A 140092-nucleotide genomic window follows, 5' to 3' on the forward strand; every position below is an offset into this window, starting at 1 on the left:
TTTCTTAATGTCCAACCTAAAAGGCCCTTGCTGCAATTTAAGCCCATTGCTTCTTGTCCTATCCTCAGAGGTTAAGAAAAAAACATTTTTCTCCCTCCTCCTTGTAACAACCTTTTATGTACTTGAAAATTGTCCCCTCTGTCTTCTCTTCTCCAGACTAAACAAACCCAGTTCTTTCAATCTTCCCTCATAGATCATGTTTTCTAGACCTTTCATCATTTTTGTTACTCTTCTCTGAACTTTCTCCAATTTGTTCACATCCTTCCTGAACTGTGGCGCCCAGAACTGGACACAGTACTCCAGTTGAGGCCTAATCACTGCGGAGTAGAGCGGAAGAATTACTTATGTCTTGCTTACAACACTCCTGCTAATACATCTCAGAATGATGTTTGCTTTTTTTGCAACAGTGTTACACTGACTCATATTTAGCTTGTGATCCACTGTGACCCCCAGATCCTTTTCCGCAGTTCTCCTTCCTGAGCAGTCATTTCCCATTTTGTATGTGTGCAACTGATTGTTCCTTCCTAAGTGGAGGACTTTGCTTTTGTCCTTATTAAACTTCATCCTATTTTCCTCAGACTATTTCTCCAGTTTGTCCAGATCATTTTGAATTCTTATCCTGTCCTCCAAAGCACTTGCAACCCCTCCCAGCTTGGTATCGTCTGCAACCTTTATAAGTGTCCTCTCTATGCCATTATCTAAATCATGGATGAAGATATTGATCAGAACCGGACCCAGAACAGATCCCTGCAGGGTCCCACTCGTCATACCTTTTCAGCATGACTGTGAACCACTGATAACTGCACTCTGGGAACAATTTTGCAACCAGTTATACACCCACCTTATAGTAGCTCCATCTAGGTTGTATTTCCCTAGTTTGTTTATGAGAAGGTCATGCAAGACAGTATCAAAAGCCTTACTAAAGTCAAGATATACCACATCTACCACTTCCCCCCCATCCACAAGGCTTGCTACCCTGTCAAAGAAAGCTATCGGGTTCGTTTGACACGATTTGTACTTGACAAATTCATGCTGACTGTTATTTATCACCTCCTTATCTTCTAGGTGTTTGCAAATTGATTGCTTAATTATTTGCTTCATTATCTTTCTGGGTACAGAAGTTAAGATGACTGGTCTGTAAGACCCCAGATTGTCCTTAGTTCCTTTTTTTTATCGATGGGCACTGTATTCCAGAAACTTCCATGACTTTTCAAAGATAATTGCTAATGGCTCAGATATCTCCTCAATCAGTTCCTGGAGTATTCTAGGATGCATTTAATCAGGCCCTGGTGACTTGAAGACCTGTTGCCCATTTCTTCTTTACAATGTCACCTGAAAATGCAAACAGGAGTTTGCATGGCATGGTTGTAGCTGGGTTCACAAGATATTTAGGTGCCACATGCATTAAAGATTCATATGTCCCTTCATGCTTCAACCACTCTGACGGATTCTGCTTGGTAACGATCCAAAGGAGAGCAGACTGACGCATGTTCATTTTCATCATCTGAATTGGATGCCACCGCAGAAGGTTGATTTTCTTTTTTGATCGAGTTCTGTAGTTTCCGCATCTGAGTGTTGCTCTTTTAAGGCTTCTGAAAGCATGTTCCACCCCTCGTCCCTCTCAGATTTTGGACGGCACTTCAGATTCTTAAACCTTGGGTTGAGTGCTGTATCTGTCTCGAAAAATCTCTCACTGGTATTTTTTTTGTGTTTTTGTCAAATCTTCTGTGAAAGTGTTCTTAAAACGAACATGTGCTGGATTGTCATCCGAGACTGCTATAGCATGAAATATATGGCAGAATGCAGGTAAAACAGAAAAGGAGACATGTCCTCTGGAATGGTGGCCGAAGCATGAAGGGACATACGAATGTTTAGCATATCTTGCACATAAATACCTTGCAAGGACAGCTACAAAAGTACCATACAGACGCCTGTTCTCACTTTGGCCTGGTCTACACTGGGGGAGGGGGGGTATCAATCTAAGATACTTCGACTTCAGCTCGCTATTCATGTAGCTGAAGTTGCGTATCTTAGATAGATTTACCTCAGGTCCTCATGGTGCGGGATCGATGTCCGCGGCTCCCCTATCGACTCTGCTACCGCCGCTCACTCCTGTGGAGTTCCGGAGTCGATGGGGAGCGCGTTCAGGGATCGATTGCTACCTACCGATACGGCGGGTAGTCTGGACGTACCCTTTCAGGTGACGCTGCAAATAAGAAGCAGGCAGCAGAAAAGGACCTGGGGATTACAGTGGATGAGAAGCTGGATATGAGTCAGCAGTGTGCTCTTGTTACCAAGAAAACTAACAGCATATTGGGCTGCATTAGTAGGAGCATTGCCAGCAGATCAGGGGGAAATGATTATTCCCCTCTATTCGGCACTGGTGAGGCCACATCTGGCTGGAATGATTTAGTTGGGGTTGGTCCTGCTTTGAGAGGGGATTGGACTAGATGACCTCCTGAGGTCTCTTCCAACCCTAATCTTCTATGATTATCTCCCGTAAATGTAAACAAACTTGTTTGTCTTAGCGATTGGCTGAACAAAAAGTAGTACTGAGTGGACTTGTAAGCTCTAAAGTTTTACATTTGTTTTATTTTTGAGTGCCGTTACGTAACAAAAAAAATCTACGTTTGTAAGTTAAACTTTCACGATAAAGAGATTGCACTACAGTACTTGCATGAGGTGAATTGAAAAATACCATTTCTTTTGTTTATCATTTTTACCGTGCAATTATTTGTAATAAAAAATAATAATGTAATCATTGTACACTTTGTATTCTGTGTTGTAATAAAAAATATATTTTCATATATAGAAAAACATTACCAATTGACATTTATTAAATATTTTGTTTCTATTATTTAACAGCGCAATTAATCATGAAAGTTTTTTAATCATGATTAATTTTTCTTTAGTTAATCACGTGAGTTAACTGAGATTAATCGACGGTCCTATTTCAGGCCTTAAAATCTATGAAGGAGGAGTGGGGACTGTTGCATTTGGCACATGGTACGTTCTGACGGCTTTAAAGGAGAAGTGCATAATTAAAATAACCCACCCTGAGTGACCATTTCTGTTCCTTCCTGGTAGGTGGAGACACAGCAGTCTCTGTGCTGATTGTCCAGAAAATGGCAGAAGAGAGTGCTGAAGAGGCAAGCGATACCAGTAAATACTAAATACTTTAGTCTTAACTAAAAGGGAACCTGCAGTGTGCTTGGCACAGGGACAAAAATACAGTGGGTGGGTTGCTCTCTCCTCTTTATGAGGGATAAAGACAGGAAACAAGGAGTTTTTGTTGCTCTTTGGTTCATGCTTGTTTTTTATGTTAGCAATTTGGGTGTTTTCTACCCTGAAGGACTCTCTGGCCAACAGGAGAACTGGTGGAGTGAAAGGCTGAAAATCTGGAATACTGTATGCGCCCCCTCTCGGAAAGGATATTGTAGAACTAGAGGGGTTCCGAGAGAGGTGACGAGAAGGATCAAGGGCCTGGGAAAACTCTCCTGTGAAGAGAGCTTGACAAGACGGAGATTGTTACCTTGGAGAGGAGATGGGTACAAGGGACAGGATAATGGATGGGATAGAGAAGGTAGATCCGTGTCTAGCCCAAGCACAAAGGGGACAGTCAATGGAACGGAAAGGTGGGAACTTCAAAACTGATCAGCGGAAACAATTTTTCACACGCTGGGTAACTAGATGGTGAAACTTGCTGCTAGGTGACATCAACCGATGATGTTAAGGCCAAGAACTTAGCAGAATTCCAAGAGGGATTAGAGATTGCTATGGAGAACACAAAGTGCCAGAGTTGTTATGCTAACAAAAATATTGGCAGAGAAAGTATCCTCTTACCAGCCACTAGAGGGGGACATGGCACACAATTTGTCAAATGCGTTGCCGTGCTCTCTAATCCGCTTGGAGCCCCTCAACCAGGCCAGGGGCGGGCTCTGTGGGGTGGGGATAGGAAGATCTGGAAACTGCCAGTCACTTTGGGATGCATGGGGGGAAGGGAAGCAGTGACGGACACATTCAAAAGGACTGTGCTTTGTACACAGCACTGGGCCCTGCATTGAGGGGACTGTATGATCTGACCTTAAACAACAGTTTCTTTTGCTTTCTGGTAGGTGGAGGGGTGAATGTCTCATTTCTGCCGGATCACGGACCAGTAGCAGAAAGGAGAAGAGAAGTCGGTACCTAATTTATATTATTTATTAGGTATAATACAGTAACACCTAGAGACAGCAGCTGAGCCCCATTGTGTGCTGCACAGACGCAGAGAGAGACCGTCCCTGCCCCAGCTGAGATCAGGGCCTCGTTGTGCCGGGTGCTGCACAGACACAGAATGAGAGACAGTCCCTTAAGGTGCTTTTCCTTTAGTTCAAGTGATAATGGCTTGTGCCTTTAAATCCAGAAATCAGGAGTTCAATTTCTACTGTTTACTCCCTTTCTAAAGGCAAGTAAATTAGCCCCAGTAACTCTGGGCAACCATGAAAATCTCTCTCCCAATCAACCAGCTCATGGCGGCAAGGTCCCTGATCTAGCAATCTGGAGAAGGTCCTTCAAAGCCGGTGAAGGGAGCTCAGTGACCAATTTTTTTCACCCAGAATTGTCAGTTTTGGCTTTTTCATTTTTGGTGGAAATAAAGGTTTCTTGCTTTTCGTTGCTCTTTTGGTGACATTTTTATTGAAAATACATTTTTAAGTTGTTTGGGAAAGTTGTAAACGTAAGAGCTGCCACACCGGGTCAGAGCAGGGTCAGTGTAGCCCAGTCTCCCTTCTGCTACAGTGGCCACTAGCAGAGCTTCGGGGAGGGGACAGGGCAGGGGAATTACTGAGCGATCCACCCCTGCCTTGGCTCCTGGCAGTCAGAGGAGCAGGGGTCGTGTCCCTGCCCACCTTGGCTAATGGCCATCGATGGACCTGTCCTCCAGGAACTTAGCGCATTCTGGTTTGGAGCCTAGTTATTTTTGGCCATCACCACATCCCGTGGCAGGTGGACTATGCGCTGTGTGAAAAAGTATTTCCTCTTGTTTGTGTTAACCCTGCTTCCTGCTAATTTCATCCAGTGACCCCTGGTGTTTGTGTTGTGGGACGGGTAAATAACACTTCTCTGTTCACTTGTTCCACACCGTTCATTGTTTTACAGACCTCTGTCCTACCCACCCTTAGTCGTCTCTTCTCTAAGCAGAACGGCCCTAATCTTTGTCGTCTCTCCTCGTGTGGAAGCTGTTCCATGCCCTGGATCATCATCATCACCAACGAGATTTATCCACTCGTGGAAGCACTTAGCAAAACATGACCATTTTCACACTCTGGCAGCATTTGCTATTGAAACGCCTTCGTCTCCTTTCATTCTTTTTTATTTTGCAGATTTCAGCCTAAAATGCATTAAAGATAAATGGATCCCAATTACCGTTACTGTCGTCATCACAGCTTTGATCATCACCGTAATTGCACTGGCGGGTGAGTGAAGGGTCATTACTAACCCGGCTGATTCTCATTCCTTGTCACTGATTCTTCATTGGCTGCTTGTCCTAGCCCCAAGGTCACGGTGCCCACTTGTGTGTCCCACGGCCACTTCTCACCCCGTCTTTGCCCTGGTCTGACTCCTCCGTTGAAGCACATTCCCCTTTTCAGAGGGGAAATCTCTCTCCAGACCCTTTCCTCCAAAGAGGAAGGGCCTAACCCCATTCCCTGCCCCCTCGGAAGCAGCCCCACTAGATCCCAGGCCTGGGTAGCGGTGTAGGGATGCAGTGGCTGGGTCTCCCTGCCTCCCACTCCCTGTGTTATCCAACGCCCAGTCTCACCTTAAATTGTCATAGGTTTGGGTGCCACCGTGTGGCCACAGCTCACAGCGGGTCTCTAAAATTGTTTCCAATCCATTTATCATTGTTCCTCCTCCCTCATCCACAGTACTGTGTGTCACTGCAACTGGAGTCTCAGGCAGAGGATTCACTTCCCTGATCCCGGCTGGTGTATGGGCTCTGCACCCAGAGTGTAGGGGATGGGTTGGGGTTGTGGCCAAAGCATGCTGCATTACAGCTCTTCTGTGCTTCCCAGGCGGACTGAGAAGCAGAGGGTAAGTTAGAGTAACCCTGAGGCTGCTTTAATTCACACTGGGGAAGGTCAGGGCCCCGGAATACAGGAAGCGCAAAGCCAGCATCTCTTCAACATGTGCCAGACATCCACACGCTCTGTTTTGCTACAGAGCATGTGCCAGCATTTCTGCCCATAGTTAATGTGTCTGTGCATTGGGAAATCACATGGCTGGTAAAAGTTTCCATTGAGCCAAATTGAAATTGTTTCTAGCTTTTCAGTTCATAAAAATGTTTGACTTTTCTCCTCAATTCAGGATGCTGTGGCCAAAGGCTCTAATGCGACCCTGGGATTTATAACCAGGGGGATCTCGAGTAGGAGCCGAGAGGTTATCTTACCTCTGGATTTGGCCCTTGTGCAACCACTGCTGGAATCTTGTGTCCAGTTCTGGTGCCCACAATTCAAAAAGGATGTTGATAAATTAAAGAGGGGTCAGAGTTGAGCCACAAGAAGGATTAAAACCTGCTTTATAGTGATGGACTCAAAGAGCTCCGTCTCTTTACAAGAGAAGGTTAAAGGGTGACTTGATCCCAGGGTTACTGGTTTGGTCACAGAGACTCCCCTTGGGACTGTCACCTGATGTGCTGGAATTACCTCGGAGCCCGTTTCCCCTGCCAGCTTGGGCCTCCAGAACCCTGCCTTGTTGAGCCAGACATGCTAACCTGCTGCAACTCAGACCCAGGTCTGGTCCACGCTCCCACAGATTCAGACTTTAACCAAAAACGGCTTAGCAAGTGCTCCTGTCTCCAGCACTCAGCTCCCAATGGGATCTGAACCCCAAATAAATCTGTTTTACTCTGTATAAAGCTTATACAGGGTAAACTTATCAATTGTCCACCCTCTGTAATACCGATAGAGAGAGATGCACAGCTGTTTGCTCCCCCAGGTATTAATAATTTATTCTGGGTTAATTAATAAACAAAAGTGATTTTATTAAGTATAAAGTAGGATTTAAGTTGTTTCAAGTAATAATATACAAAACAAAGTAAAGTTACCAAGCAAAATAAAACAAAATACGCAAGTCTAAGCCTAATATATTAAGAAACTGAATACAGGTAAATCTCACCCTCAGATGTTCCAATAAGCTTCTTTCACTGACTAGACTCCTTCCTAGTCTGGGCCCGATCCTTTCCCTGGTACAATCCTTGTTAGTTGCAGCAGACATCTTAGATGAAAAGCAGGGGATTCCACATGACTGGGTTCCCTTTGTTCTGTTCCACCCCCTTTTATAGCTTTGGCACAAGGTGGGAATCCTTTGTCTCGCTGGGTACCCACCCCTCCTTCTAAATGGAAAGCACCAGGTTTAAGATGGATTCCAGTACCAGGTGACATGGTCACATGTCCTGTGAGCCCCCCCTCCATTCCTCCAGGACTGGCCAGTACGTATGCAGTGGAGGCTTGCAAGTAAACAGAGTCATCCAAAACTAATTGTCCTGGTTAATGGGAGCCATCAAGATTCCAAGCCACCATTAATGGCCCACACTTTGCATAATCACAATAGGACTTCAGAGTAATACTTCATATTTCTAGTTTTAGATACACTAATGATACATGCATACAACTAGGATAACCACACGCAGTAGTATTCGGTTTTGGGTCCGATTTTATTCAATCTATTTATCGCTGACCTCGGAACCAAAAGTAGGAGTGGGCTGATAAAGTTTGCGGATGACACAAAGTTGGGAGGTATTGCCAATTCGGAAAAGGATCGGGATATCCTCCAGGGAGATTTGGATGACCTTGTAAACTGGAGTATTAGTAACAGGATGAAATACAATAGTGAAAAGTGTAAGGTTATGCATTTAGGGATGACTAACAAGAATTTTAGTTATAAGCTGGGATGCACCAGTTGGAAGTAACAGAGGAGGAGAAGGACCTAGGAGTCCTGGTTGATCGTAGGATGACTATGAGTAGGCAATGTGATGTGGCCGCTAAAAAAGCTAATGCGGTCTTGGGATGCATTAGGCAAGGTATTTCTAGTAGAGATAAGGAGGTGCTAGTCCCGTTATATAAGGCGTTGGTAAGACCTCATTTGGAGTATTGTGTGCAGTTTTGATCTCCCATGTTTAAGAAGGATGAATTCAAACTGGAATGGGTACAAAGAAGGGCCACTAGAATGATCCGAGGAATGGAAAGCCTGTCGTATGAAAGGAGACTTGAGGAGCTCGGTTTGTTTTCCTTAACCAAAAGAAGGATAAGAGGAGATATGATTGCTCTCTTTAAATATATCAGAGGGATAAATACCAGGGAAGGAGAGGAATTATTTCAGCTCAGTGCTAATGTGGACACGAGGACAAACGGATATAAATTGTCAGTCAGGAAATTTAGGCTTGAAATTAGACGAAGGTTTCTAACCATCAGAGGAGTGCAATTCTGGAACAGCCTACCGAGGGAAACAGTGGGGGCGAAGGACCTCCATGACTTTAAGATTAAGCTAGATAAGTTTATGGAGGGGATGGTATGATAGGATAAAGGGTTTAGTCAATAGGTCAATAACATGCCACAATGGTAATTAGTACAAAGGGTCAATGATAGGATATTGTTAGCCTTTTTCCAGAGGGTCTGGCTGGAGAGTCTTGCCCGCATGCTCGGGGTTCAGCTGACCGCCATATTTGGGGTCGGGAAGGAATTTTCCTCCAGGGTAGATTGGCAGTGGCCCTGGAGGTTTTTCGCCTTCCTCCGAAGCATGGGGCAGGGGTCGCTTGCTGGTGGATTATCTGCTACTAGAAGTCTTTAAATCATGATTTGGAGCATTCAACAGCAGAGTCAAGGGAGAGAATTATTTCAGGAGTGGGTGGATCGGCTTATGTGGCCTGCATCTTGCAGACTAGATGATCATAATGGTCCCTTCTGATCTTGAATTCTATGATAAGCTTTGTAATGATATCTTACAAGAGACCTTTTACATAAAGCATATTCCAGTTACATTATATTTACACTGATATGGAGTGCAACCTCACACCCAGTCTATAACTACTGTGACAGACCCAGGCCAGTTGGGAACAGCCGAGTAGCAGAAGGCAGATATACTGGCCACTGAATAAGCAGTTTTCTGTTCCCTGAGTGACCAAAGCAGGGGCTGCTCCAGGCTAATGAGAACACCTGACTCCAATTAACCTGCTACGAGTCAGGTGAGGCATTTAAGCACATGATTCTAATTAAGGCCCCTCTGATGCTATAAAAGGGCTCACTCCAGTCAGGCCAGAGGAGAGGAAGTGCGTGCAAGCAACTAACTGGGAGCAAGAGATGTGCAAGAAGCTGAGAGTGAGCAGGCATACTGCTGGAGGACTGAGAAGTACAAGCGTTATCAGATACCAGGAGGAAGGTCCAGTGGTGAGGCTAAAGAAGGTGTTTGGAGGAGGCCATGGGGAAGTAGCCCAGGGAGGTGTAGCTGTCATGCAGCTGTTCCAGGAGGTACTATAGACAGCTGCAATCCACAGGGCCCTGGGCTGTGTTACCGAAATATCCGGTCTGCCTAGCTGAGAGCCAATAACAGCCTGACAGGGATAAGGAAAAATACTTTATTCTGCAGAAGAAAGGAGAGCTCTGTAGTAGATATAGAAAACTCTACTGAACACAAGTTTCACAAGCTTTTTATACACTTTCAGACAAAGACCATGCCGTGTTAACACTTCATTGATGGTCACTAAACCCCATAACACCGTTATCTGGTAAGGAAAAACTGGCTTAAAGCAGGATCTTTTTCTGCCTCTGGCAGCAAAAAAAGATTAGTTACAAAGTTCAAGGTACTGTGTACGTGAGGCCTTTTGGAGGCTTCTGCCTCCACCTACTGGCCGTTTGCAAAACTATTAATGGGGGCGGGGGGCGCTACCGAATAGCTTTCACAATTCCCCCTTCGGGCCTGACAGTCTGAGCTATCAATCTGTCAATCCTTTCCGTGTCCGGGCCGGGTGAGGTTTCCCGGCCCCCCCCCCAGCTCAGATTGTCAGGCCCGTTACATAACTTACGATCAAGCTGAAGAGAGAGGTATTGGGTTGTCTTACAGACAGCAGAGCTTTTGGTTACAGTATTACACAGACATTTTGCACATTGAATCATTATCCAACTAACACATAGGAAGAATAGACAGAAAACAATCCCTTTAACAATTGTACGGAAAAGGTCAGTGAACCAAGACCCAAGGTCTGGGAGGAGGTCCTCAAAACTAAAGGTGTGATCAAGAGATACAGCATGAAATACAACAGCAGCATTCTTAATATTTTATAAATCCTTTTCAATTAAGCCAGAGTGATTAACATAAAAGCAACATATTTCTCCAATGCAAGCACAAGCCCCCCCTATTTCAGCATTCATAGCATCTAAAACACGGCTATTTTGCAAAGCCACTTCTGGATCAGCCACTGCAAGGATTCAACGGCTGGGTGGGGGTTGGCATGTACAAAGGGCAAACTAAAAGCAAGCAACCATTGTCTCACCACCCAGAAATCCATAGTCAGTAAAAGTCGCAGGGCTTATTCTGTCCGAACAGGAGCTTTAGTCCCTCGAGAGGCTCAGCCTTCCAGGTATTGTCTGCTTCAGGCTCTTCCGGGTCGCGGTGGGAAGAGCTGGCAGGGCTCCCTCGAGGTCTGGAGTCGTCTGCTTCTGGCCCCGGCCTAGGGGCTAGCTTGACTTGGGTGTAATTAATCCAAGTGTTACGCTCTCGCACTCGAACATATCCCTGTGGTAGCCGAGTCCAGGTCAGTTATGCTGCTCTCCCGGTCTCTGCTGGAATGGCAGTCAGAATTGTGTGAGGATTAGGTATCACATTGTGTCTAGCCTGAACAACTTTATTCACTGCACGCAAGACCTGCACAAATCTGTATACTGGTTTTCCTTCTGGATCCAGGTCAGGTTTTCTAACAGGCAGAATGGGGGTGTTGAAAGGGGATGAAGTATGAATAAGCACTCCCAACCATAGGAATGTGTTGATAAGATTCTGGAGGCCAAGCAGAGCTTTTTGGAGGATGGGATATTGTCTGATTCGAGGAATGTCAATGTCTGGCTTCAGGGTTATTTGCACAGGCTCTGTCCGGAGAGTGCCAAGGTTTGTTTTGGAAGTGCCCCATAGAGAGGCGTGTACCTCTCGTCTGAGTCATTCAGGCAGGTTCATCGGGCTCACAGGCAGGATCGGGTCCTCGGTAGCCTGGGTTAATGTGGCACATAGCTGGGGGAGTTGATTTTGAGGCAACCGAAGAATGATTTTATCAGCTGAAAAGAAAATCTGAGCACGTAATTTACACAGCAAGTCTCTGCCTAGAAGATTAACTGGGCTGTCAGGAGCTAACGAAAATGCATGAGAGGCTGAGACACCAGAGATTTCTACAGCAGCCTCCTGCAATACAGAACACTCAAATGGCTTTCCGCCTATACCCATTACCGGAATGATTTTATCTGTGAGGTTTCCTTCCTTTGGCTTGGCAACAACAGTGGAAAGGGCAGCCCCCGAGTCCAAAAGACAAGAATAAGCGGTTCCTCCCAGAGTTAAACGGACCTGGGGGTCTGTGGAGGAACAAACATAAGTGGTAAAGTCATTTGAGTAGGTAACAAGTGGACCCCTGGGTCGCCGTCATTCCGCATTATTGACAGCGTCTGTTCTTTCTACTTCCATCTGATATCGAGGTCAGGGCTGTTGTCCGGTACGTCGGTTTGGGCACTCTCTCCTCCAGTGACCAAGTTGCTTACAGTAATGGCATACATCATTTGCACGGCTTGGGGGCCCTCCCCCCGATCTGCCTTCGGTTGCCACTTGGGGGGTCCCCACCTCCCTCCTTGTGTTTCGCTCCCTGCGTTCACAAGGGCTGCTAGCATTCTCACCTGTTTGGTCTCTTGAATTTTATCTCTTGTGTGATACACATGGGTGGCTACGCTTACCAGTTCCTCCAGGGATTTTTCCTCAGTGCCTTCGAGCTGCTGCAACCACTTCTTAATGTCCGGAGCTGACTGAGAGATGAAAAATAAGCCTGACCATGGACTGTATGTCCGCAGCCTTGGGGTCTATATTAGTAAAAGTACAAAATGCTTTACAAAGTCTCTCATAAAAGTCAGAAGGGTGTTCTTCTTTCCCTTGCACAGTATTATGGACTTTTGACCAATCTAGAGTTCTTTCTCCTGCTTGTTTTATACCTGTCAAAACATGGGTTAGGAATTTCTTTAAGTTTGCCTGGTGGGTTGAATTATTCGGATTCCATTGGGGAGGGTTAGTGAGAGCTATCAAATCACGCCCGTGACCGGCAGCCTCCGCTGCCTCCCGAGCCCCCCTGAGGACCCGCTCTTTCTCCTCCGTGCGCAGTAGGCTATCTAAAAGTTGGCCCACGTCTTGCCAATCAGGATTATGAGACTGAAAAATAGCACGGAATTGCCTGTGAATGACGTCCGGGTCGTCTCTGAGGCGAGGTGTAGTGTTTTGCCAGTTCATAAGATCTGCTGTAGTAAAAGGGACATGTACATAACGGTCTACAACCTCCCCATCTGTAGTGGGTACCGGGATGGTCCGAAGGGGTGCCTGGATTTTAACTGCATCCTCCCCATAGACTACTCCCTGTCTCGTACGAGATGGACTAATGGCGGTAGACAGAACAGAAGTGTACCCACTACCCGTCGTTCCACTAGTGGGTTCATTAACTTGAATTGTGGTTGCCTCAGTCTTCAGTGGGGGAATCACTGTTTTGGGCCCCGTAGACAAGGAAACCTGATCCGTCACAGCCTGTGATATTGCTGCCGAGGGTGGCCGCTAGGACAATACATGGGGGGGGGGGTATCTTCCCAACAATCGGCTTCACTTGGGGCAGAAGCTTTCAGGAATAGGGGGTTCTGGATTTTTATCTTCTTTAAACGACGATGAGCCTCATCGTCCCACAAAAACCAATAGTCCATTTGACCAGGCGCTTGATTCTCTAATATCAGGTGCAAAGGAGTTAAATAAGTCAGAATATCAAAGGAGCCAAATTCGGGCCATGCAGTCCCCAGGGTTGGCCAATCCTGGGTGCAAAGTTGTACAAAGCGCTTCCTTGATATACCTTTCTGAACACCGGGTAAAGGCCATTTACTTAACATATAATCTAAAGGGCTATCCTTAGGGGTTTTTTCCAGAGACCCACCCATCTGTCTGCTGACATTCAACCTGAAAAGAGAATTACTCAGAGATCAGTGGGAATTACAGTCTAATCCAGGTTTTTCTACTTCTATTACACTGTCCGTTACAGGGGGCGGGACAGAAGGATCTCAATACAACCTCAGAGCTTCATCGCACACATGGCTTCCACTCTGAGGAATTACGAACAAGAAGTTTACTTCCGCCCACACATCTAACGCCCAAATGAACAGAGCAGAAAAACAGTAACCGGTTAAACAGAACAGAACAAAACCAGATAGTGTTTCCTTATCCTATTAGGGCTCACCTTATCGGAACACGAACCCCAGGGGCCGCGGTGAAGCAGAGAAAGAGGGGCTAAGCACCCCGTTGGCACCGTTCCCAGTTCGCCGCAGCCGTCTGGAGTCCAATGTCCGAGCTAGGAGAGTCCCATCTGGGTCGCCAAAAACTGTTACCGAAATATCGGGTCTGCCTAGCTGAGAGCCAATAACAGCCTGACAGGGATAAGGAAAAATGCTTTATTCTGCAGAAGAAAGGAGAGCTCTGTAGTAGATACAGAAAACTCTACTGCACACAAGTTTCACAAGCTTTTTATACACTTTCAGACAAAGACCATGCCGTGTTAACACTTCATTGGTGGTCACTAAACCCCATAACACCGTTATCTGGTAAGGAAAAACTGGCTTAAAGCAGGATCTTTTTCTGCCTCTGGCAGCAAAAAAAAGATTAGTTACAAAGTTCAAGGTACTGTGTACGTGAGGCCTTTTGGAGGCTTATGCCTCCACCTACTGGCCGTTTGCAAAACTATTAAGGCGGGGGGGGGGGCTACCGAATAGCTTTCACAGCTGGAACCCGAAGTAGAGGGTGGGCCTGGGTCCCCCCCAATCCTCCCAACTCCTGATCAAACACAGGAGGAATTAACTTGGACTGGGGCTTCTACCAGAGGGGAAGGTTTCTGGGCTATTTCCTGACCCACAGGGTGAATCTGTGAGGCGAGCAAATCCGCCAATAAGCGCAGGACCCACCAACGTAGAGGACATTGAAGCTGGACAAACTCAGACTGGGGATAAGGCAGCAGCTGTTAACAGTGAGCGTTAGTCACCCTCGGAACGATTTACCAAGGGGTGCGGTGGAGTCTCCATCACTGACAGTTTTTAAATCACGATGGGATGATGATGTAAAAGCTCCGCTCGAGGGATTATTTGGGGGCAGTTCTAAGACCTGTGTGATGCAGGAGGTCAGACAAAATGATCACAGTGGTCCCTTCTGGTCTTGGGATCTAAGCAAAATGACAACCCAGGCCCAAGACGTGTGCGTCTTAGTGCCCTCTCTGGCCGGGATTCGCATGCAGAGACAGACACCCGGGATAGGACCATCTCTCACCACTGTGCCACTTGCTTATTTTCAGCCAGGAAGCCTCCCCGCTGCCCACGCAGCCCACCCCACGTCACTGCTGCGTGCCCGGATGGCTGGGTGGGATACCAAGGGAAATGCTACTACTTCTCAGAGACTGAAGATCACTGGAACAACAGCCAGAGCCACTGCTCTTCCCTCAACGCCTCCCTGGCTTCCATTGATTCCGTGCCGGAGCTGGTAAGGAAGAGACACGAACCTTCATAACCACAGCTAGGGACATGCCAGAGCCTGGCACCCCACGGAGGCCTAAGGCAGCTCCTAGATTCAAGGAACTGAATCCCCTGCAGAGCTGGTTGAAAAATGGAAATTCAGGGACAGGATTTGACATTTTTTAATAGAAAAAAGTTGATTTCCGCCCCCCCCCCCAACATTTTTCATTTAATTTTTAACTTCAAATGTCATTTCCGTTTGGGATTCTTTTAAACTCCAAAACCTCATTTTTCAAAATTTTGGGTTCCCTCCCTTTTTCCACATTGTTTTATCCTGGAAAAAGGTAGGAAAAGTAAAAAAGTGTGGGAAAGAGGTGTGGAAACGCGTCTTTTAAAGGAAAAAAACAACAACTATTTCCCAAACTTTTGCCAGCCTCTGAAAAATAAAGGAGTATTTTCATCTCAACAGTATATGCCTCATTTTTATCTATCTATATCTATGTAATTTAACCAGTAATAAAGACAAGTGCAAATTTCACGTAGGAAGGAAAAATCAAATGCATGAAGGCAAAATAAGGAATATCTGGCTAGGCAGTAGTGCTGCTGAAAAGGGTCTGGGGGTTACAGTGGACCACAAATTAAATATTAGTTGACAATGTGATGCAGCTGAGAAAAAGGCTAATCTCATCCTGGGGTGTATGAACAGGAGTGATGTACATAAGACTTGGAAGGTGATTGTCCCGCTCTACTTGGCACTGGTGAGGTCTCAGCTGGATGCTGTGCCCAGTTCTGGGTGTCTCACTTAAGGAAAGACGTAGACAATTTGGAGAGAGTCCAGAGAGAGCAACAAAAGTGATCAAAGTTTGAGAGGACCTGACTTATGAGTAAAGGTTTAAAAAACTGGGTGTGTTTAGTCTTGAGAAAAGAAGACTGAGCGGGGACCTGATAACAGTCTTTCAGTATGTTAAGGGCTTTTATAAAGAGGACACTGATCAGTTGTTCTCCGTGTCCACTGAAGGCTGGACAAGCAGTAATGGGCTTAATTTGCAGCAAGGGAGATGTAGGTTCAATGTTAGGAAAAACTTTGTAACTCTCACAATAGTTAAGCTCTGGAACAGGCTTGCAAGGGGGGATGGGGAATCTGTGTAATTGGAGGTTTTAAAGAGGAGGTTGGACAAACACCTGTCAGGGATGGTTTAGGTTTATTTTGTCCTGCCTGTGCACAGGGGGCTGGATGATCATCTCTTGAGGTCCCTTCCAGCCCTGTGTTCTGTGATTCCCCAAAGTTGGGAAACTGTAAGAAAATGGGAGGCAACCCCCCAGTTATGAAATGGGGCAGAGGGGGAAGTATTTGGGTTTTTTTTTTAAATAAATTTTCCTGTGGGGGGAAAAGAATCATTTTGGACGAACCCCTTTGCCCTGTGCAGTTTGACTGGCAGCTCTTTGGGTGAGGGACCAGCTTTCTGTGTGTGCAGCACTTACCGCGTGGGGGCCCTGATCCCTGTGAAGGCGGCTGTAATACAGCTAAGGATATAATGTGTGTGTTCTTATCCACAGGATTTCTTGCTGCGCTATAAAGGGGTCCCTTACCGCTGGATTGGCCTCCAGAGGGAACAAGGCAAGGGCCAGCCCTGGAAGTGGACCAATGGTACCATATTCAACAACCTGTGCGTCCCTTTTCCTCATGCCCTTTCTCAATATTAGGCACAGAGAAATGCAACAAAACCCTGGGCTGGGAGGAGAACTAGGATTGGAAGTGAGACCTCAAGATCTTAAAAGCCTGATTCTCTACTGCCTGAGCTACAGGGCTAATTCTGGGGAGGTTGTACCTGTAGGAGACCTGTAGACCTCTTCCATAGCGTAGGCACCAGAGGAGGACAGAGAGCCCGACTCGGTTAATGGTGGATGACATCAGTGGGACTGGTTGGAAAAATTCTTACTCAAAGTTTTCCCTTATGGAAAATATGGAAAATTTCCTGCAGGGAAAGGTGACTTTGGATGAGATTTTTCCATTGCAAAAATTGACTCAAATGTTTATTTTCAGTGAACTCAGACTGAAATATTTTCATTTTGGTTTGCCTGTGGGGCTGCTGCAGCACATCATGGGAATTGTAGTTCTTGGTTCTTCTGGTTCCATTTGGCCTCAGTCTTTGACCAGACAACATCTCCCAGGATGCACTGCAGTGTCTCACTCGTGTGTGTTCTTCTGTGGTATTTTGGTGGTAGGAAGACACTGAAGTGCATCATGGGAGATGTAAAAAGAACAGGAGTACTTGTTGCACCTTAGAGACTAACAAATTTATTTCAGCATAAGCTTTCGTGGGCTACAGCTCACTTCTTCGGATGCATAGAATGGAACACAGAAGATATTTATACATACAGAAAACATGAAAAGGTGGAAGTACCCATACCAATTGTAAGAGGCCAATCAATTGAGATGAGCAATCATCAGCAGGAGGGAAAAAAACCTTTGAAGTTATAATTGAGATGACCCATAGAAGGTGTGAGGAGAACTTAACATGGGGAAATAGATTCAATTAGTGTAATGACCCAACCATTCCCACTCTCTGTTTAAACCTAAGTTAATTGTAGATGTAGTCCAACTGGGAATCAGGACCTATAGGAGAGAACAGGGGTGGAAGAACCAAGAACTACAATTCCCATGATGCCTGGCATCAGCCCCACAGTCTATCTAATGGAAATGTTTTATTTTGGGTCGACCTAAATCATTTTTTGGAGAGAGGGGAATAGAATTTCCGTTCTGTGGGAAATTTAAATATTTTGACTTTTTGTCGCAAAACATGAGAATTTACCTCAGGATGGAAATTCCATTTGTCACCCACCTCTGTACACACAGTTTCTCCCCACCCCCATGATGCACCGAAGCTGGGAATGGCCAATAGGGGATGGATTACTTGATAATTGCCCCGTTCTGTTCATTCCCTCTGAAGCATCTGGCACCAGCCACTGTTGGCAGACAGGATACTGGGCTAGATGGACCATTGGTCTGACCCAGCATGGCTGTTCTTATGAGGTTTGCTTACCCTGAGGTATTGCCTGATTTCCAGTCTAGCTGCACTAAGGTGTCCAGTTCTGGTCACCTGTATTCAAGAAAGATGCTCTCAGATTGGAACAGGTGCAGGGAAGTACAGCTAGGATGCTCACATGAATGGAGAGTCTCCCTTCAGTCTCCTCTGATAAGGAGCTTGGCTGGTTGAGCCTAGCAAGAGGACAGGGTATCTCATTGCTCTCTGTAAATACCTCGGGGGTAGACACCTGGGCGGGAGAGGAGCTACCGAAGCTACAGGACAATGTTGACACAAGATCACACAGGAATAAATTTGGGGCTGGAAATTAGCAGGTTTCTGCCCATCAGAGGAGGGAGGTTCTGAAGCAGTTGCTCCATAGGAGCTGTAGGGCGAACCACCTAACTAGATAGAACACAGAGCCTGAGAAGTCTGTGAACAGGACGATATGCCGGGGTTGCCTGCCATAGCAGGGGGCTGGACGCAGTGACCCAGGAGCTCCCTTCCAGGCCTATGTCCCCTCACACACTGGAAAGACCTGCAAGAAACTTCACAATCTCTGTTTCCTGTTCTCTGTGAGCCTGATTTTCAGGTGCTCAGCGTCCACTGTGACATCTACAGCTAGAAGTGACTAGCTCAGGGTTGATTAGTAGCAAAGCCTGGTTGAGAACCCAGTTCCTCCGTGTCGTACACCACTGGACCACATCGCTTCTCCGTACGTGAGCAGGAACGGGAGCCGGCTGCATCTGATAACCCCCCACCGTTTCTCATTGCAGGTTTCAGGTCAGAGGGGAAGGGCAGTGCGCCTACCTGGATGAAAATGGAGTCAGCAGCTCCAGGTGCTACTCAGAAAGACATTTCATCTGCAAGCGGCCGGATGAGTGCTCTAGAAGGAAGCCAAGCGCTGCAGGAGGGGACACAATGTCTAAGATCACTTAAAGGGTCAATGCAGCCTCTTCAGTGGATGCAGAACTTAGCAGTGATGAGCTGCCAAAATCTTAACAACCGGTTCCCTATAAAAAGTTCTGATTTAAGGGGGGCGAGTGGGGGGGCAGGGAGAGATCGTCGTGGGGCCGGAGGCCCCTGCAGGGCCTGGGCTAATTGCCCCACTTGCCCACTCCCCTCTCCTCTGGCCAGCCCTGGAGCTTGCAGTAGCCCTCCCCCCCCCCCCCCCAGCTTGCTGGGCCATTCAAAAAGTGGCAGCAGGACGACTCCGGAGCTCAGCTGAGCTGCCCAGCTGGTGCCGGCGTCTGGCCATGCTGCAGCTGGGGGAAAGCGGGGGAAGGGTCAGGGGAGCCTCAGCCTCCCCAACTGAGAATCCTGGGAGCAACAGGATGGTCCAGCCCGCGGACCGGAGTTCTTTGCCCACCCCCTGGCCCTTTAACAACCGGTTCTCCACGGAGGTCTAATTTTAGCAACCGGTTCTCGAGAACCTGTGGGAACCTGCTCCAGCTCACCACTGGAACTTACACATTCATCATCTCTTGTGCAGCATCCTACCTCTGCACCCATTGCTCCCTCCAAATCCCGGCTGAAAAACCATCTTTACAACGGTCACTTCACTAACTCTACTGCACAATAACTCCATACATCTCCCAAAGCCATATCTTTAAGCATCAAAGATTACAAATTGTAAGTAATAGGAAGGAAATGTGTTAGATTATCTTTTGTTGTAGCTCGTGAATTCCCTTGCAGACTTAAATACTCTGTCCTGAGGCAAAGGAAAAAGAAAAAACTCCAGCTGCTCTCACTTTTTTTTTTTTAAAAAGTGTCCTTTTAAAAAAAAACAAAACCTCCCTGGTTTTCAATCAACCAAAAGGAAAAAAAAGTCCATTTAATATCCGGAGGTCTGTGCTTCTGGTTCAAAATGATCCTACCACTCTGCCGCCATGTCAGGGTTCCCTCCGCACTCTGAACTCTGGGGTACAGATGTGGGGACCCGCATGAAAGACCCCCTAAGCTTATTTCTACCAGCTTAGGTTAAAAACTTTCCTAAGGCACAAATCCTTCCTTGTCCTCGGATGAGTACGGCTGCCACCACTGAGTGAGTTAGACAAAGATTGAAGGAAAAGGACCACTTCAAGTTCCTGTTTCCCCAAAATATCCCCCCCAAGCCTTTTCCTCCGCCCCGCCCCCGTTCCTGGGGAGGCTTGAGAATAATATACCAACCAAATAGGTTACCAAAGTGGGCACAGACCAGCACTTCAGTTTTTAGAACACTAAAAACCAATCTGGTTCTTAAAAGCAGAACTTTATTATAAAGAAAAAATTGAAAGAAGCACCCTTATAAAATCAGGATGGAAGGTAATTTTACAGGGTGATAAGATTTATAACACAGAGGACTCCCCTCTAGGCAAAACTTTAAAGTTACAAAAAACAGGGATAAACCTCCCTCTTAGCATTGGGAAAATTCACAAGCTACAACAAAAGATAATCTAACACATTTCCTTCCTATTACAATTTGTAATCTTAGATGCTTAGTTCAGATATGGCTTTGGGAGATGTATTTTCCTGCCCCTGGTTCCTCGCTGACTCGGAGAGAACACCACAAAGAGACAAAACAAAAACCATCCCCCCGAGATTTGAAAGCATCTTCTCTCGTTATTGGTCCTTTTGGTCAGGTGCCAACCAGGTTATTTGAGCTTCTTAACACTTTAAAGGTAAAGGAGGGATTTTATGCTACCCTTAGCTGTATGTTTATAACGACCTCTGAGGATCGTTGCCTTGACGTGTTCCGATGAACCCCAGGGTTATGTCCTCTGGAGCCTAGTGCTCCTGGGAGGGTCACCCTAGATCAGGCCTGTACAACTCATAAAGCGGCGAGGGCCACATTACTCCAAAGAAAACAGCTGAGGGCTGAAACCCCCCGGCCCTGCGGAAACACCCCCCTCAGCACCTCCCGGCCCAGTGGAAACACCCCGCCCCAGCACCGCCCAGCCCTGCAGAAACAAACCCTCCTTCCCCAGCGCTGCCCCCACCAAAACAGCTGTGGGCCAAAAAGGAAGGTTGGGGGTGGGGAGGTGATACTTGATTTTTAAATCAACCAGGGGCTCCCAGCTGAAGAGGTGGCTGGGAGCCCTCAGAGGCAAATTAAAGGGACAAGGGCTCCAGCGGCCGAGGGAACTCGAGCTTTGCGGGGCTGATGCAGCGTTTTAAGGTCCCAGAGCTCCTGCTGCTGAGGGGAGCCCAAGCCCTTTAAATCCCAGCCCCAGCCCATCTGCTGGAGCTGCGTCCGGGATTCAAAGGGGTCTGGGCTGCCGGCAGCCATGGGGAGCCCTGAGTCCTTTAAATCTCAGCCGTGGCCGGGAATCAAAGGGCTCTGGATCCCCTCTGCTGCGGGCAGCCCCCCCGTCTTTCCATCAACCAAAACAAACCCTGATATTCCGCCAGAAAAAGTATTGGTTTTTGCCCTGATTTTCATCTGTTTTTTCTTGTGGTAACACTGATACAGTCCCTGGGGAAAATGAAACCTCCCTAGGCAATTTATTCCAGCGCTTAGCAGCTTCCCAGCAGGGCTAGTGGAGACCAGCAAGATCACACAGAGCTAATCACCAGCTCTGTCCATGCAGCTCTCCCCCTCCTCCTCCTCTGCTGCCCCCATTCTGCCATTACCGCTCCGATTGGCATCCTGAACAGCCAATGGGAGAAGGAGTGGGCGGGCTCAGGAGGGGCTGAAATGCTGCAGTGTTTTCAGTCACTGCACGGAGCAGGTGCGATGCATTTAACTCGCTACAGCTGCTTGGGATCAGGGTAAGCGGTGCCTTGTGTCCGGGGGGAGTTTGGGGGTGGGGGGGTTAGTGGATTTCTTAAAGGGATGTGGTTGCTGGAGTCAGAAGAGGGAAAACCCCCTTCAAGCCCCCAGGGGCGCGGGGGAAACACCCGGGAAGGGACTGGGGGTTGGACCCTGGGGGAGCGGATCGAGGGAGGAGAAGAGGCGCGTTCGGGGCGGTGAATTGGCCCAGCCCAGCAGGGGGCAGTGCTCGGCTCAGGGGCATTTCTCTGGGTCAGGCTGACTCTGGGGAGCTGCAGCTGATCGGCTGCAGGAGGGCGGGGTTGGGCTGGGGAGCAAAGAGCCGGGTGCTGGCAGCACCTTCCAGCGTCACCCCCCAGCTCAGCTCTGGCCTGTCCCCGGGGAGCTTGGCAGGTTGGCACCTTGGGTGACTGATCACCCAGAGGTAAAGAAACGAGTGTGTGTGTGTGGGGAGAGGGGGGAGCACAGAGCTTTGTAGGGGGATGGGACATTGTGGGGAGCGGGATGCACAAGGACACAGGGTGATTTCCATTAGCCTGGGGCCTGCTTGTCTCCATCCAGCTGCCTGGATATTCCTGCGCTGCGCCGCACCCTCAATCCCAGGGGAAAGGGAGGGGGGTTCCCGAGTGAAGGCAGGGCCTGGGCATCTGTGGGCAGATGGGAGCCAGGCGGCCGCACAGAACAGATGGGTGATTGTGGGTTTGCTGGATCACCTCCCTTCCTATGGGGCCTCATGCAGGGAGAGCCGCAGCCATAACCAGCCCACCCAGCTAGCAGCCTCCCCCTGCTCTGCTCGGATGGGCTGGGGGAGGGTGGGGGGCTCTCAGCATGGCGGGAAGGAGGCTCCTTTGTTTTGGGAACAGCAGCGCTGGGGTGGGTGGATCTGGGAATGGGGGGAGGGAGGCCCATGGATTTGAGGGGTGGGGCAGGAGGGGAGATCCAGGCTTGCTGGGGGAAGGACGGAGGCGGCTCATTCCATGGGGAAGGCAGACAGCAGAAGGGGTCTGGTTTGCAGCGGGCAGGGTGGATCCGGGCTAAGGGAGCGGGGTGGGGTGGGGCCGGGTCGGGGAGCAGGGTGGGAAGAGGAGTCCGATGGCTGTTTGCAAAGTGAGGGCCCGAGTCAGGGTGCAAAGGGGCTGGAGGGGTCATGGGGCCCCCCCTGCTTTGGGAATCCCCCAGAAATCCATCTCACCAGTGCAGGGGCCTTTCCAGGGACGGATGGGAACAAGCTGCCCATCCTGTACTGTGTGTTGCAGGCTGTTCCTCTGCACCCAACGCACAGAGGACATGGGTTGTTTGAGCCCAGCTCAGCTCACACTGGAGCAGTTCATGCTGCTAGCGCTGGAGATCTGGGCTCAGTCCCTGCGGCGTCAGCCAGGCCAGCAGCTGTCACCCTGCAGCAGGGCACCAGGCCGGAGGCCTGAGAATGGAGAGGCTGGGCTTGAGGAGGCCAGGGAGGGGGAGAGATGTGCAGTGAACCCCGACTGTTTGTTCACTTTCTGGTCTGTGTCTAGGACTTGTGGCCAGTGGGAAAAAAAGCTGGAAAACATGAATCCGAAAGGCCGAGAAACCAGGAGGTGAATAAACAGAACCCTCCTTGTGAGTCCCAGCAGCCAGCGCAGGCTTTTCTTTTTCACCGTTTTCAAGGTCTGCTCCTGTCTCTTTGTCGGTGCCCAGGGTTCAGAGCCTGGGACGGAGCGAGACTCACCCCTGTGGCGCCTCCTGTCGGTCGTCCTGGGAATTAGCTGTTTTGACCTGGAGCGCCCTCAGCAGGCTGGTGTCTCGCTGCCACTGGCCCCTGTGTCCCTCCCGGACCCGGTGCCCCTTGTCCTTGGGCGCTGCTCCCTGGCAGTACATCCGCTCTCTGGGTCTCCTCACCCAGGGGAACTCCCACCCCCTAGCCACACCTCACCCGAGTGGCTACTGCCAGTCACTGTCTAGCCCCCTTTCACTGGGGCTGACTGCAGTGTACAAGCCACTCATCACAGGCAAGGGTGATTTGGACCTGCTGTCTTGGCCTACCCCTGGGCTGCACCTCTGCAACCCCAGTACCTTTCCCTTAAAAACAGGTGTCCTGTCCTCATCTGGCTATCGGTGCTTGGTATCCCAGCCCAGGAATACAAACTATAGATCTGAACTGAGCGGCGCGTCTGTGAAGGAACACAGATGTCACTCCAGCGTTCACTTCCAAACCTGCTGTTCCAGCCCTGCCTCTCTGGGGTAGCAGCCAAGTTGAAGGTGGGTGGAATTTCCTATTCCAGGTATGGGGCGTTTAGGAGGTGTCTGCTGTTTGTCACTGCAGAGTCTGAGCCTCCCAAACTAGGAATGAAATATTCCCTCACCAAGCAAGTGTTATCACGGGCCTGTTTGGTAAGTGAAGCCCAGAGAGATGAACTGACCAGCCCAAGGTCATGCCAGGCAGGAGCTTGTGATATTGCTGGAAACTGAACCAAGACCTCCTGGTCAGCAGATCAATGCTGTCACCCTCCTTTGTTGGGACTGAGAGGTAAGATCTAGGGTTTGGCCCTAAAGGGTATGTCTACATTGCAATGTAAGCCCAGGGTTAGTAGAACTTGAGTGAGCAGATGCTGGGTTTGTTACCCTAGGACTTGAGCGTCTACACTTACTTGTAACCCCTTGAGCTTGAACCCTGAGCTGGGTGCTGGATCCGGGCTGGCAGAACCACAGTAGATGGGTAACAGCCGAAGCTTGGGCTAGTGGGGATTTGTTTCCTAGGGGTTTTTAATGACTTGTGTTTATAACTAGGCCTGGTGGACGCTGATGATGATTTTTATAATTTTGACAGATAATGATTATTTAAGTTTTATTTAAAAGATTTTTATCAATTTTAATGTTCACAGCTGTGCAAAATTATGGGTTTAAGCCTTTAAAAAATGTGTTTAAATGCTTGCAGCTGTGGGAAATTAATTGGAGGGGGGAGTCAGACAATGACAATAGATGTTGAGATTTAAACAGTTAAAGCTTTATAACCTTTAAAACACAAATTTCAGCATCTCATGTCAAAACAAACAAGGGAAATACACGTCAAACAAATCCTGCTCAGTTCTCGAGCAGCATTTTCCTTTCTTTGCCTGTATGTGAAGCTCGATAATTGTGGCTGGAAATATTTTGTTATCAGTTTGTGCACATGCGCCCCAACCAAATAGCTTTTGTATAACCCTGGAATTTTTCAATAAATAGCATTCTGTATAATAAGCATTCAGCCAGAAACTCAGCCAGCCAGACTCCTACAGAAACTGCTTCCCAATTCTTCATTGTTCACTGTAATTGGTGGCTTCAGGAGGGGTCTGGGATTTTAACACCTGCCAGAGAAGAAATTGATTTCAGCTGCTTTTCTGTTGAGGACTGTGGTATTTCACCACTTCAACATATTGTGTTCCATATTGTGCTTTCTTTATCCAGCTCTTTGGTTGTGAGACACGTATCTACACTCCAGCAGCTGCACAACAACTACTCCCAACTGCTGTTTCCTGACGGTTGGCCCACAATGCCCTGAAGCAGGAAGCCTCCCACTGCCTGTTCAGTTCGGCAGATGCAGGTGTCATGGGGGTTGTTCTTAGACCCCGTTCGTTATGGGGGTGGGGGGGAGAATAACGCCTGCCTCAGACTCTCACAACTCACCCATGTTGGCGCCGCCCCGGCAGTGCGGGATTCATCTGCTGATCTCTGGCCTGTACACTCGTGTCCCTCCTGCCCATCCACCAGACACACACGCAGCCCTATAGACTCCTAGCCCTGAAAGCCTGAGGGGCCCATCATGATCATCCAGTCTGATCTCCTGCATGTCACAGGCCACAGAACCTCACCCACCCACTGCTGTAACAGACCCCGAACCTCTGGCTGAGTCACTAATGTCCTCACATCATGGTAGTTCTTCACGCAGCGCACAGTCAACTTGTGGAACTCCTTACCCGAGGAGGTTGTGAAGGCTAGGACTATAACAATGTTTAATAGAGAACTGGATAAATTCATGGAGGTTAAGTCCATAAATGGCTATTTGCCAGGATGGGTAAAGAATGGTGTCCCTAGCCTCTGTTTATCAGAGGCTAGAGATGGACGGTAGGAGAGAGATCACTTGACCATTGCCTGTTAGGTGCCCCAGAGGGAGTGAACCTGGCATTGGCCACTGTCGGTGACCAGGTACTGGGCTGGATGGATCTTTGGTCTGATTCGGTACGGCCTTTCTTATGTCCTACTTTTTGTTCAGCCAATCGCTAAGACAAACAAGTTTGTTTACATTTACAGGAGATAATCATAGAAGGTTAGGGTTAGAAGAGACCTCAGGAGATCATCTATTACAATCCCCTGCTCAAAGCAGGACCAACCCCAACTAAATCATCCCAGCCAGGGCATTGTCAAGCCGGGCCTTAAACCTCTAAGGATGGAAATTCCTCCACCTCCCTCAGTAATCCATTCCAGTGATTCACCACCCTCGTAGTGAAATAGTTTTTCCTAATATTCAACTTAGACCTCCCCCACTGCAACTTGAGATCTTCATTCCTTGTTCTGTCATCTGCCATCACTGAGAACAGTCTAGCTCCATCCTCCCTCACTTTTCTCTTCTGCAAACTAAATAAGCCCAGTTCCCACAGCCTCCCCTCGTAAATCATGTGCCCCAGCCCCCTGATCATTTTCGTTGCCCTCCACTGGATTCTCCAATTTGTCCACATCCTTCCTGTAGTTTTAAACCAACCCTTAGCCTGAGTTCGCTGGCACAGGCCAGCCAGGGGTGTCTAATTATAATGTAGACATACCTATACAGAATGCTAGAAACTGGACAGAAACCTCCAAAACACTCTGCCCTTGAGTTGGGGTGCTCTGCTCTTTCAGGCCTTCTAAGCCTGCTGCACCCCCACCCTAGTGGTATCCCTAGGACCAGACCCTGATGAGTAGGTTCTGATCAATATCTTCATCCATGATGTAGATAATGTGGATGGGGGGAAGTGGTAGATGTGGTATATCTTGACTTCAGTAAGGCTCCTGATACTGTCACGCACGATCTTCTCATAAACAAACTAGGGAAATACAACCTAGATGGAGCTACTATAAGGTGGGTTCATAACTGGTTGGAAAATGGTTCCCATAGAAGAGTTACCAGTTGTTCACAGACATGCTGGAAGGGGTCCCACAGGGATCAGTTCAATATCTTCATCAGTGATGTAGATAATTGCCTAGAGAGTACACTTATACATTTTGCAGACAATACCAAGCTGGGAGGGGTTGTAAGTGCTTTGGAGGATAGGATTAAAATTCAAAATGATCTGGACAAGCTGGAGAAACGGTCTGAGGTAAACAGGATGAAATTCAATAAGGACAAATGCAAAGTGCTCCACTTACAGAGGAACAATTAGTTGCACACATACAAAAGGGGAAATGATTGCCTAGGAAGGAGCACTGTGGAAAGAGATCTGGGGGCCATAGTGGATCACAAGCTAAATATGAGTCAACAGCGTAACGCTGTTGCAAAAAAAGCAAACATCATTCTGGATGTATTAGCAGGAGTGTTGTAAGCAACACGAGATGTAATTCTTCCACTCTACTCCACAGTGATTAGCCCTCACCTGGAGTATTGTGCCCAATTTGTGGGTGCAACATTTCAGGAAAGATGTGGACAAATTGGAGAAAGTCCAGAGAAGAGCAACAAAAATGATTAAAGGTCTAGAAAACATGATCTATGAGGGAAGATTAAATTGCCCAGGGAGATTGTGGAATCTCCAGTAATGGAGATTTTTAAGAGCAGGTTGGACAAACACCTTTCAGGGATGGTCTGATAATACTTAGTCCTGCCAGGAGTGCAGGGGACTGGACTAGATGACCTCTGGTGGTCCCTTCCAGTTCTATGATTATCTCCTGCAAATTGCAATCAAACTTGTTTTGTCTGAGCAATTGACTGAACAAGAAGTAGGACTGAGTGGACTCATAGGCTCTAAAGCTTTATATTTTATTTTTAAATGCAATTAGTTTTTGAACATAATTCTACATTTTTAAGTTCAATTTCCATGATAAAGAGCTTGCACTACAGTACTTGTAGTAGGTGAACTGAAATACTATTTCTTTAGTTTTTTTTAAAGTGCAAATATTGTAATAAAAATATAAAGTGAGCACTGTATAAAAATATAAAGGGCTACTAGGACGATCTGAGGCATGGAGGACCAACCTTATGAGAGGAGATTTAAGGAACTTGGCTTGTTTACCCTAACCAAACAGCTGAGGGGAGATAGGATTGCTCTCTATCAATAGATCAGAGAGATCAGTACCAGGGAGGGAGAGGGGTTATTTAAGTCAAGGGCCAATGTTGGCACAAGAAAAAAAAATGCATATAAACTGGCCATCAATAAATTTAGGTTTGAAATTAGATGAAGGTTTCTAACCACCAGAGGAGTTTAGATCTGAAACAGTCTTCCGAGGGGAGCAGTGTGAACAACACAATAACTTGTTTTGTTTTAACACTCAAAAACCAGTAGGAGAACGCTTTAACCTGTCTGGTCATTCAGTGACAGACCTGCAGGTGGCAATTTTGCAACAGAAAAGCTTCAAAAGCAGACTCCAAGGAGAAACTGCTGAGCTGGAATTGATATGCAAATGAGATACAATCACCTTAGGCTTAAATAGGGACTGGGAATGGCTGAGCCATTACACACATTGAATCTATCTCCCCTTGTAAGTATTCTCACACTTCTTATCAAACTGTCTGTACTGGGCTATCTTGATTATCACTTCAAAAGTTCCCCCCCCCCTTTACTTAATTGGTCTCTCAGGGTTGGTAAGACAACTCCCACCTTTTCATGCTCTCTGTATGTGTATATCTATCTACCTCCTCAATATATGTTCCAGTCCATGCATCTGAAGAAGTGGGCTGTAGCCCATGAAAGCTTATGCTCAAATAAATGTGTTAGTCTCTAAGGTGCCAGAAGTACTCCTGTTCTTTTTGCAGATATAGACTAACATGGCTGCTACACTGAAACTTGTAGTAAGACTGAGCTTGATAAGTTGAGGGGGGGGGGGGGGGTTACGATGAAGTTGCCTACAGTGGCATGTGGCCCAGCCATGAGTGCAATTAGCAAATATCTCCAATGACCCGTGATGGGACACGAGCTGGGGAGGGCTCTGAGTGACTACAGAGAATTCTTTCCCAGGCGTCTGTCTGGTGGGTCTCGCCCACATGCTCAGGGTCTCACTGGTCACCAGATTTGGGGTCAGGAAGGAATTTTCCCCCATCTCAGCTTGGCAGAGACCCTGGGGAGGTTTCATCTTCCTCTGCAGCATGGGGCACAGATCACTTGCAGGATTGAACTAGTGTAAATGGTGCATTCTCTGTCACTTGAAGTTTTTTCATAACATAAGAACGGCTGTACCGGGTCAGACCAAAGGTCCATCTAGCCCAGTATCTGTCTTCCGACAGTGGCCAATGCCAGGTGCCCCAGAGGGAGTGAACCTAACAGGCAATGATCAAGTGATCTCTCTCCTGCCATCCATCTCCATCCTCTGACGAACAGAGGCTAGGGACACCATTCCTTACCCATCCGGGCATTGTCTATTGCATTTGACACATGGTACATTCTGACGGCTTTAAAGGAGAAGTGCGTAATTAAAATAACCCACCCTGAGTGACCGTCTCTGTTCCTTCCTGGTAGGTGGCAACACAGCAGTCTTGGTGCTGATTGTCCAGAAAATGGCAGAAGAGAGCGCTGAAGTGATAAGTGATACCGGTAAATAATAAATACTTAATTAAAAGGGAGCCTGCAGTGATTGGCAGAGGGACAAAAATACAGTGGGTGGGTTGACCCCTCTTTTTTTATGAAGGATAAAGACAGGAAACAAGGAGTTCTTGTTGCTCTTTGGTTCATGCTTGTTGTTTACGTTAGCAATTTGGGTGTTTTCTACCCTGAAGGACTCTATGGCCAACAGGAGAACTGGTGGAGTGAAAGGCTGAAAATCTGGAATACTGTGTGCGCCCCATCTCGGAAAGGATATTGTAGAACTAGAGGGGTTCCGAGAGAGGTGACGAGAAGGCTCAAGAGCCTGGGAAAACTCTCCTGTGAAGAGAGCTTGAAAAGACGGAGATTGTTACCTTGGAGAGGAAACGGGTACAAGGGACAGGATAATGGATGGGATAGAGAAGGTAGATCCGTGTCTAGCACAAGCACAAAGGGGACAGTCAATGGGATGGAAAGGTGGGAACTTCAAAACTGATCAGCGGAAACAATTTTTCACACACTGGGTAATTAGATGGTGGAACTCGCTGCTAAGTGACATCAGCTGATGATGTTAAAGCCAAGAACTTAGCAGAATTCCAAGAGGGATTAGAGATTGCTATGGAGAACAGCAGGGGCGGCTCTGGACATTTCACCGCCCCAAGCACAGCGGCATGCGGCTCCGGTGGACTGCGGGAGGTCCACCGAAGCCGCGGGACCAGCAGACCCTCCTGGCGACCGGCAGAGCGCCCCCTGCGGCATGCCGCCCCAAGCACGCGCTTGGCTTGCTGGGGCCTGGAGCCGCCCCTGGAGAACAGGAAGAGACAGAGTTGTTATAATGCTAACAAAAATGTTGGCAGAGATATTATCCTCTTACTAGCCACTAGAGGGGGACATGGCACATAATTTGTCAAATGCGTTGCCATGCTCTCTAATCCGCTTGGAGCCCCTCAGCCAGGCCAGGGACAGGCTGTGTGGGGTGGGGATAGCAAGATCTGGGAACTGCCAGTCACTTTGGGATGCACGGGGGGAGGGGAAGCAGTGATGGACGAATTCAAAACACCTGGGCTTCGGACACAGCACTGGGCCCTGTGTGGAGGGGACTGTATGATCTGACCTTAAACAACAGTTTCTTTTGCTTTCTGGTAGGTGAAGGGGAGACTCCCTCAACACGGCCGGGTCACAGACCAGTGGAAGAAAGGAGAACAGATGTGGATCATATGGGTAAATATTATTTATTAGGTACAATATAGTAACATCGAGAGACAGCAGCTGAGCCCCATTGCGTGCTGCACAGACCCACAGAGAGACAGTCCCTGCCCCAGCTGAGATCAGGGCCCCGTTGTGCCGGGGGCTACACAGACACACAGGGAGAGACAGTCCCTTAAGGTGCTGTTCCTTTAGCTTGAGTGGTAATGGCTTGTGCCTTTAAATCCAGAAATCAGGAGTTCAATTTCTGCTGATGATGATTTTATGCCCTTTCTAAAGGCAAGTCCTGAGATATCCTGGTAGTCCTCAAAGTAGTCCCAGTAACTCTGGGCAACCATGAAAATCTCTCTCCCAGTCAACCAGCTCATGGCGGCAAGGTCCCTGATCTGGCAATCTGGAAAGTAAGAAGGTCCTTCAAAGCCGGTGAAGGGAGCTCAGTGACATTTTTGTACCGGTTTGGTTTTTTAATTGGAAAAACAAATAATTTTTCACCCAGAATTGTCAGAGTTGTTTTGGCTTTTTCATTTTCGTTGAACAAAGGTGTTTCTTGCTTTTTGTTTTTCATTGATCTTTTGGTGACATTTTTATTGAAAATACATTTTTAAGTTGTTTGGGAAAGTTGTAAACGTAAGAGCTGCCACACCGGGTCAGAGCAGGGTCAGTCTAGCCCAGTTTCCCATCTGCTACAGTGGCCACTAGCAGAGCTTCGGGAGAGGGGACAGGGCAGGGGAATTACTGAGCGATCCACCCCTGCCTTGGCTCCTGGCAGTCAGAGGAGCAGGGGGTCGTGTCCCTGACCACCTTGGCTAATGGCCATCGATGGACCTGTCCTCCAGGAATGTATCATAGAATCATAGAATCTCAGGGTTGGAAGGGACCTCAGGAGGTCATCTAGTCCAACCCCCTGCTCAAAGCAGGACCAACCCCAACTAAATCATCCCAGCCAGGGCTTTGTCAAGCCTGACCTTAAAAACCTCTAAGGAAGGAGATTCCACCACCTCCCTAGGGAACCCATTCCAGTGCTTCACCACCCTACTAGTGAAAAAGTTTTTCCTAATGTCCAACCTAAACCTCCCCCTCTGCAATTTGAGACCATTACTCCTTGTTCTGTCATCTTCTACCACTGAGAACAGTCTAGATCCATCCTCTTTGGAACCCCCTTTCAGGTAGTTGAAAGTAGCTATCAAATCCCCCCTCATTCTTCTCTTCTGCAGGCTAAACAATCTGAGTTCCCTCAGCCTCTCCTCGTAAGTCATGTGCTCCAGCCCCCTAATCATTTTTGTGGCCCTCCGCTGGACTCTCTCCAATTTATCCACATCCTTCTTGTAGTGTGGGGCCCAAAACTGGACACAGTACTCCAAATGAGGCCTCACTAGTGCTGAATAGAGGGGAATGATCACATCCCTCGATCTCCTGGAAATGCCCCTACTTATACAACCCAAAATGCCATTAGCCTTCTTGGCAACAAGGGCACACTGTTGACTCATATTCAGCTTTTCGTCCACCTAGGTCCCTTTCTGCAGAACTACTGCCCAGCCATTCGGTCCCTAGTCTATAGCAGTGCATGGGATTCTTCCGTCCTAAATGCAGGACTCTGCACTTGTCCTTGTTGAACCTCATCATATTTCTTTTGGCCCAATCCTCTAATTTGTCTAGGTCCCTCTGTATCCTATCCCTACCCTCCAGCGTATCAACCACTCCTCCCAGTTTAGTGTCATCTGCAAACTTGCTAAGGGTGCAGTCCACACCATCCTCCAGATCATTAATGAAGATATTGAATAAAACCGGCCCCAGCACCGACTCTTGGGGCACTCCATTTGATACCGGCTGCCAACTAGACATGGAACCATTGATCACTACCTGTTGAGCCCGACCATCTAGCCAGTTTTCTATGCACCTTACCGTCCATTCATCCAGCCCAGACTTCTTTAACTTGCTGGCAAGAATACTGTGGGAGACTGTATCAAAAGCTTTGCTAAAGTCCAGAAATAGCACATCCACTGCTTTCCCCTCATCCACAGAGCCGGTTATCTTGTCATAGAAGGCAATTAGGTTAGTCAGGCATGACTTGCCCTTGGTGAATCCATGCTGACTGTTCCTATCACTTTCCCCTCCTTTAAGTGGTTCAAAATTGATTCCTTGAGGACCTGTTCCATGATTTTTCCAGGGACTGAGGTGAGACTGACTGGCCTGTAGTTCCCTGGATCTTCCTTCTTCCCTTTTTTAAAGATGGGCACTACATTAGCTTTTTTCCAGTCATCCGGGACCTCCCCCGATTGCCATGATTTTTCAAAGATAATGGCCAATGGCTCTGCAATCTCATCGGCCAACTCCTTTAGCACCCTCGGAAGCAGCGCATCCGGCCCCATGGACTTGTGCTCGTTCTGGTTTGGAAACTAGTTATTTTTGGCCATCACCACATCCCATGGCAGGTGGACTATGCGCTGTGTGAAAAAGTATTTCCTCTCGCTTGTATTAACCCTGCTTCCTGCTCATTTCATCCGGTGACCCCTGGTGTTTGTGTTGTGGGACGGGTAAATAACACTTCTCTGTTCACTTGTTCCACACTGTGATCCATGTCGGTTGGCCCACTGTGCCGCTAGGTGGTGGTGGGGAGCTACTGCCTCACTGGCCATCCAGGGTCACACCTCTGTCACTGGGGAATTAGCGGAGGGAGGGGCGCCGGCAGAGGGGCGGGCCGCACCCCCCCCTCGGGCAGAGGGGGTAGGGGGGCGCCGGCAGAGGAGGGGCGGGCCGGTGAGGGTCTGTAGCGTGCTATCCAGATTTTGCTTCCCGAGGCGTGTTGGCCGGGGTAGGGGAACGTAGACCCACCCAACTCCACTGCGTTCCAGCCCAGGGCGCTGACAGTGGCAGGCGAGGGTCCTGCCACCAGGTCAGCGGGGTCCTTCTGCAACACACTGACCAAATACACTCACCCCACTGTGCATTTCTGTCCCTGGACCCCTTCCTACCCGGTCCCTTGAGCGGGTCCTTCCAGCTCATCCAGGTACTCAGCTGCTAGCAGCTCCAGCTCCACCTCCAGTTCCTGTAGCTCCTCCGGGTACTCGGCAGCGGGCAGCCCCTGTCCTCCCTCCAGGTCAGGTTTCTCCTGGTCCAGGGCCTCCCCCGGCCCAGCAGCAGGGTCTGAACGGAGCAGCCCACGGTCTGCGTCTGCCTCCCTCCCTGGTGCTGCTCTGACTGGGCTAAGGGCCCTGCCCTTTATACGTCCTGTTCTGCCCCTCCCCTTCCCGGGGGGTGGAGTAAGCTTGGCCTGGCCCCGCCCCCTCCGGCTAAGAGAGTGGCTCTTTACCCTGAGGCTCGGAGGGAAGCCACCCTGACTCCCTACACCACCGTTCATGGTTTTACAGACCTCTGTCCTATCCCCAGGGCCGGCTCCAGACCCCAGCACGGCAAGCACGCGCGTGGGGCGTCATTTGCCGGCAGGGGCGGCAGACGGGTCCGGCGGACCTCCTGCAGTCATGCCTGCGGGAGGTCCACCAGAACCCCGGGAGCAGCAGACCTGCCACAGGCATGACTGCGGAGGGGGCGCTCGGCCCGCGGCTCTAGTGGACCTCCCGCAGGCATGACTGCGGACGGTACGCTGGACGCGCGGCTCGGCTGGACCTCCCGCAGCCATGCCTGCGGAAGCTCCACTGGAGCCGTGGGACCAGCGAACCCTCCGAAGCTGCGGGAGGTCCAGCTGAGCCGCGCGACCAGCGGACCCTCCGCAGTCATGCCCGCGGGAGGTCCGCTGCTCCTGGGGTTCCGGTGCACCTCCCGCGCATGACTGCTTGGGGCGGCCAAATTCGTAGAGCCGCCCCTGCCTATCCCCCCTAAGTCGTCTCTTCTCTAAGCAGTACGGCCCTAATCTTTGTCGTCTCTCCTCGTATGGAAGCTGTTCACTGCCTTTGATCATCATCAACTAGATTTATCCACTCGTGGAAGCACTTAGCAAAACATGACCATTTTCTCGCTCTGGCAGCATTTGCTATTGAAATGCCTTTGTCTCCTTTCATCCTTTTTTATTTTGCAGATTTCAGCCTAAAATGCATTAAAGATAAATGGATCCCAGTTACCGTTACTGTTGTCATCACAGCTTTGATCATCACCGTAATTGCACTGGCGGGTGAGTGAAGGGTCATTACTAACCCAGCTGATTCTCATTCCCTTGTCACTGATTCTTCATTGACTATTTGTCTTAGCCCCAAGGTCACGGTGCCCACTAGCGTTTCCCACGGCCTCTTCTCACCCCGTCTTTGCTCTGGTCTGACTCCTCCATTGAAGCACATTCCCCTTTTCAGAGAGGAAATCTCTCTCCAGACCCTTTCCCCCAAAGAGGAAGGGACCAACCCTGTTCCCTGCCCCCTCGGAAGCAGCCCCACTAGATCCCAGGCCTGGGTAGCGGTGTAGGGATGCAGTGGGTGAGTCTCCCTGCCTCCCACTCCCTGTGTCATCCAACGCCCAGTCTCACCTTAAATTGTCGTAGATTTGGGTGCCACCGTGTGGCCATGGCTCACAGCGCAGCTCTAAAATTGTTTCCAATCCATTTATCATTGTTCTTCCTCCTCCATCGGCCGTACTGTGTGTAAATGGAACTGGGAGTCTCAGGCAGAGGATTCAGTTCCCTGATCCCAGCCAGTCTCCCGCATCCCTTTTGTTAGGCTCCTTTGCCCTCAGTTTTAGTGGCTGCTTCGCTCTCCTGAGTGGAAGGCCTTGGCGAGTGTGTGTGACAGGCCGGCCTATGGCCCAGCCACAGAGAACGTGAGTTGTTCTAGCCCCACCTAGGGGCTCTCGGCTCCGATATTACGGGTCTTGCTCTTTGCTCTGGAGGGCCCCAGTTCTAGCCCCAGTGTGGCAACCGTCACATGTGTGCACTGAGGACGATACGTCAAGGGGGAGTCCATGAAATGCCCCCACCCCTCCCATTTTTCACCCCTTGCCCCACGGAGGCGCATTTGAATGGGCTGCCCGTCCCTGGCAGAATGGGCCACCACTGACGACGGTGCCGGAAGTTAAGATGACGGACAGGCCCATTTGGATGCGCGGGTACCGTGGGTCATGACGCCATCTTAGCGCCACCCCTTCCTCCCCAGCCACCCCATGCAAATGGCGGCCGTACAGCCAGGAGGGGGAGCTCTATCTGGGGAGCAGGGGCTCTGACAAAGGTTTGGGGGCCATGGGGCATAATCCGCTGAACACGAGCTCCCAGTGGGATGCTGTGGCCAAAAGCTCTAATGCAACGCTGGGATGTATAACCAGGGGGATCTCGAGTAGGAGCCGAGAGGTTATTTTACCTCTGGATTTGGCCCTGCTGTGACCGCTGCTGGAATCCCGTGTCCAGTTCTGGTGCCCACAATTCAGGAAGGATGTTGATAAATTGGAGAGGGGTCAGAGTGGAGCCACAAGAAGGATTAAAACCTGCTTGATGTGATAGACTCAAAGAGCTCCAGCTATTTACAGGAGAAGGTTAAAGGGTGACTTGATCCCAGTCTACAAATACCTACGTGGGGAACAAATATTTAACAATGGGCTCTCCAGTCTGACATGATCCAGTGGCTGGAAGTTGAAGCTGGACAAACTCAGACTGGGGATAAGGCAGCAGTTCTAAGACCTGTGTGATGCAGGAGGTCAGACAAGAGATTGGTCCCTTCTGGTCTTGGGATCTGTGCAAAATGACAACCCAGGCCCGAGCCGTGTGGGTCTTAGTGCCTTCTCTGGCCGGGATTCCCATGCAGAGACTGACACCTGGGATAGGTCCATCTCTCACCACTGTGCTACTTCCTTATTTTCAGCCAAGAAGCCTCCCCCCTGCCCACGCTGCCCACCCCATGTCACTGCTGCGTGCCCGGACCGCTGGGTGGGATACCAAGGGAAATGCTTCTACTTCTCAGAGACTGAAGGGAACTGGAACAACAGCCAGAGCCACTGCTCTTCCCTCAATGCCTCCCTGGCTTCCATTGATTCCCTGCCGGAGCTGGTAAGGAAGAGACACGAACCTTCATAACCACAGCTAGGGACATGCCAGAGCCTGGCGCCCCCCGGAGGCCTAAGGCAGCTCCTAGATTCAAGGAACTGAATCCCCTGAGGCGCTGGTTGTAAAATGAAAATGCAGGGGCAGGATTTGACATTTATTAGAAAAAAGTTTGATTTTATTCCCCGAAAAAACTTTTCATTTCATTTTTAACTTCAAATGTCATTTCCGTTTGTTTTTTTTTAAATCAAATTTTTCAAAATTTGGGGTTCCCTCCCCCCCCACCCAACAATCTTTTTTTTCCCCACATCATTTTATACTGGAAAAATGGAGGAAAAATAAAAAGCATGGGAAAAAAGGTGTAAATCCACCTTAAAAACAAAACAAAACAAAAACTATTTCCCAAACTTTTCCCAGCAGGAAAACAGTGCGAAGGTTACTCTGAAAAAGAAAGGAACATTTTTATCTCAACAGTATATGCCTTGTTTTTATCTATCTATATAATTTAACCAGCAATAAAGACAAGTGCAAAGTACTTCACCTAGGAAGGAAAAACCAAATGCATGAAGGCAAAATTGGGAATAACTGGCTAGGTAATAGTGCTGCTGAAAAGGGTCTGGGGGTTACAGTGAACCACAGTTTAAATATGAGTCGACAATGTGATGCAGCTGAGAAAAAGGCTAATCTCATCCTAGGGTGTATGAACAGGAGTGTTGTACATAAGACATGGGAGGTCATTGTCTAGGTTTACTTTGTCCTGCCTGAGCACAGGGGATGATCTCTTGAGGTCCTTTCCAGCCCTATGTTCTATGATTCCCCAAAGTTGGGAAACTGTAAGAAAATGGGAGGCAACCCCCCAGTTATGAAATGGGGCGGAGGGGGAAGTATTTGGGGGTTTTTTAAACAAATTTTCCTGTGGGAAAAAATCATTTTGGATGAACCCCTTTGCCCTGTGTAGTTTGACTGGCAGCTTTTTGGGCGAGGGACCAGTTTTCTGTGTGTGCAGCACCCAGCGCGTGGGGGCCCTGATCCCCGTGAAGGCAGCTGTAACACAGCTAAGGATATAATGTGTGTTTTCTTATCCACAGAATTTCACACTGCGCTATAGTGGGATCCCTTACCACTGGATTGGCCTCTGGAGGGAACAAGGCGAGGGCCAGCCCTGGAAGTGGACCAACGGTACCATATTCAACAACCTGTGCGTCCCTTTTCCTCATTTGCTTTCTCAGTAGTAGGGCACAGAGAAATGCAACAAAAATCCTGGGCTGGGTGGAGAACCAGGATTGGAAGTGAGAGCTCAAGATCTTAAAAGCCTGATTCTGTACTGCCTGAGCTACAGGGCTAGTTCTAGGGAGGTTGCACCTTTAGGAGACCAGTAGACCTCTTCCATAGCGTAGGCACCAGAGGAGGACAGAGAGCCCCACTCGGTTAACAGTGGATGACACCAGTGGGACTGGTTGGAAAAATTCCAACTAAAAGTTTTCCCTTATGGAAAATCTGATTGTGTCGAAAGAAAAATTTCCTGGAGGGAAAGGTCACTGGATGAGATTTTTCCATTGTGGAAATTGACTCAAATGTTTATTTTCAGTCAACCCAGAATAAAACATTTTCATTTTGGTTTGCCTGTGGGGCCGCTGCAGCTCATCATGGGAATTGTAGTTCTGGGTCCTTCTGATCTCATTTGTCCCTGGTCTTTGACAGGACAACATCTCCCATGATGCACTGCAGTGTCTCACTCTTGTGTGTTCTCTGGTATTTTGGTGGTAGGAAGACACTGCAGTGCATCATGGGAGATGTAGTCCAGCTGTGAATCAGGACCTATAGGAGAGAACAGGGGTCAGCAACCTTTCAGATGTGGTGTGCCGAGTCTTCATTTATTCACTCAAATTTAAAGTTTCGCGTGCCAGTAATATATTTTAACGTTTTTAGAAGATCTTTCTATAAGTCTATAATATATAACTAAACTACTGTATGTAAAGTAAATAAGGTTTTGAAAATGTTTAAGAAACTTCATTTAAAATTAAATTAAAATGAACCGGTGGCCAGGACCCGGGCAGTGTGAGTGCCGCTGAAAATCAGCCAAGGCGGCACGCGTGCCATAGGTTGCCTACCCTGGGAGAGAACATGGGTGGAAGAACCAAGAACTACAATTCCCATGATGCTTGGCATCAGCCTCAGTCTAATGAAAATGTTTCATTTTGGGTCAACCTAAAGCATTTTTTTGTGGGAGAGGGGAAGAGAATTTCTGTTCTGTGGGAAATTTAAATATTTTGATTTTTTTTTTTGTCCCAAAACATGAATTTCCCTCAGGATGGAAATTCCATTTGCCACCCACCTCTGTGTAAATGGTTCCCCCCGGAGGCATTCACGAGCACATCCCATCGTTTGTGCAGAGTGACACCCCACTGAGGGGAATCACTATGGCTACGGGATGAACTAGAAGATGCGGCAGCTCCGTGGGGGAGCAGCTCGGTAGCTGCGTTAGGGCCTTGCTGAGCACAGCTGGGCTCTGGCTGCCTGGGGCAGAAGGGGAGGCAGAGGAAATGGTGAGGGAGGGCTTGGGAGACCCAGGGAAAGAACATAATGGGTGAGGGGGCAGGTGGGACAGCAAAAGGATTGTGGGAAGAGGGGAAGTTGTTGGAAGAGGCGAGTCTGGAGGGAAGGCGGGAGGACAGGTCCATCAATGGCTATTAACCATGATGATCAGGGAAGCCACCCCATGCTCTGAGTGTCCCTAGCTCTGTTTGCCAGAAGCTGGGAGTGGCCAACAGGATCACTTGATAATTGCCCCGTTCTGTTTATTCCCTCTGAAGCACCTGGCACTGGCCACTGTCAGCAGACAGGATACTGGGCTAGATGGACCATTGGTCTGACCCAGCATGGCCGTTCTTATGAGGTTTGCTTACCCTGAGGTATTGCCTGATTTCCGGTCTAGCTGAACGAATGCATCCAGTTCTGGTCACCCGTATTCAAGAAAGACGCACTCAGACTGGAACAGGTGCAGGGAAGTACAGCTAGGATGCTTGTGGGAATGGAGAGTCTCTCTTATCCGAGGAGACTGAAAGAGCTTGGCTGGTTGAGCCTAGCAAGAGGAGAGGGTATCTCATTGCTCTGTAAATACCTTGGGGGTAGACACCTGGGCGGGGGAGGAGCTACTGAAGCTACAGGACAATGTGGCACAAGATCACACAGGGATAAACTGGCCAGGAATTAATCTGGGGCTTGAAATTAGCAGATTTCTGCCCATCAGAGGAGGGAGGCTCTGAAGCAGCCGCCCCATAGGAGCCGTGGGGCGAACCACCTAAGTAGATAGAATACGGAGCCTGAGAAGTCTGTGAACAGGACGATATGCCGGGGTTGCCTGCCATAGCAGGGGGCTGGACGCAGTGACCCAGGAGCTCCCTTCCAGGCCTAAGTCCCCTCACACGCTGGAAAGACCTGCAAGAAACTTCACAACCTCTGTTTCCTGTTCTCTGTGAGCCTGATTTTTCAGGCGCTCAGCGTCCACTGTGACATTTACAGCTAGAAGTGACTAGGTCAGGGTTGATTAGTAGCAAAGCCTGGTTGAGAACCCAGTTCCCCTGCGTCATACAGCACTGGACCACATCGCTTCTCCGTACGTGAGCAGGAACGGGAGCCAGCTGCTTCTGATAACCCCACTCCGCTTCTCATTGCAGGTTTCAGGTCAGAGGGGAAGGGCAGTGCGCCTACCTGGATGAATATGGGGTCAGCAGCTCCAGGTGCTACTCAGAGAGACATTTCATCTGCAACCGGCTGGCCGAGTGCTCTAGAAGGAAGCCAAGTGCCGCAAGAGGGGACACAATGTCTAAGATCACGTAAAGGGTCAATGCAGCCTCTTCAGTGGATGCAGAACTTACACATTCATCATCTCTTGTGCAGCATCCTACCTCTGCAACCATTTCTCCCTCCAGATCTCTGCTGAAAAACCATCTTTCAATGCTCAGAACACTAACTCTACTGCAGAATAACTTCATTACCATGGTACTACTGAACAGGTGCTTTAGAGGTTTAAATCTAATATTGCGTTAATACCTAAAGTGAATAAGCTATTTAGATTATGAAGAAACCCTGCTTTTATTTAAAAGAGTATGTTTGTAGCTTGCTTGGTTATGAATATACCCTGGCAAATCAAAGAGTCAGCAGAGAACTTGAAACAATAACTCAGAAAAGTGCCCCATTTAATTGATTGACGTGTTAACTCTGGAACTTAGTGATGACACTAACTTCCTTATTTTTCCTCTACGCCGGTTTTTCCTGGTAAGGGTTGTGGCAGCAGCATGGAGATTAGGGATGACTAGACCTCCCTTTCCTCCACAACAGACTCCAGCTCCTCCTGAGGGATTCCCAAGCAGTCCCACGATGGGCTGGCCCTCCGCAATGGAAACTGGCCTGACACTAAAATGACCACATTAATTCGTAAATTAATTGTCGCTCATTTTAGTGGATGAGAGCTTGGAGCTGCAGAGGGGAGAAAGGAAGAGAGTGACAAAGACAGGGGTAAAGAGCAGAGAGGGGAGGATGGAGAAAGAAGAGACGGAAAGGACAGGTTGCTCTAAAGGGAGGATCCCCCTGAGTGATGTTGAATGTGGGACAGAAGAGCTAAGAACTCAGGCCTGGAACCTCAAAGGTTTCCTTGTAGCCTAAAGACCTTTGAGGGTCTAGGTCTCCATTACTAGTTTAAAGCCAGATTCTGCTACTGGAATGTGATTTTATTTGGAGGGTTTTCATAAATCTCTAGCCCCAGGAGTCATGTGATCACATGAGAATATTTCTAGCCTTCCTGATTGTAGAAAAAAGTTTGAAAATCAGATCCTCCTTCCCCTAACAAAGGTTAAAAAAACCCCCCTCAATTTGTGTATTTAAAAAAGTCATGATTTTGGGGGGATTTTTGAATATTTGGGTTTGACAAAACTGGATTAACAAAATCTAAAGGTCATAAATTTTGGTCGCAACTTGAACTGAGTGAAATGTTTTGACAAAATCTTTTTTATTTTTGGCCAAAAATGCAGATCTGGTGACACCAAAACAATATGAGAATGTTTATCAATTTTTCCAAATCAATTTAGCAGACAAACCACCTAAAAACAAACTCCAAAAAAAGCCGAACACTGAATTTCGCTGGTTTGGGCTTTTTGTTTCATAACTTCCTTTAATTTTGTTTTTAAACCTTAAAAATCAAAATGAAACTTTTTTTAAACATTTTTTTTTTACTTGTCGATGCAATGAGAATTTTGAAAGAAAATAGTTCTAAGACTAATTTTTGTTTGATTTGTTGGAACTTCCAACAAAGTGGAAAAAATCCATGATTTGCCCAGCGCTAGTTGTGACCTCACCTGCCCTTTCTGTGCTTCTCAGTGGGGGGCAGGGGGATCAAGGTTAGATGGGAAGTGGACACTAGTGTGCAAAGAGCTGAGACCCTGGTCTCTCTACACTTAAAACTTGGGTTGACCTAGATATCTTGCTCGGGTGTGAAAACTTCACAGCCCTGAGAGACGTAGTGAAGCTCCTTCAGCCCCCTTGTAGACACCGCTTGGTCCAGGAAAGAATTCTACAGTTTCGCCAGGAGCTGGATTTACAGTAGCGACAGGAAGAAAACCACCTGTCTCGCTAGCAAGTCTCTACACTGCAGCAGGGAATCTGCAGCCCTAAGTTAACCCAGCGTATCTGCTGTGATGTGAACCTGGGATCGCTGCCTCTGCAGAGACAGGAGCTACTCTTTGCGCTAAAGAACCAGACTTGTGAACAGCGCTATCCTTGTGAACAGCAGCCACTACAGGGGACAAAGACCCTGAGTGTAGGATACAGACCCGTGGGATACACTTGGGAAAAGGCCGAAGAGACACTGAACCAAAGTCGGGGTAAGAAGTAGCCAGTGGATCTTGGAGAGATCATTTGAAGCTGAGACTGGATGACACGGGATGGATCACTTGATAATTGCCCTGTTCTGGTCATTCCCTCTGGAACAATTGCCACCAGCGACTGTGGGAAGACAGGACACTGGGCCAGATGGATCATTGGTCTGACCCCGTATGGCTGTTCTGATTAACTTTTATTTTTTTGTGTTTTTTGAGTAGATCTGATCAGAATTTGACAAGAAACATTTTTAACAGTGTTTTCTCCAGGACTTGTTTGCCATCCTTTATTTATTTTATTCATTTACAATTTTGACAAACTGTGAATGGGAGATATTTAGTGAGCATCTCTCATCATCTGCATTTAATTCATTGCTTTGAGCTAAGATTGTTTGGGTCGGGAGAGTTCCTGGAAGGGTTTAGTAACTTCCCCTGGGCTGTGTAAATACCAGAGTAACCCATAATGACTCCCAGTTAGGAACCAAAATGAGTAGCCAGGTTTTCAATAGAGTCATGTAGATTAAGACCAGAAGGGACCATTAAATGATCTAGTCTGGCCTCCTGCTTAACACGGGCCAGAGAATTTCCCCCACTTACCCCTGTATTGAGCCCAAGAACTTGTGTTTGGCTAACGTCTATCTTCCAGAAAGGCACCAGTCCGGCGTCCGGCTCACCAATGCCATATCCAGTGAGCTGAGCTGCTCTGAAAATCTGCTCTAAGAGTCGCAAGGGAACTGCCACGGTGGATGAGGGAAACTTGAGGCTCCTTAACTTGGAGCAGAAACTAAAGCAAAAAGCAAACAAAAAACACAAACGGAAAACTGAACACGAGTCGTAGATTCCAAGGCCAGAAGGGACGGCGGTGGTCATGTCGTCTGACCTCCTGTATGACACAGGCCAGAGACCTGCTACCAAATAATTCCTGCTTAAGCCGGGCCTCCCATTTGGGTTATTCTGGTGTTTAAAATAGACAAGTAAATCAACCTTTGTTGTGGTGGGAGGAAAAATCAACCAACCAACTCTACTTCCTCACTTCTAGAAACTCTTTTTCCCACATCAAGAGGGAGGAATGGGGAAAATATTTTTTAAAGAGAGACAGAAAGTAGTTGGGGGGGAGGTTTCTTTCCAGAATTTTTCATTTCAAAATCTTTTGTCCAAACAAAGAGAAAGAAATGAAATTCAACCCAAATGAAGATATTGGGGAGGGAGAAAAGGGGCTAAACATTTTCTTTTTATAAAAAAGACATTTTCTGTTTTAAAAAATGTTTTGATGGCAAGTTTTTGATCTGGTCTATTGATGTGTAGATAAATTACATGTTTTGCTTCCCTTCCCCTTAACATAGATTCCCTGCTGTGAATCGCTCACAGTCTCAGGACAAAAAGTGCCTTGTACAGGGCAGCCTGTAAATTGCTGGACAGGAAATGGTTTTCCCATCCCACAAAAAACCTTGATATTAAAAAAAATAATAATTCCATCCCAAATTGGGATGAAACCATTTCCCAATTTCCCAAACGAGCTGAGAGCAACCCACTCCCCCAACAGTGAGTGCACTCACCTGAGAGGTAGGAGATACAAGTAACTCACTGCTCTGAATGGGACAGATCAGGGAGTTGACCAGGGTTTTTTTCACATCCCAGGTGAGGGCCCTGACCCCTGGGCTATTCTCACATAGTCTGTCTGGCTATGTTTCACCAAACCAGCTCTGTTTCCACAAAAAGTTTTTTGCATTCCCAGAATTGGCATTTTCAAACAAAAAGCTGCTTTATCAAAAGATTCCTGACCAGCACTAGTGGGACTCTCCCAGAAACAGATAACGAAGCTGGCATTCGTTATAACAGCACTCACACACAGCACTAACACACACTCACACAAAGCAATAACACACACTCACAGAAAGCACACTCTGCGGGGTGCAAAAAAGGAGCCTGACAGAAGTTCTCATCCAAAGCTTATTGAAGTTACTGGAAAAAACTCACAATTCCAGAACTCGAAGGTGGAAGACGAGAACCTAAATACCTTTGAGGTTCTGCACCCCATTAACTTGACTGAGCAGCTCCCTTTGACACTGTCATACCAGTGTCCCCTGTACAGGATTGCCCCCTAGACACTGAATTACAAATTATTATTTTAATGTATGATGCTTAGAGTTCACATTGTGCTAGACTCTGTAAAATACCTTACTCTTACCATGTGCTCTACTTGTCGTTTGTCTTACGCGTGTCTGTTTTGTGTTTGTACAGCCCCTAGCACAACTGAGTCATGCTTCATGACTGGGGCTAAGTACCACTGCAATACAAATGCAATGGCACCGTTGCTTTTTACAGAGCTTGGTATGTGCGCTGGTGAGTTCTTTGATGGCTGCCGAGTCCGATGGGCGAGTGACAGTCCAGTCCACAGGTACGACACACCCACACATTAGCAACGCTCTGAATCCAAGCAGCAGATTCTTTCCTCCTTCGATGCCAGTCATCACAAAGCTTGATCCAATCCTCCTCATAATGCCTCGCTCCATCTACAAGCTGACTCTGCCAACCGGTGTGGCATTCTGCGTTCCTTTCCCAATCATCCACAGAGATTCCAAAGGACACTAAGCTTTGCAAGCATCCCGGGATCTGTGCAGCGGCCTGCCTCTCTTTCTAGACTCTTCACGAGCGTCAAAGTACTGCAAACTCTTGAGGATCCTGTAATCCGGCATTCACGTGACATGACCAAGCTGCCTGAGCCCTTTCTTACTAATTAATGTTCCCGTAAATGACATGCCAGCACGATTTAGCACTTCCACGTTTGTCACCCTGTGTTGCCATCTTCGTTGAAGAATTTTACCCAAGCATCTGACATGGAAGCTGGTTAATCTGCTGGTATGTTTGGTGTAAGTCGTCCATGTTTCTGAGTCATACAGAAGAGTGGATAACACACACGTTTTATAAATACGGCTTTTCACTTTAATTGACAATTTGTTATTGTTCCAGGCTCTGTCTTGCAAAAGACAAAAGTTCCCGGCTGCTTCGCTGATTCTGCTTGTGAGCTCAGCATCAGTATCTACATGGCTGTTAATGGCAGAGCCAAGGTAGCAAAATTGGTCGACACCATCCAGACGAATAACCCCTAAGGTGATATCTGGAACTGGCTCCTTGCTAGCCCAGAGATTTTGCATGAATCAGAGCACTTAGTAATAAGGTGTTGCAGGGCATCAACATGGTAAGCCACAAGGGTTGCATCCAGTGATGAGCTACCAAAATATTAACAACCGGTTCCCTCCTCCTCACCCCATGAGGGGGTCATGCCCCCCCGGGAACTCCTGCCCCATCCAACCCCCCCATGTTCCTTGACAGCCCCCCCCCCCGGGACCCGTGCCCTATCCACCTCCCTTCCCTGTCCCCTGACTGCCCCTTGCCACCCCATCCAACCCCTTCTCTCATTCCTGATGGCACCCCGGGACCCCTGTCCCACCCAACCACCCCTTCTCTCTGTCCTCTGACTGTCCCTGGAATCCCTACCCCTGACTGCCCCCCACCGCCCCATCCAACCCCTGCTCCTTCCTGACTGCCCCCGGGGACCCTTACCCCGTTCAATCCCCCTGTTCCCTGCCCTCTGACTGCTCCGACACTAATCCACGCCCCAACTCCCCTGCCCTCTTCCAACACCCGCTCCCTGCTCCCTTACCGTGCTGCCTGGAGGTGGGGGCCCAGCTGGCCTTAGGGCTGGGACCAGAGCCACCCGGCCGAGGTCGGGGCCGGACCCGGGGGCCGGGCAGGAGCCGCGCCGCCGGGCCCCAGGGTCCGGCCGTGACCTCGCCGGGCGGCGCGGCGCCTGGAGCCCCCCTCCCGCTGGCGCCCCCGGCCCCAGCTCAAGCTCACCTGGTGGAAGCCGCTGCTTCCTTCTCAGCCCTCCCAGGCTTCCCGTGTGAACAGCTGATTCGCGGGAAGCTGGGAAGGAGGAGGAGAAGCCGGAGGAGCTTCAGAAGAGGAGGCAGAGGCAGAGTGAGGTGAGCTGGGGCCGGGGGAAGGGCAGGGAGCTGCTAGAGCTTTTGTTAAATTTAAAAGCCCTTTTGGAACTAGTTGTCCCTCCAGGAACAACCGGTTCTAAACGGGCTTCTAAATTTAAGAACCGGTTCTCGCGAACCGGCTGCAGCTCACCACTGGTTGCATCCTCTGCAAACAGCAGGTCCCTTCTGATGATCTCCTTCACCTTCATCGTAGCTCTGCACCGTGCGGTGTTAAACCCCCCTCCATCCTGCCTGGTGCTAGTACAGACACCCCCCTCGGACATCACGAAACGCATGTTCAAGCGGGAGTGGGAAGTAAATACTAAACGGTGTAGGAGCCACTACACAGCCCTACTTCACTCCATTGGTGATGCTGTCAGAGAAAAACTCAGTTCTCACTTTTTTGTTTGGGTGCAGCAGAGTCAGATACTTTATTCTGTTTAGCAGCTACAACAGGGAGAGAGTGCACTAGGACATAGGGTCTCCCCTTCCTAGACAGGTCTCTCAATAGGTAAACAATTACAGCAGCATTTATACTTTTGTTACAGACAATAATAAGCCACAGCTGCATGTTGTTAATACATAGGCCATCCTGATATCTTGTTTTTCTCACTTAAGAGATGCCAGTCTACATATTGTATTATCTACACAAAGTCGAAAAACAACTTCTCACACAGTTCTTTTCCACTCGCCTCACACAATCCTCGCTTCTACAAATCTCACATTATTAGGGTTACAGCTAGCCTAACTCTTGCTAACAGAGACTGTCATGCATTAAGATCCCCTACAAATCCCTGTCAGGTCTTTCTGTACTTCCACAATGTTAAGCGATGTTAAATGACTGGGGATGTGTCACTTGTAATACCAATAAATAATCATATACTAACATATACCAAAGACTTTACAATCTAAGTGTAAGACAATAGTCAGGGAGAGAACCAGAGAACAATGAGGAGAGATTTTTGCAGGACTTTCATTATAACTGTCTAAGCCAGTGGTTTCCTGTGCTCTGCGGACACTGGCGATCCGCAGACCATGTCTAAGATTTACAAAGGGGTCCACAGGGCCAGTGCAACCATTTAGGTGACCTAGGCAGTTGCCTAATGTGCTAGGATTTGGAGGGTGGCATTTTCTTCGGCAGCAACCGTGGCAGCCAGATCTTTGTCCGCCCCGGTCACCGCCAGCATTTAGGCGGAGGGAGCTGGGGCAGGGGAGCATGGGGAGGGCGGCCTGCAGCAAGTAATGGGGGTGGGGGCGGCACGCAGGGGAACTCCCCGCCTCAGCTCACGCCTGCCCTGCCTCCTCCCTGAGCACGCCGTGGTTGCTTCACTTCTCCCGCCTCCCAGGCTTGCTGCACCTAAGCTGATTGGTACCACAAGCCTGGGAGGCGGGAGAAGTGAAGCTGCCACGGTGTGCTTGGGGAGGAGGCGGGGCAGGGGTGAGCTGGGGCGGGGGGGGTGCCTCAGGGCGGGGGGTGGGGAGCCTAAGGGTGGAGGGGGGGAGCTGCCATGGGGGGGGCTTAGGGCAGAAAGGGGAGCTGCTGGGGGGGGGTGCCTCAGGGTGGGGGCGGGGGCTCGGGGACGGGGGAGGGTGCAAGGTGGAAGTTTCGTCTAGGGTGCGAAACATCCTTGCACTGGCCCTGGGGATCCGCACCTCCATTGGAAATGCTGTAGGGCTCTGCAAATGAAGAAAGGTTGCAAACCAATGGTTTAAGCCAGGGGCTCTCAAACTGGGGGTCGGGACCCCTCAAGGGGTTGCAAGGTTATTACATGGGGGGTTGTGAGCTGTCAGCCTCCATCCAAAACCCCACCACCAGCCTTTATAATGGTGCTAAATATATAAACAGGTGTTTTTAATTCATAAGGGGGGTAACACTCAGAGACTTGCTGTGGGGAAGGGGTCACTGGTACAAAAGTTTGAGACCCACTGGTCTAAGCCATGGAGCTTAGGGCATTTGCATCTTTCACAGTGACCAGGGGAACCTCTCGTTCTGCTTCTCTTCTCTGGGTGACCCCTGGACTGTCCCGCGATAGACGCCCAGTGTGACCCAGGGACCCCTTAGTGCCACCTATTTTGACAAAAGTTTGGATGGAAACTTACCTGCCTGCCTGGCTCCTCAGCAGCCCCCGTGGTGGCCTTCTCAGAAGCCTGAGTTGTCAGACTCCCAGGTCCTCAGTATCCTAACAGGGGGGAGCTGGGTCTCCCAGCGCTTCCTGCCTGTTTGGAAGTTTGCCCCTAGTGGGATGCCAGGGAACTGGAGAGGTGGGACTGGATGTTTTTGCCAAATTCTTACAAAATAATTTTTTTTTAACAATCCCTTCTGTGGAAAGTATTGCAGAGCTGACCATTAATTCCTATTTGGAACACACCCACTCACTCTGTCTCTGCTGGAAATGTGGAATTTTCCATGGGAGGGAAATCATAGTTCTAAGTCTACAACAGTAACTGTTTGTTCAAATGAAAAGTTTTATTTGGGGATTACAGAGCTGTGACCGTGTGTTTGGAGATCCCTTTCAGTCCTGCAGCAAACCGCACTGGTGAACGGAATTCAAAGCATCAATCTACGGAATAACTCCCCCGCCCCCGTCTTTCCATCCACCAAAACAAACCCCGATATTCACCCAGAAAAATTATTAATTGGTTTTTGCCCTGATTGTCACCTGTTTTTTTTCTTGTGGTAACGCTGATAAATTCCCCGGGGAAAATGAAACCTCCCTAGGCAATTTATTCCAGTGCTTAGCAGCTTCCCAGCAGGGCTAGCGGAGACCAGCAAGATCCTACAGAGCTAATCACCAGCTCTTTCCATCCAGCTCCCCCTCCTCCTCTGCTGCCCCCCTTCTGCCTCAACAGCCAATGGGAGAAGGAGTGGGCGGGCTCAGGCGATAAACGCAGGAGATGCTGCAGTGCCTCAGTCACTGCACGGAGCAGGTGCGATGCATTTAACTCGCTGCAGCTGCTCGGGATCAGGGTAAGCGGCGCCTTGTGTCCGGGGGAAGTTGGGGGTGGAGGGGTTAGGGGATGTGGTTGCTGGAGGCAGAAGAGGGAAAACCCCCTTCAAGCCCCCAGGGGTGCGGGGGAAACACCCGGGAAGGGACTGGGGGTTGGACCCTGGGGGAGCGGATCGAGGGAGGGGAAGAGGCGCGTTCAGGGCGGTGAATTGGCCCAGCCCAGCAGGGGGCAGCGCTCGGCTCGGGGGCGTTTCTCTGGGTCAGGCTGACTCTGGGGAGCTGCAGCTGATCGGCTGCAGGAGGGCGGGGTTGGGCTGGGGAGCAAAGAGCCGGGTGCTGGCAGCACCTTCCAGCGTCACCGCCCAGCTCAGCTCTGGCCTGTCCCCGGGGAGCTCGGCAGGTTGGCACCTTGGGTGACTGATCGCCCAGAGGTAAAGAAATGAGTGTGGGGGGGGAATGGGACATTGTGGGGGGCTGGTGTGTGGGGAGCGGGATGCACAAGGACGCAGGGTGATTTCCATTAGCCTGGGGCCTGCTTGTCTCCATCCAGCTGCCTGGATGTACCTGCGCTGGGCCGCACCCTCAATCCCAGGGGAAAGGGACGGGAGGGGGTTTCTAGAATGAAGGCAGGGCTGGGGCATCTGTGGGCGGATGGGAGCCGGGTGGCAATTGTGGGTTTGCTGAATCACCTCCCTTCCTATGGGGCCTCATGCAGGGAGAGCCGCAGCCATAAGCAGCCCCACCCAGCTAGCAGCCTCCCCCTGCTCTGCTCGGATGGGCTGGGGAAGGGTGGGGGGCTCTCAGCATGGCGGGAAGGAGGCTCCCTTGTTTTGGGAACAGCAGTGCTGGGGTGGGTGGATCTGGGAATGGGGGGAGGGAGGCCCCTGGATTTGAGGGGTGAGGCAGGAGGGGAGATCCAGGCTTGCTGGGGGAAGGACGGAGGCGGCTCATTCCATGGGGAAGGCAGACAGCAGAAGGGGTCTGGTTTGCAGCAGGCAGGGTGGATCTGGGCTAAGGGAGCGGGGTGGGATGGGGCCGGGTGGGGGAGCAGAGGGCAGCAGGGCTGGGAAGAGGAGTCCAATGGCTGTTTGCAAAGTGAGGGCCTGAGTCGGGGTGCAAAGGGGCTGGAGAGGAGGGGTCAAGGCACCCCTGCTTTGGGAATACCCCAGAAATCCCCCTCACCGGTGCAGGGGCCTTTCCAGGGCCGGACGGGAACAAGCTGCCCATCCTGCACTGTGTGTTGCAGACTGTTCCTCTGCACCCAACGCACAGAGGCTCTGGGTTGTTTGAGCCCAGCTCAGCTCACACTGGAGCAGTTCATGCTGGTAGCGCTGGAGATCCCTGACTCAGCTGCTGGCCTGGCAGATGCCGCAGGGACTGTCACCCTGCAGCAGGGCACCAGGCCAGAGGCCTGAGAATGAAGAGGCTGGGCTTGAGGAGGCCAGGGAGGGGGAGAGACATTCAGTGAACCCCGACTGTTTTTATCACCTTCTGGTCTGTTTCTAGGCCTTCTGGCCAGTGGGGAAAAAAGCTGGAAAACATGAATCCGAAAGGCCGAGAAACCAGGAGGTGAATAAACAGACCCCTCCTTGTGAGTCCCAGGAGCCAGCGCAGGTTTTCCTTTTCACCGTTTTCAAGGTCTGCTCCGGTCTCTGTCTCATTGCCCAGTGTTCAGAGCCTGGGACAGAGCAAGACTTGAGCCTGTGGCAGCTCCTGTCGGTCGTCCTGGGAATTAGCTGTTCTGACCCGGAGCGCCCTCTGCAGGCTGGTGCCTCACTGCCATTGTCCCCTGTGTCCCTCCTGGACCCCATGCCCCTTGTCCTTGGGCGCTGCCCCCTAGCTGTACACCCGCTCTCTGGGTCTCCCCACCCAGGGGAACCCCCACCCACTATCCCCACCTCACCTGAGTGGCTACTGCCAGTCACTGTCTAGCCCCCTTTCGCTGGGGCTGACTGCAGTGTACAAGCCCCTCATCACAGGCAAGGGTGGTTTGGACCTGCTGTCTTGGCCTACCCCTGGGCTGCACCTCTGCAACCCCAGTACCTTTCTGGCCTTTCCCTTAAAAACAGGTGTCCTGTGTTCATCTGGTTATGGGTGCTTGGTATCCCAGCCCAGGAATACAAACTATAGATCTGAACTGAGCGGCGCATCTGTGAAGGAACACAGATGTCACTCCAGCGTTCGCTTCCAAGCCTGCTGTTCCAGCCCTGCCTCTCTGGGGTAGCAGCCAAGTTGAAGGTGGGTGGAATTTCCTATTCCAGATGTGGGGCGTTTAGGAGGTGTCTGCTGTTTGTCACTGCAGAGTCTGAGCCTCCCGAATAGGAATGAAATATTACCTCGCCAAGCAAGCGTTATCACGGGCCTGTTTGGTAAGTGAAGGACAGAGAGATGAACTGACCAGCCCAAGGTCAGGCCAGGAGCTTGTGACATTGCTGGAAACTGAACCAAGACCTGGTCAGCAGGTCAGTGCTGTCACCATCCTCTGTTGGGACTGAGAGGTAAGACCCATTAGGGCCACACCCTAGATATGTCTACATTGCAGTGTAAGGCCAGGGTTAGTAGAACTTGAGTGAGCAGATCCCGGGTTTGTTAACCTGGGACTTGAGCGTCTACACTTACTTGTAACCCCTTGAGCCTGAGTTTGAACCCTGGGCTTACAGTGCAGTGTGGACATACTAGAACCTGATCCCAACCCCCCTGTTTCTGTTAAGGTCACTGAGTGCTGGATCTGGGCTGGCAGAACCACAGTAGGTGGGTAACAGCTTAAGCTTGGGCTAGTGGGGATTTGTTTCCTAGGGATTTTAAATGACTTGTGTTTATAACTAGGCCTGGTGGACGTGGATTTTTATAATTTTGACATAATGATCTGTAAGCTTTATTTAAAAGATTTTTATCAATTTGAAATATTCACAGCTGTGCAAAATTATGGGTTTAAGCCTTTAAAAAAAATGTTTAAGTAAATGCTCAAAGTTGTGGGAAATTAATTGGGAGGAGGAGTCAGACAATGACAATAGATGTTGAGATTTAAACAGTTAAAGCTTTATAACCTTTAAAACACAAATTTCAACATCTCGTGTCAAAACATACAAGGGAAATACATATCAAACAAACCCTACTCAGTTCTCGAGCTGCATTTTCCTTACTTTGCCTGTCTGAAGCTCGATAATTGTGCCTGGAAATATTTTGTCGTCAGTTTGTGCACATGGGCCCCACCAAATAGCTTTTGCATAACCCTGGAATTTTCCACAAATAGCATTCTGTATAATAAGCATTCAGCCAGAAACTCAGCCAGCCAGACTCCTACAGAAACTGCTTCCCAATTGTTCACTGTAATTGGTGGCTTCAGGAGGGGCCTGGGATTTACACCTGCCAAAGAAGAAATTGATTTCAGCTGCTTTTCCGTTGAGGCCTGTGGTATTTCACCACTTCAACATATTGTGTTGTCGCCCCTCCCGCTTTCCTTATCCAGCTCTTTGGTTGTGAGACACGTTGTATCTACACCCCAGCAGCTGCACAACAACAACTCCCAACTGCTGTTTGCTGACGGTTGGCCCACAGTGCCCTGAAGCAGGAAGCCTCCCACTGCCTGTTCAGTTCGGCAGATGCAGGTGTCATGGGGGTTGTTCTTAGACCCCGTTCGTTATTGGGGGGGAGAATAACGCCTGCCTCAGACTCTCACAACTCACCCATGTTGGCGCCGCCCCGGCAGTGCGGGATTCATCTGCTGATCTCTGGCCTGTACACTCGTGTCCCTCCTGCCCACCCACCAGACACACACGCAGCCCTATAGACTCCTAGCACTGAAAGCCAGAGGGGCCCATCACGATCATCCAGTCTGATCTCCTGCATGTCACAGGCCACAGAACCTCACCCACCCACTGCTGTAACAGACCCCGAACCTCTGGCTGAGTCACTGACATCCTCACATCATGGTAGTTCTTCACGCAGTGCACAGTCAACTTGTGGAACTCCTTACTTGAGGAGGTTGTGAAGGCTAGGACTATAACAATGTTTAATAGAGAACTGGATAAATTCATGGTGGTTAAGTCCATAAATGGCTATTAGCCAGGATGGGTAAGGAATGGTGGCCCTAGCCTCTGTTTATCAGAGGGTGGAGATGGATGGAAGGAGAGAGATCACTTGATCATTGCCTGTTAGGTGCCCCAGAGGGAGTGAACCTGTCATTGGCCACTGTCAGTGGCCAGATACTGGGCTGGATGGATCTTTGGTCTGACTCAGTATGGCCGTTCTTATGTCCTCCTTTTTGTTCAGCCGATCACTAAGACAAACAAGTCTGTTTACATTTACAGGAGATAATCATAGAAGGTTAGGGTTAGAAGAGACCTCAGGAGATCATCTAGTCCAATCCCCTGCTCAAAGCAGGACCAACCCCAACTAAATCATCCCAGCCAGGGCATTGTCAAGCCTGGCCTTAAAAACCTCTAAGCATGGAGATTCCTCCACCTCCCTCGGTAACCCATTCCAGTGATTCACCACCCTCGTAGTGAAATAGTTTTTCCTTATAGTCAACTTAGACCTCCAACTGCAACTTGAGATCTTCACTCCTTGTTCTGTCATCTGCCACCATTGAGAACAGTCTAGCTCCATCCTCCCTCACTTTTCTCTTCTGCAGTCTAAACAAGCCCAGTTCCCACAGCCTCCCCTCGTAAATCATGTGCCCCAGCCCCCTGATCATTTTCGTTACCCTCCACTGGATTCTCCAATTTGTCCACATCCTTCCTGTAGTTTTAAACCAACCCTTAGCCTGAGTCCGCTGGCACAGGCCAGCCAGGGGTGTCTAATTATAATGTAGACATAACTATACAGAACTCTAGAAACTGGACAGAAACCTCCAAAACACTCTGCCCTTGAGTTGGGGTGCTCTGCTCTTTCAGGCCTTCTAAGCCTGCTGCACCCCACCCTAGTGGTGTCCCTAGGACCAGACCCTGATGAGTAGGTTCTGATCAATATCTTCATCCATGATTTAGATAATGTGGATGGGGGGGAAGTGGTAGATGTGATATATCTTGACTTCAGTAAGGCTTCTGATACTGTCACGCACGATCTTCTCATAAACAAACTAGGGAAATACAACCTAGATGGAGCTACTATAAGGTGGGTTCATAACTGGTTGGAAAATGGTTCCCATAGAAGAGTTATCAGTTGTTCACAGACATGGTGGAAGGGGTCCCGCAGGGATCAGTTCAATATCTTCATCAGTGATGTAGATAATTGCCTAGAGAGTACACTTATAAATTTTGCAGACGATACCAAGCTGGGAGGGGTTGTAAGTGCTTTGGAGGATAGGATTAAAATTCAAAATGATCTGGACAAACTGGAGAAATGGTCTGAGATAAACAGGATGAAATTCAATAAGGACAAATGCAAAGTGCTCCACTTACGGAGGAACAATTAGTTGCACACACACAAAAGGGGAAATGACTGCCTAGGAAGGAGCACTGTGGAAAGAGATCTGGGGGCCATAGTGGATCACAAGCTAAATATGAGTCAACAGTGTAACGCTGTTGCAAAAAAAGCAAACATCATTCTGGGATGTATTAGCAGGAGTGTTGTAAGCAACATGAGATGTAATTCTTCCACTCTACTCCACAGTGATTAGCCCTCACCTGGAGTATTGTGCCCATTTCTGGGTGCAACATTTCAGGAAAGATGTGGACAAATTGGAGAAAGTCCAGAGAAGAGCAACAAAAATGATGAAAGGTCTAGAAAACATGATCTATGAGGGAAGATTGAAAAAATTGGGTTTGTTTAGTTTGGAGAAGAGAAGACAGAGGGGACATAACAATTTTCAAGTACATAAAAGGTTGTTACAAGGAGGAGGGAGAATTTTTTTCTTAACCTCTGAGGATAGGACAAGAAGCAATGGGCTTAAATTGCAGCAAGGGCCTTTTAGCTTGGACGTTAAGAAAAGCTTCCTAACTGTCAGGGTGGTTAAGCACTGGAATAAATTGCCCAGGGAGATTGTGAAATCTCCAGTAATGGAGATTTTAAAGAGCAGGTTGGACAAACACCTTTCAGGGATGGTCTGATAATACTTAGTCCTGCCAGGAGTGCAGGGGACTGGACTAGATGACCTCTGGTGGTCCCTTCCAGTTCTATGATTATCTCCTGCAAATTGCAATCAAACTTGTTTGTCTGAGCAATTGGCTGAACAAGAAGTAGGACTGAGTGAACTCATAGGCTCTAAAGTTTTATATTGTTTTATTTTTAAATGCAATTATTTTTTGAACAATTCTACATTTGTAAGTTCAATTTCCATGATAAAGAGATTGCACTACAGTACTTGTAGTAGGTGAACTTAAATACTATTTCTTTAGTTTTTTTACAGTGCAAATATTGTAATAAAAATATAAAGTGAGCACTGTATAAAAATATAAAGGGCTACTAGGACGATCTGAGGCATGGAGGACCAACCTTATGAGAGGGGATTTAAGGAGCTTGGCTTGTTTACCCTAACCAAACAGCTGAGGGGAGATAGGATTGCTCTCTATCAATAGATCAGAGAGATCAGTACCAGGGAGGGAGAGGAGTTATTTAAGTCAAGGGCCAATGTCGGCACAAGAAAAAAAAATGGATATAAACTGGCCATCAATAAATTTAGGTTTGAAATTAGATGAAGGTTTCTAACCACCAGAGGAGTTTAGATCTGAAACAGTCTTCCGAGGGGAGCAGTGTGAACAACAAAATAACTTGTTTTAACACTCAAAAACCAGTAGGAGAACGCTTTAACCTTTCTGGTCATTCAATGACAGACCTGCGGGTGGCAATTTTGCAACAGAAAAGCTTCAAAAACAGACTCCGGGCATGGCTACACTTGCAAATTTGCAGCGCTGTACGTTATTCCCCACAGGGAGGTGGAGTACGGACAGCGCTGGGAGAGTTCTCTCCCAGCGCTGGCGCTTTGACTACACTTAGCGCTTTGAAGTGCAAGTGTAGCCATAGCCTCCAAGGAGAAACTGCCGAGCTGGAATTGATATGCAAACGAGATACAATCACCTTAGGCTTAAATAGGGACTGGGAATGGCTGAGCCATTACACACATTGAATCTATCTCCCCTTGTAAGTATTCTCACACTTCTTATCAAACTGTCTGTACTGGGCTATCTTGATTATCACTTCAAAAGCTTTCCCCCCCCCTTACTTAATTGGTCTCTCAGGGTGTGGCTACACTGATGAGTTGCAGCGCTGGTCATCCAGCTGTGCAGGGCCAGCGCTGCAGTGTGGCCACACTTGCAGAATTTGCAGCGCTGTACTGAGAGGTTCATTGTGGGCAGCTATCCCACAGAGCACCTCGTCCTGTTTTGGAGCCGTTTTGGCACTGAGTATTGTGGGAAGGGGAAGGAAGTGTGTGGGTCATTCCGCTTCCTGTTCCAACGCCCCGTGGTGCATCGCTTCACTTCCCAGCAGTACAGTTTCCCCGTCCACATTTCTAGCCATTGTGAGTGCAGCACGCTTTCTGTGTGAAATGGAGCCTGAGCTGCTGAGGACTTTGCTGATGACTGTCGCCAGCACATCACGTTTGGCAGTTGAGCTATTCCTTCAGCTCCAAAGTGACAGTGAGGAGTCTGACGATGATCTGGATTTGCCTAATGCGGGTGACATGAAATTGCTTGTGGCGGTAACGGAAATGCTCAGCACCGTGGAACGCCGCTTTTGGGCTCGTGAAACAAGCAGTGAGTGGTGGGATCACATTGTCATAGAAGTCTGGGATGATGAGCAGTGGCTGCAGAACTTTAGTATGAGAAAAGCCACTTTCATGGGACTGTGTGCTGAGCTCGCCCCCACCCTGCGGCGCAAGGACACGAGATTGAGAGCTGCCCTGACGGTGGAGAAGCATGTGGCTATTGCAATCTGGAAGCTGGCAACTCCAGACAGCTACCGATCGGTCGGGAACCAGTTTGGAGTGGGAAAGTCGACCGTGGGAATCGTTTTGATGCAAGTTTGCAGGGCCATTAATCGCATCCTGCTAAGGAGAACCATGGCTGTGGGGAACGTGCAGGACATTGTGGATGGCTTTGCAGAAATGGGTTTCCCTAACTGTGGAGGGGCAATAGATGGGACGCATATTCCTATTCTGGCACCACCCCCCTAGCCTACGAGTACATTAATCGCAAGGGGTATTTCTCTATGGTTCTCCAGGCGCTTGTGGATCACCGTGGGCGTTTCATTGACATTTACACAGGCTGGCCTGGAAAAGTGCATGATGCACGCATCTTTTGGAATTTGGCCTGTTCAGGAAGATGCAGGAAGGGACATTTTTTTTCCCAGACCGAAAGATCACAGTAGGGGACGTTGAAATGCCCATTGTGATCCTTGGGGACCCCGCTTACCCATTAATGCCTTGGCTCATGAAACCCTATACAGGGAAGCTGGACAGGAGCCAGGACCGTTTCAACTACAGGCTGAGCCGGTGCCGAATGACAGTGGAGTGTGCTTTCGGCCGTTTAAAGGGGCGCTGGAGAGCCCTTTATGGGAAGCTAGACTTGGGGGAAAGCAGCATCCCTGCGGTTATATCCGCGTGCTGTACCCTCCATAATATTTGTGAAGGGAAGGGTGAAACATTCAGCCAGGCATGGACCAACGAGGTTCAAGTCCTGGAGGCTGAATTTGCACAGCCAGACAGCAGGGCTACTAGAGACGCCCACCACAGGGCAACAAGGATTAGGGATGCCTTGAGGGAGGAATTTGAGGCTGAAAGCCAACAGTAATGTTTTTTGCCTTGACCAGGAGTGACGTGCACTGGTTACAGTGCTCTTAAGTGCCTGTGTTTTCCTTGCTGTTTGTTACCTGTGTTTTCCTTGGGGTTTGTTATCTTTCACTTTATGCAATAATAACTGTTTCATAATCAAAGAAATCATTTATTTAAAAAAAAGCAAATAAACGGGCAGGGGGGTTGGTTGTTGAACTGTACATTCATAGTTTTGCATATGTACTGCCAGGAGTGCTGTTGTGCACCTCAGGATTGTACTGTTGCATGGTGATGGGGGTTGAGTGCAGAGGGTAAGGGTCGTAGTTCTCTGGGCTCATAGGTGACCGTACAGGTGTCGGGGGCAGCTGGTGATGGTGTAGGTAAGAACCTGGATGCTGGGGAACGGGACTTGGAGCTGACATTGGTGCATAGGGGAAAGAGGTTTGGGAGGGTGGGGGTTTGGCACGGTAGTGCTCTGCCTGCATTGCTACCAGTGACTGCATACAGTCTGTTTGGCACGCCATGAGGTTTATAAGCTGCCTTGTGGTTTTCTTCAGCATCAACGCCTTTCTCCTGCTTTCTGTTTCCTTCCAGTGCTGCATCTTTTCTCTCCATTCCTGCGCAGTTTTATTCTCTGTTGCACACTGGTTCATAACTGCCTTCACCAAATCTTCCTTGCTTTTGTTAGGCTTCCTTCTCAGGTTCTGAAGCTTTCTTTCAGTCACTGATAACACCGGACCAGGACTAGTCAAGGACACTGTAAAAATTCAGCAAATGATACATTTTAATAGAGCCTGCATTGTGTATAATCTGAAGTTAGTTTCAAGTCTCACACTGTAGCATTCCTCAGACATTTCAAACACAGCTAGAGAATTCACAGCCTCCCAGAAATGGTAAGTTAGGGTAGTAGTCAATAAAACCTCCATGTCCCTCAGGAATTAACCCTGGGGTTCCTGCCGCGGTTTGCTTGGGCAGGGTGCTTTTTGCTTCATGGGTACAGTGCCTGTTTTTGGGCTTTGTTAAAGGCAGGCAGCAAGCAGCACTTGGGGAAAGCAGCACTGAAACACTCCCTCCATTTCCCACAGGAGTTAATACTTGAAGATATCTCCCTGCTGCGGGTTACCAAAGAAGCAAGGGAGGGTCTCCTACAACAATGCAGATTCCGCCCTGGCCCCTATGCAGCTTGCCTGTGTGCAGCCATGGTTCCCCCACCCCTCCTGGAACAGTGGCGCGGACGCGTTAGCCTGACTGGGACAGGGACCACACTGGCTCTCCCTTTAAACTTGGTCACGTGAATTGCCTATGCTCTTGCATAAACTTTTGAAGAGATTACAGAGGCAGATTACCGCGACGTGATAGACCACATCAATGGGATATTCCATGTCTAGGCATGCAGCCATACCACCCCCCCTCCTCTCCCAAAACCTTTGCATTGCAATAAAAGCTGCTTACCTGGGACCTGCTCCTGTGATTCTTCTGCACCAAGCCCCAGCGGCTGTGACTGGCTAGCTTCCTCCTGGCTTGAGAAGAGCTCCTGACTGCATGCCTCCTGGGACTCCGGGGTGTCTTCCCCCACCACAGTAGCCTCACTGTCTGCCTCCCCCTCCTCTACCAGCTCTGAACTGTCCATCGTGGTCCTTGGATTTACAGAGGGGTCACCCCCATAAATCGCATCCAGCTCCTTGTAAAACCGGCAGGTCGTGGGGGCAGCGCCGGATCTGCGGTTCCCCTCGCGTGCTTTGCAATAGGCACTCCGCAGCTCCTTTACTTTAACCCTGCACTGCAGCGCGTCACGCTCATGGCCCCTTTCCAGCATGGCTCTTGATACCTGGGCAAAGGTATCATAATTCTTACGGCTAGAGCGCAGCTGTGCCTGCACAGATTCCTCCCCCCAAACACTGATGAGGTCCATCAGCTCGCCATTGCTCCATGCTGGGGCTCGTTTGCCACGTGGAGCCATGGTCACCTGTAAAGATTCACTGATTGCACTCCACACCTGGCTGAGCAAACAGGAAGGGGATTTTTAAAATTCCCGGGGCATTTAAATGGCAGGTCACCTGAGGCCAGGGCAGTAGAGTCTGACCTGATGAGCAGAGTGGCTGAACAGGCATTCTGGGATACATCCTTATACCCTGGAGGCCAATCACAGCGCTGGTGTGCGGCCACACTTGATGACCAGCGCTGCAGCACCAGCGCTGGAATCCTTATTCCCCATGCCGAGTGAGGTGTACGGCCAGCGCTGCAGCCAGGGAGTTGCAGCGCTGGAAGTGCCCTGCAGGTGTGGCCACTTACTAATTGCAGCGCTGGTGGAGGCTTTCCAGTGCTGCAAATCGCCAGTGTAGCCATACCCTTAGAGTTGGTAAGACAACTCCCACCTTCTCATGCTTTCTGTATGTGTATATCTATCTCCTCAATATATGTTCCATTCCATGCATCCGAAGAAGTGGGCTGTAGCCCACGAAAGCTTATGCTGAAATAAATTTGTTAGTCTCTAAGGTGCCACAAGTACTCCTGTTCTTTTTGCGGATATAGACTAACATGGCTGCTACACTGAAACTTGTAGTAAGACTGAGCTTGATAATTTTATGGAGGGGGTGGGAGGTATGATGAAGTTGCCTACAGTGGCATGTGGCCCAGCCATGAGTGCAATTAGCAAATATCTCCAATGACCCGTGATGGGACATGAGCTGGGGAGGGCTCTGAGTGACTACAGAGAATTCTTTCCCAGGAGTCTGTCTGGTGGGTCTCGCCCACATGCTCAGGGTCTCACTGGTCACCAGATTTGGGGTCAGGAAGGAATTTCCCCCCATCTCAGCTTGGCAGAGACCCTGGGGAGGTTTCATCTTCCTCTGCAGCATGGGGCACAGATCACTTGCAGGACTGAACTAGTGTAAATGGTGCATTCTCTGTCACTTGAAGTTTACATAAGAACATAATAAGAATGGCCGTACCGGGTCAGACCAAAGGTCCATCTAGCCCAGTATCTGTCTACCGACAGTGGCCAATGCCAGGTGCCCCAGAGGGAGTGAACCTAACAGGCAATGATCAAGTGATCTCTCTCCTGCCATCCATCCCCAGCCTCTGACAAACAGAGGCTAGGGACACCATTCCTTACCCATCCGGGCATTGTCTGTTGCATTTGACACATGGTACATTCTGACGGCTTTAAAGGAGAAGTGCATAATTAAAATAACCCACCCTGAGTGACCGTCTCTGTTCCTTCCTGGTAGGTGGCAACACAGCAGTCTCGGTGCTGATTGTCCAGAAAATGGCAGAAGAGAGCGCTGAAGTGATAAGTGATACCGGTAAATAATAATTACGACCAAAGTATTTAAAAGGGAGCCTGCAGTGTGATTGGCAGAGGGACAAAAATACAGTGGGTGGGTTGCCCCCTCTTTTTTTATGAGGGATAAAGACAGGAAACAAGGAGGTTTTGTTGCTCTTTGGTTCATGCTTGTTGTTTACGTTAGCAATTTGGGTGTTTTCTACTCTGAAGGACTCTATGGCCAACAGGAGAACTGGTGGAGTGAAAGGCTGAAAATCTGGAATACTGTGTGTGCCTCATCTCAGAAAGGATATTGTAGAACTAGAGGGGTTCTGAGAGAGGTGATGAGAAGGATCAAGGGCCTGGGAAAACTCTCCTGTGAAGAGAGCTTGAAAAGACGGAGATTGTTACCTTGGAGAGGAGAGGGGTAGAAGGGACAGGATAATGGATGGGATAGAGAAGGTACAAAGGGTACAAGCACAAAGGGGACAGTCAATGGAATGGAAAGGTTGTTATAATGCTAACAAAAATGTTGGCAGAGATATTATCCTCTTACCAGCCACTAGAGAGGGTCATGGCACATAATTTGTCAAATGCATTGCCATGTTCTCTAATCCGCTTGGAGCCCCTCAACCAGGCCAGGGGCGGGCTGTGTGGGGTGGGGATAGCAAGATCTGGGGGATGCACATGGGGAGGGGAAGCAGTGACGGACGCATTCAAAAGGCCTGGGCTTTGTACACCGCACTGGGCCCTGCATGGAGGGGACTGTATGATCTGACCTTAAACAACAGTTTCTTTTGCTTTCTGGTAGGTGAAGGGGAGACTGTCTCAATACGGTCGGGTCATGGACCAGTGGAAGAAAGGAGAACAGATGTGGATCATATGGGTAAATTATTATAATATTTATTAGGTACAATATGGTAACATCAAGAGACAGCAGCTGAGCCCCATCACGTGCTGCACACACAGGGAGAGACAGTCCCTGCCCCAGCTGAGATCAGGGCCCCGTTGTGCCGGGGGCTGCACGGACCCACAGGGAGAGACAATTCCTTAAAGTGCTGTTCCTTTAGCTCGAGTGGTAGTGGCTTGTGCCTTTAAATCCAGAAATCAGGAGTTCAATTTCTACTGCTGATGATTTATTCCCTTTCTAAAGGCGAGTTCTGGGATATCCTGGTAGCCCCCAAAGTAGTCTCAGTAACTCTGGGCAACCATGAAAATCTCTCTCCCAATCAACCAGCTCATGGCGGCAAGGTCCCTGATCTAGCAGTCTGGAAAGTAAGAAGGTCCTTCAAAGCCGGCGACCAGAGCTCAGTGACATTTTTGAACCGGTTTGTTTTTTTTAATGGAAAAACAAATTGTCAGAGTTGTTTTGGCTTTTTCATTTTTGGTGGAAACAAAGGTGTTTCTTGCTTTTGCCTTTTTCATTGCTCTTTTGGTGACATTTTTATTGAAAATACATTTTTAAGTTGTTTGGGAAAGCTGTAAATGTAAGAGCTGCCACACCGAGTCAGAGCAGGGTCAGTCTAGCCCCGTCTCCCGTCTGCTACAGTGGCCACTAGCAGAGCTTCAGGGAGGGGACAGGGCAGGGGAATTACGGAGCGATCCACCCCTGCCTTGGCTCCTGGCTCCTGGCAGTCAGAGGAGCAGGGGTCGTGTCCCTGACCACCTTGGCTAATGGGCATTGATGGACCTGTCCTCCAGGAACTTAGTGCATTCTTTTTTGGAACCTAGTTATTTTTGGCCATCACCACATCCCGTGGCAGGTGGACTATGCGCTGTGTGAAAAAGTATTTCCTCTTGTTTGTACTAACCCTGCTTCCTGCTCATTTCATCAGGTGACCCCTGGTGTTTGTGTAGTGGGACGGGTAAATAACCCTTCTCTGTTCACTTGTTCCACACTGTGATCCATGTCGGTTGGCCCACTGTGCCGCTAGGTCCAGGGTCACGCCTCTGTCACTGGGGAGTTAGCGGAGGGAGGGGCGCCGGCAGAGGGCGGGCGGGCATGAACCCCTCGGGCGGGGGGGTGGGCCGGTGAGGGTCTGTAGCATGCTATCCGGATTTTGCTACCTGAGGCGTGTTGGCCGGGGTAGGGGAACGTAGACCCACCCAACTCCACTGCGTTCCAGCCCAGGGCGCTGACAGTGGCGGGCGAGGGTCCTGCCACCGGGTCAGTGGGGTCCTTCTGCAACACACTGACCAAATACACTCACCCCACTGTGCATTTCCGTCCCTGGACCCCTTCCTACCCAGTCCCTTGAGCGGGTCCCTCCGGTCCTTCCAGCTCGTCCGGGTACTCAGCTGCTGGCAGCTCCAGCTCCACCTCCGGTTCCTCTAGCTCCTCTGGGTACTCGGCAGCGGGCAGCCCCTGTCCTCCCTCCAGGTCAGGTTTCTCCTGGTCCAGGTCCTCCCCCAGCCCAGCAGCAGGGTGTGAAGGGAGCAGCCCACGGTCTGCGTCTGCCTCCCTCCCTGGTGCTGCTCTGACTGGGCTAAGGGCCCTGCCCTTTATACGTCCTGTTCCGCCCCTCCCCTTCCGGGGGGTGGAGTAAGCTTGGCCTGGCCCCGCCCCCTCCGGCTAAGAGAGCGGCTCTTTACCCTCAGGCTTGCAGGGAAGCCACCCTGGCTCCCTACACACACCGTTCATGGTTTTATAGACCTCTGTCCTATCCCCCCTTAGTAGTCTCTTCTCTAAGCAGAACGGCCCTAATCTTTGTCGTCTCTCCTGGTGTGGAGGCTGTTCCATGCACTTGATCATCATCATCAACTAGATTTATCCACTCGTGGAAGCACTTAGCAAAACATGGCCATTTTCTCGCTCTGGCAGCATTTGCTATTGAAATGCCTTTGTCTCCTTTCATCCTTTTTTATTTTGCAGATTTCAGCCTAAAATGCATTAAAGATAAATGGATCCCAATTACCGTTACTGTCGTCATCACAGCTTTGATCATCACTGTAATTGCACTGGCAGGTGAGTGAAGGGTCATTACTAACCCAGCTGATTCTCATTCCCTTGTCACTGATTCTTCATTGACTGTTTTTCTTAGCCTCAAGGTCATGGTGCCCACTTGCGTTTCCCATGGCCTCTTCTCACCCCGTCTTTGCTCTGGTCTGACTCCTCCATTGAAGCACATTCCCCTTTTAAGAGGGCAAATCTCTCTCCAGACCCTTTCCCCCAAAGAGGAAGGTACCAACCCTGTTCCCTGCCCCCTCGGAAGCAGCCCCACTAGATCTCAGGCCTGGGTAGCGGTGTAGGGATGCAGTGGGTGAGTCTTCCTGCCTCCCACTCCCTGTGTCATCCAACGCCCAGTCCCACCTTAAATTGTCGTAGATTTGGGTGCCACCATGTGGCCATGGCTCACAGCGCAGCTCTAAAATTGTTTCCAATCCATTTATCATTGTTGTTCCTCCTCCATCCGCCATACTGTGTGTAAATGCAACTGGGAGTCTGAGGCAGAGGATTCAGTTCCCTGATCCCAGCCAGTCTCCCACATCCCTCTTGTTAGGCTCCTTTGCCCTCAGTTTTAGTGGCTGCTTCGCTCTCCTGAGTGGAAGGCCTTGGCGAGTGTGTGTGACAGGCCGGCCTATGGCCCAGCCACAGAGAACGTGAGATGTTCTAGCCCCACCTAGGGGCTCTTGGCTCCAATATTACAGGTCTCGCTCTTTGCTCTGGAGGGCCCCAGTTCTAGCCCCAGTGTGTCAACCGTCACATGTGTGTACTGGGGATGATAAGTCAAGGGGGAGTCCATGAAATGCCCCCACCCCTCCCATTTTTCACCCCTTGCCCCATGGAGGCGCTTTTGAATGGGGTGCCCGTCCCTGGCAGAATGGGCCACCACAGACGACGGTGCCGGAAGTTAAGATGGCGGACGGGCTCATTTGGATGCGCGGGTACCATGGGTCATGACGCCATCTTAGCGCCACCCCGTCCTCTCCAGCCAACCCATGCAAATAGCGGCCGTACAACCAGGAGGGGGAGCTCTGTCCGGTGAAGCAGGGACTCTGACAAAGGTTTGGGGGCCATGGGGGATAATCCGCTGAACACGAGCTCCCAGTGGGATGCGGTGGCCAAAGGCTCTAATGTGACCCTGGGATGTATAAACGGGAAATTCGAGTAGGAGTAGAGAGGTTATTTTACCTCTGGATTTGGCCCTGCTGCCACCGCTGCTGGAATCAGTGTCCAGTTCTGGTGCCCACAATTCAAGAAGGATCCAATGGCTGGAAGTTGAAGCTGGACAAACTCAGACTGGGGATAAGGCAGCAGCTGTTAACAGTGAGCGTTAGTCACCCTCGGAACGATTTCCCAAGGGGTGCGGTGGATTCTCCATCACTGACAGTTTTTAAATCACGATGGGATGATGATGTAAAAGCTCCGCTCGAGGGATTATTTGGGGGCAGTTCTAAGACCTGTGTGATGCAGGAGGTCAGACAAGAGATTGGTCCCTTCTGGCCTTGGGATCTCTGCAAAATGACAACCCAGGCCTGAGCCGTGTGGGTCTTAGTGCCCTCTCTGGCCGGGATTCCCACGCAGAGACAGACACCTGGGATAGGTCCATCTCTCACCACTGTGCTACTTATTTTCAGCCAAGAAGCCTCCCCCCTGCCCAGCCCTCGTCACTGCTGCGTGCCCGGACGGCTGGGTGGGATACCAAGGGAAATGCTTCTACTTCTCAGAGACTGAAGACAACTGGAACAACAGCCAGAGCCACTGCTCTTCCCTCAGTGCCTCCCTGGCTTCCATTGATTCCCTGCCGGAGCTGGTAAGGAAGAGACACGAACCTTCATAACCACAGCTAGGGACATGCCAGAGCCTGGCGCCCCCGGAGGCCTAACGCAGCTCCTAGATTCAAGGAACTGAATCCCCTGCGGAGCTGGTTGTAAAATGAAAATGCAGGAGCAGGATTTGACATTTATTAGAAAAAAGTTGATTTTTTTTCCTCCCAAAAATTTTCATTTAACTTTAAATGTCATTTCCGTTTGGTTTTTTTTTTAAATCTCATTTTTCAAAATTTGGGGTTCCCTCCCCCCCCAACAATTTTTTTTCCACATCATTTTATACTGGAAAAACAGAGGAAAAATAAAAAGCATGGGGGAAAAGGTGTGGAAATCCACCTTCAAAACAAAACAAAACAAAAACTGTCTCCCAAACTTTTCCCAGCAGGAAAACAGTGCAAAGGTTACTCTGAAAATGAAAGGAATATTTTTATCTCAACAGTATATGCCTTGTTTTTATCTATCTATATAATTTAACCAGCAATAAAGAATAACTGGCTAGGCAATAGTGCTGCTGAAAAGGGTCTGGGGGTTACAGTGAACCACAGATTAAATATGAGTCGACAATGTGATGCAGCTGAGAAAAAGGCTAATCTCATCCTGGGGTGTATGAACAGGAGTGTTGTACATAAGACATGGGAGGTGATTGTCTAGGTTTACTTTGTCCTGCCTGAGCACGGGGGATGATCTCTTGAGGTCCTTTCCAGCCCTATGTTCTATGATTCCCCAAAGTTGGGAAACTGTAAGAAAATGGGAGGCAACCCCCCAGTTATGAAATGGGGCAGAGGGGGAAATATTTGGGTTTTTTTAAAACAAATTTTCCTGTGGAAAAAATCATTTTGGATGAACCCCTTTGCCCTGTGTAGTTTGACTGGCAGCTCTTTGGGCGAGGGACCAGCTTTCTGTGTGTGCAGCACCTAGCGCCTGGCGGCCTTGATCCCCGTGAAGGCAGCTGTAATAAAGCTAAGGATATAATGTGTGTTTTCTTATCCACAGAATTTCACACTGCGCTATAGTGGGATCCCTTACCACTGGATTGGCCTCTGGAGGGAACAAGGCGAGGGCCAGCCGTGGAAGTGGACCAACGGTACCATATTCAACAACCTGTGCGTCCCTTTTCCTCATTCGCTTTCTCAGTAGTAGGGCACAGAGAAATGCAACAAAAATCCTGGGCTGGGTGGAGAACCAGGATTGGAAGTGAGAGCTCAAGATCTTAAAAGCCTGATTCTCTACTGCCTGAGCTACAGGGCTTGTTCTGGGGAGGTTGCACCTTTAAGAGACCTGTAGACCTCTTCCATAGCATAGGCACCAGAGGAGGACTGAGAGGCCCACTCGGTTAACGGTGGATGACACCAGTGGGACTGGTTGGAAAAATTCCAACTAAAAGTTTTCCCTTATGGAAAATCCAATTGTCGAAAGAAAAATTTCCTGGAGGGAAAGATCACTGGATGAGATTTTTCCATTGTGAAAATTGATTCAAATGTTTATTTTCAGTCAACCCAGAATAAAACATTTTCATTTTGGTTTGCCTGTGGGGCCGCTGCAGCACATCATGGGAATTGTAGTTCTGGGTCCTTCTGATCTCATTTGTCCCTGGTCTTTGACAAGACAATATCTCCCATGATGCACTGCAGTGTCTCACTCTTGTGTGTTCCCTGATATTTTGGTGGGAGCAAGACACTGCAGTGCATCATGGGAGATGTAGTCCAGCTGTGAATCAGGACCTATAGGAGAGAACAGGGGGTCGGCAACCTTTCAGATGTGGTGTGCCGAGTCTTCATTTATTCACTTGAATTTAAGGTTTCGCGTGCCAGTAATATATTTTAACGTTTTTAGATGATCTCTTTCTGTAAGTCTATAATATATAACTAAACTATTGTATGTAAAAAAAAATAAGGTTTTTAAAATGTTTAAGAAACTTCATTTAAAATTAAATTAAAATGCAGAGCCCCGCCCCAGACTGGTGGCCAGGACACGGGCAGTGTGAGTGCCGCTGAAAATTAGCCAAGGCGGCACGCGTGCCATAGGTTGCCTACTCCGGGAGAGAACATGGGTGGAAGAACCAAGAACTACAGTTCCCATGATGCCTGGCATCAGCCTCAGTCTAATGAAAATGTTTCATTTTGGGTCAACCTAAAGCATTTTTTTTGTGGGAGAGGGGAAGAGAATTTCTGTTCTGTGGGAAATTTAAATATTTTTATTTTTTTTTTTTTTTGTCCCCAAACATGAATTTCCCTCAGGATGGAAATTCCATTTGCCACCCACCTCTGTGTAGACGAATCCCCACTGAGGCATTCACGAGCACATCCCATCGTTCGTGCACAATGACACCCCACTGAGGGGAATCGCTATGGCCACGGGATGCGGCAGAAGATGCGGCAGCTCCGTGGGGGAGCAGCTCGGTAGCCGCGTTAGGGCCTTGCTGAGCACAGCTGGGCTCTGGCTGCCTGGGGCAGAAGGGGAGGCAGAGGAAATGGATGGGAAGTGTGTGGGGGGAGCGGGGTTGGGAGACCCAGGGAGAGAACATAGTGGGTGAGGGAGCAGGTGGGGCAGCAAAAGGATTGTGGGAAGAGGGGCAGTTGCTGGAAGAGGCGAGTCTGGAGGGAAAGCGGGAGGACAGGTCCATCAATGGCTATTAACCATGATGATCAGGGAAGCCACCCCATGCTCTGAGTGTCCCTAGCTCTGTTTGCCAGAAGCTGGGAGTGGCCAACAGGATCACTTGATAATTGCCCCGTTCTGTTCATTCCCTCTGAAGCACCTGGCATTGGCCACCGTCAGCAGACAGGATACTGGGCTAGATGGACCATTGGTCTGACCCAGCACGGCCGTTCTTATGAGGTTTGCTTACTCTGAGGTATTGCCTGATTTCCAGTCTAGCTGCACTAAGGTGTCCTGTATTCAAGAAAGATGCACTCAGACTGGAATAGGTGCAGACAAGCGCAGCTAGGATGCTCGCAGGAATGGAGAATCTCCTTTGATAAGAGAGAACATAAGAATGGCCATACTGGGTCAGACCAAAGGTCCATCCAGCCCAGTATCCTGTCTTCCGACAGTGGCCAATGCCAGGTTTCTGCCCATCAGAGGAGGGAGGTTCTGAAGCAGCTGCCCTGTAGGAGCCGTGGGGCGACCCACCTAACTAGATAGAACACGGAGCCTGAGAAGTCTGTGAACAGGACGATATGCCGGGGTTGCCTGCCATAGCAGGGGGCTGGACGCAGTGACCCAGGAGCTCCCTTCCAGGCCTATGTCCCCTCACACACTGGAAAGACCTGCAAGAAACTTCACAACCTCTGTTTCCTGTTCTCTGTGAGCCTGATTTTCAGGCGCTCAGCGTCCACTGTGACATTTACAGCTAGAAGTGACTAGCTCAGGGTTGATTAGTAGCAAAGCCTGGTTGAGAACCCAGTTCCCCTGCGTCGTACAGCACTGGACCACATTGCTTCTCTGTACGTGAGCAGGAACGGGAGCCGGCTGCTTCTGATAACCCCACACCGCTTCTCATTGCAGGTTTCAGGTCAGAGGGGAAGGGCAGTGCGCCTACCTGAATGAATATGGGGTCAGCAGCTCCAGGTGCTACTCAGAGAGACATTTCATCTGCAACCGGCCAGACGATTGCTCTAGAAGAAAGCCAAGCTGTACAGGAGGGGACACAATGTCTAAGAACACTTAACGCAGCGGTCCCCAACCTTTCTGGCACCAGGGACCGGTTTCGTAGAAAAAAAATTTCCGCGGACCTGTGGGATGGTTTTGGGACGATGAAGCGCATTATATTTATTTTTGTACTTTTATTTCTATTATTATTATTGTAATATACAATGAAATAATTATACAACTGACCATAATGCAGAATTAGTGGGAGCCCTGAGCTTGTTTTCCTGCAACTAGATGGTCCCATCTGAGGGTGATGGGAGACAGTGACACCCGAAGTGTGTTGCTTATGTCCAGTCTACTCTGTAATCTCGTTTTGGTTGCTGTCGCTGCAGAAAACCCTGCTTCACAAAGGGTACGTCCATACTACCCGCCCGGGTCGGCGGGTAGCGATCGACTTCTCGGAGTTCGATATAGCGCGTCTAAATGAGACGTGATATATCAAACTCCGAACGCGCTCCCATCGACTCTGGAACTCCACCACCGCGAACAGTGATGGCGGAGTCGACGGGGGAGCCGCGGACTTCGATCCCATGGCGTGAGGACGGGTGAGTACTTCGAACTAAGGTAGTTCGAGTTCAGCTACGCTATTCGCGTAGCTGAACTTGCGTACCTTAGTTCGAACCCCCCCTTAGTGTAGACCAGGTCAAAGATAGGATATTGAAAATGGAACTAAGCTTTTCAGTGCTTTTGTGGAAATCTCAGGATATTCCGCCTTGACTTTAATCCAGAACGTATGGAGATTTGAAGTCATCTCAAACATACTTTTAAGGCCACCGTCATTTGTGATCTCAAGCAGTTGATCCTCTTCTAGCACGGATGAAGTCGACTCACCTGGCTTATTCACAAATGGGTCGCGGATCCATTCCTTCCCAGTTCGAGGGTCTTTTGTGGTTGGGAAGTAATGCTCAAACTCTTTTGAAAGCTGAGATAGGTGATCATGCACCAGCTGGGAAAAAGAAGGCCCTGGCTCAGTCTCTTTCAAAATCTCTGCTAATGTTTGAAACATGTCAAAAATCCCAATGTTCACTCATCGCCCCCATAATTCTAGTTTGGCTTTGAATGCAGCCACTTTATCTGCCGACTTGAACACAGTTGTCGTTCTCCCCTGAAGTGACAGATTGAGTTAGTTGAGCAGGTTGAATATGTCACAAAAGTAAGCAAGTTTTATGACCCATTCTGTGTCACTGAAATGTGCTGCCCGTGGTGACTGTTTTTCTAAAAGAAATCTCTGGAGCGGCTCTCGTAACTCAAAAACTCTGGCCAGTGATCTACCTTTAGAAAGCCATCTCACTTCTGTGTATAAGAGAAGACGTGTGTGCTCTGCATCCATCTCACAGAGCTGCGTGAACAGACGTGAGTTAAGGGCATGTACTTTAATGTGGTTGATAATTTTAATCACATCCTGCAAAACTTTGTTAAGTTCAGATGACATTTTTTGGCTAGCTAGCATTTCTCTATGGATGACACAGTGCGTAGACTCACATTCAGAAGCGACCTCCTTGACCCGAGTAGTGAAACCAGAAAGCCGTCCAGTCATGGCAGCTGCTCCATCCGTGCATATAGAGACACAAAATGACCAATTCGGTTTTCCTGACATGTAATCATTCAAAGACTTGAATAGTTCTGCAGCTGTGGTGTTAGTTGGCAACAAAAGTGCACATAACATATCCTCCTGAAAAATATATCGCACAAAAACAAGCATTGTTGCCTTGTTGTCAACATCGGTAGACTCGTCAACTTGGATTGCGTACCACGGTGACTCATTCACCCTCTCTAACAATTGTGCCTCAATATCCTCTGCTATTTCATCAATTCGTCTAGTTATGGTGCTAGCCGAAAGAGGAACACGTGCCACCTTTTGAACTACAGCCTCTCCTAAAAGTTCACGACAAATGTCCTTAGCAGCAGGCAGGATCAACTCTTCACCAATAGTAAAGGGCTTCTTAGCAGAACTTACACATTTCCCGATCTCTTGCAGAGATCCTACCTCTCCAACCATTGCTCCTTCCAGATCCCTGCTGAAAAAACCTTTACAATGCTCACTGCACTAATTCTACTGTACAATAACTCCATTGCCATGGTGCTGCTGAACAGGTGCTTTAGAGGTTTAAATCTAATATTCCATTAATACCTAAAGTGAATGTTGTTTAGATTATGAAGAATCTCTGCTTTTATTTTAAAAAGCTTGTATTTGTAGCTTGCTTGGTTATGAATATACCCTGGCAAACCAAAGAGAGCCTGAGTCAGCAGAGAGCTTGCAACAATAACTCAGAAAAGTGCCTCAGCTAATTAATTGACATGTTAACTCTGGAACTTAGTGATGACACTAACTTCTTTCTTTTTCCTCTCCGCCATTTTTTCCTGGTGAGGGTCGTGGCAGCAGCATGGGGAGTAGGGAGGACTAGACCTCCCTTTCCTCCACAACAGATTCCAGCTCCTCCTGGGGGATTCCCAAGCATTTCCAGAAGATATAATCCCTCCAGTGTATTCTGGGTTGGCCTTGGGGCCTCCTCCCAGTGGTACATGTTCAGTAGAGTTCCAAAGGAAGCCTTCCAGGGGGCATCCTTATTAGGTGCCCAAACCCCCTCAGCTGGCTCCTCTCAATCCGGAGGTGTAGCAGCAGCTCCTCCCCCATCTCAGAGTAAGCCCAGCCACCCTGCAGAGAAACCTCATTTCCTCCACTTGTATTGCCAGTCTTGTCCTTTCCTTCTACCTCCATTCATAACTAGAAATTAAACCCTGTTGCTGTATCAGGAACGTAAATGGCCTGTTGCTACTGCAGTCACTGAGTGCGTAGAAATTGGCCCCAGCTTCTGGGCAAATGCTCTGAGTGATGCATTTGGTCTGTAATAACGTGTATGTACCGTGTCTGTCTCACTTGCATCTGAATTCTGTTTATATTTATATGTAATATATTAACCGACTCTTGTTTTTTTTTCTAAGTAGCAGGGGGGGAATCTGTCTCTCCTGTGGGATTTGCAGGATCTAAGGTTTTCCTGAATCTTTCTCACCCAACAAATGTGCTGTTTTGTCAGATGCTACGTGGCAGTGTGCGAATCCCCACCTGACTCCTGGGGATGGGCCTGTCCTGCAGCAGTCCCTGCATTCAGAGCTGGGTGTTTATTGCCGCTGGGTGGCCCAGTGGAGCTGTGACAGCCGCTGGCTCGGCTGATACCCCAGGAGTTCAGCAAGGGAATGTTCAGAACAAGACGCGTGAGCTGCCCTGGACTGGAGCTGCAGGGCCGGGCTTTGCAGCGACGGGTGTAACAGACGTCGATCCTCTGTGGAGCAGGCGCAGGCAGCGCCCTGTGCCCCGCACTGACCAGTGAGTTACAATCACTAATGGATCCGGGCAGAAATTTTTCGACAGCCCGTTTTTCCTGTCGGGAAAATGGTGATTCATCAAAAATCAAGACATTCTGCAGGGACGTGTCTATTTTGACAAAAGTTTGGATGGAAACTTACCTGGTTGCCTGCCTGCCTGGCTCCTCAGTAGCCCCCCAGTGGCCTTCTCAGGAGCCTGAGTTGTCAGACTCCCAGGTCCTCAATATCCTAACAGGGGGGAGCTGGGTCTCCCAGCGCTTCCTGCCTGTTGGGAAGTTTGCCCCCAGTGGGATGCCAGGGAGCTGGAGAGGTGGGATTGGACGTTTTTGCAAAATTCTTCCAAAATTGAATTTTTTAAAAAACAATCCCTTCTGTGTAAAGTATCACAGAGCTGACTACTAATTCCTGTTTGGAACGAACACACTCACACCCCCAGAAACTCTCTCTCTCTGCAGGAAACGTTTATGGTACCATGGCCGGGGTGGAGCTGGCATAGGGCCCTGCACGTACCCTGTTTCCAGCCCCTTTGTGTAGGGGCTGGATTGAGGACATGGCCAGAATGCACTGTGCTCTGCCTATTCTGTGCTACCTAAGGCCAATAGAGAACAGACTGTAGGTTAGAGCAGCCTTGAAGCTGCTCTGATCTACACCGGGGGCAGGCAGAGCTCTGCACAGACCCAGAATGGGGGAAGCAAAAAGGGGACTTAAAATTACTTAAATCCCAGCCTAAGCTGAGGAACGTGGTAACTGGGGATCAGGCCCTGTATCTCCAAAGTGGAGGTGTCGGCACATCCAGATCTGTTTATGTATCATGGTACAATACTGACTATGTGCTGTGGTGCAGACAGCAGAGGGAGCCAGAGTTCACTTCACTGTCACCAGCTGCCGTAAATCGGCCCGAGCTCCACTGAGTCCTTAGAGCCAAATCTCCAGCTGGTAGAAGCCAAAGGAGCTGGGCCAGTTAATGCTGGCTGGGGCTATGGCAGGGGGTCCCCAAACTTTTTCAGTCATGCACCTCTCTTCCCTCCTCCCCTTACCTGGTCCCTGCCTGCTGGGATTGGGGCCGCATCTGGGGCCGGGAGCTGGAGTTGCAGCAGGGGCTGCAGCCAGGAGCGGAGCTGGGGCCGGGAGCCAGTGGTGAGGGCAGAGCTGGAACTGGGGGTGGGGCAGAGCTGGGGGCAGAGTGGGGTTGGGTCGTACTCACTCCCTGCCCCATATGGGGGCTGGCTTGGCCCCCCCCCCAAACGTTCCTCTGTGTCCCCCTTAGGGGGGCCCACCCCACAGTTTGGGGAGCACTGGGCTATGGCCTGGTAATTGTAACTCTAATTCTAATGAGCATTTAAGAGACGCATTTCACACATGCAGTGGAATCGTGCCAGGTGTCTTTTGTCGCCTGAGGAAAGCGACATCTGCTCTTTTGTGGTCAGCTGCGCTCCAGAGGTGTCGAAGATCAGCTGCTAACTTTGAATCACACTTTAAGATGAGGGAGGTTTTTTTTAACCTGCTACCTCAGGTGGTCAGAGCTGTCTCCTTACAAAGACGTTGAAGAAATTGCAGCTCTTTCAGAGAACTACAAGGAGGATTTGGGCTCTTCTGGCAAACATGCCGGGCAGTGGGTGACATTAAAGAGGTCGTTCTACTTCGCTCATCACACACAAGGTTCGGGGGAGACCTGTTCACAGTCTGCGCGGGAAGAGGATTCTAGTCGAGATCTCGAGTCGGACACACTGAGGCAGAAGAATCCCATGGCTGGAAGGTGAAGCAAGACAAATTCAGACAGCAAATACGCTGCCCCCTTTTTAACAGTGAGGGGAACCAGCCATCGGAGCCACTTACCTAGGGGACGTGGCGGATTCGCCATCGCGTGAGTGGTTTGACTCATGAGTCGCTCAGCCCCACGGATTGGGCTCCGGGCCGGCATCACCGGAGGAGAGTCTCTGGCCTGTGTTACGCAGGAGATCAGACACAATCATCGGACCGGTCCTGTCTGGCCTTAAAAATCTACGGCCTTTTTCTGTCGATTTCTGGAATTTATATTTATTTTCGCTACTTTGCTCATTTAACTGTACTTTGTATAATGGCCAAAATCTGCACCATAGTCCAGTGCCCCTGTTTGTTCTCGTCTCAGCATATGAAGGATGCACAATCATTTTTTAAAACCACAAAAATTGGCAGAGTACTTAGGTACGGCGCCGGCTTCCTCATTTTCCTGGGGATGCTCAACCTGTAGTGTAGATGCACCCTCTGTTTTACACTCCTGTTGTAATCACTGGGCCTCAGTTCCCCCATGTATTAAATGTAGATAGTAATGTTTGCTCTGTCCATGTAGGCTTTGATTTTCAGAGGAGCCTAAGAGTTGTATTTCATTAGGATTTGAACACCTGACACTCTTAGGGTCCTTGAAATCTCAGACTGTGATTGTAAATTCTCTGGGGTAGGGAGTGTCTCACACTGTGTCTGTGCAGCGTCTGGCACAACGTGGGCCCTGATCTCAGCTGGGGGAGGGACTGTCTCTCCTTGTGTGTCTGTGAAGCGCCCAGCAGAAATGGGCCTGATCTCAGCTGGGGGAGGGACTGTCTCTCCTTGTGTGTCTGTGCAGCGCCTGGCACAATGGGGCCCTGATCTCAGCTGGGGGAGGTACTGTCTCTCCTTGTGTGTCTGTGAAGCACCCGGCAGAAGGGGGCCCTGATTGGAGCACTGCCATAATGCACATAACGTCATCCCAGAAATCAAATTATTTTTATACACTGAAAACAATTTTAGAAGCAAAGTGATTTTATAATTTTGAACCCTTCCAAACAGCCTGATCCCCAGCTGGTATAAATCGGGGGACGTTCCATTGGAGACAATGCAGCCAGAGCCCCAGCTGGTTGAAATCAGCCATAGCTCCATTTGAATCAGTGGGCCCAGGCCCCTGGCTGGTGTGAATCAGTCTTGCCCCCATTGACTTTACTGGAGCGGCCCAGATTTCCCCCAGCTGAGAATTTGTTAGTGGTAATAAAGACAAACACACGATATTTTGCATTCCACCTCTTCAAACAGAGTCCCCAATCCAGCCGGTTAAATGAGCACAGCTTCCTTTTGGCAAATCCATTTATAGTCAGTGTTGCAGATTTCAGACTTGATCTGAGTCTTCTTGACTGCAGCACAGCTGTTCTCTTCCGCAGGACCCGATATCGTGAATCTAAGGAGTGAAGGAGACAGTCACTATCAGTGTGTTCAGAGGTGGAGCAGAGCAGCTTTTCTCCTTCCTTCCAGGACACTGGGGTCCCAGCCATCATCTCTCGTCCTTCCCTAGGTAGGCTAATATGTAAAACAAGTTGGTATGTTTTGGAGAGATGTACATGGTACGGAAACGTGCAGCGAAGTGTTTAATGTGGGTGCTCCTTCAGAGAGGCCAACCTTTTAGAACCCTTCAAATCTTCTGCTTTTGAAACATACATGAAAAGTTGAGTCAGTTTCAAATTTCAGTTAAAAAATTGGAAAGTTTTGATGAAATTTGTGACTTTTTTTTCCTAGGATTGGGTTTTTTTGACCCACTATTAAAGTAATTGGAACTTTTCTCAGTGTTGAAACTGATCAGATTTCGAATTCTGAAATCTCAAATGTTTCTTAAAAAACAAGAAAAGATTTTTAAAATGGTTTCCCCTGTTGTAATTGGTTCCACAGGCGCCATGGGTGCTCCCAGGCTGTAGCACCTATGGGGAAAAAAATAGTGGGTGCTCAGCACCCACCCGCCAATCAGCTCTTCAGCACCAGGCAGGAGATGCTGTGGGGAGAGGGCGGAATGTGGGCAGGAAGAGGCAGAGTGAGGATGGGGGAAGGAGCAGAGTGGGGGCAGGGCCTCGGGGTGCAGCAACGGTGGAACACCCACTCAGAAGAAAGTTGGCACCTGTGACCAGATCTGCCAAGGACTGGTGAGCCTAGTGTTGCCAACCCTCCAGGATTGCCTTGGAGTCCCCAGGAATTGAAGTTCAATCTTTAATTATAGATGATGATGTGAGTAAACCTCCAGGAATTCATCTAACCAAAGTTGGCAACTCTAGATGAGCCCATGCAAACGAAGACCTTGATTCATTTATGTATTTGCTTAGCTTTCCTCCCCTGGGTCCTGCCATTCACTGCAATAAAAAGAACAGGACGACTTGTGGCACCTTAGAGACTAACAAATTTATTTGAGCATAAGCTTTCGTGGGCTACAGCCCACTTCATTGGATGCATAGAATGGAACATATAGTGAGGAGAAACATATACGTACAGAGAACATGAAAAGGTGGGAGTTGCCCTACCAAGTCTAAGAGGCTAATTAAGTAAGATGAGCTGTTGTCAGCAGGAGGGAAAAGAAACTTTTGTAGTGATCATCACGATGGCCATTTAAGAGAATTTGACAAGAAGCTGCGCGGATACTTAACATGGGGGAAATAGATTCAATGTGTGTAATGGCTCAGCCATTCCCAGTCTCTATTTAAGCCTAAGTTGATAGTGTCTAGTTTGCAAATCAATTCAAGTTCAGCAGTTTCTAATTGGAGTCTGTTTTTGAAGCTTTTCTGTTGCAAAATTGCCACGTTTAGGTCTGTTACTGAGTGGCCAGAGAGGTTGAAGTGTTCGCCTACTGGTTTTTGAATGTTATGATTCCTGATGTCACATTTGTGTCCGTTTATTCTTTTGCATAGAGACTGTCCGGTTTGGCCAATGTACATGGCAGAGGGGGGTTGCTGGCACATGGCATATATCACGTTGGTAGATGTGCAGGTGAACAAGCCCCTGATGGCGTGACTGATGTGATTAGGTCCTATGATGGTGTCACTTGAATAGATATGCGGACAGAGTTAGCATCGGGCTTTGTTGCAAGGATAGGTTCCTGGGTTAGTGTTTATGTTGTATGGTGTGTGATTGCTGGTGAGTATTTGCTTCAGGTTGGGCGGGGGCTGTCTGTAAGCGAGGACTGGTCTGTCTCCCAAGATCTGGGAGAGTGAGGGATCACTCCAATGAGACTTAAAGTTAAACTCATGTGTGTTTGCAAGATTGACCTTTATACTGTAAAATTAATGGATGAAATCCTTCAACCGCAGATTCCCCATTGACTTTAATGGGGATTTCACCCTATATACTTATTGCAGACTGATGTCAAATACTAATCAGGAAACACTCACAGTGTTTGATTTAACGGGGAACCATCCACCCAGGTCCACTTCCTCCCTGGGGAGGTGATGTTCAGTCCAATCCACACCGGATTTTGATTTCCTGTAAGATTCTGTGTGAACTCCTGTGAAATGGACACGGGGTCAGAGAGAACAGAACATGGTGGAATTCTCTGTCTCCTGATGCAAATGAGACCTGATCTTTAGTTTGGGTTTTGATCATTAATATCAGTGACAAATCAGCACTAGCTGAAATGCCAGTTGAAAGTTCTGTAAACATAACAAATAACTTACACTACTAATTAACAACTGAGTCAGTCCTGTTCCCCTCCACCACGATTTTGATTAATTTTGTTTAAAATTTTTAATGAACTTCAGTAAACATTCTCAATTTTTTTTAAATGAAATTATTTTTTACAATTTTTTTGTGCTGGCTTTTTTTAAACACAGCTCTAATGAATAATTAGTAACATTTCAGCCCTGGGCAAACTCTCCGCTGTTATCCAGCGTAATGTTGCTATACAACTGTTACCCAGCTGCCCCACCCCAGAAGTAGCCGCAGCCCAGTGATAGCTGAACAATCCCCGTCTCCAGTTTGCACCTCATCATTGTAGGACCGTAAAATGCTTTGGGATCTACTATTAATGTATTTATTTAATATATTTAGGCCTGGAAAGATTCAATTTTTATTGGTAAATGTTGACTTCAGTGTGGACGCACAAACTGATGAAAAAATATTTCCATTGATGATCATAAACATTAACAAAGAGGCAAAAAGTAAGAAAAACCCTGGTTGAGACGTTAGCATTTGATTTAAGGATTCTTCCTTTGTATATTTTGATGTTACAAAACTTGATCTTTTTGAATTTCAACATCTACTGTCAAATAATTATGGTCGGACCTCCCTGCCCAGTGTCTGTCCCCGCTCCGTGATTTCCCACAACCGTGGAAATGTGAAGCAATAAAAATGGCGGGGAAAGTACTTATAAGCCACAATTCTGCACCACTAAAAAATTACATTGATAAAAATCTTTAAAAATTATTAAAAATAAATGGAGACTATTTCACTTTAAAATTTTCCAGTGAAAAATAGAAAAATTGTGAATGTAAATGTTGCTTTCAAAAGTTTGTTGATAGAAAAATAAAAAAAGGGTTCTTGACCTGCGCTCATTAACAAGGACACAAATATGTTAGGTGAAGTTTAGCACATTCTTTACCAGCTCCTCCCGGTCCTGGATCACGAGCAGGTGAGATCCCCTCCGTGAGCAGTCATCACGGCCCCAGCTCCAGTACTGATTCTCTTCCGACAGCCAGTAGCACTTGTCCCTGTGCGGCACCCAGTGCCTGGGGCAGAGTTTGCACCCGGAGCCCTCTGGAGGGGGAAATGGAACAGTTCTCAATAGCGGGTCTGATCATGCTACCGGGTCTGATCATGCTACCAGCTCTGACCAGCTTCCCCCGCAGAGCCGCACGGAGCCTTCCCGCTCAATGTGTTAGTGAGACAACGTGCAGCGCATTGGCACAGCTCTGGGGAGCATGGCAACATCATACCAGCATTGGGTGCTCTGTGTCAGTGCTGATCCCAATAACTCCACGTGATGCAGGTTAGTGGAACGGGGGGCTCGGAGGGGGCATTCTCCCTTCACAGCCATTACTGGCTCCAATGCCCCAGTGTGGCACGGGGGGGTGCTGTTAGGCCATCAGAGGCTCAATAGGGGGCGCTGTCACCTTGCAGCCACTGCTCACCCCAGTGCACCAGTGCAGTGCTAGGGGGCGCTGTGCTGCAGGGCTCAGTAGGGAGTATGCTAATGTCAGTCAATGCTGGCCCTGATCTCAGCTGGGGCAGTGTCTGTCTCTCGCCGTGTGTCTGTGCAGCCCGGCACAACGGGGCCCTGATCTCAGTGGGGGCAGGGACTGTCTCTCGCCGTGTGTCTGTGCAGCGCCCGGCACGACGGGGCCCTGATCTCAGTTAGTGCCTCTAGGTGCTACACATGTAATACACGTATCACCTGAAGAACTATATAATCTTATTACGCTATTATGGCTCCAGCTGCCTGTCCAGGGCTCTGACCATCCTGACTGGCCACGAGCTGTCACAGCTGAGGCTGTAGATTCCTGGCAATACTATAGGCAGGGGTTGGCAACCTTTCAGAAGTGCTGTGCCAAGTCTTCATTTATTCACTCGAATTTAAGGTTTCGCATGCCAGTAATACATTGTAATGTTTTTAGAAGGTCTCTTTCTATAAATGTATAATATAGAACTAAACTATTGTATGTAAAGTAAATAAGGTTTTTAAAATGTTTAAGAAGCTTCATTTAAAATTAAATTAAAATGCAGAGCCCCCCGGTCCAGTGACCAGGACCCGGGCAGTGTGAGTGACTGAAAATCAGCTCGCATGCCGCCTTCGGCACACGTGCCATAGGTTGCCTACCCCTGTCATAGAGGCTTATGAAAGGATGGATGGGATAGAGAGGAGGTGGGAATGAAGGTGTCTCGGCTTTATGTAAACATCCGGGTGTGTAACAGTGAGGGTGAGTGACGGGTTGGATGCAGGATGTGGGGGGAGCGGGGGGGGGGTTACCTGCTGAGCTGTTTTCCACCCCACACAAATTTCGCTTCAGGCAAGATCGGAAACCCTCCAATGTACGGTTGCACGCTGGTGTGTTTTCATTGATCTCACATGAATTGCTCTGCTGAGCGGTCTGCTGGACGGCTGCTGTTGGGCGAGTCTGGGATGGGCACTGACCAACTACAAGATAAATAGAAGCGAAAAATTGGAAAAGACAAGGCCAGATTCTAGCTGGGGTAGATCAGCCGTATCTCCATCCACAGACGCTGATTTCTGGATTTCCCAGAGGGTGATGCACCCCCGCTCTGTCCTGAGGCCCCGCCCCTGCCCTACCTCTCCCCCGAAGCCCCACCCTCACTCCACCTCTTCCCCCCCGAGGCCCCGTCCTTGCTACGTTCTTCTTGCCCCCACTCCACCCCCCTTCCTCCAAAATCCCCTTTCCCATCCCATCTCCTTCTCTTCCCCCTGTCCCCTCCCCCTGCCCTCCGAACAGCTGATCAGCAGCCAGCCCTGGGGCCACACTGAACCACTGTGGCTGGTGGGTGCTGAACCCCTATTATTTGTCTGTGGGTGCCTGAGGCCCGGAGCACCCCTGGTGTAGGTGCCTATGGCTCCATTGGTATCAATGGGCCAGATCCCAGCTGGTGTGACTTGGCCGTAGCTCCATGGGAGTCGATGGGCAGATCCCCAGGCAGTGTAAATCAATGACCCTAAGGCAATTTATAGCAACTGAGAACCTGGCACAGTTGTCCCAGAATCACAACGTTCAAGGCTAGTAGAGATCATTTGGCTCATCTAGTCTGACCTCCTGTATCACCCAGGCCAGAGGCCGCCGCTCAGCGATTCTCGCATTGAGCCCCAACAAGGTGTGTTGAGTTCCCGGAGCGTTGCTGGGCCGCAGCCCAAAACCCACAGCCGGGGGCTACTCACCCAGGACAGCCAGCGCTATCACAGCTCCCAGCAGGACGATGTTCCCGGCCCAGCCCACCCGATGCCAAAGCGGGCACTGCGGACGAGCTGCAAGAATCAACGGGGGGAAATGCAGAGCCTGTTTGCATGCACCAGGGGAGATAAGTGCCTGTGGTGCACCCACACCCATTGACATCTGCAAGGTGACATCTCTACCCTTTATCACACTGGCCTGGCCTGTTTGCAGTTCTCACCTGTCAGTGGAAAGAAGCCCCCTTGTTTGACTGTGGCTAGGGGAGCAAATAGTCTGCAAAAGTCTCTGAGAAGGAGGTGGATCAGACACTGCTCTTCTCAGCTCAGCAGATCAGGAAACCCACTGCCGGAAGTGTGTGAGAGGGGGGAGGTGAACGTGTTATAATGCATCTGATGAAGTGGGTTATAGCCCACGAAAGCTTATACCCAAGGAATAATACTAGAAGGAACTGGAGTTGGTAACAGAATTCTGTCCTCCTAAGGAACTCATCTGGCTCCGTTTCTGTAGCAGCCGAGCGCCTCATCGTAACCCAGGAAATATTTACCCTCCCTGCGCTGCTCTGAGACAGGGCAGCGCTGTTATCCCCACCTTGTGTAGATACCAAGGCCAGAAGGGACCTTTGTGAGCCATCTAGTCTGACCTCTAGGACAGCACAGGCCAGAGACCTGCCCCAAAATAATGCCTGCAGCGGAGCTGTCAGAAAAACATCCCAGCTTGAGTTAAAAACGGTCAATGATGGAGAATCCCCCGTGACCCTGGTAAATTGTTCTACGGGTTAACTACTCTCCCTGTTATAAATGTACCTGTATTTCCAGCCTGAATTTGTCTAGCTTCAAGTTCCAGCCGTTGGGTTGTGTTAGACCTTGGCTAGACGGAAGAGCCCGCCATGAAATATTTGTACTGACAGCCTGGGCTCAAGTCACCCCGTCACCTTCTCCTTGTTACGCAGACGAGATGGAGCTCCTGGAGGCTCTCACTGTAACGCAGGTTTTCTAACCGTTTAATCGTTCGCGTGGCTGTTCCTTGACCTCTCTCTAGTTCATTAACCTCCTTCGTGATCCGTGCACACCAGCACTGTCCGCAGAGCCCAGTAGCGGTGGTACCGGTGACAGAGACAGAGGTAATAGAACTCTGCCCTGTCTCTCTACGCCTGCTTACAGGTGGGAAACTGAGGCAGCGAGTGATGATGGGCCAGCTTTCCTAAGGTATTTAGGCACCTAAAAAAAGGCTGTTTTTTTTTAAAGCCTCTAAATCCCACTGAAGCCAAATTGCTCAGGCACCTAAGCACCTGTGGGAGTCTGACCCTATGTGCCTGGCTCAAGGCGACACGGAGTGTGCAAAAAAAGGACCTAACCCCAGGTCCTCCAAGCTCTGGGCAGGTGTCCTTCCCGCCCCGGGCCTCAGTGACCCTGTTCCAAACCCAGAGTGACTCCACTGCAATGAATTGTCAGGGTTGGATTTTGAGCTCAGTGACCAGAGGTAAATCCAGAGCAACCCCACTGAAGTCAGTGGAGTTAAGACCAAATTCTGATCTCCGTGACCCTGGTGTAAATCCAGAGTTAATGCACTGAAGTCAGTGAAGTTGTGCCCGTTTACACCAGATGGGGATCTGACCCCTAGTGCATTGCTAGACCTGCTATTTATCAACATTACAGTCAACATTACAGCCTCCCAAAATCCACACCCCTGAAAAACCGCCACAAAGCGAAGTGCACTCACTGTGATGCTGTGCCAGGGCTGACGTGTCGCTGGGCAGGGAGCCTGCCGGGCAGTTTACATAATCATAGACTTCTCTATGAGCCATGGCCAGCAAAGGCAACAGCTGTGTGTGAAGGCACCGTCCTAGCTGTGTGTGAGCTAAAATGAACACACCCCCACCAGGAAATACTGTCTGTTGAAACCTGCCACCTTCTGACCACTGCATGGGCATTGACGAATGGCTGAACAATTTGTACCTTCTTCCCTAGCTGCCTTTTAAAAAATGCCAGGAGAGTTGGGTGCTCGACCCGACTCCGATTCAATGCAGATCCTAACTCAGTTAGGCAGCAAATTCCGATCTGGAGCCAGGCAGAGCCAGTGCAAGCGGTCTTGTGTCTAGCTCCTGCCCCTCTGCTTTTGTCTGTGCTCGGAGAATAAAGGGTCTATGAGTGGGCTGCCCACGGCGGTTAGCTGTCAAACGCCGGTGTAGCTATTTTAGCTGAAGAGGCAGAAATGAGCTCGGAAGGAGGGTGGGTGGACAGTTTTCCATCACAATGTTTCAGTAACATGATTTTTTTTTTCCCAGAAAGCAGCCGCTTTCCTCCAAAAGTTTGGAATGTTCGTCCCCCAACTAACAATCCCCCACCCAGCAAGAAAAGGTTGCAATTGGAGGGGGGGGGCGGTAAAAGATTTTGTGTGGGGAGGATGCACAAGTAGGGGAAAGTTTCCACTGAAAATATTGATTAAAATGGTGGGGGGGGGGAGGGAAATCACTTCCCATCAACATTTTCTGGGGGGAGGGGGAAACAGCATCTCCCAACATTTGAAATCCAACTTCTCTGGCCTGGTTTAACTGCGTGGTCCAAGGGGCGGGAAATTGTTTTTATTATTAATTATTTGCCTTGGGGCAGTTGTTTCATTCTCTGTGTAGCTAGACAGACTTTCCCTCCCTTAGCACCCTAAAAATGGCAGCGTGGGTGTTGGCTCAGGCTCGCAGCTCACGGCCAGGCCTGTTGCCTGCCTTCCCCTCGGTCTGAGCTCAGGCCACTAGCCCAAGTCACAGCACCGTCCCAGCCACCCTCCCAGTTTTCGCATGCTAGCGACGCCCAAATCTTTTCACAAGTAGCCCTGCTACTTGGGAGCAGAGCATGGCAATGACCTGCTCTGAATGCACATGCTCCCCAGCCGGCCTTCAAACCTCCGTGCTCATTGACTGGCTGAAAAAGTCACCCCCCTGTCACTGAAGTGCAGAAGACCTTGCCAGCCCACCCACTGCTCTGAAGGTGATGCTACGCCCCGGTGACCTAGGGTGAGGTTTAGAACCTAGCATGAAAACATCTGGAGAACATGGCTGTGTAGAATGATTAATCATTCCACAGATTTGGAGCTCATTAGGTCGTCTTGTCTAACATCCGTAATGCAGGCCAGAGATTTATCTGTAATGCCACAGCAAGTCCATGGCAGCTGTTTGAGACAGGTGTCTTTTAGGAAGATGCCTTAATTTGATGATACTTGACAATGCTTTCCTCCAGTGTGAATAGATATAGCGCCCAACGACAGGCCCCTATAGATCTGTGTGAAAGTGTAAAACATTTTGGGGTTGGAAAAAAGAGCCTTTTCAAAACCAGACATTTTTACCCCAAAATGTACTTTTGATGGGTTTTTTAAAAAACAAAATATTGAGTTATTTCCCATTTTTCCTTTCCCTCTTGTGACAAAATTGGGGATTTTCTTAATGTTTCACAGGAATATGGTGCGTGCCTCAGTTTCCCCTGTGTTCTTCATGTTTAACGAGGTGGTGGGAGAGGGTTTGTTGGTGCAGAGGACCCTCCAGGTGTGACCTCGCCTAGAAGCCAGGATCCCGGACAGCAGCCTGGAGATGGGGTACCCTTGCGAGTGGTGACCTGGAGATGGGGTACCCTAGTGACTGGTGACCTGGAGCACAAGTCCTGTGAGTCCATGACACCCCCCTTTTTTCCTCCTTTTTTTTTCTCCAGTGACAAAAGGGAAAAGATCAGGGGGAGGGGTGGAAAGAGGAAATAACCCACAAACACCCCCCACCCCGAAAAATGGGGGGGAAAAATGAAAAAGTTCTAAAAGAAAATTCTGATGAAAATTTCCAAACACACACAAAATTAAATAAATGAAACATTTAAAAACTTTAAAAAAAAAAAAAAAATCCATAGATTCTAAGGCCAGACTAGACCCCTGTGATCATAGTCCTGGGGTAGTCAATTATTTCTTGTCAAAGTCCCAATTTCTTGGTCAAGGTCTAGTCAATGTCCACACTCCAGAGAAAATAATTAAATAATAATAAATAAGTAAATAAAAAGATGTCAGCGTTCATTCAAAAGCATCTGGCAGTCTGGCTCTGGCCTGTGGTCCATTTGTTGACTACCCCGATTTAGTCTGACCATATAACACAAGCCAGTGAACTCCGCGGAGTTCATTCCTCTTTGAACGACAGCCGGGCTTTCAGAAAAAGATCCAGTTTTGAGTCAAGAATTTGGAAGCTTTCGTCCCTTTTTTCACAACCAGCCGTAAGCCCTTGTCACGGAAACTGATCCTCGTCCCGTTGCATTGTGGGTCACTTTTGCTCAGGATTGTGGGAGAAATCTGTCCAACTTGGGGAATTGTGGGAAGAGGGAATAATCCACGTGGCTGCAGGGAGGATTCCCAACAGGATTTATTCTTGTGTTACCGTAGCACCAACCCTGACCCTAACCCAGTGCTGCTCTACATACAAATGGTCAGTATTTCGCATGGGCAGAGTCGTCTAGCCAAGCGATGGCATCTTCAGTGGCGCGATGCAGTTCTAGGCCACCGCTGACCTAGTCGGCAGGCATTCATCGATCGGCTGTGTCGCACCGCAGCTGCACAAAGGGCTGTCACGAAGGCCCCGGTGACACTGATTGGCTGCACAGAGACCTTGCCCTGGAACCTGCTCAACAGGGACCACTGGCGACGGGGAAGATCAAAAGCAGACGGCCAGATTGTGGGGTCGGCGACAAGGGACTGGTTGGGGATTATAACAGATCCATTCCTCTCGCCAGAGCGTTTCCGCCCTAACATCCTGCCGTGGCGGGTGAGACCATAATGGGCGACGTGACGGTTTGTAAAGGTCATTGGGCAGGGGCAGGCTTGGGCTGGCGTGGACTTTCTCCAGCAACTTGCGAGTGGCGACCTCTCGTCTGATACGGGGAGGAGCGATATTGCTCAGGACTGGGAGCCGTGGGAGTGGAGTCGGACGCAGGGTGCTGGAGATGAGGCACAGGGCGGCAGGTAACTGCGTATCCACCAGTTTGGTGTGTGACGATCGACTCCATACTGATGCGCAGCACTCGGCCACCAAACACGAGGGGGCAAGGGCCTGGTAAGTGACTCTGTGTCAGTGTTTTCAGCCTGCGCCCCGTCCAATCAGCACACAGCTGCGGCCCATGTGACATCCTCAGGGTCATACAGGTGGTATATATAGTGTTTGGACGCAGCCCACATAACACATAGGGGAGCTGCATATGCGGCCCACAGTGGTAACTAGGTTGAGCACCACTGCTTCTGTCCTGGAGAGCTTCCAACGAAAAGGCCAGACAGAGGGTGGGAGAGGAAACAGAGGTGAACTGACTTGCCGAAAGTCACCCAGACGGCCGAGCTGGGACACAAATCTAGGTCTATTGAATCCCAGTCCGGTGCTGCCCCACCCACTGGACCACACTGCTGCTATGCAATGAGTATGCAGGAGTACCTTAGAGCCCGTCACACGGCATCATCTCACGCCGCAGCACAAGGATCTTTCTGCAGCCGGCCGAGCAGCGATTCAGGGATGCAGAAGAAGAGCTCCGGTCCTGGAAGAGATCCGTGGACCAAGAAAGACGGAGGACTGGTCTGCACAGAAAACTTCTGGCAGGATAGCAGTGTGTCTCGGGGTGTGGGAGAGGAGACAGTGCTAGGTCGATGGAAGAATTCTTCCACATCCCTGCATGTCATCTCTCGGGAGGATCTCTCCCATTTCTGTCCACACTGCAATGCTGCAGCTGTGCCACCGTAGCATTGAAAGTGTAGCCATCACCAGGCAGCGTGACTGGCACATTGTTACTTACACAGACAAAACAGGGGCTGCTGCAACTCGCCCCAGCAGCATCAGGGCTTGCAAACTGAGCTGCAGCACCTCACACCTCCGCGAGCAGCCTCAGTGTCTGGGGGCCTTGCAGGAAACCGTCTTCAGGCAAGAATGTCTCTGCTAGGCGAGCAGCTTCCAGCAGCCCTTTGCACCCACACGTTATCAGCTCTGGCTCATCAGTCCACCCCTGTTCTCCCCCAGCTGCGTCCCACTTCCTCAGCTGCTGGGATTCTCAGTGTGTCTCAGAACAGGGCCTCCTGCTGCTGGGAGCTGCAGATCGGTTTCCTGGAGACATGTCCTTGTTTCAGGCCACACGGGACCACTAGGTCATCTAGCCTGAAATCCGGTACAATGCAACATCCAGAGACCTGCTTATAGTGGGGGGAGCAGAGCGAGGGCGGCGGCTTCGGCAGACATTACTGAGCATGCTCAGGTCCATCTAGCCCAGTATCCCGTCTTCCACCAGTGGCCAGTGCCAGGTGCTTCAGAGGGAAAGAACGGAACCGGTAACCATCCAGTGATCCAGCCCCAGTCCGTGTGAGCATGCTCAGTACAAACCGAGCAGCAAATCTGGGGATGAGGGCACGTGACCCCGCATGCTCCTCCCCCCCTCCCATGCATCACCTCTGCTAATATCTTTTATTGGATCTGTTGGGGAGAGAGACAAGCCTTTGAGGTCCACCGAGCTCTGCTGCCTGTCTGGGAAAGGGCCTCAGAGTGTCACAGCTCAAAACAAGGTGGAAGAGATGGTGAAGCATAAGGAGTTACCAAGAAACTGCTCCAAATAACACAGGCCAGAGAATCTCACGATGTTACCCCTGTACTGAGCCCAGTGACTTGTGTCTGACTAAAAGCCTCTTCCTGAAAGGCATCAAGGGACGGTGCATCCACCACTTCCCTTTAGGGTTTCTTCCAATTATTAATCACCCTCACATGTGCCTTGTTTGTAACTGGGATTTGGCTCTTGTTCTGCCTTTCTTGGCTACATTAAAGCACCTTCAATGCCCAGTATTTTGTCCCCATGAAGATATTCAGTTAGTATCTATTTAATGCCAGGTACAGCCTGTTGTTAGAGCCAGTCAGGAAACGGAGGAGGAGGGATTCTGAGGAATAATTTTGACAACAATGAAAAAAAATCTTTTGGCAGAGTTTTCAAAGGAGAACTGAAGACTGGTTTTCCTAGTGCAAAACCGAAACTTTCAAGAAATGTGACCATTTAAAAATGTTGGCATAACGATGACACCATAACCTCATACCTTAGTTGCAACCTATGCCAGTGCATGGAGTTTTCCATTGTCAGAACTCCACACCGTGCGGTTAGCTACACTGATGGATGCATTCTTCCGTCGTCTTCGCTACGTCTGCAATGACCGTTCGGTTGGAATAGCTGTGTCAGTCAGTGATGTGCGCTCTTTAGAAGAACAGCCACACTGGGTCAGACCAAAGGTCCATCTAGCCTCAGTATCCTGTCTTCCGACAGGGCCCAATGCCAGATGCTTCAGAGGGAATGAACAGAACAGGGCAATTTAGTGAGTGATCCATCCCGTCGTCCAGTCCCAGCTTCTGGCAGTCAGAGCTAGGGACACCCAGAGCACGGGGTTGCATCCCGGACCATCTTGGCTATGGAGAGACCTATCCACCATGAGATTATCTCATTCTAGTTTTTCACAGCTCTTAACTGATGTAGCTACACCAGCCTGAATTTACGAGCTAGTCTACACTAGTGGGTTCGAGTAGAGGTGGGAATAGAAATCAGGATAGAAATTTCCCCATCGCTAAATCCTATGTACAGTGCTTTGAGCCCTATAGCTAGAAATTAGCCTGAAATGCAAGGAGATGACTATCCAGTGGTGGTGTTCCTAAATCTGTTAAATCACTGTCTCCGTGAACAAAAGAGGAATCGAACTGGGGATAGTGACCAGACACTGGCTTCAGGAATCCCAGTCATTGCACAGACTAAAAGGGTTAAATACATCATAGCTGCTTATGTTTACACACGACTATGGTTGTGTATTTTATTACAACGCTGGCCATGCTCCCTCCATTGGTGCACAGTCAGACCCTGCCCCCTAGGGGTGACAAGCAGATAAAACAGTGAATGAATCCTGCAGTGATTCTCTCCAGTGGCGGTAAAGTTGAATTGTCCTGCTCTGAGTTTTGTGCTATACAATGTGCTTAGTGAATTTTGTTGTCACTTTAGCATGTGGCTGGGGAGATGGGGAGGGGATGGAGAAATGGAACCAAATTCACTTGGGTTTGAAATGACACCGCTATAAATAGTAGAAATCATTTTCTGAAAATATTTGGCCTAAATTTTTTTTCCAGTGTAGAACAACTTTTCAACCAAATCAAACATGTTCCCAGCAAATTTTTGCTTTGGTCAAAATTTTCTCGCTTTTTCCTTGAAACAACAGAAAACAAAAGCCAGTTTCCCACAAAAATTATATGTGGGTTTCCTTGAAAAAGTGGAAATCAGACATTTTTGGGGTGAAACTTTTCCATTTTCAATAAAAATGTTCCATTTTCAGTTACAAAAAAGTTCAGATTTTGAATATTGAAGAGAATAAAATTTTTTTTTTCTGAAAATGGAAAACATTTTTACAGAAAAAAAAATCTGTTCCTGAGCAGGGCCTGTCTCTCGCTGTGTGTCTGTGCAGCACCCGGCACAATGGGGTCCTGATCTCAGCTGGGTCCTCTAGGCGTTACCATCATGTATACAATAATGTCCCAGGAATCTTTTAATACTCTGAAGACAATATTAGAAGCACTGTGGAAAAAATTATAGATTTATTTATTTTTTTAAATAATCAAAGGGCCAGATTCCCAGCTGGTGTGAACTGGCCGTAACTCCATTGGAGTCAATGGGCCCAGACCCCCAATGGGTGTAAATTAGTATTGCACCATTCACTTTATTGGCGTTACCCGGATTTACGCTGCCTGAGGCTTTGTTAGCTGAAATAGAGATGAGAACCCAGGATGTTCTGCATTCCATATATGCAGACAGAGTCCCCAATCCAGCCATTTAAATGAGCACAGCTTCCTTTTGGCAAATCCATTTATATTGAGTGTTGCAGATTTCAGACTTGATCTGACTCTTCTTGACTGCAGCACAGCTGTTCTCTTCCGCAGGACCCGAAACCGTAAACCTGTGAGAGGAGTGAAGGAGACAGTCACAATCACTGGGTTTAGAGGTGGAGAAAAGCAGCTTTTCTCCTTCCTTCCAGCATGCTGGGGTTCCAGTGTCATCTCTAGTCCTTCCCCAGATAGGCTAATACATGAAACAAGTTGATATGTTAAGTCCAGACCTGGTGGAGAGGTGCACAAACTGCACATGGTACAGAAACGTGCAGCAAAGTGATTAATCAGAGTGCTAGTGCAAAGAAGCCCATCTTTAGAACGGATGCAAATGTTCCGCTTTTGAAACTTACATGAAAAGTTGAGTCAATTTCAAATTTAAGTGAAAAAATAGGGAAGTTTTGATGAATTTTGAGTGATCTAGTTTTTGGACCAACTTTGGAGGCAGTTGGGACTTCCTCAGTTTTGAAACTGAACAGCTTTTGAATTTTAAAGTCTCAGATGTTGACAAAAACAAGAAAAGATTGAAAAAAATCCTGTTTCTCCCCATTTTGTAACTAGTTCTGCCCAGGAGCGTGGGGCCGAGCAAAGAGAGACCCGGATCTTGCAAACCTTTATGCACTTGCTTTGATTTCCTGCCATGCATACTGCCATTCACTTCTATGAGACTTAACCCCAGGTGTGTCTGCAGGATCGAGGCCCTTACACTGTAAGATGTAATGGATGAAATCCTTGCCCCATGGAGGTCAACAGCAGATTTGCCATTGACTTTAATGGGGCCCAGGGTTTCACACTATGTATTTATTGCAGACTCATGTCAAATACTAATCAGGAATCACTCACAGTGTTTGATTTAACGGGGAACCATCCACCCAGGTCCACTTCCTCCCTGGGGATGTGATGTTGAGTCCAATCCACACCGGATTTTGATTTCCTGTAAGATTCTGTATGAACTCCTGTGAAATGGACACGGGGTCAGAGAGAACAGAACATGGTAGAATTCTCTGGCTCCTTTGCTCACGATGCAAATGAGACCTGATCTCTAGTTTGGGTTTTGATCATTAATAGTGGTGACAACTCAGAACCAGATGAAACTCCTATCCCCTGTCTGTGTGTTCCATTCTATGCATCCGAAGAAGTGAGCTGTAGCTCACGAAAGCTCATGCTTAAATAAATTTGTTAGTCTTTAAGGTGCCATAAGTACTCCTGGTTTTTTTGCAGATACAGACTAACACGGCTGCTACTCTGAAACATAACAAACAATGTATGGCATTAATTAATAACGGAGTCAGTCCTGTTCCCCTCCACCAAGATTTTGATGAATTTTGGTTATCATTTTCGGTGAACATCAGTAAACATTCTCCATTTTTTTTTGAATGACAATTTTTACAATTTTTTGTGCTTTTCTTTTTAAACACAGCTCTAATAAAAAAATTAATAACATTTCAACCCTGGGCAAACATGTCAGCTGTTACCCGCCTACTGCACCTCTTTCCATATAGGATTCTGTACTGAATGAACAAACCCTGTGCAACGTTGCTATACAGCTGTTACCCAACTGCCCCACCCCAGAAGTAGCCGCAGCCCAGTGATAGCTGAACAATCCCTGTCTCCAGTTTCTACCTAATAATTTTAACACTAAAATGTTCTGGGATCTACTATTAATGTATATATTTATATATAAATGTAATTGTTCCAAGCCTAAGTATATAGGCTTGGGATGATTCGATTTTTATTGGCAAATGTTGACTTCACCTTACACACAAACTGATGAAAAATAGTTCCACTGACAATCAAAATTTACAGAGAGGCAAAGTAAGAAAAATGTTATTTGAGAACTTAGCATTTAATTTAAGGATTCTTACTGTGTATATGTTGACTGTTACAAAACTTAACCTTTTTGAATCTCAACATCTACTGTCATTAACTAATTATGGTCCGACCTTGCTTCCCAGTGTCTGACCCCACCCGATGATTTCCCACAACTGTGAAAATGGATAAAAAAAACTTCAAATCCATAATTCTGCACAACTGAAAATTTAAATTGTTAAAAAATGATTAAAAATAAATGGAGAATATCTGTTGAAATTCTGAGAAAAACCTAATGTTTCATTTCACTTTAAATTTTTCCGATGAAAAACAGAAAAATTGTGAATGAAAATTTTACTTTCAAAAGTTTGTTGCTGGAAAAATAAAAGAGGGCTTCATGACCTGCTCTCATGAACAAGGACACAAATATGTTAGGTGAAGTGTAGCACGTTCTTTACCAGCTCCTCCCGGTCCTGGATCACTAGCAGGTGAGATCTCCTCCATGAGCAGTCATCACGGCCCCAGCTCCAGTATTGATTCTCTTTAGAAAGCCAGTAGCACTTGTCCATGTGCGGCATCCAGTACTGGGGGCAGAGTTTGCACCCAGTGCCCTCTGGACGGGGAAATGGAACAGTTATTAAAATAATGGATCTGATTGTTCTGACCTGCTCCACCAGCAGAGACACACGGAGCCTTCACACTCAACGTTTTAGCGAGACAAAGTGCAGCGCGTTGGCAGAACGCTGGGGAGCATGGCAAGACCATAACACCACGGGGTGGTCAGAGTAAGTGCTGGCTCCAATACCCCAGTGTGATGCAAGGGGGCGCTGTGCTACAGGTTAGCAGAGCTGGAGGATCAGCAGGGAGCACTCTCCCCTCCCAGTCAGTGCTGGCCCCAATGCCCCATTGTGGTGCTGTGGGGGCACCGGGGGGCTGTGTTCAGTTATGAGGGTAGAGGCTCAATAAAGTGCTCTCACCTTGCAGTAGGGAGAACAGAGGTCCCAATTTCATAGGGACAGTCCCAATATTTGGGGCTTTTTCTTATATAGCCACCTATTAACCCCCACCCCCATCTCGATTTCTCACGCTCGCTATCTGGTCAGCCTACCTTGCAGCCACTGCTCACCCCAGTGCACCAGAGCAGTGCTAGGGGGGCGCTGTGCTGCAGGGCTCAGTAGGGAGTATGCTAATGTCAGTCAATGCTGGCCCTGATCTCAGCTGGGGCAGAGACTGTCTCTCGCTGTGTGTCTGTGCAGCGCCCGGCACAACGGGGCCCTGCTCTCAGCTGGGGCAGGGACTGTCTCTCGCTGTGTGTCTGTGCAGCGCCCGGCACAACGGGGCCCGGATCTCAGCTGGGGCAGGGACTGTCTCTCCCTGTGTGTCTGTGCAGCGCCCGGCACGACGGGGCCCTGAGCTCAGCTGGGGCCGGGACTGTCTCTCCCTGTGTGTCTGTGCAGCGCCCGGCACGACGGGGCCCTGATCTCAGCTGGGGCAGGGACTGTCTCTCCCTGTGTGTCTGTGCAGCGCCCAGCACAACGGGGCCCTGATCTCAGCTGGGGCAGGGACTGTCTCTCGCTGTGTGTCTGCAGCGTCCGGCACAATGGGGCCCTGATCTCAGCTGGGGCAGGGACTGTCTCTCCCTGTGTGTCTGCAGCGCCCGGCACAACGGGGCCCTGATCTCAGCTGGGGCAGGGACTGTCTCTCCCTGTGTGTCTGTGCAGCGCCCGGCACAACGGGGCCCTGATCTCAGCTGGGGCAGGGACTGTCTCTCGCTGTGTGTCTGTGCAGCGCCCGGCACAACGGGGCTCTGATCTCAGCTGGGGCAGGGACTGTCTCTCGCTGTGTGTCTGTGCAGCGCCCGGCACAACAGGGCTCTGATCTCAGCTGGGGAGGGGCTGTCTCTCCCTGTGTGTCTGTGCAGCGCCTGGCACAACGGGGCCCTGATCTCAGGTGGGGCAGGGACTGTCTCTCGCTGTGTGTCTGTGCAGCACCTGGCACAGTGTGACCCTGATCTCAGTGCCTCTAGATGCTACACATATCAGGTAAAGAACTATAAAATCATAATTCACTATTATCACTAAAGCTGCCTGTATCTTTCAACGCTCAGATCACCCTGGCTGGCCAGTAGCAGTCACTGTTGAGGCTGTAGATTCCTGGCGATATTAAAGAGGCTCATGAAAGGAGAGATGGGATAGATGGGGTGGGAACAAAGGTGTCTCGGCTTTATGTAAACATCCGGGTGTGTAACAGTGAGGGTGAGTGACTGGTTGGATACAGGATGCACGGGGGTTACCTGCTGAGCCGTTTTCAATCCCACACAAATTTTGCTTCAGGCAGGATCGGAAACCCTCCAGTGTACGGTTGCACGCTGGTGTGTTTTCATTGATCTCACATGAATTGCTCTGCTGAGCAGTCGGCGGGACGGCTGCTGTGGGGTGAGTCTGGGATGGGCACTGACCAACTGCAAGATAAATAGAAGCGAAAAATTGGAAAAGACAAGGCCAGATTCCAGCTGGGGTAGATCAGCCGTATCTCCATCCACAGACGCTGATTTCTGGATTTCCCAGAGGGTGAAACACCCCAGCTCTGTCCCGAGGCCCCGTCCTCGCTCCACCTCTCCTGCTGAGGCCCTACCCTCACTATGCCTCTGCCCCCAAGGCCCCACCCTCACTATGCCTCTTCATGCCCCCCACTTCACCCCCTTTCCCCTCCCCCTTCCTCTCCCCACTGTCCCCTACCCCATCCTCTTCTCTTCACCCTGTCCCATCCCGCTCCCCCGCCCCTCCGAACAGCTGATCAGCAGCCAGCCCTGGGGCCATGCTGAACCACTGTGGCTGGTGGGTGCTGACCCCTATTCTTTTTCTGTGGGTGCCTGAGGCCCGGAGCACCCCTGGCGTAGGCGCCTATGGCTCCATCGGAGTCATGGGCCAGATCCCAGCTGGTGTGACTCGGCCGTAGCTCCATGGGAGTCGATGGGCAGATCCCCAGGCAGTGTAAATCAATGACCCTAAGGCAATTTATAGCAACTGAGAACCTGGCACAGTTGTCCCAGAAGCACAAATTTCAAGGCTAGAAGAGACCATTTGGCTCATCTAGTCTGAGCTCCTGTATCACCCAGGCCAGAGGCCACCACTCAGCGATTCTCACATTGAGCCCCAACAAGGTGTGTTGAGTTCCCGGAGCGTTGCTGGGCCGCAGCCCCAAACCCACAGCCGGGGGCTACTCACCCAGGACAGCCAGCGCTATCACAGCTCCCAGCAGGACGATGTTCCCGGCCCAGCCCACCCGCAGAGCGATCCGATGCCAAAGCGGGCACTGCGGACAAGCTGCAAGAATCAACGGGGGAAATGCAGAGCCAGTTTGCATGCACTGGGGGAGATAACTGCCTGTGGTGCACCCACACCCATTGACATCTGCAAGGCAACATCTCTGCCCTTTAACGCTCTGGCCTGGCCTGTTTGCAGTTCTCACCTGTCAGTGGAAAGAAGCCCCCTTGTTTGACTGTGGCTAGCTGAGCAAATAGCCTGCAAAAGTCTCTGAGAAGGAGGTGGATCTGACACTGCTCTTCTCAGCTCAGCAGATCAGGAAACCCACTGCCGGAAGTGTGGGGGTCGGGGGAGGTGAACGTGTGTTAATGATCATACAGAGATACAGTAAACTAGTGTAAACCATCAGCTAAACTGAGGCTGGACAGGATGATTCTGAGCATCTCAACTCATCTCCTGCAACAGCCGGGGCTGGGAATTTCACCCAGGATTTCCTGCCTCCAGCCCATCAATACGTGGTGGGATGAAAGCGAGATGCAGAACACATCGCTCAGTGACACACCTTGCAGAAGGTGTCATCTCGTAGGGATCCCTTTGTGCTGCGAGCCCGATTCAGCGAGGGGGAGGAGCTGTCAGACCCAGCACAGAGAGACCAACACTCGCCTTGGTTGTGAAGCCCACAAAAAAACTTGACAATGGCTAGGCTGAGGGTGCAGCTGCCGCAGCTCGTCACGGTGACCGTTATGGGCTCGTCGTTCTCCCCAACGTCTGTCTGTAACCTTCTGTCGTCTCCTGCCTTAGGCCCAGATTGGAAATGCCATAGGGCAGGGCACTGCCTTTTTATCCCGGGTTTGTGCAGCACCCAGCACAACGGCATCCTGGTAAACGACTGGGGCTGCCAGAGGCCACAATAATACAAATAATAATTAAGTGACTTGATCGAGGTCACACACACAGTCAGTGGCAGAGCCAAGAACCAAAATCAGGTTTCCCACGTGCTAGTCTGGTAGCCTAGCAACAAGGACATCTGGCCAAAAGAGGCACTCGCACTGATACACTGGAGTGGGACGGCCTCGGGGTGGTGACTCAGCGAAAGCCTTGCGCCCTCGGTGGTTCAGAGCCACGGCTGATCGGTTTAGGCACTAAAAATTTGTTGCTGTTTTTTAATCCCCTCCAGGAATCAGCCCAACTCTAGAAGGAACTGGGGTCGGTAACAGAATTCTGTCCTCCTAAGGAACTCACCTGGACCCGTTTCTGTAGTTCTGGGTTGTGATGGTTCCTCATCAAAACCCGGGAAATATGTACCCTCTCTGCACTGCTCTGAGACTGGGCAGCGCTGTTATCCACACCTTGCATAGATACCAAGCATAGGCACTGACTCAGTGGGTGCTCCAGGGCTGGAGCACCCCCAGGGAAAAATTAGTGGGTGCTCTGCACCCAGTAGCAGCCAAGCTTATCTCTCCCCCCGCATGCCCCACCTCCTCCTCCACCTACCTCTCAGCGCTTCCCGCTGCCACCAAACAGCTGTTTGGCAGCATGCTGGAAGGGAGGGGGAGGAGCGGGAACGCGGCATGCTCAGGGGAGGAGGTGGGGAAGAGGCACAGCCGGGGTGAGGATTTGGGGAAGGGGCTGGAATGGGGGCGGGGCAGAGGTGGCAGGGGGCTGGGTAGGGGTGGAGCCAGGGCAAAAGGGAGGTCGACCACCCACTGGTGGAAGCAGAAGTCGGTGCCTATGATACCCACGGGCGGCTCTAGGAATTTCGCCGCCCCCAGCAGGGTGGCACGCCGCGGGGGGTGCTCTGGCGGTCGCTGGTCCCACGGCTCCGGTGGACCTCCTGCAGACGTGCCTGCGGAGGGTCCGCTGTTCCCGCGGTTCCGGTGGACCTCCCGCAGGCACGCCTACGGATGCTCCACCGAAGCCGCGGGACCAGCAGACCCTCCGCAGGCACGCCTGCGGGAGGTCCACCGGAACCGCCTGCCGCCCTCCCGGCGACAGGCAGAGCTCCCCCTGTGGCATGCCGCCCCAAGCACGCGCTTGGCGTGCTGGAGTCTGGAGCCGGCCCTGATGATACCAAGGCCAGAAGGGACCATTGTGATCATCTGGTCTGACCTCTAGGATAGCACAGGCCAGAGACCTGCCCCAAAATAATGCCTGCAGTGGAGCTGTCAGAAAAACATCCCAGCTTGAGTTAAAAACGGTCAATGATGGAGAATCCCCCGTGACCCCGGTAAATTGTTCCACGGGATAACTATTCTCCCTGTTATAAATGTACCTGTATTTCCAGCCTGAATTTGTCTAGCTTCAAGTTCCAGCCATTGGGTTGTGTTAGACCTTGGCTAGACGGAAGAGCCCGTCATGAAATATTTGTACTGACAGCCTGGGATCAAGTCACCCCGTCACCTTCTCCTTGTTACGCTGACGAGATGGAGCTCCTGGAGTCGCTCACTGTAACGCAGGTTTTCTAACCATTTAATCGTTCACGTGGCTCTTCCTTGACCTCTCTCTAGTTCATTAACCTCCTTTGTGATCCGTGTGCACCAGCACTGGCCGCAAAGCCCAGCAGCGGTTGTACCGGTGACAGAGATAATAGAACTCTGCCCTGTCTCTCTATGCCTGCTTACAGGTGGGAAACTGAGGCAGCGAGTGATGGAGGGCCAGCTTTCCTAAGGTATTTAGGCACCTAAAAACAGCCAGATGTGATTTTTTTTAAAGCCTCTAAGTCCCTCTGAAGCCAACTTGCTCAGGCATCTAAGTACCTGTGGGGGTCTGACCCTACGCGCCTGCCTCAAGGCGACACAGGGAGTGTGCAAAAAAGGACCTAACCCCAGGTCCTCCAAGCTCTGGGCAAGTGTCCTTCTCCCTCCCCTCCCCCCCGTCCCTCGCTGCTTCTTCCTCTTGGTCTCACTACGTGTTGGCTGCATTCCAGTCGGGCAATGTGACGGCACAGGAGGGCAGAGCTGTGCAATATACTGTGTCTTGCTCTCACTACGCCCACAGCCTGCACTAAATCGTTTTCTGTGCCAAGTAAAGCTGCAGTCACTCAGTGCCGGGGTCATTTTCCTCACCACCCCCAATCCGGGCTCGGTGGCTCAGGACACAGCTTTCCAGATGGCCCCAGTCCAACAGCACCTCCGGCTGTGGGGTCTATGGGCAGATTTCCAGAGATTAGCACCCAATGCGCTGGGCTCCCCTGGAACCTAGCCACTGAGCTGGGTGCCCACCCGAAAGCCGAGAGCCCCTGCACATTTGGTCCCTGTTGTGGTGCTGAGCATTGTGGGAAAATGAATAAATAAATCCAGGCATAAAGGCCAGATGCTCAGCTGGTAGAAATCAGCAAAGCCCTGTAGACGGCAGTGGTGTCACCGCGATTTACACTGGGGCCAACCTGGCTCTTAGACTGTCGCTGGTTTGGAACTGTTCAGAGACACTGTCTCATTTACCAGTGCAGAAGCGAGTCAAAGCCTTACGCTGAGCTTCTCCTATGAGCTAGACCAGTGGTTCCCGAACTTCAACAACCCACAAACCCCTTTCACTAAAATGTCAAGTCTCGCGACCCTCCTCCTAAAAATGAATATTTCCAGGGATTTTCTCCTTTACCTGAGTATAAATTACAAAAGCAGTGATCTAGAAAATATAAAATTTGTTCTTATGACGTGCTTATTACACACTTTATTAATCATTATTATTTATCATTACAGTATTTTTATTACATTATGAAAATGGCAACACTCTTCCAAGATCTCCCTTTCGTAGCTTGTATCACTTTGAATAAGCCTGTTCTAAGACCAGGCTCCTAGGTTTCACCAAGGAGTATCAGATGTGAAACAGCAGGAAGGTATTTATGAAGCTAACTCAAAGAGTTCCTCCTACACAAGCATTCAGGTCTTGAGCAGTCCAGGCAAACAACGCACGTTACAACAAAGCTTAAACTTGTTCTTCATAATAATTTTACAGACAGCACTAGCTACCTACTTAATTTTAAAGACAGCAAAACATATCCCCCTCCCTTTCCATTTCTTCTAAGGAGTCTTGACATTTCAATCTCCTCAGTGGGATAGAGATGCTCGCTTTGACCTGCTTAGCTCTTGGAAGTCTCCAGGGCTCTGGGCTGCTGGCCCCGTGCTGCCCAGGGTCCCTCGGGACAGCTCTGTGCGCCATTAGGGATTTGTTTCCAGAGACCCCCCCCCCTGTAACATTTCACAAAGCCCCAGAGGTTCCCAAACCCCAGTTTGGGAGCCACTGGGCTAGAGAAACCTAAACCCAGACCCCCAGCTGGTGCAAATCAGCTGAAACTAGAGTGACCAGACAGCAAGTGTGAAAAATTGTGATGGGGTGGGGGGTAATAGAACCTTTTTTAAAAGAAAAAGACCCCAAAATCAGGACTGTCCCTATAAAATCAGGACAGCTGGTCACCCCAGGTGAAATGCCAGCACGGAGCTGATTTGCACATGTTGATTCTCTAGCCCTGCATAGTGATGCCCAGACAAAAATCTGTGTGAAGGTGGAAAGAAGGTGGCGTGTAATTTAATGGCAAAAGCTTTCCAGGGGTGTTAGAATCATCCTACCGCCAAGCACTGCCCCAAAATTGAGAGTTAAGGTTACCCTGAAAAGGAATCCAGGTCTGGAACTGCACAATTAAGGCGACCACACAACTTAAATCTGCTCTGTAGTGATGCCATGAAATGCATATACAATTAGGATGAACACGTTTTAGCGTTTTGGATGCTGGGTTTGATGAAGCTGATTTGAAAGAGACATTAGATTGTCTTCAGGTTATTTTCTTTCATAGAGCCAGAGCTGATTTCAGATCTCAGTGACCCTGTTCCAAATCTGGAGTGACTCCACTGCAATGAATTGTGCCAGGGCTGGATTCAGATCTCAGTTACCTTGTTCCAAATCCAGAGTGACTCCACTGCAACGAATGACCAGAGGTAAATCCAGAGCAACCCCACTGAAGTCACTGGAGTTAGGACCAAATTCTGATCTCTGTGACCCTGGTGTAAATCCGGAGTTAATGCACTGAAATCAGTGAAGCTGTGCCCGCCTACACCAGATGGGGATCTGACCCCTCGTGCATTGCTAGACCTGTTATTTATCAACATTACAGCAGCAAAAATGGACTCCCAGCCTCCCAAAATCCACCCCCCTGAAAAAATGCCACAAAGTGAAGTGCACTCACTGTGATGCTGATCCGGGGCTGACCTGTCGCTGGGCAGGGAGCCTGCCGGGTGGGTTAGATAAGTGTAGATTACTCCCCCCTCAGCCATAGCCAGCAAAGGTGACAGGCAGGGAGCTGGGTGTGAAGGCACCGTCCTTGTGTCTGAGGTAAAATGACCGACACCTCTTCTATCAGGAAATATTGTCTCCGTTGAACTATATCCACTTCTGACCACTGCCTGGGCTTTGGCGAATGGCTGAATAATTTGTACCTTCTGACCTAGCTGCAATTTGAGGGTTGGGTGCTCGACTCGACTCAGACTCGACGGCGATTCCAACTCAGGCAGCGAATCCCAGCCTGGAGCACCGGGCAGAGCCAGCGCAGACAGTCGTGTGTCTAGCTCCCTGCCCCTCTGCTTGTCTCTGTGGTCGGAGAATAAATGGTCTTTGAGGGGGCTGTCCACAGCAGCCAGCTGTCAAAAGCCTGTGTTGCTTTCTTAGCTCAAGAGGCGGAAATGAGCACAGGGTGGGTGGACAGTTTTCTAACAAAAGGGTGGCTTGGGGGTTTCACTCAAATGGCATTTTTTGCAGCAAGCAGCCCACTTTCCCCGGGAAAGTTTGGAATGTTCGTCCCCCAACTAAACTCCCCACACACACACACCCGAAAAGGAAAAGCTTTGGTCAGAGGATTTGGTGGGGAGGTTGCAGAAGAAGTGGAAAGTTTCCACTGAAAATGTTGATGAAACTGGCGGGAAAAAAAATCATTTCCATCAACGTGGTCCATGGACAAACAACCAGCATTTCCCAACGGTTGAAATCAAACTTTCCTGGCACGGTTCAACAGCATGGTCCAAGGAGCGGGAAATTGGTGGGTTTAATATTCATTGTTTGCATACGGACCTTGGAGCAGTTGTTTCATTATATGTGTGGCGAGGCTTGCGTTTCCTTCACTGCCGCTAGCACCTTAAAAACAGCAGTGTGGATGTTGCCTCAGGCGAGCAGCTCAAGTCCAGGCCTGTCGTCTGCCTTCCCTCAGGTCTTAGCTGAGGGGACTTGCCCAAGTCACTAGCACCGTCCCAGCCACCCTGCCATTTTTTTGCATGCTAGCTCCAGGGAAGTCTTTGCACAAGCAGCCCTAAGTGGGAGCAGAGGCTGGCAATGAACTACTTTCCTGCACGTTCCCCCTGCTGTCCTTCAAACCTCCTGGCTCGTTGACTAGAAGCTGGAGAAAAAGGTCACACACACACACACACACACTCCCCACTCCCCGTCAGTGAAGTTTTTCTTTCCACTGCAGAAGACCTTTCCAGCCCACCCACTGCTCTGAATGTGGTGCTACTCCCCGGTGACCTACCGTAGGTTTAGAACCCAGCATCAAAACAGCTGGTGAATGTGGCTGTGACAAGTGATTAATAGTTTCATAGATTTAAAGGTCATTAGAGCGTCCTGTCTAACACCAGAGAACAGCAGTAGTGCAGATGTCGAGTCCCCAGTAGCTATTTGAGTTAGAGCAGGGGTTCTCAAACTGGGGGTCAGGCCTCCTCAGGGGACTGCGAGGTGATTACATGGGGGGATCGCGAGCTGTCAGCCTCCACCCCAAACCCAGCATTTACAATAGTGTGAATTATAAAAAGAAGTGTTTTAATTTATGAAGGGGGTCGCACTCAGAGGCTTGCTGTGTGAAAGGGGTCCCCCCGTCACAGAGTGCTTCACTGCTCGTCCCAAAAATCAGTCGGAGACCACTTAATATGCAAGCACCAGTGCCCACCACTGTGTAATATTAAAGGTAAAGATAATAATTGGAGCTATACCAATCTCCTAGAACTGGAAGGGACCTTGAAAGGTCATTGAGTCCAGCCCCCTGCCTTCACTAGCAGGACCAATTTTTGCTCCAGATCCCTAAGTGGCCCCCTCAAGGATTGTACTCACAACCCTGGGTTTAGCAGGCCAATGCGCAAACCACTGAGCTATCCCTCCCCCCCTCTACATGTGTATGTCCAGTCCATTCCGGCCAGCTCCCTGGGAGACACCTAGCTTCTTCAGCCAGTTGGGACCTGCCACCACAGGCTCCTCCCTTTCCTGTCCCACCTTCTGCTTCCTTCCTGCCAGCTTTATATAGCCTCCTGGCTAACAAGGCCCGCAGGTGTTTTTCCTTAAGCCCTTTGGCGAGCCACACCCAGCCAGCACCAATTAATACCCCTTAATTGGAGCTGGGCTAACAGAGGCCTGGCCAGAACCTTTTGGGCCAGCACCCTGTTACACTCTAACTCATTGGTTCTCGAAGTTTTATATTGGGGGTGTATCTTTTCGAAAGTTTAACGATCTTTGACCATACTTCCCTCCGTGGTGTATAGATGTATTGCACAAGGACGGGCCCCTATAGACTTGTCAAAAGTGAAAATGTTAACCATTTGGGGGTTGAAAAAAATGGCCTTTTCAAAACCAGATCTTTTCACCCAGAAATGTATTTTGGGGTGTGGCTTTTTTGGAAAACAAAATATTTAGTTACTTATCATTTTTCCTCTCCCCCATCCCCTTTTTATCTCTCCTCTTGTTTTTTTTTCCATTGACAAAAGGAAAAAGATCAGGGGGGTGGGTGGAAAGAAGAAAAAAATCCACACAATCCTCCCCCTGAAAAAATGGGGGGGCGGGAATTGAAAATGAAAAAGTTCCAAAAAATTTCTGATGAAAATTTCCACTCACAAAAAAATGTGAATAAATGAAGCAGGGAATGTGCTCCGGTCCTGGAAGAGAGCCGTGGACCAAGAAAGATGGCGGGCTGGTCTGCACTGAAAACTTATGGCAGCATCGGTGCATGTCTCAGAGGGGAAATCCAGGCCCCTGAGAGATGCAGCTGTACCGACCTAACCCCTAGCGTAGACAGCACTAGGTTGACAGAAGAATTCTTCCACCACCTTACGTACCACCTCCTGGGAGAACCCGTTCTGTTGCCATAGTGAGAGTCCAGCATTTTAACTGTAGCCATCACAGGGCTGTGTGACTGTCCCGTTGTTAGGTACGCAGACAAAACGGGGGCCGCTGGAACTAGCCTCAGGGGCATCAGGGTTTGCAAACTGAGCTGCAGCAGGTCACACCTCTGCAAGCAGCCTCACGGTCACGCTGGCCCACAGGAAACCATCTTCGGGCAAGAACACCGCTGCTAGCTGAGCAGCCTGAGCAGCCCTTCGCACCCACAGGTTTTCATCTCCTGCTCATCAGTCCACCCCTGCACTGTCCCTGCTGCGTCCTACTTTCTCAGCTGCTGGGATTCCCACAGTGTCACAGAGCGGGGCCGCCTGCAGCGGGGGCGGCAGGGCTGCAGAGCCATTTGCTGTAGGCGTGTCATAGTCGGCTGGGCCCACTAGACTGACGTTCTGTATAAGGTGATGTCCCGAGACGACCTGTACCTGCCCATAGTGGGGGGAACAGAGCGAGGGCGGCGGCTTCAGCAGATGTTACTGAGCATGCTCTGTCCTCGGGAGCGTGCGCAGAACAAGCCAAGCAGCAAATCTGGAGGGAGGGAGGCACGTGACACCCGCCCCCGACACACGTACCACAGTTACCAACTTTCCCATCGTAAATAAGCACCCCGACTTTCACAACCAGCCCAAAATCAAGCTAATCCCACCTCAAAACAAGCCAAACCCTAAGAACCCCAACACTCTGTGTGACTAGATCCCCGCGACGTGCAGGATGGGACTGAGGGGGGCCTGCTGTGCACCCCTGACTCTCTCCCCTCCTTGCCCCTGCTGGCCCCTTGTCCCCGATGCCTCCCCTTTCCCCTGCTTTCCACCCCTTGCCCCTGCTTCCCAGGAGCCGATCAAAAAAGAAGAAACGTGCGTCTCTGACCACCTTGGCTAACAGCCATCGATGGACCAGTCCTCCGTGCACATATCTAATTCTTTTATTCACACCCCTAACTGATGTAGCTAGGTCGACTCTGACTTTTAAGAGTTAGTTGACACGTCTCAGAGCTCACCTACAGCTGTGCCGCTGCTGGCGCCCGTCAGTGCAGGCGTTTACTACATTGATAGGACAGGTTCTTCCTCCTTTCTGAGCGGCAGTAGCTAGGTCAGTGGACAAATTCTTCCATCGACTAGTTAAATCTGTCAAATCGCTCTCTCCGTGAACAAAGGAGGCATCTAGCTGGGAATAGTGACTAGATACACAGAATACAAGGGTTAAATACAATCATAGCTGCTTATGTTTACACACATGGTTGTGTATTTTATTACAACTCTGGCCACTCTCCCGCCATTGGTGCATAGTCAGACCCTGCCCCCTAGGGGTGACAAGCAGATAAAACAGTGACTGAATTCTGCAATGATTCTTTCCAGCGGAGACAACGCTGAATTGTCCAGCTCTGAGTTTTGTGCTATACAATGTGCTTAGTGAATTTTCTTGTCACTTTAGCATGCAGCTGGGGGTGGGGAGGAGGGCAGGGGATGGAGAAATGGAACGACATTCACTGGAGTTATGAAATGACACCACTATAAATAGCAGACCTTTTTAGACATTTTTTTGGTCTAATATTTTTTTCCAGTGAAGAAAGATTTTCAACCCGAGCAAACATGTTCAAAGCAAATTTTTGCTTTGGTTAAAATTTGCTGGGTTTTTTTTGAAACAGCAGAAAACAAAAGCCAAACAGTTTCCCACAAAAATTGTTTTTTCCCCCCCTTGAAAAAGTGGAAATCAGACATTTTTTAGGAAAAAAATTCTATTTTCAACACAAAAAATATTCAGGTTTTGAAAACTGAAGAGAATCATTTTTCCCCCTGAAAACAGAAAATACTTTTACAGAAAAGTTAGTCTTTAAGGTGCCACAAGTACTCCTGTTCTTTTTAAGAAAAAATTCTGTTCCTGAGCACAACGGGGCCCTGATCTCAGCTGGGGCAGGGACTGTCTCTCCCTGTGTGTCTGTGTAGCGCCTGGCACAACGGGGCCCTGATCTCAGCTGGGGCAGGGACTGTCTCTCCCTGTGTGTCTGTGCAGTGCCCGGCACAACGGGGCCCTGATCTCAGCTGGGGCAGGGACTGTCTCTCCGTGTGTGTCTGTGCAGTGCCCGGCACAATGGGGCCCTGATCTCAGTTGGCTTCACATTAAAGCAGGTGCTGAAATCCTATTGTTTCAACATTAAGCAGATACTTATACACTTTACTGAGTAACTGGACTCAAGCACTTGAGATTGTGGCAGAACTGGGAATAGAACCCAGGATTCCACATTGTTCTCTTTATCCATTGTGGACAGGACAAGAAGTTATGGATTCAAATTGCAGCAAGGGAGGTTTTGGATGGACATTAGGAAAAACTTCCCAACTGCCAGGGGAGTTAAGCACTGGAATAAATTACCTAGGGAGGTTGTGGAATCTCCATCACTGGAGAGTGTTAAGAACAGGTTAGACACATACCTGTCAGGGATGGTCTAACTCCGTGTTTCTCAATGACTGGTCCGCCGTGGACCTGCATCGGTCCCTGAGATGGTCCTGACTCAGTTTAGGAAGGCTGCAAGCCGGTCCCTGGCATCAAAAACATTGAGAAACACTGGTCTAGATAATACTTAGCCCTGCCTCAGTGAAGAGGACTGGACTCGATGACCTAGTGAGGTCCCTTCCAGACATACATTTCTAGGATTTCTATTCTATTTCCACTGCACTACAAAACTAATACTACCAAGAGTGCACAGCTTCCTTCTCTGTTATTGGTAATGTGGCAGATCGGGCACCCCAGTGCCCCTTTGTGGCAGGGGTAGGATGGGGTGCCAGTGCCTCACCACTCTCAAGTCCTTACGTTCACCTCCCTGTGGGCGGTCAATGATGGCCTCTTGGCCTTCCTCCCTACTATCAGCCCTGTCTGGCGTGGTAGTGTGACCTAGCAGTCGTAGTCTATATAACCTCCCTTATGAGCAGGGTAGCGCAGCCTAGCTGCCAGAGTCCATATAAGATCCCTCACGGTTCGGGAGTGAGGGGGATTCGGACCCGCCCTCTCCACCGAGCCCCAACCCAGGGCCCTGGTAGTGTCAAGCTCTCCTTGCCCCTCACTCAGCGGGGATCTGCCCGCAACACACCAAGCTTCCCCACAGCTCTAACACTGTTTGTCTCCAGAGTTCCCCCAGGTCACTTCCTACCATAAATACCAGTTCATCTGGGGAAGAGGATCCTCCGGTCTGTTTCTCCCCTGTGACGTCCCCCGTCAGGGTCCCAGGTAGTGCCTCGGCTTGGCTGACTCCTGGATCCTGATGCGCAGGCTCTCCCTCCTCAGGAGCAGGCAGCGTGCGTCCTCCTTCTCCGGTGGTCAGCCCAGACTGAGCTGATCTGCAGGCTTTTATACCTGTTCTCCAACTGGAGCATGCCTAGCAGAGCCTCCGGTGGCTTCCTCTGCTAGGAAGGAAGGGTTAACCCTTGTTGTACCAGTGTGGGGCCACTCTGCCCCGTCACAGGTAATGACTGCTTGGATGTTATAAGGCTTCCCACAGATAGATTAGCCAATTGCCACTTGACTAAAAATAGTGTGACCTTGAAACACCTTTTTCTGCCCACCACAAACTACCCTAGGGCTGCCCTGTTTACTTCTCGCTTCATCATCAGAATTTCTGATTGTCTCAGGGTTCGTTTAAACGGCCAGCCAGGCGCTACACTGACAAGCGATCAAGAAAATTTTCTCAGTCAAATTAGCATCTATCGATTTACAGCTACTTTACTAAACCCAAATCCTAATCTGTTTGAATCTATTTCATCTCAGTTGAATCCTAATAAGGACAATCTAACCCTAAATTGTCCATTTATATCCAGCTTATCTAAATCTAAAGAAATTTGCAGATTACACAAAAATTGGGAAGTGGTAAATAATTAAAAGGAGACGTCACTGGCTCAGGGCGATCTAGATCGTTTGGTAAATTGGGTGCAAACAAACACTATGCGTTTGAATCTGGCTAAATGTTAATGTGTACATCTAGGGACCGAGCCCACGGGCCAGGCTTACAGGATGGGGGACTCTCTCCTGGGGAGCAGGGACTCTGAAACAGATTTGGCATTCACCATGAATAATCAGGTGAACATGAACTCCCATTAATACACTTTAATCAAATGTTATTCCATTCAAACACAGTGTATTTCAATTTAATCTGTCAAATGGAGTTATATTCTGTTTTAAATGAATCTATTTAAATCTAATACTAATCAAATCCATTAAACTCTAATCTAAATGAATCTACCCCTAATCTATAATCGATTTAAATCTAAATCTAATCTATCAAAACCCAATATGATTCATTCTGATTATTTATCGCTACAGTTGAACCCTGTTATGTCGCCGGCCTAGGGGTTTGCCAAAAATAGTCCAGATAACCGATGATCGAGATAAACCCCTATCCACCCCCCCACCCCTGAACTCCCCTGCCCTCTCTCCAACACCCCCTCCCTGCCCCCTTACCGCGGTGCCTGCACGTGGCTGGATCCGGCAAAGCGGGACGGGGACCCGGAGCCGGGCAGCCAAAGAAGCGGGACCCGGTAAACGGGCCGGGCGGCAGGCGAAGCGGGGACCGGGTAAGCGGGGCCGGGCGGGCGGGCGGGGACGGGCAGGGACCGGGTATGAGGGGCCGGGCGGCGGGGACGGGCAGGGACCGGGTATGCGGGGCTGGGCGGCGGGGACGGGCAGGGACCGGGTATGCGGGGACGGGCGGGCGGCGAAGCGGAGCCGGGCGGGCGGACGGACGGGCGGGCGGCGAAGCGGGGACCGGCGAAGCGGAGCCGGGCGGGGGGGCGGCAGGCGAAGCGGGGACCAGGTATGCGGGGCCGGGCGGGGACAGGCAGGGACCGGGTATGCGGGGCCGGGCGGCGGGGACGGGCAGGGACTGGGTATGCGGGGCCGGGCGGGCGGGCGGGGACGGGCAGGGACCTGGTATGCCGGGGCGGGCGGGCGGCGAAGCGGAGCCGGGCGGCCGGGCGGGCGGCGGCGAAGCGGAGCCGGGTGGGCGGGCGGCAGGCGAAGCGGGGACCAGGTATGCGGGGCCGGGCGGGGACGGGCAGGGACCGGGTATGCGGGGCCGGGCAGGCGGGGCCGGGCAGGGACCGGGTATGCGGGGCCGGGCAGCGGGGACGGGCAGGGACCGGGTATGCGGGGACGGGCGGGCGGGCGGCGAAGCGAAGCCGGGCGGAGGGGCGGGCGGCAAAGCGGGGACCGGCGAAGCGGAGCCGGGCGGGCAGGCGGCAGGCAAAGCGGGGACCAGGTATGCGGGGCCGGGCTGGCGGGGACGGGCAGGGACCGGGTATGCGGGGCCGGGCTGGCAGGGACGGGCAGGGACCGGGTATGCGGGGCCGGGCGGGCGGGGCCGGGCAGGGACCGGGTATGCGGGGGCGGGCGGGCGGCTGGGGACGCGGGGAGCGGGCGGCTGGGGAACCGCGCGGCTGGAGAGCCAGGGAGCGGGCGGCTGGGGACGCGGGGAGCCGGGCTCGAGATATTAGGGTTGGGCAAATCGACATAACGGATGAGAAGCCCATAAGATAAAGAGGGAGTTTGGCGGTTCCACTTGTAAAACCTCGAGTTAATAGGATTGGCAAGTTAACCGAGGTCGAGATAAATGGGTTCCACTGTATATCTAAATCTAATCTAAGCATTTATTCTATGTTCACCATCCTGCTGCCAGATTCAGAGCCCTGCTCAGAATAGTATTTACTAGTTAATTCTGTTTCTTGCGCCATCTGCCTGTGTCATAGCAGAGCTACAGGATACATGTGATAAAACATTAAGGCAAATATACAGGTTTCAGAGTAGCAGCCATGTTAGTCTGTATCCGCAAAAAGAACAGGAGTACTTGTGGTATCTTAGAGACTAACACAAAAAAAAAAAAAAGCTTATGCTCAAATAAATTTGCTAGTCTCCAGGGTGAAGGGGAAGGATACCTCAGTGATTTGAGTATTGGCCTGCTAAGCTAAGGGTTGTGAGTTCAATCCATCGGGGGGCAAAAATCAGTACTTGGTCCTGCTAGTGAAGAGAGGGGGTTGGACTCAATGACCTTTCAAGGTCCCTTCCAGCTCTAGAAGATAGGTATGTCTCCTATTTTAAAAGTGTCTTAAGTATTCCTGTTCTTTCTAAGGCATATGAGTGTCCTCCTCTTTATGGTGAAAGCTGCCAGAACTGGATGGTAGGAGCTTTATCATCCTGTTCAAGGGGATATTTCATGATCCTGTCACTATCCCTGCATCTGAGGAACATAAAGTAAATACAATGTAGGCAGAATAACCAAGACAACAGGAAATGCAGGCTTTCACCCAGTGCCCCTTGAAGTCATTGAAAGGCTCCTGTTGCATGCTCCAGGATATAGGACAACCCTTTGGTACATATGCGTAAGAAACAGATTCACTCTGAAACTTACCTGGCAGGCTCAGAATGATCACAGCCCGCTCCAGGGCAATGTTCTCTGAGAACAAAACCCCTACAGTGATTTTATACCAGCGAAGTCAGGGAAGAATCTGTAGAATTAAAACCACTGGTGAAACCTTGTCGGTAGCTGTTGAGTGGCGAGCTGAAATCAGTGAAAAAATCCACTAACATTGGGTATGTCTACACAGCAAAAGCTGTGTATGGGCTACCCAAACTAAGCTAGCTTGAATCCAGCTCGGGTGGGTGTCATGGGGTATACCAGACCCTCTGAGGCCCCCTGCTGAAGGCCTCATGGCCCTGCCACACTGTGGCCCAGAAAAGGGCAGTGGAGAGAGTCCTCCAAGCTGCCTAGAGTGGCTGTGTGGGACACAGCCAATCAGGGCCCAGCAGGCTAGTATAAAAGGAGCTGCAGGGCCAGAATGAGTTCAGTTCCTTGCTGGAGCTGGAGGAGGGTGACTGACTGAGCTGTAGGTCTTCAGACAGGGCCGTGCTGCAAGAGCGAGAAGGAGCTCTGGGCTTGTTGCTGGGACTTCATCATGACAAGGCCCCGAGGTAAGGGTGGTGATGTTGTGGGGGCTTCAGGGAAATGGCCCAGGGAATTAGAAAAGTGGTGCAGCTTAGCTAAAGGGATACACCAGATGGCTGCTACTTACAGGGTCCCTGGGCTGGGACCCGGAGTAGTGAGCAGGCCTGGATCCCCCCCCCCCAACATTAGCCCCAGGGGGAAGTGACCTGACTTTGAGGCACCCCAGAAGGGGAACTGACCCCTTTAGTGGCCCAGCAGGAGAGCTGAGGCCTGAAATGAGGTGAGGACATTCACTCTAAGGGGAAGCCCTGGAGTATGGCCCAATACCAGGGCTGGGACCATTGCGAGACCATGGGACTAATTAAGGGCCTAAGGCCAAGAAGGGCTACAGGGAAAGAAAGTGCAGGCCCACACACACTCCACCAGGGGGCGCTCGCGAGAGGTGACTGCACCCCATCAGAGTGGGTAACAATAACAATTAAGATAGCCCAGCACAGCCTTCAGTGCTGGCTAGAGAGCCCGAGCTAGGCCCTGGGTGTGTACTCTGCTTCTAGCTCATGCTGAAGCCTGGGCTGTCACCCTTTTCACTGCTAGTGTTACCCGTGCTAACTGGATTCAGGGCAACTGGAACTAGAGGTGCTGGGGGTGCTGCCGCACCATGTGGCTTGAAGAGGTTTCCATCAGTTTGGTTCAATGGCCCCCATTGGACAAATTGTTCCAGTGCCACTGGGATGATGTGTTTCTGCTCCTGATTGCTGGACAGATTTTCATTGGCGCTACACTGCAGACCGCTGGACAAATTTGGTCCAGAAAAATTGGAGACAGCAAAGTCAACTGTTTCAGAACAGAAATGGAACTCCACTGGGGACCCATGGAATGGATCATTAAATGCAGGATTGAAATGGTATGCCCATTTGTGGACTGCTGCTTCTGGTCCCGGAGGACCAGCGTGGTGTGGTGGGACCACATTGTCTTGGAAACCTGGGATGACAAACAGTGGCTGCAGAACTTCAGAATGAGAAAGCAGACCTTCATCGAGTTGAGCAAGGAGCTCGCACCAGCCCTCCAGTGCTTTGCAAGCTGGCAACACTTGACAGATACTGGTTGGCTGCAAACCAGTTTGGAATTACAAAGTCACCTGTTGGTGGTGATTAAACAGGTGTGCCAGGGTTTTACTACTGTGGGTTATCCACAGGGGGCTGAAAGTCTTTGAAATTATAGCAGGATTTCAGTGGACAGTTTTTTCCGAACTGTGTGAGGGCCATCGATGGAACACACATCCCTGTACTTTGCCCACTGAAAAGGGCCAGTCAATTTGTGAACTGAAAAGGACGCTATTCATGGTTCTCCAAGGCTTTAGTGGACCACAGGGATCAGTTCATGAACACCAACCTTGGACACATGGGAAAGGTCCATGATGCCAGGGTGCTCAGGAGGTTGGGATTGTACCGCATGGGGAAAAGGGGACATTATTCCCCAGAAATAATGTGATTATTCATGGAGCTTCTGTGCCAGCATTTATTTTGGGAGACCCCCCTCATACCTGCTCCTACCGTGACTCACAAAGCCATACCCTGACAACGCCAACCCAAGAGAAAGGGCATTCAACTACAGACTGAGTAGCTGCCGAATGGGAGTGGAGCGCCCCTTTGGGCATCTGAAAGCCCGTTGGCGATGCCTCCGGACCCATCTGTTGCCAATGTGACCAATCCGGATCATATCAGCATGCTGTGCTTAGCAAGATGCAGATGAAGCTAAACGAGAATACTTCCACAACAGGACAGAATTTCTTTCCAAAGCCAGACCCCACCTGTATGCACACTGCTCCTGGTTCCTGATGGTCCAGGGGAATTCATGATGCTGTGTGTTTGAACATCATGAAAGGGTGGGGAGCTGAGCTAACAGGTGACTTGGGACTGTGGCAAGGCCCAGTATTGCGATGCTGTGGTGGTGCTGAAAAAGCTCAATAGACCCTTGAAGCACACTTGTGTAACAACTTACTTTGGTGGGTTTCAATCCCCTGCAGCTGCCAGTAATGTACTAAGTGAAAGCAGACTGATGTGGGAGGTCCTCACGGTTAACACCTTTGGATGTGGTTTTGTGCTAAGAGAACTGTTGATGTACTATAACACCATAATGTTTTAGTTGCATGTTCACTGTTCTGTTTTGAGGTGGTTTATGGGGAGCATTTAAGTATTACTGAAGTAATTCAAAAACAGTTCTGTAAGGTTTGGTGAGTGACTTCACACACTCCTTCTTCACCATTATGTCTGACCAAGACCTTGTCTACACTACAGGTTACTTTGGTATACATTATGTCGGGAATAATCCACACCCTGAAGGGACATAAGTTTTATACTGACACAAGTGCTGGTGTGGACAGTGCTATGTTGGCAGAAGAGCTTCTCCCACCAACATAGCTACCCCTCTCGCAAAGGCAGGAGTTATTAAATCGATGGGCGAGCTCTCACCCATCAGCTTAGAGAGTTTCCGCCACAAGCACTACAGTGGTACAGTTGCACCGATGCAACTGCCGCAATGTAGATGTAGCCATGATTGCCTACAGCTCTTACGAAGTGCTACGCATGACTACTCCCAGGGTGTGACTACTCCCACACGTGCATGTGGTAACTATGAGGGGAGTCGTAAAAGCACGCTCGGTATCTGATATCTTCATTGTTTCTTTACTTTTGCTTTCTTTGTCTATGTCATCAGTGAATTGTGGGGACGGCCCTGGAGGACTAGCGATATCCACGACCTGGTACATTCCCCTTCCCCCCTGTCCTTGCTGCATGGTAGAACACATAGGGGGCCAGGCCTCAGCAGAGGCCTGAACATACTCACACCCCTTATGTGTGCTAGCATTCATGCACGTCACTCTCCTTCAGGAGCTCAGATCTGGCTGATCAAGGGTTAGGGCACAACAATGCACAACTGTGTACAGTCACAAGTGTATATGCACCCTTATTGTATCATTGTATAGTACTACCTATCCCTCTTCTACTAGTAGGGGTCATCATTTGTCTATATGTTGTTCCTACTCTAGATAGTATCTCTTTTTGTGTCAAGCTAGGTATCCCATTACTGCCATCAGCATCCATCCATAGTTTAGACCTTCTATAGAACCACTATCCCTCATTGTAATAAGCAGTCTACCATATTTCCTGCCATTAGTGGTCAGTGTGTGCCCAATCCCATTCTTTGCTCCTACAACAGAAATACGGTCCGTCATCGTAACAAGTCGCCTATTCTACTAGCAGATTCCAGCATCTGTTCATATTAAGCTGAGATGGTCAATGTTTTTGGAGTGGATCTTGTCCACAAATTGACTTTTTTTTCATAAACAAAACTCATGACGTAAACATTTTAGATTTTTCCTGAAATGTTTGTTTTTGACAAACATTTTCAGCTATCGTTTTCATTTTCTCAGGCTAATTTTTGATTGGTTGGCTTTGTTGGGAATGGGGGTGGGAGAAGAATGTTTTCAAAATGAAAAAAATTCATATAAAATTTACAGATTTCAAAAAGTGGAAAAATGTGTCTGTTTGGAAAACTAGCCAGACAAGCTTATTTTTCAAGCTTTTCACTAAAACGTTATTTGTAAATTGCTTTGAATGCCAAAAACAGAATGTGAGTGTTGATTATTAGTGTTTTTCAACCAGCTCTAGAACTAAATATTTGCAGGATTAACCTGTTAACTATTGCTTCTCTTCTCCAGTATCCCACCGCTCACACCAGTTTCATCCCGCTGATGAACGGCAGTAGAATCCAGGGCTTTACAGATCATCTTCCTATTGGAGGAAAAACCAGCGATGTAGAATTTATGTATTTTCTTAGTATAAATTGTTCATTTACACTATGTACAATAGTCCTTGAACAGGTATGTCACAAATGGCACACAGGCAATCCCCTCTTTTGGTATTCTCAGCCCAAACAACAATGCTCAGGTCAGCCCCAAGAATAGACTGTCTACTACTACTCTGGGTTTTTACATTGCCTACCATAATGGGTTCCCAATCTTGTTTCATTCCTGGGCACTCATGTAATAAACATTAAGAATAGGAAGAATTTTCTAGAAGCTGGGAATGGGCGACAGGGGATGGATCACTTGATGATTCCCTGTTCTGTTCATTCCCTCTGGGGCACCTGGGACTGGCCACTGTTGGCAGACAGGATACTGGGCTAGATGGACCGTTGGTCTGACCCAGTTTGGCCGTTCTTATGTTCTTATGAATAATTGATTCTAGTTAGAGATTTAAGCAGGGAATAAATGTTCTTGCCGCCACCAACAGATTGCCTCCAAAATAATCTGTATCACAAAAACAATGAAACCCCATGTCTGGTCACATGTTGAGACTATACAAGATTATGTGTAACAGTGTCACCAGCTGACTTCCGCCATAACATTATTGTAATCTTGACACAATCCTAAGAGTTCAGCCAACTAATGAGAACCCATAGTAAACATCTCTTAGCGTTAGGTAGCATTACAGTATAACACTCAGTATTTTTTCAAATGATTATTTATTTGGTATAGACAAATAGATACATCACAATAATGAAGACTTGACAATTTTTTGTTTTGTCAATAGAAGCTAAGATTCTGATATCATCCCGGGAGTCCAGGAGCTGGGGAATCTAGGCCTTGTTTACACTCACAAGCTGCACCTATTTAAACAGAAGTAGTTTTAGCTCAACTCCTGCAAACCCCTGTATGTAAAATCAGTTTGCTGATATTTATGGCTGTAGATTTTTTTTTATCTGTAAATGCCAGTGGACCTCGATTCCACCACACACACACAAACAAATGACAAAATATTTCCATTGATGATGATCAAAATTTACAGACAGGCAAAGTAAGCAAAATACAGCTTGCGAACTTAACAGAGTTTGATTGAAGGATATTGACTTTGTATGTTCTGACTTATAATGTTGACAGTTTGTGCTTTAACAGTTACAAAGCGTTAGCTTTTTGAATCTCAACATTTACTGCCATTAATTAATTATTCTCTGACCTCCTTCATATTTTTGGGCAACTGTGAAAATTTAAATCAATACAAATAAAAGCTTAAAGCCCATAACTTTGCACAACTGTGAAAATTCAAATAGATAAAAATAGAAAAAAACCCACTTAAAATAAACATCAAAATTATCCATCAAAATTATTTAAAAAAAGAAAATTGAATTCTGCCAAGCCTACTTGTATTGCTTAATCTTGCAGGTTTAAAGTCACGGAGATGAGCCAAACTGCTACAAATTAGAACAGGTTGGAAAATGATTATTTTTTTTTCCTCCTCACTGAAAATGTTGACAAAATTAAATTTCCATTTCAATCATTTAAAAAAAATCGACTTTTTTTTTCAAGACAAAAAAACATTTCTCAGAACTGACCCTTCCCTGCAAAAGTTTTAGTTTTGACAGCTCGGTATAGTTCAATGACAAAACAATTTGTCAACCAAAAAAAAATCATGACTAGAGCTAACCATGAGTGCCAGACACTTGCCTCTACTTACCGAGAAGTGAAACACCAAATAGCGTGACCCAGGAATCAGCACATTCGGTGTGTGCATGGCAGGGGCAACAGGAAGGAACTGTGTTTCTGTATTTTTGTTATTAAACAAAACCACAACCCTTTGACTCCAAATCAAAGGCTGAGAAAAGGAAACGTTTTTATCAGCTTCCCCAGCCACCTTGGCGGGACAGAGCCTCATTAGGCTACATCAGTGAGATCTGGGTGTAAACTGATTTAAAACAGTAGCACCAGTTTCACTAAACTGACTTAAAAATGATTTGTCTTAAACTGGTGCTACTTTTTGAGTTTAGACAAGTGAACCTACAGAGAATCAGAGAGCAGCAAACCACAGCTCAAGGCTCACTTCACTCCCTCCCCACTTATCTGAATGACGCACGCCAGCAAACCTCAACCCGCTGCTTCCTTGTCGCGTGTTTTACTCTGTGTGCACACAGTCGTGTCTCAGAGGTCACGCTTCCTCTCCCCGGGAGCCCAAGCACGTACAGATGGGGAGACATATTCTTTAAAACGGCTACCTCTAGCCAGAGGTGATAGGTGTACATAGTGCCCAGTGATGGGATAATTATTAATAATGTTAAGGGTAGAACGGACCATCAGCTCATCTGACTTCCTGTATATCTATCACAGGCCAGAGGATTTCACCTACCTACTCCTGTTTTGAGCCCAATGTTGGCTAAAGCATTTCTTCCAGAAAGGCATCCAATCTTGATTTGAAGACCTCAAGAGATAGAGAATCCACCACTCCCCTTGGGAGTTTGTTCCAAGGATTAATGATCCTCACTGTTAGACATCTGGGCCATATTTCCAGTTGGAATATCTTTGGCTTCAGCTACCAGCCATTGGTTCTTGTTCTGCCTTTTTCTGCTAGATTATAGATTCTGCTAGTATTTTCTCTACATGAAGGTACTTACACCCAGTAACCAAGTCACCTCGGTTTCCTTTTTCGTAATCTAAATAGATTAAGCTCTGTAAGTCTCTCTCATTATGAGGCATTTTTCCCAACATTTGTGTAACACCGACAAACGCTGGTCATCAGCAGGCAGGATTGAACTTGGGACCTCTGGAGCTTAGTGCATGAGCCGCTACCGCATGAGCTAAAAGCCAACTCTCCGGTAGCTAAGGCTTAGAGCAGACTCATTTTGTCTCTCTCCAAGTGGTCTCAGTGCCACTGGATGGGACAGAACACCACACCCAGGAGGTGTGTGGGTTACACTTGGATCATTGTTGTGGTGCTTCTCTGCACCCCCTCCAATTTTCCAAAGTCCTTTTGAAAATATGGACACCAGAACTGGCACATTGTTATCAGTCTCCCCAGTGCCGTCCGCAGAGGTGAAATCACCCCCCAGCTCCTGCTCACTTCCCCCTTCTTTATACATCCAAGGAGCACCCGTTTGGCCACAGCATCACACCGGGACTTCACATTCAGCTGTTCATCCATTATAACCCCTACATTCTTTTCTGGCTCACTGCTTTCCAGGAGACAGTCCTCCATTCCATAGGTCTGACCTGAATTCGTTGGTCTTACATGTCCGACCTTGAGTTTGGCCGTTTTAACGCACGTTTTGTTTGAATGGGCCCTGTTTACCACGCTAATGAGATTGCTCCTCAACGGTAATTACTGTTCCACCAGTCTTTGTGTCTTCCATAAATGGTTGCAGCCAAGGATTCTAGGCTTCCTTCCAGATCGTTGATGAAGGTGTGGAATCGCGTCAGGCCTAGCTAGGAACACTTCCATGGGCGGCGGGTGAAACTTCCCACGGAGAAGGTTAGCTCCCTGTTCCACCTCTTCTGCCCAGGCCCCACCCCCACTCTGTCCCAGATCCTGCCCCCTCCCCCGCTTGGCTCCCTTCGCGCTCAGGCCCTCTCACACAAACACTTTCCACGTCCCTCCTCTCCTCCACCCCTTCTGCACGGAGGCAGGGGGTGAGGAGGGCTGCAGCGAGTGGCAGGTCTCACTGGGGAGGGGGTGGAGGAGAGCTGCAAGGAGGGACTCAGCCAGGCAGTGGTAGGCAGTGGGGGCATTGGGGAAGGAGCAGGTGAGGGAGGGGACAAGGCGGAGCACGGACGGGGCCGCCATGGTCCAGGCATCCGGCGGCGGGCAGCAGCGGCTCCACCAAGGGAGGCTTAGCCTCCCCTGGCCTTTTATACCTGCCACCCATGAACACCTCCATCCAGTGATATTCCCCTTTGACAACTGCTTTTTGAGAGCCGTCAGTTAACCTGGAAGCACGTACTTTATTAATGTTGCGTCATCCTAGATTTGTATTGACACTGGGCCAGATTCAAGCTTCCAGGCACGTGGATGCAGCTCTGCTAGGCCAGCGTGTTTATCATGGCTAGAGATTACTCTCCCCAGAGTGAAGGCTAGAACTTGCTTTTTATTATGCACCTGATTCTGACACCCATCATTTTTCCAGGAACAGAGTTTTAGCTTTCACCCTGCACCTGTACTGACAAAAGGGAAAGGACCTTGCATGACTGATGCATGTGTAACCCAAGGTCCAGTGTGCTTCCCCAGCAGCCCTGGGAATGACAAGTTGTGGACTATAAACGGCAGGGACTACAAATGGTGGGAGAATGTCCTGGTTCCTGCCAGATGTACCCTCTGCCCTCCCAGCCTGGGGTCTCAGCCCTGACCGGGCTGGGAGCACGTAGCAGGCAAACAGAGAGGAGGTTGCCGGACTATAATCCTGTTCTATGTTCTTTACAGAATAAAGCCTGTTCCTGGTGGTTTATCTGAGTGGGTCTGAGGTGGACACACACTGACGCACAACGCAGAGCACACAAAGGAGCCTAAGGCCCACTTCCTGTAAGTTGTGTAAAAAGTCACAAGGCAGGCCAGGCATTCCTTCTCTTGAACAATCTCATACTGGGCCAGTGAACCAGGGGGAAGGGGCTACACATGCATGCTGCAAGATGCCAGGCACATGCATGGATGTGACCAGATGCAAGAGCCAGGAATGGAGGCTGTGAAATGCTAGGACTATGCATGGATGTAACGAGTTGTGAGGACCATGCTTGGAGGATGTGACATGCAAGGACCTTGGTAAGGACATGGCCTCACTAGGCCTGACCATGGCATCTTTCCTTCATTAAACTTAGAATTAATTTGTCCTTCCATGTCTTGCATCATTCACGTGTGACCACTGCACACTTGCCTGTAGGCAAACAGTGGGGGAATCTTCAACCCAACTCTTGTGGCCAAATTTCCATTTAATGCCTCAATTTAAAGTGTCCACCTTTGATAACTAGGCCCATATGGAAAGAGTGGGAGATTCAGAAAGACGAACATGGACAAGAGACAAAGAAAGAGACAGGCAAGGCTCCATTTGCTTCTTCAATGCAGACCACATCCAGGTGGACTTCAGTTTTCTAACAGGAATAAGCAGCAGGCAGATCTTGCTTCACATAAATGGCGCCTACATCCTATGGTGACAGGTGAGTTAGAGATGGAGATAAAAGATACAGTAAAACACAAACACTAGAATCAGAGTCAGGACACCTGGGTTATATTGTCTGTTCCCCCACTGACTCAGGCAAGCCATCGAAACTCTCTGTTCCTCATTTAACTCGTCTGGGGCTAATGTTAGCTTCCCCTTGCAAAGCAAGCTGTGGTTCTCGGCTGGAAAGAGCAGAGCAGGGACAATGGTTTGGTTTCTGTCTCTCAGCTCTGCGTGACTGCTGACGTAGAGACCACAGGCCTCCGTGCTAATTTGCCTGCGGTGGTCTCTGAGGTTTCCTAAGGCTGCATGAAATCTTGAGAGAGGTTCGCTCTCACAGCCCTGAACACAGTTCCTGTACTACAGCAGCTCTCCGAAGCAAAAGCCGTCCCTCTTTGCCCTCCCCCTGCCTTTCTCAAACAGGGAGTGTCCAAAATGCTGGTTCACAACTTCGTACAAGCAGGATTTTCTTTCCCACCTTAAGGGGAGTCGGATTTTGAGTCCAACCTCATGGGTGGCAGGTGTCAAAGGCCAGGGCAGGCTACGCCTCCCGTGATCCAGGCCATGGCCCCGCCCATGTTCTTCCCTGAGGCCCCGCCCACCCTCCCTCTCTATCCACAAGCCGGCGGGGGCTCACTCAGCTCCAGTCAGTGGCCCGGGTCCAGTCCAGCGCTGGGGCCAGTGGCTTGGGCTGGCACTGGGGGGCTGGCCAGCATAGCTGGGGCAGGCTGAGGGTCCGCCAGCTGTGGTGTGGTGGAGGATGGGAACTCGGGGCTCTGGCAGGCAGAGAGGGTGGGGCCTCAGGACGATGGGGAAGGGTGGGTTCACCCAGGACCGCCCAGAGGGGAGGGGCAAGTGGGGCAATTTGCCTCAGGCCCCCACGAGAATATAGTATTCTATAGTATTGCAACTTTTTTTTATGGAAGGGACCCCCAAAATTGCTTTGCCCCAGGCCCCCTGAATCCTCTGGGTGGCCCTGGATTCACCCACTGCCAATATCCAACCACCACTCCACGCAATAAATAACAACCCAGCTCCTGATTCGCTCATTGACCATTAGAAGTTGCTCTGAGGTCTTCGAATAAATTGAGCTTTTTGAGGGGGTGAATTTTAGAGACAGGAAACAGATGAGTTAGAGCAAATGGCTCATTTTCATCACAGCCAGGAGCTTAGCAGTGGGGATATCTGCTGTCTAAGGGACTTATCTGTCCCCCACCTCTGTACTATCTGAGCAGCTCACCGTCTTTAATGTATTGCCTCTCCCAATGCCCCTGGGAAGCAGGAAAGTGCTGTGATCCCCATTGTACACATGGGGGACTGAGCGAGGCTAAGAAACATGCCAAGGTTCATACAGGGAATCTGTGTCAGAGCAAAGACTTGAACCTAGGCTAGTGCCTCAGACTATGTCTACACCGTACACTAAGCCCGGGCTGTAGCCTGGGGCCTTTTAGAGCAGAGATGGGCAAACTATGGCCCGTGAGTGACATCCGGCCCGCGGGACCATTCTGCCAGGCCCCTGAGCTCTTGGCCTGGGAGGCTAGTGCCCCGCCCCTCCCTTCACTGTCCCCCCTCCACCCCGCAGCCTCAGCTCACTGTGCCACCGGCACAATGCTCTGGACAGTGGGACTGTGAGCTCCTAGGACAGCACAGCTGCTGAACCCAGCATGACCCGGTACTCTGTGCTGTGCGGCACGGCTGTCTGTCCTGGTGCAGCCGCGCCACCAGCCACCGGTGCTCCAGGCAGCGCGGTAAGGGGGCAGGGAGTGGGGGAGGGGGGTTGGATAGAGGGCAGGGGAGTTCAGGGGGGTGGTCAAGGGGCGGGGGTGTGTATAGGGGTCGGAGCGTGGGGTGGGGAACAGGAGGGTTGAATGGGGGCAGGGATCCTGGGGGGGCAGTCTGGAAGGAGAGGGAGGGTTGGATGGGGTGGCGGGGGGGGCAGTTGGGGTGGGACGTCTGGGGGCTGTCAGGGGACAGAGAGCAGGGGCCTCGGGGGGCCATCAGGGGGGGTCGGATAGGGGGCGGGGGCCGGGCCACGCCTGGCTCTTTCGGGAGGCACAACCTCCCCTAACCAGCCCTCCACACAATTTCTGAAACCCGATGTGGCCCTCAGGCCTGGCCCTGTTTTAGAGCTTTCTCTGTCAAACTCAGCACCTTCAACTCCACTCTGAACCTGGTCAACATCCAGAGCACTGCTGTCACGTGCTCCCGGTGCGTTCCTTCACTCCCTTCTCGAGCGGCTTGCTGTATTCTGCACCAGCTGCCTTTTGCAACTGGACTTCTGGTGGTCGAGCTAATCTGGAGGCGACAAAGACCTGGGTCACTGGAGCAAGGTCCATGTCAGAGAGAAACACTACCTTTGAGGTTCCAGGTAGCCATGGAGTCTGCAATGTCTTGGTAAAGACTCTGGTGAAAATTTAGGCCACTTTGGATGACCATCATAAAGATCTGACCTGGTATCTCATGAAGAGAAGAAAAAGAAATCAGTTTCATTTTCCCTCTGAGTCACTGATAGGGGTGGTTCTTGAGCTCTGGTTTCCAGTAACACTCAGATCAGTCAAGGATACAGAGGCTGGACAAGGAACTGGAGTATATGGGATCTCCGGCTTACAAAGGTGTCTGGAGGATGGAAGACCCGAATACAAACTGATCCATACACGGTTGGAGTTCAACTGGTGCAAGGTAACAAACTGAATTCAGGTCAAAGGCTGGATTCAGTCATTAGCTTCACTTTGCTTCCCTTCGCTGTGTCTGTTTATAGCAGTAGATCCAGTTCTGTTCGGATTATTTTTTCCCCTTTATGACTAGATTTGCTGGGGGCACTCGGAGGAGAATCTTGGGACAATTCTCCCAACAAACTGACGGCTGTTTTGGGGGTGATCTCTCCCTACCTCACATGGCATCACCATCTGTCTGGATGGTGCTAAGTCATCATTGGCATAAATCTCTTATCCAAAAGGTTTACCAAAATCATTCATCTGAGGAGCAAGTTTTTGGTGCTGTTGAAATACAGCAGATCGAATCAAGGGCCAGTAGTTTAAAAACCTTCCCCTTTAAGCCTCAACCGAGAAGAAGCCTTCCCCAGTTCAGTCAAACAAAATAAACACTGTCTTATGCTCTCTATACACTTAAGAAATCCAGGATGACGGGAGTTTTGCTGTTGACATCAATGGGACCAGAATTTCTCCCACGGGTGTTGGATTTTTCAGGATCAAAGTAGGAAATATTTGCAAGTACTCTTAGCAGCCGCTGGTCCATAGGCTGCTGTTGCTCTGTTATTCATCGTGGTTACGTCCAGAGAGATTTTAGCAGAGAGGTTCAAAGCCAGCTGGGGAGGATTTGAATTAACAAAATCAATAGGAATTGGAGGTCCCTGAGTCCCATTGAAAATACCTTCCCACTTGCGATTGACCTCAAAAAGCGAGTTCAAAGCAGTTTCAGCTGCTAACCCCATCGCCGACGGTTCCTCTTCTTTTTGATCAACATTGTGGCTTAATTATAATGACTCAGTTTTTGCTTTCAGGATATTACCTAACGCATCCCAGTGACTAATTCCAGTGTTGTGCTTTGCTGTCACTGACGGCCTATTTTATTTTGAGCTCGTGACACTGTTACTTTCACAATTGTTGATTTATTTGGGTGATTGTTCGGTGTGAGTGCCTGACATCAGTCGTTACGAATGACCGTGACATAGTTAATTTCATGTTCACAACCTAAGGCTGTGGATTAAATGAAGTTTTTCCTTAGCAAGATGATAATAATAATAATAATCTCTAGCTCATATCTAGCATTTTGCATCAGTACATCTCAAAGCGCTTTACAAAGGAAATCAGTATCTTTATCCTCTGGGGGTGGGGGTGAACTGAGGCACAGAGCGTCCGTCGCTGGTTACTTGCCTGCAGTCACCCAGCAGGCCCGTGGCAGAGCCAGGAATAGGAGCCAAGTCTCCTGAGTTGCTGCCCACATATTATTTATTCCCACTTTCCTGGAAGAGGGACCTTACCCCAGCTGGCTTCAGGCCTACCCTTTGCCTTAGTTACCCTTGAGATGGGTCTCTCATGTCCCAGCACTGTTAGGCCTTAACCCTCTTGCTAAGGGCTTGTCTGCCCATGGGAGTTTACCCACATAGTGTTCCAGAATAGCTATTTTGGTATAAACCCCCCATGTGGACGCCCTTTCTCCAGAATAAAAGCTTCCACACAGGGGATGCTATTGAATCAGCCAGTCCAGAATCATTATTCTAGGGTTGTTATTTCAGTACATTTTCAAGTGTAAACAAGCCCTACATGACAAAAAGCCCGTCCTTTCCGGAGTTCAAGTCCAAACGGTCAAACACACAATCAAAATATTCCATCTTAGCCCTTCGTGACCCAGCCCTTCCTTTTTCCTCTTCCTCGTTTGTCAGCAGCCTCTGTCCTGGGTCTGGCTTGCAGCCCACCTGCTCACCCCCTCCAATCCACTCCTCCTTCTCCCCAGGGAAGCCTGCAAACCCCCACCTCCCAGGGAAATGTCCACCCACCTCTACCTCCCAACAGCTGGGCCTTTTGCATTCTCTACGATTTCCCCTTTGAACTCTGGGTGGGACTCGCTGACCCCACAGAGCAATAGGTGCTGTGTCCGGGATGCTTTGCTCGGCACTCATTGTCCAGTGCCTAGTTTTGAACTCTCCCATTCCTGTTTTTACTTTCGTTTTCTCCTTGTCCCACACAAACAGTCATCTTCTATGGCCTGTAGCCCCGCCCCCACTGCCAGGGCGGGCCTTGAACTCTGGGGGGCTGTCCTGGGTTTCAAACAGGCCAGGAAGGAGCAGCGGGAATTCATGGGGCGCTTTCCGTGAGGGTGGGGTCTTTCCCATCCACTGGTTCCCGCACACATCTGGACAGAGCTCCTCTGAGCAGCATCCACGGATGTAGCTTTGCAAGGCAGTGGGCGTTGTCTGGGGTTCTCTGCTCGGCGTTCCCATCCGGTTCCCCCGTTTTGTTCTCACACTCCATCCCAAGTATTTAATTTATTTCTGGGCTCTATGGTGCCTCCTGTGCTGATGGGGTGCTTAGGCTGCTCTGGAGGGTCATAGGTCAGCAGCGAGGGGGCTGACGGGAACGGTAGCTCCCAGCTTGGCAGATACAGCAGATCTGTTTCTATTGTTGCGTAACTCTAGAGAGTCCCACCTGTTGGTTTTTTTTTTTAGATGGTCTCCTACTAACATTTGCTAAGACGAGTGGGGTACAAAGTGTCTCCACCCTGATAGCAACAAGTGCTTCCCGGACTCCCTGTCTGGGAAGCTCAGCCCATAAAGGCACATCCCCCCACCACACCACCCTCCTGCGCTAAGGATAGTGGTTTTGGGATGGATCCCCCCAGTCTGAGCTCTTCTCCTGGTAGGAGCTGTTATTTAGTGGGCTGCACAGTAACCTCATCCCCAGTTCACGTCACCGAGACAGGGTAACGTTAACAAAGAGAAGGTTAAGAAGTGACTTGATCCCAGGCTATGAGCACTTATATAGGGGGACAGATATTTGATAATCAGTCAGTCTAGCACAGAAAGGTCTCGCACGGTCCAAGCTGAAGCTAGACCAGTTCAGACTGGAAGTAAGGTGTACTTTTTTAACAGTGACGGTAATGAACCAACTATTTACCCAGGAGTCGGGGTGGATTCTCCAGCACCGGCAATTTTACAATCAAGATTGAATTTTTTTTTCTCTAGTTCAATCAGGAGTTAATTGTAGGAAGTCCAGGGATCTCAGGAGTCTCTTGTGACTTATTAGGAATCTCTACATCTCTCTGTGTGGCAACCTCAGCGGTAGGAAAATACAGAGTCACGCAAAAGGAATTTCCTCTTCCATATTTATATTTGCAGACAAGCAGCCTCCCCTTTCCAGTCTCCCTGTTCAAACACGGAACGTTAACTTCAAGGGAGTTCTCCGGATCTGGGCGTACTACCGGCATCTGCACTAAACACTGGTAAGGGACCCCTGTCACTGAATGACTCCTGATTCTCTGTCCCACACTCATTTTCCCTCCTCCAGCCCCGAAGCTGGGATGGGGGGGACATAAGAGGGCGGGACAAGCAACTTAGGGGAACCACTGGGGAGGTAGTGACGTGTGGAGCTGGAAATGGGCAGTCGTGTGAGGCGGAAGAGCAATGCAGAGGATGGGCAGTGGCAGATTACCAGCCCTGGGGCCATAGCGGGGTGGGGGCAGGGAAGAAAGGACCGAGTGGGGGCGGGGAAGAATGTGGTGGGGCCCTGAGTGGCATGGGGGCAGGGCTGTGGGGACGGGACAGAATGGGGTGGAATGGGGGCGGGGCCACAGACGGAAAGGCTGGGGTGGGGCCGCGGTTCTAGGGCTGGGCTCCCCCCTCCCAACTTGTTCCAGTCTAGGGCCCCAGGAGACCTTAATCCACCTCCGATCATGGGATGGCGCAAGCAGCCAGGACATGCAGCTCCCAAATCCAGTGGCTGGATCCTCAGCGGGTGTTACTGAAGCTAATAAACGTACCTAGCGCTCTCCATCGGGAGATCTCAAAGCCTCGTGAATAGCTGATCTTCCCTGGTTTTACTGGAAGTCTCCTGGGATGTCTCAGATATGGATTGGGAGCTTTCTCTGCCCGTAGCTGAACGGGGCGGGGCCGTGACACCGATAAAAGATTTCTTTTCCAACTTCTTTCTCAGACGCTCCCCCACCTCCAGGGAGGTGGGGCAACCCCCATGGCTTGGGAGTTTTCAAACAGGACTGTAACTGATGTAAATTAGAACTGGTCAGGAAGTGGCTCTCCCTCCCCACCACGGGCAGCTCTAACAATTTGGCCGCCCCAAGCAGGGCGGCATGCCGTGGGGGGCGCGCTGCCGGGCGCCGGTCCTGCGGCTCCTGGTGTCCTCTTGCAGACGTGCCTGCGGAGGGGCGGCTGGTCCCGCGGCTCCGGTGGAGCATCCACAGGCAAGACTGCGGAAGGTCCGCCGGAGCCGCCTGCCACCCTGCCGGCAAAATGCCGCCCCACGCGCGCGCTTGGCACGCTGGGGTCTGGAGCCGGCCCTGCTCCCTGCAACATGGAAAATGTTGACTTTGCTGAAAATCCAAAAAATCTGTGTGTAGTGGGGAGGGAGGAATCTGTTTTTAGGCAACTGAAAATATTTTGCTTTTCTGAATTAAAAGTCAAAAATGTTCAGGGCAAACACTGCAAAAAAATCATCATGATGAAAATCTAATATTCCCTTGAAAGCCAGTTTTGATGGAAATATTTAAACCAACCCTAACAGGGAACCCAGCCTGACCCCATGGCAGTCAGCGGGGGTCAGGGCTGGATTCTTAATTCGTTGCCCCCTCCACCCCAGTAAACCCAGAGTGACCCCAGTGGAGTTAATTGAGTCGGGGCTGGATGCCAATTTTATTTACCCTGGCACAAATCTAAAGTTACTCAACCTCCTGTAAGTAGAAACAATGCTTGTTATAAGGCAAGTAAACAGCCCCAGTGACGTGGGTTGCTTTCTGTGACTTTCCATCTCTTCAGTAACACATCCAATTTCTGTGTTCGGTCTCTCTCTCTCCAGCTAACCGTTTGCGCTCCTTCTAGCATCTAACGGGATTTTTCTTGTTCTCCTGTCCCGGGATCGGCTTATCCAGTCGAAGGAGTCCAGCTCTCATCCCCTGCTATGGCTCCCCTGCACGGGATCGCACAGGCCGGGGGCTTCCGGATGACAATCCCCAGGGGGTTGCTGCTCAGCGTGCTGATTTACAGCGCTGTCTCTGATATCCAATGTCCAGAGAAGGCGCCAAGTAAGGAGGAAGCCTGGTACAACGCTGATCCCTTGAGTCCACAGCACAGGCGCTGACTTTTATTTTTCCCCGGGGGTGCTCCACCCTGCTCTGCCCCCACTCTGCCCCTTCCTCCGAGTCCCCGCTCTTGCTCGCCTCTTCCTGCCCTGCTCCACCCCCTCCACCAAGGGCCCACCCTTGCTCCACTGCTTCCCACCCCTTCTACTCCCTCCCCCTGAGGCCCTGCGCTCACTCTGCCCCCGCTCCAACCCCTCCCTCGAGACCCCCGCCCACCGCTCACTGCTTTCTGCCCTCCCCCAAGTGCCTCCTGCAGCAGCCAAACAGCTGATCGGTGGCCCTGCCGAACAGCTGATCTGCAGCCCCACTGATCAACTGTGGCTGATTTTTTCTGTGGGTGCTTCAACCCCGGAGCATTCCCGAAGTCAGCACCTAGAGTCCACAGAGCCCAGGACCCCTGACTCCCAGCCCCCTCACCCCCCACTCTAACCCAGTAGACCCCGGTCCCCTCCCAGATCCAGGGAGAGAATCCAGGAGTCTTGTCTCCCAGCCCAACCCATTAGACCCCACTGCCCTCCCAGACCTCCGATTGGAACCCAGGAGTCCAGAGTCCCGGTTCAGTGCCCTGTCGGTTCTACTGTGTTCTCGTCTATGTTCCTGCTGCCCCCAACAGGCTGTTTCTGCACCGTCCCAGGCTTCCTCCAAACAACCCAAACTCTGTGTTCGCTGTTTGTCTAGGCCCTGGAGATTGCTCCTATGTGTCCAGATCTGTCGCCAAAGGGGGCTCGGTGAACATCTCCCTTAACACATCACAAACCACCCTGGATCTCTGCAAGCAGAACAGGCTGACTTCGAAATGGGATCCTGTCTACAGCTTCTTTAAGGGGGGCAAGACGAAGCTCAGCAGCGACTTCCAGGAGCAAGTCTCGGTCTCTAATGGCACCTTCATGGTGGAGAGCGTGAGCCAAGGGGCTGATGGGAATTATGTATTTCAAGACACCAGTGGAACGTGCCTGGCTCAGATAACGCTGACAGTGGTGGGTAAGTTCTGCCTGCTGGACTCTGTGTCCCAGTTTAATCCTTGGCGTGGGTGCTGGAGCGTGTGAATTTTCTGGAGTAAGTGGGGGGCTCCCAGCACTGGAACCGTGGCCCTCTCCCACCCCTTCCGCCTGCCATCCCGCCCCCACCCCTTCTATGTGCGACCCTGCCCACAGCCCCACCCCTCCCACCTCTTCCACCTGCCATCCTGCCCCCCTTCTGCTGGTGGCCCCACCCCCTGCCCCATCCCCTTCCACATGTGGCCTCACCCACGGCCCCACTCTGTTCCACCCCCAACCCCACCCACTGTCCCATCCCATTCTACCTGCAGCCACCCCATCCCTCCCTTCCCCTGTGTCCCTGCCCACTGCCCCACCCCATCCCGCCCTTTCAATTTGCGGCCCCACCCATTGCCCCACTCTATTCCCCCACTCTATTCTCCAGGGCTCCATCTCTGTTCCACCCGCAGCCCTGCCCCATTCTGCCCCTTCCTCAAGGCCCCCCCCCCAACTCACTGTGGCCCCGAGATGCTCTGTGCCCCCACCGCAGCCCCAGTGTCGTGGCGGGGAGCGAGAGATCCTCCAACCCCGGGGCCTCAGTGGCAGAGGGAGATTTTTCCAGGGGCCCCAAATTGGCTGGGGCTCCTGGGCACAGGCCCTGTTAGCCCATGTGGCAATCCGCCACTGCCTTGCTGTATTCACTCCATTTGTGTTGTGCCTCCCATGCAGCACGGAGAGCTTGTACAGCTCATGAAATCCTTTAATTCTCTCTGCCCACCTAATGCCATATTTGCCCCGCTCTCCCCTGCAGCGCTGGGTGCTGGTAGTTGCACTGACCAGCCCCAGAGCCCTCGCATTGCGCTAGGCAGGGCAACCTTGTGATCTGTCCAAGGCAGGCCAGGAGCCCAATGAACTGACTGGGGAGTCGTTCATAGAATCATAGATTATTAGGGTTGGAAGGGACCTCAGGAGATCATCTAGTCCAACCCCCTGCTCAAAGCAGGACCAATCCCCAAATGGCCCCCTCAAGGATTGAACTCACAACCCTGGGTTTAGCAGGCCAATGCTCAAACCACTGAGCTATCCCTCCCCCTGCCCAGTTCAGTCTTAGTCCGTGGGATTCCTCTGGCTCCTCGTGATCGGATGCGCCCTGAGACACCTCTGCTCCTTCTTGTCTCCTTCCAGGCTCTTCTGGCAGCCGGTCCCAAAGCAGCGCTCATCAGAAGGGTGAGTGAAGCTACGGGAGGAGGCTTGGGAGGCAGGGAGGGAGCGGGGCGGGGTCTCAGGGCAGTCAGGCTGGCTTTGTAATGAAGGCGCTTGGATCATGCCCAGCTCTGTTATAGGCACCTTCTATGATCTGGGGTAAATCATTTCATCTCTCTAGGCTGCAGTTCCCTCCAGCTGTAAAGTGAGGAGAGGAATCCTTCCTTTATCTGTTCAGACTGGGGCAATTTACACCACGTCTGTGTGCAGCGCCCGGCACAACGGGGCCCTGATCTCAGCTGGGGCAGGGACTGTCTCTCGCCGTGTGTCTGTGCAGCGCCCGGCACAACGGGGCCCTGATCTCAGCTGGGGCAGGGACTGTCTCTCGCTGTGTGTCTGTGCAGCGCCCGGCACAATGGGGCCCTGATCTCAGCTGGGGCAGGGACTATCTCACAGAGTGTGAGAGATTTGCCCAAAGCTAAAAATAAACCAAGGCCATCCTGCCTGGATTTTCCCCTGCATTTGTATGTGACATCCGCTCTAGGGGAAGATAACAGCTGGACCTGAGTCTCTAGCAAGAAGTAACATCAGCCAGAGGAAGAATACTGTCTCCCGCCCCCATAGTTCCAAGAGACATAATGTCCTCCTTGCCAATGTGGTGTTCACTCTGAAGCCTACTGATGACAATCTAAATGACACCCTGGGTAAACACTTTGTGACTTAGCCCAGGTGGCCTCAGCAAGCCCAGACAGAAGAGAGAACTTGTGGCTAGGTAGACACCATTAAGGTACTTGCCAGTTTAGTTTCAGGAGTCAGGCTTGCAACAGCACTTGTGCCCTTCTTCCTTTACATGCAGGTGCCGCGGCGGCCTGGTACTGGTGTATGTTTCCTCTCTTGAGTCTGCTCCAATGGCCGTAGATTTGCATCTCTGCTCATGAGCTAAAGCACGAACCTGAGACGCGTAACTGGGAGCAGCTTCACCGTATGAAGAGTTCTTTACTCACCCACAAACACCCAGAACAGTAACCAAACAACTCAGCAGGAGTCAGCTCCCTGCAGCCTAAGGGCCTCCTGAAAGCTGGTAACCACACACCATCTGTGTCACTCAGACTCTGTCTCACACACACACACAGAGGCCCTTTCACACTCACCTCCCAACACAAACTTGTATTATTATTGTTGTTACTACGCGGTACTTCCTGCCATGCACATATATTCTCTGTAATTTTATTCTTTCAAAGAGTGCTATTTTAATGTTTTGACTGCTCTATGCATTTCGTCATTTTTATTTTTCTCTTACACTTACATTTAATTCTTTGAGTACTGAGTCCTAAAATGCCGAACCTGGGCTGGCCGGAGTAATTATCCATCTGGTCATTTTAAATATATTTTTAATATATATTTTAATATATATATATATATAATATCTAGGTTCTTTGTTTCCACTTGTGGCGCACATTCGCCCATGCCTTGGTGCACATAACACAATGTATTCCGCACATGGATGAAAAAAATTAGAGGGAACATTGATGACTGAAAGTCCTTAAAATAACCAAAAACGTATTGTAAGAAAGCCCTGGCAGTCAGGGCTATATTGATTCACCGGCCCCTCAGCACTTCACAGCAACCCTGGGGGAAGGAGGCCTGTTACTGGAGAACTGACCCGTGGAGCCAGGCGAATCTCTCAGAGCCATTAGCAGCTACACAGTAGTAGCTATGATGCACTTCTTGCAGATTCCTATTCTGTTCATTAGACTAGAAGGTGGTAGAGTAAACACTAATGATGTTAGTAATTACACACACGCAGACCAGGTCTGCTTCCTTCCAGCAGGGGACAGTAACAGACACAGAGTAAGTGCAGATGGCACACACACAGAAGGTCTGATTTCCCCAACAGGGGGCAGTAACACAAACATACACACAGAGTAAATCTGGACATGCACACACACAGTAGGGCTGATTTCCCCCAGCAGGGGGCAGTAACACACACATACAGAGTAAGTCTGGGTGTGCAGGCCCCCCCCACCCCACCCCGCCCACAGCAGGTCTGAGTCTGCCCACCAGAGGGCAGTAACTCACCCAGAGAAGCAGGTTGATTTCCCCCAGCGTGGGAGCAATAACACACAAGAAATCTGATCCCACCCTGGACACACACACACATACACACACACACAGAGTAGATCTGCTCCCTCTCCCACCCCTACACACACACACTGGTTCATGACAACATTTTGCATCAATCTCTCTCCTTTCATCCCCACATATCTGGGGCAAATTCCCAGCTCTTAGGGATTCCTATTCTAAAATAAATGCCATGGGGTCTCCTTGCCACGCACGGGAGGACCGTGGGATGTTTTGCTTACAAGAAGCACACGGGATCTTTTTCATTGGAAAAGCCAATATGCCGTGTTTATTGAAGCTACAACAATTAGCATATGTATTCAATCACACACACACACACTGTCCCACCAGTCAATGTTAGAGTTACCAGTCCAGAGTCGGGCTCAACCTAGTGGCCAGCTAGGTTGATCTTGGGTAGGGAGGAGCCGGGTTCCGTCGGTCATGACACGATGCTCTGGGGAAGTCTTGGCAGGATGAACCCAAAGTTTCATGGCAAGGCATCCTGTTTATATAGTGATTTTCCTTCATTGGGACCCATGAGTTTTGCACCGTCATGCTGTCATCAATTGTTGTTTGACGAGTGCTTCTTTTCTTAAATTGTCCTTCTCATCCTTTACATCGAGTTCCTCAGGGAGTTACCCCAGGCTGGTTTTGATCACCGGTATCTTGTCCCCCTGGATAGGTGCCTGTCTCATCTTTAGAGTCGTCAATCTGCCCTCCTCTGTTGCTTCAGTAGGGGCGTATTGCAGCCTCTTGGCACTCTTGCATCTCTGGCTCCTCCCTCGACCATCTGGTTCAGCAATGGCCTTCACACTTCTCTCTTAACCCACATGTTCCTCATTCACACACAAAACAGAGTTAATTTACATGGAACATTTTGAACAGGAACATCAAATTGCAATGCCGGGAAAAAAACCCAATCCTGGCATTCCTTTACTTATTTTAAAATGCTAAAGCTACAACAAATTGGTGACCCTGAAAGGATCGATGATGACCTCCTGAGGTCCCTTCCAACCCTGATATTCTATGATCTGTTACTGCCTTGAAATCAGTCCAGACACAGATTCTGGCTGAGGGCACATTAGGCCATTCCTTTCTGCTATTCAAAAAGGGTGGCTGGCAGAATATGATCGAATCACACACCAATACATTCAATACATACTATATTATTTTATCCTTCATTCTAAATTATATAAAATACAAACATAAGATCCTACTACTACAAAATCACCTCCCAGCTCCTGCTCACTTCGCCGGTCTTTAAGGATCACCCTTTTGGCCACAGCTTCGCGCTGGGACATCACATTCAGCTGTTTGTCCATTATAACCCCTAAGTCCTTTTCTGGGTCACTGCTTTCCAGGAGACCGTCCTCCATTCTGTAGCCCTGAACTGTCTTCTTTGGTCCTACGTGTCTGATCTTGCATTTGGCAGTTTTGACACACATTTTGTTTGCATGGGCCCTGCTCGCCACATTAACGAGATTGCTCTGTTTGGCTGCCCTTTAATTACTGTTCCACCAATCTTTGGGTCTTCCACAAATTGTCGCAGCAAGGGTTTTAAGTTGCCTTCCAGATCGTTGATGAAAATGTTGAATTGCATCAGGCCTAGAAACACATTGAATGATGATTTCCCTTTGACAACTACTTTTTGTGATCTGTCAGTTGACCCATTAGTCATGTACTTTATTGGTGTTGCCTAGTGCTAGATTTTTATTGACACCGGGCCAAATTCATGAATGGACGCTGCAAGATGGATGGATGGATGCTGTGAAATGTTAGGACCACGGATGGATGCAACAAGTTGCAAGGACCATGCTTGGCTGATGTGAAATGCAAGGGCTGTGGTAAGGATATAGTCTCACTAGGCATGACCATGGCATCGTTCCTTCATTAAACTTAGAATCGATTTGTCCTTCCATGGCTTGCGTCATTCATATGTGCCTGCAGCACACTTGCCTGTAAGCAAACAACAGGAGGATTTTCAGCCCAACTCTTGTGGATTGGCCAAATTTCCAGTTGGTGCCTCAGCTTAAAGTGTCTATTTCTGAGAACCGGGCCCATAAGGGAAGAGCGGGAGATTCGGAAAGATTAACACAGTGTGGCAGAGCTCTGACCTTGTCCCGTGGGTTCCGCGCTTCCAGGCAGTTTATGCTAGCCTCAGAGGCTCACTGCGACCCTCCACGTAGCCCTGCTCTCTCTAGGGACAGGGTTACAGTCTACTGAGCCCTTTTCATCATAAGCCAGCAAGCAGGTTGGTGAGAGAACTCCCACAGTCTCTGTTGTTCCTACGGGCTTATTCAAGAACAGTTCAATCTCCTGTCCTCACAGGGGCCTGTCTTCCCTACCCAGGAGGTGTTTCTGTAGTGGTGGGTTGGGGGGGAACCCGGGCCCGCCCTCTACGCCGGGTTCCAGCCCAGGGACCCTAATGACAGCAGCTGTTGGCAGCCAACCTTTCACTGCCAGAGTTGCTACATTTCCCTGGGACACTTCCCCACAGCTCCCCCGCTCCTCTCTCTTAACGCCTTCTTCACCCTGACCTTAGGGCTCCCTTTCCAGTGGCTTGAGGGTGTCTTCATTACCCAGCCCTTCAGCCGCACTTCCTCTCCTCTGGCTCCCTTTTCCTCCCTCCGGCCTGACTGGAGTGAGCCCTTTTACAGTCTCAGAGGGGCCTTAATTAGAGTCAGGTGTTCACATTAGCTTAACGGCCTCACCTGACTCTTTGCAGGTTAATTAGAGTCAGGTGTTCTCATTAACCTAACCTGGATCAGCTCCCGCTCTGGCCAGTCAGGGAACAGAAAACAGTATATCTGCCTTCTGCTACTCTGCTGTACCCAACGGGCCTGGGTCTGTCACAACGGACAGAGGCAAAGAAAGGGACAGAGAAGGCTGCATTGGCTTCTGCAGTGCAGACCACACCAGAGTGGACTTCAGTTTTCTAACAGGAATAAGCAGCGGGCAGATCTCGCCACAAATCTTAGGTCACCTACATCCTATGGTGACAGGTGAGTTAGAGATGGAAATAAAAGACACAGTAAAACACAAACACTAGAATCAGAGCCATGGAGTCAGGACACCTGGGTTCTATTGTCTGCTCCCCCACTGACTCAGGTAGGGTGACCAGATGTCCCGATTTTATAGGGACAGTCCCGATTTTTGGGTCTTTTTCTTATATAGGCTCCTATTACCTCCCACCCCCGTCCCGAGTTTTCGCACTTGCTGTCTGGTCACCTAGACTCAGGCAAGTCATTGAAACTCTCTGTTTCTCATTTAACTCGTCCAGGGCTAACGTTAGCTTCCCCTTGCAAAGCAAGCCGAGGTTCTCCGGTGGAATGAGCAGCGCACAATGGTTTGGTTTCTGTCTCTCAGCTCTGCGTGACTACAGATGTGGAGACCACAGGCCTTCGTGCTAATTTGCCTGCGGTGGTCGCTGAGGTTTCCTAAGGCTGTATGAAGGCTTGAGAGGTTCGCTCTCACAGCCATGAACACAGTTCCTGTAAGACAGCAGCTCTCCGAAGCAAAAGCCATCCCTCTTTGCCCTCCCGCTGCCTTTCTCAAACAGGGAGTGTCCAAAATGCTGGTTCACAACTTCGTACAAGCAGGATTTTCTTTCCCACCTTAAGGGGAGTCTGATTTTGAGTCCAACCTCATGGGTGGCAGGTGGCAGGTCAAAGGCCAGGGCAGGCTACGCCTCCCGTGATCCAGGCCATGGCCCCGCCCATGTTTTGCCCCGAGGCCCCGCCCCCCCTCCCTGCCCCTCTACCCACAAGCCGGTGGGGGCTCACTCAGCTCCAGCCGGTGGCCTGGAGATCGGGCCTGCTGGCGGCCTGGGGCAGCGCTCATGCCTCCCTGGGGGCCAGTGGCTCAGGACAGCACTGGAGCCAGCCCAGTGAGGCTCTGGGGCCAGCCTGGCGCTGCTGGGGGTGGGCAGACACGGCTGGGGCAGGCGGGCCAGGGTTCCTCCGGCCATGGGGGTCAGTCTCAGGGCTCCTCTGGGCGCAGGTGGGGCGGGGCCTAGGGTGGAAAGGGCGGGGCAGGCGGGCTAGCCTCCCCAAAAGGGGGGGTTCACCCACCACCCATGTCCAACCTCCACCCCACAGCCCCACACAATAAATAACAACCCAGCTTCTGATTCTCTCATCAAGAATTAGAACTTGCTCAATTTGGAGTGAGCACTTTTTGAGGGGGCGAATTTTAGGGAGAGGAAACAGATGAGTTAGAGCAAATGGCTCATTTTCATCAGGGCCAGGAGCTTAGCAGTGGGGATATCTGCTGTCTAAGGGACTTATCTGTCCCCCACCTCTGTAGCCTCTGAGCAGCTCACCGTCTTTAATGTATTGCCTCTCCCAATGCCCCTGGGAAGCAGGAAAGTGCTGTGATCCCCATTGTACACATGGGGGACTGAGCGAGGCTAAGAAACATGCCTGAGTTCACACAGGGAATCTGTGTCAGAGCAAAGACTTGAACCTCGGTCATCCAAGCCCTAGGCTAATGTCTCAGTGTACATCTACACTGCACACTAAGCTCAGGCTCTGAATCAGGTTTGAGCCCAAGCCTCTGCTTCTGTCCACACACAAATCAGTCTGACTCAGGCCAGTGAGTACTCGGGACCTGGGCCTAAGACTCAGACGAGGGGGGGGATAAGAGACAAGTCCCACAGTGATGCAGTTCCAAACCCACTCATTTTGCAGTGAGGACGCAGCTCAAGTCAGAGACCTGAATGGAAGGCCTGCGTGGTGCAGAATGGATGAGTTAGCATGGCTGTGAGGCCTGGTCCAGGAGCCCAGTATGTCTACACTGCAATGTAAGCTCAGGGTTCGAACTCAGGCTCAAGCCTAACCCCCTTTCTGTCTACACACAAATAGCACCAACCTAGAGCTCATGTCCAAGATCCTCGAGCCCCACAGGGATAGAAGGTCCGAGTCTGAGTCAAGCCACGACCCAGGGTTCAAGCCCTATTGCTTTGCAGTGTAAATGCAGTCCAAGTGGACTCATGCTCTGGGAGTCTGCCAAAAGTATCCCATAATTCCACAGGCCAATTTTGTTTGTCCTCAGGACAGTTAAGTTTGGTGGACAGTCAAGTTTTCCCACATGGAAGCATGAACAAAGGGCTAGAGTGACCATGTTTTGGGAGGGTGGTCTGCAAGTCTGGGATACGGGTGGCTGGATGTGGGCCTGCATAATGCAGTGTAGATGCTGGAGCCCGAGGTTGGAACCCAGGGTACAACAATTCCTAACCTGCAGTTACAAATGAGTGTAGACGCTCAAGCCCTAAGGTAACAAACCCAGGATCAGCTAACTCGAGTTCTTCTAGCCCGGGGCGTACATTGCAGTGTAGACACACCCTTAATGACTCAACCATTCTCCTTCACCTTGAGGTGGCCCTAGGTACTGGTACTAGGTCTGGGTTTACTTTTTGTTATTACTGTTAATTATCATTAGTATTAACCCCAAGAGCTCCGAGCAGCGACTAGTACTCCAGAGAGAGGAAAGATAGCCCATGGTTAGGCTGCAGGCTTGGGTTTAATTCTCTGCCCCAGGTGCCCTGCGTGACTGTAGGCAAAACATTTTGATGCTGCCGCGTCTTCATTTTGCACTGAAAAAAAAGCTTTCAGTCAGAAACCTTTCAGCTAGCTACAGCCTGGGGCCTTTCTAAGTCCAAGCTTTCTAGGTCAAACTCAGCACCTTCAGCTGCTCCCCGAACCCGGTCAACACCAATGCATCTCCCAGAGCACTGCTGTCACACGCTCCCAAAGCGTTCCTTCACTCCCTTCCCGAGCGGGTTGCTGTATTCTGCACCAGCTGCCTTTTGCAACTGCACTTTTGGTGGTCGAGCCAATCTGGAGGCGACAAAGGCATGGATCACTGGAGCAAGGTCCACATCAGAGAGAAACTCCACCTCCTGGGTTCCAGGTAGGTGGAAAGAAGCCAACAGGTATCTCACAAAGAGAAGAAAAATAATCAGTTTCATTTTCCCTCTGAGTCATTGATACGAGTGGTTCTCAAGTTGCTGTTTGCCGTAACACTCAGATCAGTCAGGGACACACAGGCTGGACAAGGAACTGGTGTATACGGGGTCTCCGGCTTACAAAGGGGTCTGCAAGATGGAAGACATGCATAGAAGTTGATCCACATAGAGTTGGAGTTCCAACTCAAAGGCCGGTTTTGGTCATTGGCTTCCCTTCGCTTCCCTTCGCTGTGTCTGTTTCTAGTGGTAGATCCAATTTGTTTGGATTTTTTTTTCTCTTTTACTATTTGATTTGTTGAGGGTGCTGAAGGACATACAATTCTTCTATCCAACTGAAGGATGTTTTGGGGTGATCTCCCTGCCTCACACGGCATCATGGTGCTAAGTCATCATTGGTGGAAATCTCTTATTCCCAAGGTTTACCAGAATCACTCTTCTGAAGAACAATTTTTTGGTGCTGTTGAAATGCAGCAGATTGCATCAAATGGCCAGTAGTTTAAAAACCTTCCCCTATAAGCCTCAACCAAGAGGATTTTCAACCCTTCCCCAGTTCAGTCAAACAAACTAAACACTGTCCTATGCTCTCTATACACTCAAGAAATCCGAGCCGACAGGAGTTTTGCCATTGACTTCAGTGGGACCAGGATTTCACCCACAATACTTTTTTTCTTCAGGATCAAAGTAGGAAATATATACAAGTGCTCTTGGCAGCAGCTGGTCCACTGGCTGCTGTTGTCGTCATTCACTGTGGTTACGTCCAGAGAGATTTTAGCAGAGAGGTTCAAAATCATCTGGGGGAGGATTTGGATTAGCAAAGCCCTTAGTCACACTGAAAATCTCAGTCTCTGTTGAGACACAATCAACTTGTGATAGACCTCAAAAAGTGAGTTCAAAGTAGTTTCAGCTCCTATCCCAGCACTGTGTGTTCCTCCTCTTTTTGGTTAATATTGTGGGTTAATTATGATGACTCATTTTTCTCTTTCAGGGTATGGCCTAATTAATCCCAATGACTAATTCCAGCATTGTGTTTTCCTGTCATTGATAGTGTATTTTATTTTGAGACTGTGACTCTATTACTTTCATAATCCGTTGGCTTCTAATTGTTGATTTATTTGTGTGATTGTTCGGGGTGAGTGCCTGACATCAGTTGTTATGAATGACTGTGTTGTCGTTAATTTCATGTTCACAACCGAAAGCTGTTGTTTAAATGAAGTTTTTCCTTAGCAAGATAACAAAAATAATAATTAATAATCCCCAGCTCCTATCTAGCATTTTTCACCAGTACATCTCAAAGTGCTTTACAAAGGAAATCAGTATTGTTATCCCCAGTCACAGGTGGGGAAACTGAGGCATGGACCGTGGATGTGACTTGCCCACGGTCACCCAGCAGGCCAGTGACAAAGCCAGGAAAAGCTGCCAGGTCTCCTGAGTTGCCCCTCATAAATTATGTACTCCCACTTTCCTTTAAGGAACCCGTCAGAGGGACCTATCCCAGCTGGCTTCAGGCCTATCCACTGCCTCAGTGTCTCTTGAGATGATTCTCTCCGTTCCCAGTGCTGTTAGGCCTTAACCCACCTGCTAAGAGCTTGTCGACACTTGGAACTGTACCCATACAGTATTCCAGAATGGTTATTTTGGTATCAACCCCCATATAGACCCTCTCGCTCCAGAATAAAAGCCTCCGCACGGGGGATGCTATCGAATCAGCTGTTCCAGAATCATCATTCGGGAGTGGTTATTTCAGTACATTCCCAAGTGGAAACAAGCCTTACGGGACAATAAGCTGATCCTTTCCGGAGTTAAACTTCAAACGATTAAACACACAATCAAAATATTCCATCTTAGCTCCTTAGTGACCCGGCCCTTCCTTTTTCCGCTTTTTCTTTTGTCAGGAGCCTCTGTCCTTGGCTTGCAGCCCACCCGCTTAGCCCCCCGATCCACTCCTTCTCCCCAGCACAGGGAAGCCTGCAAACCCCTCCCCCAAGGGAAACGCCCACCCACTCTCTACTGTAGGTCCTGGCCATGGTACTTTCTCTCAAACAAGCAGTTGTCTCCTATGGCCCGTAGCTCCGCCCTCACTAAAAGGGGCGGGCCTTGAGCTCTGGTGGGCTCCTCCCACTGCCTTGGGTTTCAAACAGGCCAGGAAGGAGAAGTGGAAACTGACGGGGAGGTTCTCTGTGAGGATGAGGTCTTTCTCACTCCCTGGTCCATGGACACATCTGGTTAGAGCTCCTCTTAGCAGCCGCCGCCGATGTGGCTTTACAAAGCAGCAGGCGTTGTGTGGGGTTCTCAGCTCGGTGTCCCCGTCCAGTTCGTTCCCTCACCCCGTCCCAAGTAATTAATTTATTTATGGCTTCTGTGGTGCCCCCTTCCTCTCCATTTTGTTCTGATGAGGCTCTTAGGCTG

The 140092-nt window shown here is 49.6% G+C and overlaps 6 protein-coding genes across 15 annotated transcripts; 4 read left to right on the forward strand and 2 right to left on the reverse strand.

Annotated features, from left to right (window-relative positions):
• The first annotated feature begins 2946 nt into the window (after positions 1-2946).
• LOC123345848 (C-type lectin domain family 2 member D6-like) lies at positions 2947-14796 on the forward strand. Its single transcript, XM_044982908.1, has 5 exons — positions 2947-3006; positions 3088-3162; positions 4116-4181; positions 5361-5453; positions 14585-14796. Exons 1-5 carry the CDS (start codon positions 2970-2972, stop codon positions 14794-14796), a joined length of 483 nt encoding a protein of 160 aa, XP_044838843.1. The 5' UTR covers positions 2947-2969.
• A 7002-nt stretch (positions 14797-21798) lies between these two features.
• On the forward strand, positions 21799-45586 carry LOC123346031 (C-type lectin domain family 2 member D-like). 3 transcript variants are annotated; one of them, XR_006572903.1, is made up of 8 exons: positions 23044-23117; positions 23588-23756; positions 29174-29248; positions 34476-34568; positions 36235-36419; positions 37502-37611; positions 40091-40440; positions 44614-45586. XR_006572903.1 is itself a non-coding variant. In XM_044983226.1 (7 exons), exons 3-7 carry the CDS (start codon positions 29212-29214, stop codon positions 40251-40253), a joined length of 588 nt encoding a protein of 195 aa, XP_044839161.1. In that variant the 5' UTR covers positions 23044-23117; positions 23588-23756; positions 29174-29211; the 3' UTR covers positions 40254-40564. The 3 variants fall into 3 exon arrangements, 2 of the variants coding, with proteins under 2 accessions (XP_044839162.1, XP_044839161.1); XM_044983226.1 differs by lacking the exon at positions 44614-45586 and having other exon boundaries at positions 40091-40564; XM_044983227.1 differs by lacking the exons at positions 23044-23117; positions 23588-23756; positions 44614-45586 and adding an exon at positions 21799-21911 and having other exon boundaries at positions 40091-40564.
• A 3601-nt stretch (positions 45587-49187) lies between these two features.
• Positions 49188-69725, forward strand: LOC123345121 (C-type lectin domain family 2 member D-like). Of its 5 annotated transcripts, XM_044981794.1 has the most exons (8): positions 49188-49240; positions 51290-51458; positions 61161-61235; positions 62007-62081; positions 64068-64160; positions 65774-65949; positions 66959-67068; positions 69473-69725. In XM_044981794.1, exons 3-8 carry the CDS (start codon positions 61199-61201, stop codon positions 69633-69635), a joined length of 654 nt encoding a protein of 217 aa, XP_044837729.1. In that variant the 5' UTR covers positions 49188-49240; positions 51290-51458; positions 61161-61198; the 3' UTR covers positions 69636-69725. The 5 variants fall into 5 exon arrangements, with proteins under 5 accessions (XP_044837729.1, XP_044837732.1, XP_044837731.1 ...); XM_044981796.1 differs by lacking the exon at positions 51290-51458 and having other exon boundaries at positions 49201-49240; XM_044981795.1 differs by lacking the exons at positions 49188-49240; positions 51290-51458 and adding an exon at positions 51466-51718.
• Positions 69726-75755: 6030 nt separating this feature from the next.
• Positions 75756-83406, reverse strand: LOC123345150 (killer cell lectin-like receptor subfamily B member 1B allele C). Its single transcript, XM_044981835.1, has 6 exons — positions 83314-83406; positions 81582-81668; positions 80664-80831; positions 79299-79453; positions 78094-78206; positions 75756-76124 (listed from the first exon to the last, which is right to left on the reverse strand). Exons 1-6 carry the CDS (start codon positions 83396-83398, stop codon positions 76001-76003), a joined length of 732 nt encoding a protein of 243 aa, XP_044837770.1. The 5' UTR covers positions 83399-83406; the 3' UTR covers positions 75756-76000.
• A 6873-nt stretch (positions 83407-90279) lies between these two features.
• LOC123345149 (killer cell lectin-like receptor subfamily B member 1B allele C) lies at positions 90280-101149 on the reverse strand. Its single transcript, XM_044981834.1, has 6 exons — positions 100739-101149; positions 95521-95619; positions 94587-94754; positions 92752-92906; positions 91328-91440; positions 90280-90555 (listed from the first exon to the last, which is right to left on the reverse strand). The coding sequence occupies exons 1-6, from the start codon at positions 100824-100826 to the stop codon at positions 90432-90434; spliced, it is 747 nt and encodes a 248-aa protein (XP_044837769.1). The 5' UTR covers positions 100827-101149; the 3' UTR covers positions 90280-90431.
• Positions 101150-122141: 20992 nt separating this feature from the next.
• LOC123345030 lies at positions 122142-130859 on the forward strand. 4 transcript variants are annotated; one of them, XM_044981582.1, is made up of 6 exons: positions 122142-122272; positions 125448-125551; positions 127196-127363; positions 128099-128401; positions 129583-129624; positions 130457-130859. In XM_044981582.1, the coding sequence occupies exons 3-6, from the start codon at positions 127240-127242 to the stop codon at positions 130516-130518; spliced, it is 531 nt and encodes a 176-aa protein (XP_044837517.1). In that variant the 5' UTR covers positions 122142-122272; positions 125448-125551; positions 127196-127239; the 3' UTR covers positions 130519-130859. The 4 variants fall into 4 exon arrangements, with proteins under 4 accessions (XP_044837517.1, XP_044837518.1, XP_044837519.1 ...); XM_044981583.1 differs by having other exon boundaries at positions 127211-127363; XM_044981584.1 differs by lacking the exon at positions 122142-122272 and having other exon boundaries at positions 125479-125551; positions 127161-127363.
• Positions 130860-140092: the final 9233 nt, after the last annotated feature.

Source organism: Mauremys mutica, chromosome 12 (assembly GCF_020497125.1).
Source record: "Mauremys mutica isolate MM-2020 ecotype Southern chromosome 12, ASM2049712v1, whole genome shotgun sequence".
NCBI classification, from domain to species: Eukaryota; Metazoa; Chordata; order Testudines; family Geoemydidae; genus Mauremys; species Mauremys mutica.

Excerpts from the sequence above, each read along its gene's own strand:
- LOC123346031 (XM_044983227.1), top strand. The coding sequence starts at position 29,212 with ATGGCAGAAGAGAGCGCTGAAGTGATAAGTGATACCG. Across the intron at positions 34,569-36,234 it reads CACCGTAATTGCACTGGCGG|CCAAGAAGCCTCCCCCCTGC; the intron begins GTGAGTGAAGGG and ends CCTTATTTTCAG. Across the intron at positions 36,420-37,501 it reads TTGATTCCCTGCCGGAGCTG|AATTTCACACTGCGCTATAG; the intron begins GTAAGGAAGAGA and ends TCTTATCCACAG.
- LOC123345150 (XM_044981835.1), bottom strand. The coding sequence starts at position 83,398 with ATGGCTCATAGAGAAGTCTATGATTATGTAAACTGCCCGGCAGGCTCC. Across the intron at positions 81,669-83,313 it reads AGCCCTGGCACAGCATCACA|CTCGTCCGCAGTGCCCGCTT; the intron begins GTGAGTGCACTT and ends TGATTCTTGCAG. Across the intron at positions 80,832-81,581 it reads GATAGCGCTGGCTGTCCTGG|TTGGTCAGTGCCCATCCCAG; the intron begins GTGAGTAGCCCC and ends TTTATCTTGTAG.
- LOC123345121 (XM_044981794.1), top strand. The coding sequence starts at position 61,199 with ATGGCAGAAGAGAGCGCTGAAGTGATAAGTGATACCG. Across the intron at positions 65,950-66,958 it reads TTGATTCCCTGCCGGAGCTG|AATTTCACACTGCGCTATAG; the intron begins GTAAGGAAGAGA and ends TCTTATCCACAG. Across the intron at positions 67,069-69,472 it reads GGTACCATATTCAACAACCT|GTTTCAGGTCAGAGGGGAAG; the intron begins GTGCGTCCCTTT and ends TTCTCATTGCAG.
- LOC123345848 (XM_044982908.1), top strand. The coding sequence starts at position 2,970 with ATGAAGGAGGAGTGGGGACTGTTGCATTTGGCACATG. Across the intron at positions 3,007-3,087 it reads ACTGTTGCATTTGGCACATG|GTGGAGACACAGCAGTCTCT; the intron begins GTACGTTCTGAC and ends CCTTCCTGGTAG. Across the intron at positions 3,163-4,115 it reads TGAAGAGGCAAGCGATACCA|GTGGAGGGGTGAATGTCTCA; the intron begins GTAAATACTAAA and ends GCTTTCTGGTAG.
- LOC123345149 (XM_044981834.1), bottom strand. The coding sequence starts at position 100,826 with ATGGCTGAGGGGGGAGTAATCTACACTTATCTAACCCACCCGGCAGGC. Across the intron at positions 95,620-100,738 it reads AGCCCCGGATCAGCATCACA|CTTGTCCGCAGTGCCCGCTT; the intron begins GTGAGTGCACTT and ends TGATTCTTGCAG. Across the intron at positions 91,441-92,751 it reads TCCAGGACCGGGAGGAGCTG|GAGTTCATACAGAATCTTAC; the intron begins GTAAAGAACGTG and ends TCCATTTCACAG.
- LOC123345030 (XM_044981581.1), top strand. The coding sequence starts at position 126,027 with ATGCAGCTCCCAAATCCAGTGGCTGGATCCTCAGCGGGTGTTACTGAA. Across the intron at positions 126,085-127,210 it reads TGTTACTGAAGCTAATAAAC|TCGAAGGAGTCCAGCTCTCA; the intron begins GTACCTAGCGCT and ends CGGCTTATCCAG. Across the intron at positions 128,402-129,582 it reads GATAACGCTGACAGTGGTGG|GCTCTTCTGGCAGCCGGTCC; the intron begins GTAAGTTCTGCC and ends GTCTCCTTCCAG.